The sequence below is a fragment of the Micromys minutus genome (genome assembly GCF_963924665.1).
Source record: "Micromys minutus genome assembly, chromosome: 1".
NCBI classification, from domain to species: Eukaryota; Metazoa; Chordata; class Mammalia; order Rodentia; family Muridae; genus Micromys; species Micromys minutus.
The window spans coordinates 91845283-91989461 of NC_137969.1; the positions used below are offsets into that span (position 1 = coordinate 91845283).

Sequence of the window (144179 nt, forward strand, 5' to 3'; positions counted from 1 at the left end):
GCCTTAAGTCTCGTCATCCTGAGACAGGAGACATCTGTGCCAGTCACACTATCCTAATTAGACATGTTGGCGTGGCTCATGATCATGCCTCAGCTAGGTAAGCGGAATTCCTTTGCCAGGCCATGTTTGACAGCCCACGAGCCCTCAACTCAGATGCCACTAAATGCCTGGCCTCCAAATTCTAAGACTAGGTGTCTTTGGCAGTCAGAAAGAGGCACAGGCTGAGGAGCCCATCTCATGCTAGGAGCCTGGCAGGGAATTCTAAGCTTAGGTCCTGTACACATCAATGAAGAATGAGCTTGCTGATGACCTTCTCTGCCTGTGACTTCTGTTCTTCTGTCTTCTCTGGAACACTCAGGGCTGTGTGGCCACCAAAAATGATACCTATCCCCCATTAAATTAGCAAGGTGGCCCCTGGGCAAAAAGCCTGTTGCAGGGCCACCTGCTGTCAAGGCTGCATTGCTTCCAAGAGTTCCCAGTGTCATTCACAACTCAAAGGAGGATGTCATGACGAAAGTCAGTGCAGGCTTCTCTGGTCAGAGCACAGTACTCAGGAGCAGTGTGCCATTCCCAGGGAAAATGAATAAGGCAGTCCATGTTCTCATTTGTTTAATAAACATGTGATCAGAAGCAGGTGGTAACCCAAAGCAAACATCCTCATTAGTTATGTCTAGGGCTTCAGCTTTAATGAGTTCAGTTTTTATACAAAGTTCAGAAGGAATACAATACCAACCTTCATTTACACCTGGATCAGTACCATCTCAGACTTTGTGGCCAAGTAGGAAGAGTACAGGTAGGTCTTGGGAGCAAGGTTCCATTGCAAGCACATCAGGCAAACCTCTCTCTTCCCAATCTCTACAGCTGTCTAACACCTTGGCTGGTCCCTCCCACATACAATGAATCCTAATTTTGCCAGTGGGTGAATAGATGGGTGGTTGGCCCTAGGTCTCAAGCTGTGAGGTGGTCCCTAAGCCTAAACCTCCACTAGAGGCCTTAAGAACAACACAGGAACTGGGGCACAATTGAAGTACAAGTCAGTCTGCTCAGAGTAAACAGTGCTAAATTCCAACACTCGTGTTGAGGGAGAAAAAAAAATACACTTTTATCAGGAAGCCTTTAGTGAGTTAAATAACATGATTATACTCAACAACCACCTTGCATACACACAGACCACGAGGTAGTTTAAATCACCAGTACTCCTCTGCTTCAGAGTGGTTGTCCCTGGTGCACAACTGAACAACGACAGGTGAGTGATATGAGAACTGGGGTAGGACTGCTCTACATGAGCGCTTCTCCATGTCTCCACATCTTGTTTTTCAAGACTCACTCTGTAGACGAGGCTGGTCTTGAACTCAGGATCTGCCTGCCTCCCGAGGGCTAGGTTTGAAGGCAGGCACCACCATGCCCAGCCGGTCTATAATCTACTTACTCTGTGCTGTAACTGTGAGAATCTATGTACACGTTTTAAACACTTTTCCTTACAAAAGTCTCCACCTGGGGAAAGGGCCTGACCTCATGGGAACTCCAGATTCCACAGAGCAAAAAAGTGCAACAATTTTACACGACACGGGAAAAGCGACATCTATTGTTCTTAGAGTCTGACTCTTCTCGCAGCAAGGAAAGTCTCTTCATAGTGCTGCTCTGCCGCAGGGGAGTGGCTGTTAGGCCAGGGCAGGGAAGTCCTCGGGGTCATCCGGGTTGGGAGCAACGTCTTGGGTCTAAAGAAGAGAGAAAGGTCTTTATTTTCACTTCTGTGCACTGGTGTTGCACTGGTGTTTTGCCTGCTTGTATGCCTTTGTGAGAGTGTTGGAACTTCTGGAACTACAGTTGCAGACAGATGGCTGTGAGCCACCGTGTGTATGCTGGAAGGGGAACTCTGATGGAGCCGCAGTGGAAGGAGACCACTTTACCTACTTTGAGGGCCGCTGTCAGGAGCTATCCCCCCTCCCCCCTTTTGCCCTCCAGACTTGGTGCTGAAGAGTTGACTCAGAGGATCGGGATTTGACCCTCAGCACCTATGTGGTGGCACCCACACACACATACAGGCTAGGTACCCACCAAGATAAGCAAGGATGAATTCACACAGCTTCTCACAGAGAGCTAGCAGTTTAGGGGAAGACATGAAGTGGGGAATTTAAGTCACAAAAGTCCGATGTTAAGGTTCTCTGGAAAGAGCCCTCCCTGACGTGAGCTTTAGTGTAGGAGCAGAAGGCAGGTGTGAAGTCTTTGGCCTGCCTGAGGGAACTACTTTTTTATGTCAAAAAAAAAAAAAAAAAGTATTTCTTTGTTCAGAATTGTTCACTCTCACAGGCTTTAGGAGGCAACCGCAAAATTAGACCACTGTAGCTCAAAGCAGTACGTCTCCTGTAGCCATAGGGGCTTACAACACAGCCACTCACCACCACTTCTGCTCGGGGGCTATAGTTCTCTGTTCTTCGGATTCTTCCTCGGCCTCCCCGGGTGCTGCCTCTGGCTCCCCGTCCAGGGCGGGGGAGGTTACCAAAGTTAATCTCCAGCTGGGATGTGATATCATTGGCAGCTTTCCTGAAGACATGAGACTCGTCCTCATAGTCCTCCTTCACCATCTGAAACAGTCATAAGGTCAGACTGGCACAGGCACAGCCGGTCCCACAGCAGTGAGCATTTCTAACGTGCTGCCCTGGTGGTCTGTGGACCGGGAAGACCCTGGATGTGTCCCAGCCCAGGTACTTGTCTCACAAGTAAAACCGTATCCCAGGCCAGCCTGCAACTCTGCCCATCCTCTTACCCTCAGGCTCCCAAGCACCAGGAGTTAGTCTTAATCCAAACACCTTTGAATTTACTATTCAAGTGTAAGTAAACCCTGCTGGGTATTGCGGCGCATGCCTTTAACGCCCCTCCCCCCAGCACTCAGGAGACAGGCAGGTGGATCTCTCTGAGTTTGAGGCCAGTCCATTCTACAGAGTTCCAGGATGCCCAGGGCTACACAGAGAAACCAGGTCTCGGAAAAAACAAAAACACAAGATTTGGCTCATGCTTTAAAAACAATCCCTGGCTAAATTCTGCAATGCCCAGAAGATTTAACAAAGACATTTACTTTATTGAAACCAAACTAATCAAACTCAGTGACTCAGACGACTGATCTCTGGAGCCAGGAAAGATGGATCTGATGTGGTTTGAGGAATTGGCTTCTATTTTCACATGTTTCCCAACCTGAGGGCACAGTGGTTTCACAGGAAACTTATCTGGCCTCTCATGTCTCTGAAAACTGTCTCTGGTGGAACATCACAAAACTTATTAGGAAAATGTAGAGGAGGAGTTTGCTGTGCTGACTGAAGTGCACGTGAAAATTGCCATGACATGGATCTCAAAGGACCCATAAGCAAAGGCCTGTGATGGTCTTGGCTGTGTCCGGAAAGGGAACACTTGACTGGTTTTTGGCCACACTCTGGCAAGCAAATATAGTTTTCTGCCATCTGCATTTTGATGTGATAGGTCCAAAGTCACAGGGCCACACAACCTGAACCAAAGCTTTTCTCACTATAAATGATCTCTCAGGCATTTTACAACAGCACTGGAAATCTAACAAAGAACCACAGACAACACTACACACTATTCTGAACTTCTGACTGCAAGTCAAGGAGTAATATCCAGCAGGGAAGATGACTACCAGAAGATCACACCATCTGCATGGTTTCGTGCTGTGACTGAACAACAGGCATTCTAAGTTCTACACCTGTGTGCTTCCGTCTTCCTTTAACTTCAGTAACAACAACAACAACAAAATGCCTTGTAGTTACAAGACTGATACTTCCCTTGGAATATCTCTGTTCAGGCATCTGGTAAAAGGCCTGATGTCTGGAACTAGAGTCACATCGGTAAAATGCTTGCACAAAGACAAGTTTGTATGCCCAACACTCAAAAAGCAGACTTTGGCAGGAACAGCACCAGGGAAGCAAAGACAGTCTTGGAGCTTACTAGCCAGTCTAGTTGCATTGGTGAGTCACAGGCACACGAGCAAGTGTATGTATGTGCACACATGCAGGGATAGAATAAGGTCTGCACAACACTAAAGTCCTTAATACTGCTTTCAGAACAGCTGGCTGTAGCATGGTGTCTATTGTTTCTAGAGCTGGACAGAGGGAGCCAGGGCTATTAAGTCACTGTACAACAGGGTCAGAGAATGTGTAGACTGTTCACATTCCTTTCCATCATCCCTGATTATGCTTGAGCAGAACCAAGAATGCCAAGTGGCAGGCCAGCAAGATGGCCTCAGTTCTGTTCCCCAGAACCACAAGTTCTCATTTGACATCTATACCCCACATACAAAATAAATGTTTTGGAGAGGGGAGAACAAGAATGCCAAATGCAAGGTCCTATTTCCACACCCACCAAGATCGGTCTATTATATGCCTGATGAGGTCAACAGTACAGATTCCCCTGAGACAAGCTTACATCATCTCTGTATCTGGATTTGTGAATCACCACTGCCTTGGAAGGAACTGTGGACTCTGGCTTCCGGATATTGAACTCAGGCTTTGGTCTAGTTTGCTCTTGAAGGTTTTTCCACTCATCTAAGGTCATCTCTTGGATTTGATTTTCCTCTTCCACCTCCAACTCAGGAACTCTGTAAAGATACATAATTACAAGAGATTATGGGGGGGGGGGGCTGATGGGACCAAATGTCTACTTCGGAAAAACAAGTTATGCTTGTGTGGGACTGCATCAGAAATGTAAATAAGGTTAAAAGTAACCCCAAGCCCTTGGGGTCCTGTCTTGTGAGTTCTCTCTACCATCCTATGCCTTCGCAGCAAACTGGAGGCACATTCTGAGCTCCACAGTCTGTGGAAATGACATCATCAGCCAGTGTCATCTCCATCACTACCATGTGCCCTTCCAGAAGGATTCCAGACTCACTCCGGGCTCATGCTCCAAACCTAACCTCCTCATGTCAAAACTGGTTTTGATCAGTTTTCTTGTGGACCTCAAATTTTCACTTTTATTTCCACATTGTCTAATAACTTCATCATGAGAACCTGTTGAAATGATTTTCATGTTTTACTCTGTTCTTGGACTCATGGTTTTGGGTGAGTGAGGTTTTTGGTGATTTATTTTTATCTTGTGTGTGAGATGGTATCAGATCCTCTGGAATTGGAGTGAGCTGCCATGCTGGTGCTGAGAATTGAACTGGGGTCCTCTGGAAGAGTAGCCAGTGCTCTTAACCACCCACGTGGCAATTCACAGCTGTCTCTGACTCCAGTTCCAGAGCATCTGACACCCTCATACAGACATACATGCAGTCAAATTACCAATACACATAAAATTAAAATCAATTTTCTGAGAGTTCATACATGATCCAGGAATTTCACACCTGAGAGAAATGAGAACATGCATAAAAGTTTACAAGGTGCCATGCACAGCAGCCTCAAACCAGAAGCTACTAGTACATTTGTCAACTGACAGACAAACAAAATCTGGAACTTAAAGTATAGGGAATTAACGTAGGCCATAACAGGACAGAAATTTGGAAACATGGCAAGTGAAATAAGCCAATGTGTCTTTTCTGTGTAAGATTCCATGTATATGAACTCTTCAGAAGAGGCAAGCTCAGAGACAAAGCAAGTCAGTGTAGCAGGTGCCCTCAAACATCAGGACACTGCTGAGAGATTCAGCTGCTGCCAGAAAACAAGGGGAGGATGGGTGTGACACCAGTAAACTGGCTAAGCTGGAAGAATAGGCATGCATTTTAGGTTGTTCACTAAAAGTCTGGTATGCAGGACTTTAAGCTCTTCCATCAAGTTCTAACCTAGGAGGTGAAGGGCCACTGGCTGAAAGGAGGAAAGCCCCAGCGTCAAAGCGGCCCACCAGAGCTGGTATGGCAGACCATCTCATCAAGGAATGGAATTTTTAAACCATCAAAACTGACAGTTGCTGAGAAGACGCTGTGGTTTTAAAGTCTGACAGAGCCACAGAAACAAGAGCTCCCCCTGAAGATTCCTACACAACTCACTTTTCCAGCTCACAGAAATGTGTGTCTATGACTAGTTAACGCCGTCTAAATAGGCACCTTAACTGTGAGTCCTATTTTAAAAACACATTCTTCATTGTTTTGAGCAGTAAACTCACAGCTGTCACAACCATCAGTCACTGTCACTCTTGTGAGAAATGACACTGGCACATCTTTACATAGCATCCAAGTTCTGGGCTCCACTCTAGGGGGCCCCTCCCTCTCGCCTACTTGTAGATATGAACAGCACAGCTGAGCACAAAACACAGTCCTCACAACTCCATGGTTCATGCAGCTGATTATGCCTTTTAATGAGGGCAGATTAAATAACTGGATCAAACTGCCTCAGTCTGCTCTGGCAGCTGAAGTGTGAGAAAGGGAGAATTGGCAGGATGAAGGGCAAGAATTCAGCAAACAGGGAAGCAAGCTTATGACTGCCGGGGGCAGGGGAGGTGTGAGGATAAGGTGCGCTCAGAAACATGAAGTGGGGACCACAAAATGAGTGCTGAGAAGGCACAGAGTTGTCAAACTTGAGGGTCCTATAGGGGCCAGGCCATTCTAGACTGTGCACATCAGGATAAAAGAGAAGACACAGGAAGCCACTGGAGGTGTCTTAAGAGGTTCAAGAATGTGACACTTGGAACGCCGGAGTGACAGCCACTGTGGTGCAGAGAGAATGTAGAGGCTCAGGGGCTACAGTGACAACAGGACGTCAGAAGCTCAGGCTGTGCTGGTGACAGATGGTAAATGGGGTATTGGGGTAGAAGAGGACTGAAAAGTGACTTTGAAGGAAACTTACAGGCTTCTGCTCGGGGAAGCTGATGGCTGACAATGCTGTCCCTGAGGCCCAGAAGTTTGTGGGGAAGCAGGCAAGCAGTTCAGTCATGCTGAATATTAGAATCAGTGAGGAAGCTGGCCTAGGTATGCAGGAGACAGACACACAGACACTCAGACCTCCGACTCGGGTTGAAGGAGGAAGGCAAAGATCTGTATTGTGTCAAAACATACATGACAATATAAGAGCAGGGTGTATAAGATCACGTAAAGACTGAGAAAGAACAGGCCTGAGGCAAACCTCGGATGAGTTACGAAGAAGATTCTCAAGGCAGAGGGAAACTAGAGCACAGTTAGCCAGAGAGCTGAGCTTAAGTCAACACTGATCCAGACTGAAGAGGCCCTTAGGCCTGGTGTGGTGGGGGAAGTATTTGGAGGGTGAGGACAAGAGGAAGCAGGCCTGGGGTTAGAGGGACAATGAGAGAAGAAGGAATGTACTAACTGAGGGGTTGAGGAGATCAGTGGGAATGACTCAAAACTGGAAGAGGCGGGAGGAAAAGCGGTGCTGTGTTCTGTCTTTGGGGATGGGAAAACCTCAGGGGAATTTCCCTGATGTGGGGAAGTACTGTCAAGGTTTTGAAGGATCCGTGGAATAGTGGAGTTTAATTTCCAGCAACCACGTGGTAGCTCACAACCATCTGCAATGAGATCCAATGTCCTCTCCTGGTGTGTCTGAAGACTGTACTCACATATATGAGATAATTAAGGTTAATAAATGTTACCAAGTGGCTCGCAAGATGGTTCAGTGGGTAAATCTGCTTGTTACACAAGCCTAGTAGTGACCAGAGACTCATCCCTGGAACCTGCATAAAGGTGGAGGAGGGAGTTGTTCTGACCTCCACATGCACATGCAATCCATTTAACACATACTAATAATAAAATAAACAAACCAAACAAAAACGAAAGCCTTTAAAAGTTCCAAGCACTCTGCCTTGTGACTTGCTTGGCTATGGATCCTGACAGGGAGAAGGCTGAGTGGACAGTTATCCAGGAGGTGGCTCGGCCTAAGAGACAAAGCTAGGACACAGGAGTTCACTGGTTAGTCAGCTCAGCTAAGATGAGGGACCTTGGCTCATTCACAAGGAAAGGAGGCTTGGCTTACAGCTTAACTGTGTGAGATGTGGAGTAGACAGTCATGAAGAGAAGACAAGAAACGAGATGAGAGAAAGAGAGATGAGGAGCCAAGGGCACATACTCAAATTTAATATACTCTTTAAAAAATCAGATTACTTAATTAGTTTGATCATCATCTATCCATTAACAAATAAACAGGATCAACCCAATGTGATACTTGAAAGGATTCAGCTTTTAAAACCCTTAAGAAAAAGTCAAGGCAGTGGCTCGGTAGGTTAAGGATGTTTACTCCGCCTGGGTATAGTGGTTCACACCCTTCACTCCAGTGCTGGGGGGCAGAGGCAAGTGGAGCTCTGTGAGTTCAAGGCTGGCCTGGTCTACATACTGAGAGTTATAGGACAGCCAGGATACATAAAGAGACCCTGTGGTTTTTTTTTTTTTTTTTTTTTTGAGCGTACCTGAGGGGCAGAGTATGAATGTCACGTAAAACGCCAGCACTGGGGAGCGGGGATAGGAGGAGCCTAGAGTTCATTGGCTAATTAGCTTAGCTTGAGATAGTGAGGGACCCTGTGTCTCAAGGCAATAGGGTTCAGAACCATACGGACAGATACCTGCTGTCCTGCTCTGGCCTCCGCATTCACACAAACACCCACCAGATACCCACCCACACCCACGACTCTGTGGTCAATAACCACAGTGCCCAATCTTACAGAGGGAGGGAGAGGGAGGGAGAGATAAACCATAGGCATAAGCAGCAGCTCCCTACTTGGCTGCAGACCCCTCGTCCAGTGCGTCCTGGCATTCCTCCATCATCGAGGTCTCTTCCATGGGTGCAGGTGGCTCTGTGTCACTGAAAAGCAACAAGAACATCCATCACACAATCCTCGTGCTCGACGATGCCCTAGTCTAACTAAGGCCAAGAAAACACATTTTTAGGCCCTGCTTCTTAAGGGCCTTGAAGGGACTACTTCTGCAGGTAAAGAAAGGAAGGCGACAGAGATGCTTAAAAATATGTTATTTCAAAAATGTCAGAGGTAAGAACAGAGACAAGAATGATGGGGGGGGGGATCCAAACTTCAGCTTTTTTTTTTAACTTTATATACATCTTATTTTTGAGGAAAGGTCTCAATCAATGTGTAGTCCGTGGGGCTTAGAACTCACTGTGTGCACCAGGATAGTCTCAAACTCACAGAGAAATCTACCTCCCTCTGCAATGCCTCCTCCCTCCAAGTGCTGGGTAGCAAAGGTGTGTGCCACCATGCTAGGGGAGAATTCCATCTTTTAACTTTTTTTTTTTTTTTGAGGCTTTTTTTATGAGCAGAAGTAATGAGTTCACTGATAGCATGGGCAAACAGTGAGACCCTGTCTCAAAAAAAATACATTCTGAGATGTGCACATGTGCCATATTGTATGCTTATGAGCATATATGCGGTCATCCATCAAGTATTACTTAGCTAAAATTAAGATAAAATAATAAACCAGACCTGGGTCTTGGTATGGTGGCATATGCGTTTGATTGGGAGGCAGAGGCAGGAGGGTCTCAATGAATTCTAGACTAGCCTGGTATATACCATGAGTTCCAGACTAGCCAGGGACTACACCGTGAGGCTCACAAATAAAACAAAAAGTAAGTGCATAAGCAAATACTTTTAAAAAAACAGTTTTGAGTCTAGATACAACATAACTATGTTTTTTAAAGCTTTCTCCTGATTTAATCGGTTCCAGGTATGTACACACGTATGTTTTGTATGTACACACAGACACAGACAGCCTCACTAAACCACAACCCACATCAATTTCTACTTGACAAACACAACCAGAGAGAACATTTTTAAGCCAAGGTTCAGAGACTCGGAGGAAACAGCCTTGCGCCTCACCTGTCTTTACCTGATCCCCAGGTACGAACGCCACAGACACCCGCACTGTCCTCCATCCTGTTTGCTCTGGAGAAACAGAATGTTTGTGTTAACCTGAGGTGGTCAGTCCCAGGCTCAGTGCAGACTGCTCTGACAGAGGGCCTGAGTTTAACGTGCAGTTCTCACATCAGACAGAATACAACTGTCTGCAGCTCTAGCGCCAGGGGATCTGACATCATCTTCCGGCCTCTGTAGGTACAGCTCACGTGCATTGAAGCCTGAACCCACTCACCCACCTGCCCACCCACATCACACACAGCCACGCACACAATTTTTTGAATCTTTAAAAAAAAAAAAAATCCCACCCCATAAGAATGACAGACAGCGCACACGTATGAGGTTGGTCATCAACAGAAAAGTCTAAAGTGTTAACAGCACCAGCAAAGGAGCTTACTTGTCATTGCTACCGTATCTTTCAAAATCTCGTTTCCCCCTTTGGTCAAAGGAGTCAAAAGCTCGGTTCCCAGGGCCGCCTCGGCCTCTGTTCCTCAGGCCTCCTCTGGGCCCTCCACGTCCTCTCGGTGGTCTGTCCCGATCAAACCTGTCAACTGGTCTGGGGAGAGAAGGGTATCGTGAAAAGTGGTGGAATGTGCTTAAAAAGGCTGAAACCTCTTTGAGAAAAACAAACTAGAAGGCAGTCACAGTTGTCTGTCAGAAAGCATGATGCTCAACTAAACTGAGAGTTAACCACTGAGCATCCTGTTCCTGGCACTGTTCTGAGCACGGTACACACGGCACCTTAATTCTCACACCACCGTTAGTACACAGGACTACTAAAGAGATGAGACCCTGACGCAGGAGAGAGGGGTTTGCCGGAGCGGTGGGCACATGGGTGCCAGGCAGGGAGCACAGACACTGGTCCTCTCCCGGTATAGCCTAATTCCCTTGTTTATACACAATGACTGTGTTAGTTCAGTGTAAAGGCTCTTTCCTGTCTTGGTTCTAAGCATTTAATTTGGAACGTTTTGTATAAACGGTGTCCCTCCAAATCTCCCTTGTGAATACACGGCCACAAGGTTACAGTATTTGGAGCTGAAATCATTGACGTACTGAACCTTATTCTGCCCTGTGACTTTACACAAATGCCCAAAGACAGTGAAGACTTTGGTGTTTTTAAGACTTATTTTAATTTCTGTGTATGCCTGTGTGAGTCTCGGCGGACAGGACAGGGGCGTCAGATCCTCTGGAGCTGGAGTTACAAGCAATTGTGAGCTGCCTGGTAAGTGACGGGTCCTCGGAAGAACAGCAAGTTCTCTTACCTGCCAATCTGCAACCTGACACACTAATTTCTTAATAAGCATATGTGCAGGGAGTTCAGGTAAGTTCTAGAAGCCCAACAGAAAGCTACTGCTTGGCTGAGAGGAACGTCTGCATCCGAGATCCACACACACCAACATGACATGACTGTTCTGTACATCTGAACCTGGTTCAGTCAACCCGTCACACTCAGGATGTGGCTTCTGAGGGAAAATACATGTTCTGCCTGGACAGAGTCAACATCCTTGTCAAACTAAACCTAGACCAGAACTACTCCCAACTCTCTGTCCCTCTGGTTTTCATCTATAAGCTGGCAGGGCCGAATTTAGACTTTTAAGATGACGAAGATTTTGTAATTCTGTCCAGTAACTTGTATTAAGAAAGTCGAAGCAGCTGGGCAGTGGTGGTACCAGTGCTCAGGAGGCTGAGGCAGGTGGATCTCGAGTTCGAGGCCAGCCTGGTCGACAGATCGAGTTCCAGGGACAGCCAGAGATGTAAAGAAACCCTGTCTTGAAAAACCAAACAAACAAACAAACACAAAAACAAAACAAAAAAATCAAAGTAAGTGTACTTTAATTCAAATAAGCAAAAACAAAACAAAAAACAACCAACCAAACAAACAAAAAAAAATCTACCCAGATTACAACCCAGTTTGCAAAAAGATGTGAGAGATGCCATCACATATTAGTGACAAGCCAAACTATCAACAGTGGTTAGTCCCTGTGAACTGAAGGCCGCCTGACCCCAATTTTGTCTGTTTTGATACCATCTGCACCCATTCAACCTTATAAAGCCTAATGCTGAGCCAAGCACAGGCCCAATGGCACTCATCCAGATAATGGGTCACAACACGGCCATTGAGTACAGGTCTTCCATCATGTGCATTAATACACAACTAGAAATACTAAGCAAACACTGCTATCACACAACGAGGGGGGACACCCTCATGTGTGTCAAGAAGAAATGGAAGTATATAGAGCAGCCAGTGTGTATGCACTGCCATCTGTGGTAGTTTGAATGGTTGGCCCTTAGCTGATGGAAAGGTGTAGGAAGGTTTAGGAAGTGTGGCCTTTGTTGAAGGAGTTATGTCATGGGTGCAGGCTTTGAGGTTCCAAAAGCCCTTATTATTCCATTGCTGTCTCAATGAGGTGATCTCAGCCTTGTGGTTATGGATGAGGTGTGAGCTCTCAGCCACTCAACTATTGCTTCAACACCATGTCTGCCTGTGCCTGCCTGCCTGTACCTGTCTGCCTGTGCCTACCTGTGCCTGCCTGTGCCTGTCTGCCTGTGCCTACCTGTGCCTGCCTGTGTGCCTGTGCCTCCCTGCCTGTGCCTGCCTGTGCCTACCTGTACCTGCCTGTGCCTGCCTGTGCCTGCCTGTGCCTACCTGTGCCTGCCTGTGCCTGTCTGCCTGTGCCTACCTGTGCCTGCCTGTGTGCCTGTGCCTCCCTGCCTGTGCCTGCCTGTGCCTACCTGTACCTGCCTGTGCCTGCCTGTGCCTACCTGTGCCTACCTGTGCCTGCCTGTGCCTACCTGTGCCTGCCTGTGCCTGCCTGCCTGCCTGTGCCTGCCTGCCTGTGCCTGCCTGTGCCTGCCTGTGCCTACCTGTGCCTGCCTGTGCCTGCCTGCCTGTGCCTACCTGTGCCTACCTGTGCCTGCCTGTGCCTGCCTGTGTGCCTGTGTGCCTGTGCCTGCCTGTGCCTGCCTGTGCCTGCCTGCCTGTGCCTACCTGTGCCTGCCTGTGCCTGCCTGTGCCTGCCTGTGCCTACCTGTGCCTGCCTGCCTGTTCCTGCCATGCTCCCCAACACCATGGTAACAGACTCACACTCTGAAACTTTAGGACCTCAACTAAATGGCTTTTTTTTTAATAGGTTGCCTTGGTAAGGTGCCTCTTCACAGCAATAGAAAAGTAACTGAGACACCATTTTACCTCCTCAGTAGATCAGTAGGTAGGAAAATGGGACAAAGCCTGAAAGGTGACCATCTCTGATGGCAAGGTGGGCTAGGTGTTAAGAGGGTAGTATGGGGAGAGAAAGACAGAGAGAGAGAGGAGAGGAGAGGGAGAGGAGTCGAAGCCGGCCATGAGAGGGAAGAGTGGAGAGAGAGGGAGGAAGGGAATGAGAGAGTGGGAGCAGGAAGGCAAGAGCAAGAGAGAAGCAAGAGAGCAAAAACATCATTTCCTGAAGTAAGAAAAAAGTAAATGGCAGGGCCTTCACGTTCTATTGAAGGTAACACGACTTGTGACTTACCTCAACCAATTACTTTAGGATTGCCACCACAGAAATGTCAGAAAGCCTAGTGGTGATCTGGAAACCTCAGGGGCCCCGGCCACCCTAATGGAGGACTGAGGTACATACTTGTCATCGGCAAACTTCTCCGCTGTCAAGTTGGCCTGTCTCTCGGTGTCGTAGGGCCGGTATTCCCTGTAGGACCTTCGCTCTGCTCTATCAAGCACCACGTCTGTCCCCCTGTTGTCATTCCAGCCTTGCTGCTCCCCTCTTCTAGGGGCCCGCTTCTGGCCTGCCAGGAGAATCAGAGCAAAGCTGGAACACAGCATCCATAGCAGCGTGGGACAGGGTGGGCACGGGGTTTAGAGGTTTCTACCAGAAGCCAAAGTCATTGGGAAGTGGGGGTACTGGAGAGACACGGTTACTGCCTCCTGCTGCCTCGGCTGCTAATTATCAGAGACTTTACCAAGTCCTAGAAATTCCAGGATTAACCCATTCAAACTACAGATTTAGAGAGTGTTATTAAGGAGCCCAGACCAGCCTTGAACAGACCCACCTTCTCCAGGGCCACCGTGTGTGGCTAGTTTTACTTTTTTTTTTTTTTTTTCAGTGCCTCTGTATCTGCTGTTAGGTCTATTTTACTGGATGGGTGGCATTTCACAGACAGCCTTACAAGTCATGATGATAAAGCCCATCTAAGGAAAGTAAAGGAGAAAAGCTGCGCCTCAGACTACACTTTTAGAACCCCAGCCCAGCTACAGCCAGGTTTGGTGGCCCACGCCTTTCATCCCAGGCCTGGGGGGTGCGGGTGGGGGAAGGGCAGAGGCAGGTGGATCTCTGAGTGAGTTCCAGGACAGTCAGGACTACACAGAGAAACCTTGAAAAACCAAAACTGGGGGCTGGAGAGATGGCTTAATGGTTAAGAGCCTTGACTGCTCTTCCAGAGGTCCCGAGTTCAATTCCCAGCAACTACCTGTAATGGGATCCGATGCCCTCTTCTGGTGTGTCTGAAGACAGTGACAGTGTACACATATACATAAAATAAAAAATTAAGAAAAATTTAAAAAAAGAAAAGAAAACCCAAAACCAAACAAACAGCCGAACAAACAACCCCTCTTCAACCAGAATGAAAAAGAATCCCAGCTACCAACAAACCAAGGGTAGTTAGGGGTCTGCCATCTAACATGAAAGCGTTTGTTTTCACACGGGGGTGTGCACATATGTGACACCACCCATTTCACACATATTCCCTGACCCGTTTAAGAGGCAGCCATTACTCAAATTGGGTGAACTGGCTGGTTTTGACACAAGCTAGAGGCATCAAGAGGAAGGAGCCTCCATTGAGAAAATATCTCCATGAGGTCCAGCTGTAAGGCATTTTCTCAGTGATCAGGGGGGAGGACCCAGCCCATGTGAATGCTGCCCTCTCTGGGCTGGAGGTCCTGGGCTCTGTAAGAAGGCAGGCTGAGCAAGCCAGTAAGCAGCACCCTCCATGGTCTCAGAGTCAGCTCCTGCCTCCAGGTTCCTGTCCTGACTTCTTCCAGTGATGGTCTGTGAACTGAGAGTAAGCCACGTAAACCCTTTCCTCCCCAGCTTGCTTTGTGGTCATGGTGTTTCGTCGCAGTGACAAAGCACAGGGACCTTTGGTTCACTGAAGACACAGCCCGGCTGGGGCAGGTTTACTGTGTACTCCTCCCCTCTCCTTTTTTCCTTTTCTCTACTTTTTGTGTTGTTGTTTTTTTTTTTTTTTTTTTTTTCCCAAGACTGGGTTTCTACAAAGCCCTGGCTATACTGGAACTGGCTATGTAGACCAGGCTGGTCTTGAACTTGGAGATCCACCTGCCTCTGCCTCCCGAGTGCTGAGATCAAAGGGGTGCACCACCACCACCTGGCCCTGGTCTCAGCTGTTTTATTTGTCGCTTCTTACAGTATGTGCCGCTTCTAGTCCCATGGTTTTTACTTTCTTAGCAGAAATTATTCTTTGAATTGATTTATAGTTATAAAAGGTTTAATTTCTTCACACAGGTACGTTTTGATGGTTACATTCCTCACACAGATATGCTTATTTGTATATATAGGCATATATACCTACGCTCTTAGGAAATACGTGCATATATGTATTTTCACAGTATTTCCTAACCTTTAAAATCTAGCGCGCGCTTGCGCGCGCGCGCGCACACGCGCACACACACACACGCACATTAGTTATACCAGTTTTCATTCTGAGGCAATCATCATGTCTGTTGATATCATTAACACAAAACTATACACTTTTTACTTTTCACGCAGAGTTGTTTTTAAGTTTGATAAACCAAACCACAAACCTAAACTCAGTCTCTGTCTCTCTTTGAGATGGGTTTCACTGTGTAATCCTGCTGGTCTGGAGCTCCCTATGTAGATCAGGTGAGAAATCTACCTGCCTCTTAGTGCTGGGATTAACGATGTACACTATTAGGCCTCGAAGCCTGTTTTCAATGTCACATGACTAAAAATATTTAAGTACAATTTCTATTACTAAGTGAGTTTCAAAATCTAAGTTTCTGGTATGCTTATAACATCAAAAGATACCATAACTACAGCTTTTATTGGAAAAACTTACGTTATCAAGAAACCAAAATTGGGTGCTAGAGAGATGGCTCAGTGGGCTAAGTGCTTGTTTTGTAAATATGAGGATCTGAGCTCAGATCCCTGAACCTACAGAAAAGCCAAAAGTGAGGAAGCATGCCTAACACCAACACTCAGGAAGCAGAGAGAATCCACGGCCAGTTAGTCTAGATACATGGTGAGTTCTGGGAAGGCCATGTCTCTAGAGAGATGGCCCCATTGTTGGGAGCATGAAATGCTCTTCCAGAGGACCTGGGTTCAATTCCCAGCACCCATGTGGCAGCTCACAATTTAACTCCAGTTTCAAGGGATCCGACACCCTCACACAGACATATGTGTGAGCAAAACACCAATGCATGTAAAATAAAAATAAATGAGTAATTAAATCACACGTGCGCACACACTCAAAACTGGAAGAGGCAATCCCAATATCTAAGGGTAAGGGAACATTACAGAAGAGGTAGAAAGACAGTAAGTCAGAGGACCAGGACATCTGCTGCAAGACAGTATCTTCTAGATAGGATAGGGATGCTGTACCCATAAAATCTACACAAAAGTTGCGTAACGACACCAGATGGCATGCCAATGTGGATGGGGGAAATCTCTTAAAGCCCCAAACCTAGATGAAGAACTACAGGCAACCAACGGCCTCTGAGAGAGGGGAATCAGTTTTCTCCAGGGACAAGCCCCCTTGATAGGTTAGTCAATCCTAAGTGGCCAGCCCTAAATACACGTACATTTGAGCAACAATAAATGGATTTAGTGTGCGTGCGTGTGTGTAAGAATAATATCAAAGAGGTCATGAATCTCAGCGGGGGTAGGGGCACAGGAAGATTTGGGAGGAAAGGAAAGAGAAGATTATGTAAATATGATACTCATATATGGAATTCTCAAAAAAATCTAAAAATATTGGAAGAGGTTTTTGAAATACAAGGGATAAATTATCATTCCGGAAATTCACAAGCTGAAAATATAAAAAGGTCTGTGACTTCTTCTCAGTATAAAAAATAAACTGCTGGGGAAATGGCTCAGCTATTAAGAGGACTGGAGCTCACACCCACATGGCTGGTTTTGGGTGTTACCTTGACACAGCTGGAGTTATCACAGAGAAAGGAGCCTCACAGTTGAGGAAATGCCCCCATGAGATCAGCTGTAAGGCATTTTCTCAACTAGTGATCAAGGAGGGGAGGGCCCAGCCCTTTGTGGGTGGTGCCATCCCTGGGCTGGTAGACCTGGGTTCTATAAGAAAGCAGGCTGAGCAAGCCAGGGGAAGCAAGCCAGTAAGTAACATCCCTCCATGGCCTCTGCATCAGCTCCTGCTTCCTGACCTGCTTGAGTTCCAGTCCTGACTTCCTTTGGTGATGAACAGCAATATGGAAGTGTAAGCTGAATAAACCCTTTCCTCCCCAACTTGCTTCTTGGTCATGTTATGTACAGGAATAGAAACCCTGACTAAGACAACTCATACACATAAAATAAAAATATGTTTTATGGGCTGGAGAAATGGCTCAGTGGTTAAGAGCACTTGACTACTCTTCCAGAGGTCCTGAGTTCAATTCCCGGCAACCACATAGTGGCTCACAACCATGAGATCTGATGTCTTCTTCTGGTGTGTCTGAAGACAGCTACAATGTAATCACATAAAATAAATCTTTTTTTAAGTTAATTAAAAATAGTTATTTTCTTTATAAGACTTTTTAAAAAATGTGTAAATATGCTTGCCTGCATGTGTATATAAGTACAATCTACATGTATGTAATGCCCACAGAGGCCAGAAGAGGGTATTATATCCCCAAAACTGAAGTTACAGATGGCTGTGAGCCACTATGTGGGTGCTGGGAACCAAACTCAGGTCCTCAGCAAGTGTGGTAAGTGTGCTTAACCACTGAGCCATTTCTCCAGCCCCAATAGTTTTTTTTTTAATGCATAAAATGTATTATGTATACAGTATTCTGCCTGCATAGATGCCTGTATGCCAGAAAAGGGTGCCAAGATCACATCACAAGATGGTTGTGAGCCACCATGTGGTTGTTGGGATTTGAACTCAGGATCTCTGGAAGAGCAATTAGTGCTCTTAACCACTGAGCCATCTCTCCAGCCCTTTAACTTTTGATTTCCTACTAGCAACTCAGATTTTTATAAAAGTATGTATCTCTGTTTAGCTACAGAGTTGCTTAAGTGCTTTTTCTCACTTCTTTCTGCTTTCTCTAAGTTATTTCTAATTATATCAATTAAGCAAAATCTCTTCCAGGGCTCCTGTGTGTAAAATGAACTGTTAGATGCAATTTATTATAATAATTATGAGGACCTTGCAAACATTACATTTTTCTTAAACCCCAAAACAAAGTAATCAGGGACAGATTTTTATTCCTCCACAACTTGATTCTAGAAGATCACCATGCAACTGGACCTAGCTTCTCTGTGCTAGATCAGCAGCTTGGAATAGGTGATATAGATGCTGCATTTCCCAGGTCTTTCCAGGAAAGATCTAGCCTCAGTGGTCTGATCACCAGAGAGTAAGCAGAATACAGTAATGTGCATAGTAAGATTTCCTATAAGACAAAGCTGAATGTTGGCTTTACAACATAACCTTGAAAGTCTAGGGAAACAAGGAATGAATCGGATGATTCAAAAAAGAATTTATTCCTGGGCAAGGCTCATTTGAGGGTTATCATTAGACAGACATAGACACTAAAGTTAATATATTTCCATGGGAAAAAAAACAATGAGTTCCACATCATTTTGAGATCAGGAACTGTTTCTGCTACACAGCAAATGTGCATGGTATTTTTTTTTTTTTTTTTCTGACTGCAGAAAAGCATGGTCTTTCATGTCAGTTAGAGCTAACAAAGCCTATGGAGTCTCTCTATAACCCATCAGATATATTTAGAACAGTAGCTACAAGTATTAGAACCGTGCACACTTGAAAAAAGAAATCTCATTACAAAATTCTAACATTCAACTAGGTCTCAAAAGCCAGAATGACTACATTGTGAACTGAAAGAGAAATAACGTTCTAAGTATACGAGCTTACAATAGCAAGTAGAGAGTATGCTGAAAAGAGAAAAGAAAGAGCACTGTACCCGTGTTCGTGCATTTTTGAATATGCAAGTGTGCTTGAGATTCCAGAAGCCAGAGGGAAGCCCTGAGTGTTCACCTCCGAACAGCCCACCTTACTTTCTGAGACCGGGTCTCTCGCTCTGGGAATTGGGGCCCATAGATTCAGGCAGGGATGGAACTAACTCAGATCCTCATGTTCTCAGAACAAATGTTTTCTCCCAGCCCCACACTGTGCGTCCATTACATAGATATATGTATATAAATGCAAAGTGTTAATCATAAGAAACATAAGGGTCCCTTCTGCTAACTTCACACACTTTGGAATTCTGTAACAAGGGCCGGGGGTTCAAGTTCATAGTTGATCACTTTCACAACATGAAGGAGACCCTGGGTGCATCATAACAAAAATACTTTTAATTTTAAAAAAGCTAAAAAGCAACATTCCAGTCAGGTGTGGTAGTGCAGTTCTAGGAATATCTCTGTGAATTAGAGGAAAGATTGGTCTACAGAGAGTCCTAGAACAGCACAGAGAAACTCTGTCTCAAAAAAAAAAACAAAAACAAACAAACAAAACCATCATTTTACCAGTAGTAACTGGTAATCTTCCCAAGGTTAGTATATTTGATAAAAAAAATAGTAAAAATAAAATAAAATAAAAAGGTCAAATTCCTTCCCTCCCATTTTTCTAAATACATTTAAGAGAAACTTAATACAAAATGCACAGTATGGTGCATTTCCACTTTAAAAGGAGTCCCAAATTCACCAAGGTAGCCATCTTCATTAATGATTTCCTGAATCTCAACCAATGTCTCAAATGAACTTTACAGATAAAGGTAAACATTACCAGCTGAAGCCGGAGGTGGAGCCGACCCTTTCCAAGTGAGGACTAGGTAATAATGCCCACACGGACACCTGCCTACCCCGTGGTCAAACTACACTCTAATCTCAATACCCCTTCTTGCCAACCTTAGGGCTATAAACTTAATACAGGGAAAACGGAGCGTTCATTTGGTGAGAGCTTGGCTGCAAAAGCCTTGACGCAGCTCAGGTGACAGCCACGAAGTCTGAAGCAGCCTCCCACGCAGACAGTACACCCAGAGGAGGGCTGACCCTTCTGCTTAAGCATAACTTTGAGCATTCCGCTTGCAAAGGTTAAAACCGCTTCGGGGGGGGGGCAAGTAATCAACCACAGATTACACGTCCACTATTCTACCTGCCATCGATGTCAGCTAACATCTGGAAGCGCTAAGATGGAGAAAAGGACCAAGGCGCAGAGGAGCCAGAACCCCAAGCCCACCCCACTCACCCAGGACTCAGGTCTGCCCTCTCGGGGCTCCCACACCTGAGGGTGCTCAGGCCTCCCTGAATTACGAGGCCCAGAGTCTGGGATCCCTGAAGGTTTCAGCAGCGCATCGCCTACAGAGCTGGTAGGCTGAGTCCCGCAGAGGCCGGCTGGGAGGAGGAAGGATGCAGCCAGCTGCAGATGTGGAGATCCCAGCTGCGCAACCCTCAGGCTGTCAGTCCCGGCCCCTCCACGGAACAAGAATGTCATGAGGGTGACCCGCAAGAGTCACACCATGCCTTTTTGCCCATTAAGAACCTCCAGCTCGGCCCACCTGGAACGGGTGGAGAGGGACGCCCCCCCCCTCGAGGGAGGGTGATTCCCGACCCGTCCTCCTGGATAGGGACCCAGGGAGTGACCAAAGGCCCTCCGTCCACCAAGATTCACAGCTCTGCTCACTGTCCCCACATCTGGATAAACCCACCGAGAGTGATACCCTAGCCCCTTCACTGAGACAGGGTGACCAGGGACCGGGAGGGTGGCCCTGGAGGGTCACGATCCCTCAAAAGTGGCCCCCGAGTGATCCCTGGAAACATGACCCCGAAAAAACTGTTATCTTGAAGGGTGGCCCCCGGAAGGGTGACCCCGGGTCCTGTGCCCATCAGGACACCCAGCTCTGATTCGCCCACGCGGCTGGAGGGGTGACCTCAGTGCCCGCGGCGTACCTGGCGGCTGCGGGCCCCCAGGGCTGTCTGGCTGCTGTGCGCCGGACGCCGCGAGGCTCTTGCGCTCCTTCTGCGACTCCCTGCGGCCCGCCGCGCCGGGCCTGTGTCCTGAGGCCACGGCCGGGCTCCTGCCGCCACGGTGCCCAGCCCCGCTAGCCGCCGCCGCCGCCGCCTCATCCCGACGCTTGCGCTGCAGCTGCTGCTGGCGCCGGTGCTCGGCCTCCCGCAGGATGTCGAACGGGTCCGACTCGTCGTCCAGCAGCTGATGGAAGCGGTTGGCCACGACGCAGCCGAACGTCTCCTGCATCGCGGCGCCCGCGGCGGCTACCGGGCTCCCCAAGGCCCCCTTCATGACTCGGCCGCTGCGGGCGCCGCGGGCAGCCCAGGCCAGTGAGGTTCAGCGAAGCCGCGGGCGAGGACCCATGCTGCTGCTGCCGCCGCTGCTGCCGCCGCCGCCGCCGCCGCACTCGGGGCCCCGCGGTCGGCTCCTCCCCGCCGGCGCGCCCCAGCCAATCAGCGCTTGCGGACACGCCCTTCGGCCCCGGCACGCACGGAGACCCAATGGGAGGTCGGTATCTGTGACGTCACGCCCCACTTTATCCCGCCCACTCTAAGGCCTGTGGGCGTGGTGGTCGGGGGGGTCCTGGGCGGAGCTACCACGAGCTATTCGGGAAGGCTTCTGCTAGAGTTCTCTCGGCGGTGTGCGCCAGGGGTGAGCTGGGTTGCACACAGCCACACTTCACCTAAGTGACCTAGTCACGAGCCTTTCCGCGGCTTGCGTCTCTGGGGGAGAGCTGTAGACTTGAGGGAAAGTGCCTAGAGAAGAGTCAGCGTTCTCAACTGGAAGCTGAGCCCGGTCAAGAAGCTTGGAGAGACTTGAGCTTCAAGAGGTGTGACAGGGACAGGAGACCAAAACAGCCCATTCAAGCGCAAAGAAACAACCACAGACCCACTGTGATGTTGTGATGAGTGCAGAGTGGACAGGGTGAGGTTTAGATAGCGGTTGTTTTTCTTTTGAGACATCCAGTTAAGGCCTGGCTTCTGGGAAATCAAACTCCAAACTAGATGTCAGGCTTGCTGGCGAGTGCCTTTGCTCTCTGAAAATTAATTTTGTAAGTTAGTATTCAAAGTGATGGTTCTTATAAACATGTGTGTCTGTGTGTGTGTATGTATGTGTGTATGTATATATATATATATATATGTATATATATATATATATATATAGTGTATATGCCATTACACTTTGTTCTAAACTGCCCCTCTCCTTCATTGCCCTTCTTTCCCATAACACCAACCAGCCTGCTGGTTCCCTTCCTCTCTCCCAAGTAGTTTTCACTTCATAGGACATGTTAAGAGGCCTGAGTTTTAGTGTTATCCCACTTCTCTGTGCAAAGATTATCAAAAGTGATTTTTGTCTCAAATTGTAACTTCCTGGGCTTGCCATTCAGGGAGCTCAGTAAATTGTCAGATGGCTAGAGATTTTTAGGATAGCTGGTCATTTCTTTCTTTGAATTAAAGACTAGTGCCTGTATTTTCTTGCCAAAATTGGAAACAGGTATTTAGATGAAATTTTGTATTATTCTCAGAGGTGCCATTCACAAAATCCAGGAGGAAGAAACAATCTAAATGCTCATTAACTGGGTGAGGAATGGATAAAATGTGCAGCAGCAGCTAGGTTTGGAGGGGAGGGCAGAAAAAGAACAAGTGTTAGCACACACTACAGCGCAGATGGATGAACCTTGGAACATTGTGTGACGAACAGAAACAAGGCCAAGGTTTATTTGGTGGCCAGATCAGAGGCATCCAGTCAACCTTAGCAAGAAAGACGTGGTGAAGCCCTCAGTTCATATTGAGAACCGGGGATGGAGGCTGTTCCCATCATGGTGGACCATGAAGCAGAGAGCAAAACTGGCATCCGGCAGGGGTAACATATCCTAGAATGAGGCCCTCTCCTAAAGACCCCATAGTCTCTCCAGACAGCACTACCTGATGAGGAACAATTTTCCAGCTGTAACCTGAAACAAAAAGCAAGTTAGGAGTTCCTTCTTTCATACTAATGTATCTAATAATTTGTTACACAGTGTACATCCAAGGCATTTACTTTTCACCGTGAATGCAGTCCAGTACCACATTATTCTGTTGCTCTTATCACTGTAGACACAGGAGCATTTTCCATTGGCTCCTATGTTGCTCTGATATATAATGAAGGCTGTGTGTGTAAATAACAATAATTACTTAGTTCTGGCAGATCTTGTAAGTTTCCTGAACTGGTCTTGGCATCGCTATTTCTCCAAAGAGACTTGGTTTTTATTACTGGTGATTGATTTTTAAAGACAAAAACTGTGGAAAGGTGATAACTCTGTAAATATGACACCCAATGCATAAGCAAGTTACACTTCATTAAATTTGGGATCCAATCATCAAAGGAAACTAGGAAGAAATCTGAAGACAACCCATAGAGCAGAAGAAAAATATTTGAAAATTTCTAATATTAGGATTAATATTTGGAATACATGAAATTAAATAAAAAGCCCAATTTAACTAGAGAGTTCTGGTAACAGTTTCCCGCAGGTTTATAAATGGGTAAAAACATAGGAAAAGCTGTTCAGTGGCATACACTGTAAGGAAAATGGAAATAATAGTTATGTGTGACAGTCTGGCACACTTTTAAGGATAACTTTCCTATTTTCCATAGTATTTTCCTCCATTTTCATGTGTGTGTGTGTGTTACGACGACGTGTTTTAACACACATGTATAGATGTGTGTGCACCTGTGGGCAAGTGCCTGTGGAGGTCCAAGTTTGATGTCAGGAATCATTCTCCATTCCTTTGGTACCGTATTTATTGAAATAGGATCTCCCAATTCCTTTGGTACCTTATTTATTGAAATAGGACCTCCCAATTCCTTTGGTACCTTATTTATTGATATAGGATCTCTCAATTCCTTTGGTACCTTATTGAAATAGGATCTCTCACTCAAGCCGAGAACTTGTCAGTATTGCTCGTCTCCCTAGCCAGCTTGGTTAGGCAGTCCCCGGGATAACTATCATCCTTGAAGGAAAGTAACGCACACATTAGTAAGAAGCGAAGAGTCTGGAACCTGCAGGGATCGTTGGTGAGACATAAAGTGTTGTGAGGATTAGAAAAAAAGGATTACAATCCCCCATCCCAAAGTAAACTTCTAAGCTTCCATATGGCCTTCTTCTTCCTGTGGACATGTTGGAGGCTGAATTTAGAAGATTTAGAAATGTAATGGAATCGGAGAAAAGGAGTCAGAAATGAAAACATATGCAACTATAATTCATATATAAATAAAAACCTATATGTAAAAGACAGTGGCATTATTAATAGTCTAGATTTGGAAGTTATCTAATGTTTAACAAGTTATGGGTAGAAGAACTTTTAGAGATGTACTCGTGTGTGTGTGTGTGTGTGTGTGTGTGTGTGTGTGTGTGCGTGCATGCGTGAGTTCGCACAAAAGCCAGAAGAGGGTGTTTTGGATCCTTTGGACCTGAAGCTACAGGCTGTTATGAGCCACCTGCTTGTGGGTATTGGAAATAAAACTTTTTTTTTTTTTTTACAAGAACAGTAAGTACTCTTGATTATAGAGCTGTTTCTCCAGCTGCATTTCTATAACATCATACTAAGTAAAAGGAGCCAGACACAATATGCCAAAAGGCAATAAGAGTACATTTATGGAAAATATCAATTATAAAGTTCATACAGACAGAAAGTAAATTAGTGGTTTCCAAGGGGTGGTATAATTTAGACATTACAAAAGTCTCCTGTTTAATTTTTTTTTTTTTTAGATTTAATTTTTTTCGTAAATAAAGGATACATGGATCAGTTTGGATGAATGACAGACTGGCACAAACTCAAATAATTGTTTCACACATTTACGATCCCAGGATGACAGAAAAGGCTATGCTTATTGTCACTGGGCAACAGGAAGGGGGTGGGAATAACCTAAAGGCTTCTGAAGTTTCAGAAAGCTATTGGGACCAAAATCAACATCCTAGGAGCAAGTCCAGGATGGGAAAGAGAGCTTCCAAAGCTGAATCACTGAGAGTCTGGATCACTTCTGGAACTGTCATGGGCTTCTTTGATAGGTCATGGTGGTCTCTCTCTGGCCCTCACTGTCTACCACGGTGCAGTTTCCTCTATCTAGCTTAGTGACCTTGATCACAGAGGTGCTTTTGAAATACAATTTGGGCTGGAGTTGAAGAAGTGGAACCAGATCTTCCTGAGAAACCTGGGAGTCAAGATCATTGTCCTCTTTGTCTCAAGAATGGGGACTCACAGGCTGTGTATCATCTAACCTATGAAAAGGTCCCTGGGACCCCCAATCTGGAGCTGGATTGGAGGACTCAGGCTTTGCATGGCTCTCCAAGACCCCCACAAAGATCCTGGGCTGGTGACTATCTGGATACTTAAGCATTGAGTCTCGTAGTGTCTGCCCTCCCAAAATATCCCATCAGGTGTTTCTGACTCAGGACATGGAAGTTCAGGAGAGTGGAAAGGCAAGGTCCAGGCCCCCATCTTGCTGAAGATGCTATTAAAATCTCGTACTAGATATCAAAGCCAAAGTTGCTGTGAAATCGCATCCCTTCTCTGAGGCTGAAGCTAAAATTGAATTCCTCTGTAAGGCTGAGAACCATCGAACGCATAGCAGCTCTGGACCCCACTTGCCTCTGTCTTTCTCCTCTTCATCGTCATCATCATTATCATCATCTTGAGTCATCCCTCAAAAAAAAAAAAAAAGGTGCTCTGGGGTCCAGGGAAGAGGGGAGCAAACCTCGGAACAGATTAAAGACACTCATTCTCATAGGGACACTAGAAACTTTGAACCTCTGCAGCCCATGGGCAACGCGAGACCACCAACTGTTGGATATAGATTTAGATTTTTTATGTGTATGAGTTTTTGCCTGCATCTATGTGTGTGTATGTATGTACATGACTACTTGGTTCCCATGAACTCAGAAGAGGGTGTTATGGATAGTTGTAAGTCATTATGTGGGTGCTGGGCACCAAACTCGGTTCCTCTGCAAGGGTGACACATACTCTTTGCCACTGAGTCAACCCTTCAGCCTCAAAGTCTTCTGTTGTAAATGTAGAATTCCACTTAAGCTTAAAGATCTATACACCATCATTACAATCTACTTTTTAACCCTCTCCTCCACTTTGGACGTTATCTCTTTCCAGCCAGTCAGTCCTCTTTCTACCACCAATGTGTATTCTAGCTCTGTCGATTTATAAGTGTATGACATTGTTGAATTATTTTTATTGTTTTTGTGGAGCCCTCACGGTGTCAGTCCTAATGTCCTATCATTGTGAAGAGATACCATGACCACAGTAATTCTTCTAAAAGAAAGTGTTTAACTAGGGCTTGCTTACAGTTTCAGAGGTTTAGTCTATTGTTATATGCAGTTGATATGAAGGTGAGGGCAGGCATAAGATAAGGCAAGGCCTGTGATTGAACAGTGAAAAAGTAAAGTGGGAGAGAGTTTTGGAAAGACTTGAGAGATAGGGGATGTACTGGCTGGTTTTGTGTCAACTTGACATAAGCTGGAGTTGTCACAGAGAAAGGAGCCTCAGTTGAGGAAGTGCCTCCATGAGATCCAGCTGTAAGGCATTTTCTCAACTAGTGATCAAGGGGGGAGGGCCCAGCCCATTGTGGGTGGTGCCATCCCTGGGCTGGTAGACCTGGATTCTATAAGAAAGCAGGCTGAGCAAGCCAGGGGAAGCAAGCCAGTAAGTAACATCCCTCCTTGGCCTCTACATCAGCTCTTGCTTCCTGACTTGCTTGAGTTCCAGTCCTGACTTCCTTTGGTGATGAACAGCAATATGGAAGTGTAAGCTGAATAAACCCTTTCCTCCCCAACTTGTTTCTTGGTCATTTGTGCAGGAATAGAAACCCTGACTAAGACATGGGAGGAGAAAGAACCAAAGATGGAGGAGGAAGATGATCCACCCCCCACCCCGTGTGGCTTTAAATAGTTACAGGAAGCTCTTAATATCTTATAAGGAATAGATTATTATAGGACATTTTGTCTTAGCTAGGTAGGCAATTTGTATCGATATCAGTTGGCTCGGAGTTTATTGTTTGGACATTTGGTGGAATAAGAATTTACTGATATAAATCTGATTGATAAATTACCAGTTTCTAGAGTTTTGATTTTGTTGGGCTAGTGGAAATTGTGACAATAACCACAGGGGGTGGTTGCTAAGAATATACCGCTGGGGGCAGAGAGCCAAGAGGGCTGCTACTGCCAGCAACAGAGAGTTGCAGGAGGGTGGCCACTGCGGGAACCAGAGAGTAGCTGGTGACAGACTTGGGTGGAAATTGGGAACTTAGCAAGTTGGGTGGAGAAGTTTTGCAGTTTGCGATGAAAATACCCCCACCCCCAAGATGATGTCATTATGTAGGAAGGCAGGTCCAGGATAAAGCAAGGCCGTCATTGATGAGAAGAAAGGATGGGCGGGTACAAAGTTTTAGGAGGAGAGTAGGAGCCAGAGTGGGAGGAGGCAAGATGGAAGAAGAGGAAGATGACCCGCTGTGTGTATCTGCATAGCTACAAGTTGTAATGAATATTTTATAAGGGATGGATTTGTTTAGAATGTTTTGTCTTGTCTAGGTGGGCAAATTATATATCACTTGGCTCTGAGTTTATGGTATAGATGTTTTGTGGAGTGTAAAATTTACTGAGAAAATCTGAGATAAAGTCATTGTTAAGTTACAAATTTCTGGAGTTTTGAATTTGTCGGGCTGTTTGGAGTGTGGGTAGAGTTCATAGCTGGTCCTCTGCTGGGAGAGAGATGCCAGAGGAGACAGGTCACTGCTGAGATGAATTAATGTAAGTTCTATATGGCCCGCGGGAACTAATGCCAGGGAGCAGCGTGGTGAGGTGCCATGCTGGGGCAGTTCTCAGACTGTAGCTCTGTGGCTTGAAGAGGGGTGTATGGAGCGAGAACTTGCAGGAATCAGTAGCTGCTTTTTTAAATTTTTACCACAACACCCCACAGATGCCATGTGATCCTGTGGTGCCTTCGATAGCAAGGTTTGGTGTTTCCTTTCTCAAATATTTCCTTCTAAAGTCATATGGTAGATTGGAGCTAGGATACTGACTACAAATTCTACCAAAGTTTGCTGAATCATAACCTAGAAAGTTGCTTCTTGGGGCTAGAGAGATGGCTCAGCAGTTAAGAGCACTGACTGTTCTTCTATTCCTAGTATCCACATGACAGCTCACAACTGTCTGTAATTCCAGTTTCAAAGGATCTGGCACCCTCAGACATACATGCAGGCAAAACACCAATGTACATACAAATCTTTTTAAAGCTGCTTCTTGATCAAAGGAATTTGCCTTTTACATTTATGTTGTAATATGAACAATATTCAAGATTCTTCCGTTGTTGTGCTAAAACACTCTGATCAGAAAACAAGTTAGGAAGAAAAACAACTTAGGAAAGAATAAGGTTTATTGCATCTTATACTCCTAGGTCATAGTTTATCATTGAGAGAACTAAGGGCATGAATTCAAAGCAAAATCCTGAAAGAAGGATCCATGGAGGAATGATGCTTGCTGGCTCACTCCTGGACTGATACTTTGCTACCCTTTTTAAAAAAAGATTTATTATGTATATATGAGTACACTCTGTCTTCAGACACACCAGAAGAGAACATCAGATCCCATTACAGATGGTTGTGAGCCACCATATGGTCGCTGGGAATTAATCTCAGGACCTCTGGAAGAGCAGTCAGTGCTCTCAACCTCTGAGCCACGTCTCCAGTCCTTGCTAACCTTCTTAAACAATCCAGGAACACACCCCCAGGGAATAGTGCTTCTGGCAGTGGCCTGGGCTCTCCTACGTCAGTTAACCTAGATAATCTACTACAGAATGGCCTCGGGCGATCGGATCTGGACACTCAATTGAGATTCCCTTCTCAGGTGCCTCTAAGCTATGTCGAGGTGACAAATATGGCACTGGCTGTTTTATCTCCTTTCTCCCACTTGTCCTTTCTCTATCCTGTGCTTTGAAACTGTGACCTGTCAGATCTTCCCATTAAACAAGGTAACAAAGCTAGCCTGTAACTCTCTTACTGGATGCTTCTTTAGATACACTGGACTGGGCTATAAAATCAGGGCTTATGTGTTCTTCATAGACTCTTAGCTAAGGTATGTATGTAATAGTCTGTCTAGACAGAAGGTGGTGATTTCATTCCTGTAGGTATAAGTATATAAAGTATCATGTGCCTCATTCCATTTAATTTTCATGTTCCATTTACTAGACACCTCACAGATATGGTACTTTGTTAGCCTTTATTAAATGATGCCTTTACATATCACCAACATGAACTGTTGATTACATGAACTGTGCAAAAGATAATATTTGTTGTAAACTAGAAAGTTACTTTTAAATAGGTCTTTTAATCCAGGGATTTTGATTAAAATCTGGTAAGGACCAAATAAAATTATTCAGGATTGATGAAAACAAGGATGTTTGTAGACAGGGGACTCAATAAATGTAAGTCACATATATTTATGTGTATATACTGGTGTCCCAGAGATCAGAAGAGGATGTCAGATTAACTGAAACTGGAGTTCAAGCAGTTGTGAGCATGCTGGATATCAAACCAAGGTCCTCTGCAAGAGCAGCAAGTGTTGCTGAGCCATTTCTCCAGCCATTCAGCTTCCATTTTCAAAGCAGCTTCATGTACATTTTTAGATGTGATACTAAATCAATCTATCTTTTTAAATTTTTTTTGTGTCTCATACAGAACAAAAATTTTTGCTTTGATAGCAATAAAGTAGACTCATGCTTCTTGATATATTACATGTTCAAGTTGAAAGCCCTTTTTACTTTCATTTTTCAGACTTTAAGATACATTGTAAGTTTTTTTTTTTCATAGCTGGTGCTGAGAATTGAGCCCAAAGCCTTACAACACATGCTTAGGTGTATCACTAAACCACACCCACGAGGGACTACAGTTTGAACACTGAAATAGTATAGTTATTATTCTGAGATGGTCTTTTGTTTGGTTTGTTTTTTTTTGGAGACAGTGTTTCTCTATGTAGCTGTAGCCCTGGCTGGCCTCAAACTCAAGAGATCTGCCTGCCTCTGCCTTCTGCTGGGAGTAAAAGCATGCACCACTGCACTGCCCTGTCTGTAGTCTCAGCAGGAGACCACTGCTCACCTGCGACAGTTTTAGTGTCTTCAGAGTTAGTGTACATCTTCCTGGGGCATTTGGCAGGCAGTGAAGAGTACCCTGGTTCTTGGTCAAGATAAGTGAAGCCCTGGGAACCTAAGGAAGCTGTCTAGTCTCCCGAGAAATCAGGCTCCTTCACGCCGCCATAAGCACCACACTGCCCCCCCCCAAAACAAACGGCATCAGCCACATCTCAGCTTCCTCCACAGGTGAAGATGTGACCACAGGTCCTGTAATCTCCAGGCAGAAGCAGGATCACACCCCCTAATATGTAAACAAGGTTTTCCCAAGCCCTCAGGCCAAGCCAATAGGAAGCACCTGTTGTCAGACTCTGAACCATTTCAAAAACTGCATAAACTGCACACACACACACACACACATATATGAGAGCTTTGTTCAAGAGTAAAGGTACAAGAATCATTCTGCTGTCTGAGGGCTGCTGTTAACATTGCTGTTTGGGAAGAGATTTCCTCTCCTGAAGCTTCTTGCACCCCAAGTCAGACCCTCCTGCTCGCTCCGTTCAGCCAGGCTCGGCGCCTCATGGCAGCGGCAGAAACCAGGACAGGCCGGACCCAGTGGTGGAAGCTGCAGAATCTGTTCCCCCTTCCCTCTCCCGGACTTCCCTTCTCCACCTGAACCCATGGGCTCTGTGGGACCCAGCAGCGGAGGCAGCACAAGTCACTCCCATCTCTGACTAGAGATCTCTTTGTGGGGCTTTTGGCACCCTGCCTGGACCAAAGTCCCATACATCCTTATATCTAGGACAGAACATAGACATCAGTGATAAAAGCGCACATTGAATATAGCCCCCTGGTGGCATGAAAGTGGAGCAAGAAGCAGCTCTCAGTCCTCCCAGAACCAAACTCAGGCTGTGATCCCCACATTCCTGGCATGTTTTTCATTCTCTTGTGGCTAGAAGCAAGTGGAGTTGCCAGGTTACCCTTCATCAAGGGTAATTTTTAGAAGCATTGTCAGTGTTCTGCTTTCTGGGTGAATCATCTTGCACAACCCATGTCGTGGGTGTTGAATAGTAACTATTGGCCAATGTTTAACCTGTGGGCTCTTGTCCAACCTTTCATTCAACTGTTCCTAATAGCTCAGTCTTTTTAACCTTCACTATCAACTATCAAACAGATGACTTATGGTTCCCTTTCAGTGAATTTGAAGTGATGCAGTAAGGTTTCTGTCGGCTTACAATTCTATTCCATTGTGGGAAACAAAAGCTGAACTTCCAGTTTCTAGATTGACTATTAAAATATCCGACTGTATCCCCCACCCCACATTCAGTACATACAAGCTGTGGTGCCCAGCCAACTTCCAGGAAAGACATACCATTTAAAATGTTGAATGAATATAAGTGTTTGGCTTCCTTGAATGTATGTTTGTGTATCATGTGCAAACATTGTCCAAGAAACTACAAGAGGGAAGTAGATCACCTGGGACTGGAGTCACAACGCTGCATATGCTGCTACCGCTGGGAACTGGGAACAGAACCCAGGTTTTCTGGAGGAGCAGCAAGTCCTCTTAACTATGGAGTGAGTCATTTGTCTGACCGCCGTGTTCTTTATTTTTTGAAAAGATACTTTCACTTGTCCCACTTCAAAGATACAAATTCCTCAATGTATCTTTTTGAAATATTTTCACTTCAGTTCCCAAGTTACTCTCTCTGCATAAAGCCAAATAATTTGGCTTTTGTATCTTGCCAGGTATAGTTTATTTACTCAAAGATGTAGTTAAAAATAAGACCCACACTATTGGTTGCTTTGATTTGTTAACTTAGGCAGTTTCCTCTAAAACAAAACTCTTGTGGCTAAATCAATTTAGGCATAGCTTTGTATTTGATCGAATTTAGTTACCAGTTATATCGCTTAACCACTGGCTATTCATTTAGATATAAAAATCTTTACTGAACCTCTACTAGGATCAGGCTACCTGGGAAACAGGAAACAAATGGGCCCCGTTACCAGTTCTACCCTTTAGCCGCCACATGATTCAAATCTTTGAACCGCTACCAACTTCAGACGCCTGGAAAACACTGCAAGCAAGTCCGGCCGAGCAGAGCAGACAGCCGGGAGCTGCTTTCTGTGCGATTGGTCGCTCGTGCGCCCCGCCGCGGTCCCGAGCCTGGCAGCAAGCGACTGGAGTCAGGGAACGCTGTGGTACTCATCTTCAGCAAGGCTGGTCACAGGACTCCATTAAGAACAACCCATGCCCTTAGGCAGGCGTGGTGACGCACATCTTTAGTACCAGTACTAGGTGTGGGAGTGCATGGGATCTCTGATTTCGAGGTCATCCTGGTCCCTACAATAGAGTTCCAGGACAGCCAGGGATCGATAGTGACCCTGACTCAAAACAGAAACAAAAGAACCGGTGCCTTGCTGGCTCCTAGCTCGGCGGAGGGCGGGGAGGGACGGGCGCTGCCTCAGCCCTTTAAACCGTCTTTGCGCGCGGAAACGGGCCCCATAGCCACAGGCCGGAGTGGGTGGGTTGAGTGGGGCGATGGGGAGGACTCTCTTGTCCAGCAGTGACCACCACGACCCTCGTCGCAACTTCTCCAATCCGCAGACTCCTGCCCTCTTTTCGCCCCCGACTTCTTCTAGTGGGGGCGGGACCGAGTGTGATCGCCCCGCCCATCCCCAACCACCACGCCCCTTCTCCGCAGCTCCTCCAATCAACAGCCTCCTTCCCTCCCCCCACCTCTGCAGGAGTCATCTGTCCCGGGTGGGGCTCCCGACGGGTGTGTCAGGACGAGACGCGCGCTCCTACAGACTTTCGAACGCAGTTGGCCCTCAAGACAAAAAAAAAAAAAAAAAAAAAAAAAAAAGTATGAGAGCGGCGGCCAATGACGTGGCAGTAAGGACCCGCGCTCGAATTGGATCCGCCCACCTCCAGACGGAACACAGCCTGGACCCGGCTATTGGCCCTCGCGACCTGTCAGTCGTCGCGGTGGCCAGCCGCAGGGTCCTCGCGGTGGCTGGTTCCGCCCAGGCGCGAAATGTAACGCGGGAAAAGCCGAAGCAGGGACCGCGGCGGCAGGTTGTTATTCTCGGGGACTCTGCTCCTCGCTTCCCGTCCTCCTGTCAGCAACGCTGCTGCAGCCTGATCGTCCGGAGCCGCCTGCCTTGAGCCGGCGGCTGTGAGACGCCGAGACGTAGCAGCGCGGGTGAGCAAGGCAAGCAGCTCGGGCTGAGAGCGCGAGGGCTGCAGACGAGCCAGCATGATCCGCGGCGCCCCGGCACCCATGGCGGAGCCGCCGCCGGTCATCTTCTGCCACGACTCCCCGAAGCGCGTACTGGTATCGGTCATCAGGACCACACCGGCAACGCCTCCGTGCAGTACCGTGGGAGAGCCCGAGCCGCCGCCGCCGCTCGTCCCCACCAGCCCCGGCTTCAGCGACTTCATGGTGTACCCGTGGCGGTGGGGTGAGAACGCGCATAACGTGACGCTCAGCCCGGGGGCGGCGGGCGGCGTCGTTTCGACTGGACTGCCCGCGGCGGCTGAGCTCCCGACGCTACGGGGTGCGCCGCCATCCTCCGCCTCGGTGGCCGCCGCGTCGGGCGGAGAGGACGAGGAGGAGGCGAGCAGCCCAGACAGCGGCCACCTCAAGGTGAGTGGCTCGGGCAGCCAAGGCGCGGGGCCGCCGGGGGCCCGTTAACGGCGCAGCTTGGCAGCGGGGCGGGGCCGGGGAGGAAAAGCGGGGCGGCGGGGGCGGTGGCTGACAGGACGCTGACGTCACTGCCGCGCGCCAAAAACCGGACCTTTGGGGGGCAAGGCAGTCACGTGACGGGCGCGGCGCGAAGGCTGGTCTGAGGGCAGCAGGTGCAGCGGGGTGATGAGGGGGTGGCGCGCTGTGTCAAGTTGCCCTGCACAGTTGGGCTTCTAACTTCGCAGCCTCGGCCTTAGATGTGGAAAGAAAGGACCTGAGCATTTGGCTCCAGCCTACATTGGGGTGGGAGCTAGTTAACTGTATCCCTAACTGGCCTGGGACTATCAAGAGTTCCACCTTCTGAGTGCTGGAATTCAGGGCTAGCGACACCAGGTCCTACTATACACTTTACATCCGGAGCAGCTGAGGGGTAGGGGGTTTGTTAAAGCGACTTCATGAAGACCGAATAGCTAGCTAGTGGCAGTGTTGGTACTCAGTGACTGCTCCGATGGACCCCGGACTGTGTTTACGGGGCTAGACTTTAGTACTTGACATTCATCAGCGTTCAAGAAGGTATCGGTCAATTTGTGTGTCGAGTAAATGTGCAAGATAAATGTGCAGTTTTCTGTTGTTGGTTGAATGCCCGTATAACATAATTTGCTATACATGTAGCGAGCAAATTACTCAGCAGGTTGAGGGATGCTTGACTTTTGAATTGAAGCAAGTTTGGTGACATGGGCAGTAGCCAGAATGTTGAAATTTTTGGGTGAGGAAGTAGATACCTAACTAGTGGTGTTATTATAGAGCAGTAAAGTTGAAACTTGTATCGCCGTGCATATTTGAAAGAACAGTAGAGATGTTGGTAGCAGTACCCGTGTTGGTGTAAGGAACAGTTATTGTTGCTGGCATTAGGTAGCTCCTTCTAACATGTCATCTTGGGTACTTTAGGTATCTATAACGTATTAATTTGATATTTTAGTCCTTAGAAAATGCATTGTATCTTAAGTGGTGTAAAGGTTTACATGCAAAAATACTGTGGAAGATTTTTGTATTTGTGACCTTTTAAAGTTGTTAATTTATGTGTCTGCACATGTGTATGGCTGAAACTGAATGAAGTCAAGTCTTAGGTCAGTCTTAGCACTTTGAAGGTGCTGGGAATCCAGCTCAAGTCCTTTGGAAGAGCAATGGGTATTCTTAACCACTGAGCCATCTCTCTGCCCCTTTCTCCCATGATTTAATCTTAGTTTTAACTTAATTCGATGTTTGGATTATCAAAAAAAGGGGGGAAAAGGCTGTTGTAAGCTAGTGGTTCTCAATGCTGCATCCCTTTAACACAGCTCCAGTTGTCATGACTCCCAACAATAAAGTTATTTTCATTGCTACTTCATAGCTATAAATTTGCTACAGTTATGAATTGTAATGTAAATATCTGTGTTTCCCAATGATCTTAGGTGTCCTTAGACCCCTAAAAGGGTCTCGGCCCCATAGGTTGAGAACTACTGTTGTTTGTATTTGTTTTTCCAGACAGGGTTTCTCTGTAACCTCAACTGTCCTGGAACTCACTCTGTGGACCAAGCTAGCTTCCATCTCAGATCCTCCTGCCACTGGTCCCAAGCTGGTGAAAGCTGTTGTAAATAAATGAAATCATAGGTGTCACTTTCTGGCTTGAATCAGACTTATCTTCACATAGATCTGTGTAAATGTTTCCACAGGGCATAAGCTTGTCTTATTTCTACATCATCACCTCTTTCAGAGGGAAATAAATATACCAGAAGTAATGTGGAAATGAAAGGCTGATATATATGTATAATTTCCCCTTTTTACAGAGCACATAATTTTCAGAATTGACTTGATAACAGTCTAGTTCTTTTTTTTTTTTTTTTTAAATTAGTGAAGTGATTCAAGTGTAGCTTCAGAAATTTATTTAGGGTTCTAAACTTAAGAGAGAAAACACTGGCCTATGCCTTTATTTGAGAGAATGACCTTATTATTTATGGTCAAGATGTTGTTGGTTTAAAGAGAGAGGGAGTTCAGCCCCCCTTTATGTTGTTTTGGCTCCAAAGTTCTCATGGTGATGATCTATTCTCCAGGCTTTGAGTGAGTCATGATGCTTGCCTGAGTCTGCTCACTTTCCAGGAAGGTGGAGATGAGTGTGTGTGGTGGCCAGTGTCAGGAGTGCTCCCATCACCCTTCATTATGTCATTCCAAGGCACTAACAGCTGTTGAGTGTGAGCAGCATTTATTTCTGCTTGTTGCTATGACTCCCAGGGGGAGGCGCTGATATCTGAGTTATACACTCCCTATGTCAGCTTTCTGTTGCTCTTTTGTTTGTACACTGGCTCTCCTGAGTGGGTAAAGAACATCTATCACCGGCTAGCATGTTTTGGACCCTCATTTTGAGATCACTTAGCACTATTTGAGTATATAACCTTATTTTCTGTGGTGAATTCTAGGAGAGACCCAGAACAGCTATAGCGTCCTTGTTTTACAGGGCACTGGATCTCAGTCTGTGCCCTGTTTTCCCTCTTCAAAATGCTTTGATGGTGGATCCTGTAGGTCACCGAGCCTGCTCCTGCCTGACCTGTACCCATTTCTAATATCCAAACATCTAGATTTCATGTAGTCTTTCACATAATTGATTTGTATGTAGTGATTTTTGATAATCATAGAAACACTTAATTCTGTTAGCATAGTAGCTACCATTTATTACCTGGCACCGAGTGGGCACTTGGTAATGTTAGGAGTAAACTACCAGGCTGTCTGTTGAGCACTCTGCATTTTTTAATTCATCTTGCTGAGAGTGAGGAAAAGTGTCCCCTATATGATAGGTAGCAGAACTTCTGACACCAGCAAAATTCATCATATTGTCTCCATATGTATGCATGTAAATGGACTTTTAGGGATTATTTTTTAAAATATTAAGTTGATGTAAGCATACATAGCTTATTTATGGCTTAGCCAAATCAGTTGAGATGCTTTATATAGGGGCACAAAACCTGACATTCAGTATTGAAGTAGAGACCTGGAGAACTGTGAATACAGATCAGGTGGGAAGAAAGCAGATTTGAGCAACACAGGGAGTTTGGATCCAGCCCTAAATGTAAGGCTCACAAACATTTCTTAAGATCTGCTTCTCTTCCTCCTCTTTTTCCTGATTTATTATGCTTTATCTTAGATAGGTTTCTATTGCTATGATAAAACACCATGACCAAAAGCAATTTGGAAGGAACCACTAAGGTCATACTCCCATTACTGAGGGAAGGGAAGGCAGGACAGGAACCTGGAGGGCAGGAGCTGATGCAGAGGAGAGGCTGTGAGGACTGCTACTTACTGGCTTGATTCTATGGCTTATGGTGTCTTATTACATAATAGAAATGTTAAGTCAGGCCTTTATTTGAACTTGTCAAAAACATTCAAGGACTTTTAAAGTTTTCTGTCTTCATATAATTATAAATACTTTCTAGAGGTTCAGAGATTCTGTATGCAAAAGTTTTTAGTGGTGTAATCATCCAAAATTTCATGTTGACATGGTTTTTTCTTTGAGTCAATAGTTTTAACAAGATTTGTCCTTCAGCCTACTAATTGGCTGCTGATAAACATGCCTAAAAACATGGTTTCTTATTGTTAAAACCAAAATGAAAATGGCCTATTCAAGTAATATTGGTTATTTAAATATATATGGTTGGGATGGTGAGATGGCTCAGGTTGCAAATGTTTGCTGCATAAGCACGAAGGCCTAGGCTTAGTGCCTTAGCATCCAGCAGCCACATGAGCCATTTGAAGCACATCTGTAAACACAGTGGTAGAAGAAGTGAGGGTGTAGAAAGACAGGCAGATCTCAAGGCCTCTGGGCAGCCAGCCTTGTAGAAATGGTGAGCTGTGGGCTCAGTGAGAGACCCTGTCTCAAAAGATGCAGTGAGAGAAAGAGAAGACACCTGACACTGATCTCTGGCTCCTCGATGTACACACACAGCATGCACACAGATATGTGCAGCTAGTAGGTACAGCTCATATATTTGGAACATTAGATGATTATTTCCAATCTATTTCCTTAATTAAAAGGATGCATTTATTTATTATTACCGATACGTGGCAAGTGCTGTATTTTTCTAGTAGCAAAGTAGTTAGTGGGTAATTTAATTTTTTTCTTTCTTTTTTTTTTTTTTTTTTGTGACAGGGTTTCTTTGTGTAACCCTGGATGTCCTAGAACTCGCTCTTTAGACCAGGCTGGCTTTAAATTCACTGACCCACAGCACTGGAGTTAAAGGTGTGCGTCACTATACGTGGCATGAACTTATTTCAAAATGAAAATTTTGACTGAAGGAAATTGGGCTAGAGCTTATTTTAGGTATGAGGCTAAGATCTAAGTTTTGGAAACCTATAGGTTTTTACATAGAGAATGGTGACATATCTTAGCTGTGTAGCATTGTTCTTTTTTCATGTAACCTATAATTGTGACAACTTACCTGGGAAATAAGAGGTATTTTAAAAGAAAAAAGAAACATGCTTGTTTTAGATTAGAGAAGATAGTATAGACTTAAACAATACTCAGTTTGCTTGCATGTTAAATAAGTATTAATACATTTGTGACCATGTTGGTATGCTATTAACTATTCAAAATGTTTTAGGTTTTTTTTGGGGGGGGGGTTGAGGTATTCTCACTTTGTAGCTCAGGCTGTCCTCAGATTGGCTTTGTAGTCCAGGCAGGCCTCAGACTTACTTGCAGTCATCCTGCTTCAGCTCCTCAGTGCAGGGATTTAGAGGTATATGTCATAATAGCTTCTTGATTTTTTTTTTTTTTAATAAGACAAGGTCTCTACTAGGAAGTCTTAGCAGACCTTAAACTCACAGAAATCCACCTACCTTTGCCTCCCAAGTACTGGCATCAAAGGCTTGTACCACTACACATGGCCTTCTCATTTTTAAAATTTACGAGGGCTGGAGGGAGATGGCTCAGTGGTTAAGAGCACTGACTGCTCTTCCAGAGGTCCTGATTCAAATCCCAGCAACCACATGGTGGCTCACAACCATCTGATGCCCTCTTCTGGTGTGTCTGAAGACAGCTACAGTGTACTTATATATAATAAATAGGTCCTTTAAAAAATTACATAACATTAAATTAATACTTTAAAGTATACCCTGAACTTGTTAATTTGTCTTTTAAACTTAAAGAATTTATTTTGAATTACCTTAGCTTCAGTAGGTAAGTCTATTAAAACTGCTTCTGTGTAGCTCCATCTCCTTTTACGATGTCCCTTTTTAGTACAGAATATTGAGATTGAGCTCAAGGCCATTGGCATAGGCAAGTGCCCTATTGGGGCAGGGGCAGGGGTTGGGGCATGGAGAGGACACACACTTTGTTTTCTTTACCCAGCTGTTTCTGTCTCTGCCATAGCCTTCACTTTCTTTGGGAAGAGCTTCTGACTGGGTTCAGGATGCTCCATTTTCTGTGAAGTCTTCTCCCTGACTTTCCCACAGGCTTTTCCTGTGTCTGCTTGCTTAGTAGAACCCATTTTTTTGGTCCAGAGAGCAGCAAGTTGTTTGTGAACAATGTCCTCTAGTCTTATGTTCTGAGGGATATCTAGATTAGATGCGCTAAAGACAAGTGCCTTGTGTCAGTCCACCAAGTGGCTCATGCAGGTCATAGCAGATAGTTTTTCAGAATAGGTTCTGGTCTGCTCTCTGCAAGTGGGAACAAAGCCACACACTAAGGACAGAGACCTTTAGAAGGTTTGCTGCTGGGTGGTAAAGGAAGAAAGGACAAGTGAAAGTGCTTTGGGGGTGTTCGTTGATTTTGTATTTTTGGAGTTGCTGAGACGGCTGATTTATTTAAGTTTATAAACAATGTTAACAGGATGGAATCCGACGTGGAAGGCCCAGAGCAGACACTGTTCGGGATTTAATAAATGAAGGAGAGCATTCATCTAGCAGGATTCGCTGTAACATCTGTAACAGGGTATTTCCGAGGGAGAAATCACTCCAGGCTCACAAAAGGACTCATACCGGTAAGATGACAGCATTGTAGAAATGGCTAGAAGTGATACTTGATTAAACTTGGTTTGGTACTTAAGTTGTTAATCAATGTTACTTAGGTTAAATAATGTTCATATAAATGCCTTATATTTTCTTATATTGCCATTGTCACTTTGAAGTTTTAAAAATCAGCCACTGTTACTCAGTTGCTTTTTGATGGGGAATGGTGGGTTTAGGATTTTAAAACTGAGCATTGTCAAGTTGTGTTGTTGAATTCTAGTCTACCTGAATTCTACTTGTTTCCTCTAACACTTACATGTCAGACATTTTTATTTGTTTATAGAAGTACTTGCCATCTGTATAGAAAGCAAAGACTTTGTAGGGCCCATGTTTTTTCTATAATGTCGACGGGGGGGGGGGCATAAATAAATACATTAATTATGATTGACACTTTTGAGCATGTTATCTAGGTTAGCACTATTCCGTATGTAGAAATTTAAATGAAACAAAAAGTAGGAGAATTTCTGCAGGAGACTTCTATGGCACAGGATCACCACAGGACACTTCACGGGGAGACACCAAGCGCAGCCAAAAGTCTGCAGACTCAGGATTTGAATGGGCAGGGAAGATGTGGATTTTTTTTTTTTTTTTTTGTTTTTTTTTTGTTTTGTTTTGTTTTGTTTTTTTGTTTTTAAGATTTATATAATAAACAAGTACATTGTAGCTGTCTTGACACACCAAAAGAGGGCATCAGATCTCACTACAGATGGTTGTGAGCCACTATGTGGTTGCTGGGATTTGAACTCAGGACCTCTGGAAAAGCAGTCAGTGCTCTTAACCACTGAGCCATCTCTCCAGCCAGGAAGATGTGTTCTTAAGGATAAGAACCAGATAACAAGGCATTACCTCCTAGCTGGAATATCTCTTCTGGAGGAAACTAAGCACTCTTCTCCTTTCTCCAAGTAGACAATGAATTTGGTGACATTGCATGTTGAGAAGAATCATCAGGCAACTTTTCAGTCCAAGGAGCTCAGGAGGGTTTGGGTGATTTGAGAAATTACTGGTACTACCAAAGCAGAGTTCTGTACTGGTGCCTCCATCTTGAAATACAATGTATGAAGGAGGCTAGAGGCTAGCTAGTAGGCTGTTGGAGTATCCCTTATGGCTGAGTAAGACCAAGGAAATAGCCACAGAGAGCAGAAGTTAGAGATAGGGGATAGTTTATAAGTCAGAAAAGAACTCATAGTTGGGACTGTTGAGAAAAGTAGATACACTGAAGATGCTAATAACAGGATTGAACCTGGGTTTCTAAATACACTGACCTAGAGGAAGAAGCGTGCTTTATAGAAGAGAGGTACTTCAGTGCCACCCTTTGTCTCCCTGTCTGTGTGCACTGTGAGGCGTGTCATTTCTCACTGGAGTTCTGACCCATGTAAAGAGGATTTTCCTCCTGCCTCTTCTTACTCCCTCATGTCTAATTATGATGTCTGTCGTAGGTGAGAGACCTTATCTGTGTGACTATCCTGACTGTGGGAAAGCCTTTGTTCAAAGTGGACAGCTTAAAACCCACCAACGTCTTCACACCGGAGAGAAGCCTTTTGTCTGTTCAGAAAATGGTATGGTGTTAAAATGATATTTTAGGAATAGCTAGCAGCCAGCTAGTAGTTAGAGTAAGTTTTACTTAGATTTTTAGTAATCAGCTGTAGTTTTTCTTAGATTTTTTTGAGAAGAGAAAAAAAATTAAAGATTTATTATATATATATTTATATTTATGTACACTGTCACTGTCTTCAGACACCAGAAAAGGGCATCAGATCCCATTATAGATGGTTGTGAAATACCATGTGGTTGTTGGGAATTGAACTCAGGACCTCTGGAAGAGCAGTCAGTGCTCTTAACCGCTGAGCCATCTCTCCAGCCTGAGAAGAAAAAACTTGACAAGCTTTTATGAAACATCATAAGCTCCCCATCCCCAAGCTATGGATTTGCACAAGCTAGGCAGGTACTCTCATTGAGTTACATTCCCAAGCTTTAGGAAGTAGGAAATTTCATAACAAATGTAGCCTTTGAGGTAGGCTTTTATTTTGGTTGATAAACTATTTAACCAGAGCAAGTGTATTTCTTTCTATTTTTACATCCATCTATTTGAGTGTATGGCGATAAGGGGATGGACCACTTACATCCTAGGGATCAAACTTAGGTTACCAGGCTGAACGGCAACACCTTTACTCAGTGAGCCATCTTGCTGGCCCTCTTAAATGGTTGGCTGATTTGTTGGTTTTTTAATCACAGACTCCAAAAACATGTAAAAACATATATATTTCAATATAGTCCTGCCCCCTTTTTTGTAGTTTTCTTTATTTTTTAATCTTATGTTTACAGGTTATTTTTAGTTTCTACATATGAGAGGAAACTTGTTTCTTTCTGAAACAGGGTCTTACTGTATAGTGTCACATGGCCTGGAACTCCCTATATAAACCAGGCTGGCTTCATACTCAAAGAAATCTACCTGCCTCTGCCTCCTGAGTGCTAGAATCAAAGGTGTGTAACACCTTGCCTGACTCATTAGAAATCCCTTGTTTTTTTTAGTATTTAAAATTTATCATTTGTGTGTAGCTGCATGTATATATGTGCACCATGGTTAGAGAGGGGATCGGATTCCGTGGATGTGACTGTAGAAGCTTGTTTGGTTAGAGAATTCAGCATCTTTCTGTTTTCCTGTGTGTATATTGAAGCTGGACATATTTTGTGACTAAATGTCCACATTCTGGTGAGCATTTCCTTCTGTGTTTTAAAGGTTGCCTAAGCAGATTCACCCATGCAAACCGCCATTGTCCTAAGCACCCTTATGCCCGGCTGAAGAGAGAAGAGCCAACAGACACACTCAGTAAACACCAGTCTACGGATAACAAGGCTGCTGCCGAGTGGCTGGCAAAGTAAGGCTGTGTGTGGTCTCCCAGAAGATGTCTTTGGGGCTTGGGTTTATATTAGAGTTTGAGAATTCTTTTATTTTAAATAAATTACTTACATATGTTTTATAAAATAATTCAGAATAATCCTTATTTTCCTATAGAGTTGGGATCTGTGTGTGACAGAAATAATAGTTTGTGTGTCCCAAGCGCAGTGTATTTCATTTCTTTGTTTCACTGTTGAAATATATGGAACACACATGAATTTGCAAGTCATAGCAACAAGGAGGTCAGCATAAAAATCTTTCTTTGAGGATATTTGACTTACAAACTTGTTTGTTATTAGCACCACTGAAGTTTCCCTGTAGTGATGTTGGTTACCTGTTGTGCTGCTATAGCTCCTCCCCATAGCTGTGCACCGTGGACAGGTGTTTATGGGTGACCATGTGACATTGTTTCAGGTTTCTCTGCTCTTACCTGGAGGCCTCACTTCTTCCTTTAAGCCTTTCTGCTCTTTTTTTTTCTTTCTTTCTTGGGCTAAATATCATTTCAGGAAAGGCTTACTTGACCTACCTGGGAACTCCTAGAACAAACAGTCTGGGACCTTTTCACAGATTGAGGCTAGTATTATCCTGAGTGTGGAATCCTAACTTTCGCCCCGGTGATCTGTCAAGATTCTCTTGTTCTAGTCCTCAAGTTGTACTGAACTAACGGTTCTTTTAATGCTTCTCAGGTACTGCCAATATTTGTAGTGTGCTGAGATAGATTTCCTAAATGATACAGTTGTATTTTATTTATTTATTTGTAAACAGGGTCTCACAGTGTAGTCCTGGTAGGTCTGGAACTTGCTATGTAGAGTAGGCTGCCCTAGAACTCACAGAGATTCATCTGTCTCTGCCTCTGATGTGCAGAGATTAAAGGCATGTACCTTTAATCCCTCAACAATGATTGAATAGCTTTGCTGAGTATCATTGGTGTATTATAGGTTGTATTAAAGTGCACAATTTGATACATGTGGCATTTTGTCTATACCATGGAACAGCATAGTCAAAGTAATGGATGTATCTGTCATACCCAAGTTTCCTCATGCTCCTTTATAATAACTCTTAACTGCACTGCTTCCAGCTAGCACTGATCTTCTGGGACCAGAAACTAATTTGTATTTTCTAGGGCTTCATAGAAATGTTATCAAATGACTGCTTTAACTCGGCATCATTTGAGGTTCATGCATATTGAGTGTTTCAACAGTCCATTCCTTTTATTTCTGGATAGTAATTTATTGTGTAGCTCTACATCACCTTGTTTAGTCAGTCATCTTTTGATAGATGTTTGAGTTGCCTTTAGTATTGTAAATAAGGCTGTGCATTAGCACACAGTCTTTATATTGGCACTTGTATATGGTGACACTTACCATTTAAATATGCACTTTAGACACCAAGTGAGTAGACATTACATTTTTTTCTTGTGACTTATCAAGTGGCTAATAAGACTAAACTAGAATTAAAACTAATGTTAAATTTTTTGGATAAAGTCTACTATTGACATTACTTTCTTGGTCATATTTCTTTTTTCTTTTGTTTTTCCAGACAGGGTTTCTCTGTGTAGCCCTGCCTATTCTGAGTTCACTCTGTAGACCAGGCTGGCCTCAGCTTGGAGACCTGCCTGCCTTCATACCTGACTGTTGGTCTTATTTCAGAGGTTTAATGTTTAATACTCTCAAAAGTTACCATTAACCCCCAAGCACCTTCCCCTCTTTTAAAAAAAAAAAAAAAGCCTGGGCCGTGGTATCTATACAGAAACCAAAAACCATTATTTTGTTAAATAAAAAGGGTTAAATAAATATATATATATATATTTATAAATAAAGGTAGGGGTCTTTTGTTTGTTTCTGGTGTTGGGAATTGAAATCAGCGCCTTGATACATGTTATGCAGATGTTCTACCTCTGAGCTACATACCCAGGGTAATGGCAAACATGATTAGAGAATGCAGTGGGAGGTCTAAAGCAGCAAGTGTCTGATTATAGACACGTGAACAGGAATCTAAGTTCTTCCCAATCTAAGTTCTTTGTATAAAGGGGAGTTCCATGTGCTACTTCTGAATAGTCATAGACAAACAATACTTACTAAGGAACCACTTTAACCACATTTCATTTTGATTAGTGTATATTCATTAGATATTATAAAGGGCAGTCTATCAAGTACTTTGGTCACAGCAATCCCTATGTCCTTCTTCCCTCCTAGTCTCCTTCATTCTCTCAGTCTTATTTCTACTTTCATAACTTATAAATAAATGATTTAATGAGGCTATATAAGGTCTGAAATCCACAAATGAGAGAAAACGTGATATTTGTCTTTCTGTGTCTACACAGTTTTGCTCTTTATGGCTGAATAAAATCCATTATGTGTTTACTGTCATGGGACCTGGGAAATGGAGCCAATAAATGAGGCAGACTGAAGTCTCATGTAATAGCTGACTTTGTTCAGAGCACCAGATAGTTCCTACTCTGAGGATTGAGAGGAGTAGCATAAGTGTACAACCACAAGGGCGGTATAAAAAATAACAGGAGCTAGTTGTAATGAATAGTCTGAAGTAAACTCACTCCTGTCCACTCCATCTGGGAGGTGCATGAAGTTTTGAAGACACTGAGATTGCAAGCCTTGATAGGTGGTGGTAGCACAGGCCTTTAATCTCAGCTTTTGAGAGGTAGAGGCAGGTGAATCTCTGTGAATTCATGGCCAACCTGATCTACAAAAAAAGTTCCAGAACAGCCAGTGTTACACAGAGAAGCTGTCTTGAAAACCCAGAAAACAAACAAAAAATCAAGACACTTGTCTTGGTTTCTTGGAATTTTCTCACAAGTACTCAGGAATCTCACATGACTTCATTCTGGGACCATGTTCTGAAATTTTTAAACAAAGGATATCCAGAGTAGTTTCAATTTGAAATGTTGTGGATAAATTGTAATTTGAGGCATGAATATCTTTTAAACAAACAAATTATAAATATAATGAGTAATTTTAGAGTAGTGAAAGTATAGTATCTAATACTTTTCCCCCAAGAATAGGGATCAAAACTATGTTCAATACTATTGGTTGTATTATTATATTGATTAAAAAAATCTAGAGACTAGCTTGTAAATAAACCAATATGAGCAGTTGTTTTGGTCTCTTGTAGAATGAAAGCCCATACTTGTCCTCTAATAGGAACACAAATATTATGTCCTTAGCAAATGGAAAATTATTTAAATTCAAGGGAAAATTAAATGTGCTCCCCTTTTCAGATGAATGAAGAAATCTATTACAGTCCCAAGGTCCAGTCATTCATTAGATAACAGGAACTGGGTCCATACAATCTACAAGTTGAAGGGCAAGGAGGATGAGGAACATAAGACCAATACATGAGCTCAGATGTACTCATCAAAGATGCATAGGCCAAAGCAGCTAGCGTTGCTAGAAAGAGATTCTCAGGTGACATAGGGCTCTGTGTGTTTACTTCTCCTTTGGTGCATAAGGCCTTACCCCAGATTGGCTTACATGACTTATGATATGGTCTATATCGCTTTTTGCCCTTTAGCTGGAGGTTTGCTATCTTTCTAGTGACTTAAACTGTTTCCTTGCCCTCCACCATCCTTGATAGCCTGGGGCAGGAGGAGCCAAAGGATCTATAATTCCGTGGATCGATCCATCTGCAATGATAGACACAAAACTCTTCCCAGTTTTCTTAATGGAGAAGTGGAGATAATTAATACATCAGCTTGCTTATTTTTTTTATTGTAATAAAGCCAAGGTTAGAGTATGCATGAAATTGAGTCTATTGCTAGAAATAATCCTACAGTATAAGCAGAATCTGAAATGATATTTAAGAGTTGTTAGAGGATATTTGATCTCAATGTGTCTTAGTTTGGGTTTTCATAGCTGTGAAGAGACACCATAACCAAGGCCTCTAAAGGACAAAACTTAGTTGGGCTACATTATAGTTGCAGAGGTTCAGTCTATTATCATCATGGAAGGAGCCATAGCATCCAGCAGACATGATGCTGGAGAAAGAGCCAAGAGTTCTACATCTTGATCCAAAGGCAGCCAGGAGACTCCTTCAGCAGGCAGCTAGGAAGAGGCTTTCTTCATACTTTGTGGAACTTGAGCATAGGATCTCAAAGAGTACCCCCACAGTGATACACTTCTCACAAGGACACACCTCAAAATAACACTTCCCATGGGCCAAGCATATTCAAACCACCAAACACTATGAACACTAAGACTATTTACTGAAAAAGCTGTTTCTAGTTGTGTGTCTCAGCTTTAGCACACACCTTTAATCTCAATCAATGAAGGTAGTGACAGTTTGTAGAAGGTTGTTAGTTTAAAAGTGATGTCTACTTGAATGGCAGACAATAGCAAATCAGAGAAAGATTTGACAAACTAGGATATACCCAACTCTCACTAGGAGAGGAAAGGGAAGCTACTTACAGGAGCAGTGCAGAGAGGAAGGAGGCAGTTTGAAGCAAACAAGTTGAAGAGAGATCGAGCTAGACACAGGTAAAGACAGACGAGCCACAGAATGAGAGGGAGCTAAATGATTAGAACAGATTGCTAGAATTATTTTGAGGCCAAAGCAGAGAAATTCAGGAAAGGTGGAGAGAAAATTCATATTGAATCAGTCAGCATGGAAAGGAGTTTGAACCAGAACAGCTAAGTTGAACCAGCCAGCCAGAGTTCAGAAAGAGCTAGAAAGAGATAAGCTTATTCAGGAGTAAGTCTCAGAAGCTGAAACATTCTAGGCATAGATAAGATTGTATGGAGACCAGAAGCCTAGACTGGGCCTAGGTTAGCAGACTGAGGCAGTATGTCTCAGAGATGACAACTATCCAGAAGATATTTTACAAGTGTTTTATGAATTAACCATAATAGATAAATTGAAACAGTCAGTTCTACATATTGGGCTGAAGAAAAGTATTACTAGATTAATGACAATCTGGACCATCAATTCATTCTATACCTTTAGATGAACCATCGATAAAATAAATATCTACCTATGGAATGGGAGAAGATTGGACAAATTTTTTATAATCACAAATTCAGTTCATATGAGAAAAGTCCCATAGATTGCCAGTTAGACCATGATTTCCTGTACTCCCACAGTAATATGCTGGGGTGATGCATGCCTTTAATCCTAGTACTCAAAAGGCAGAAGCAGACAAATCTCCCAAGTTTATGGCCATCCTTGTCTACAGAGCTACTTCAAGGGTAGCCAGTGCTACACAAAGAAACCCTGTCTTGAAAACATCAACAACAATAACAACAACAACAAAAATCTGTAGTCTTCTGTATTGCTTTTAAAAACTGATAGTTGGTTGAGGGTAGTAATATAATACATGGATGGAATTAACATAACTGTTGACGTTGGATCCCCTGTTTACTAATTGAAGGAGAGGAAAGTAAGCAGTTTTTTATGGCTTTTATGGTGTAAATAAATGCATTCCAAAGGCTCATCCTCTTGTGCTCAAATGCCTGTAGGAGACAATTTTGTAGGGAAAAATGTTTAAAAACAGTCAAGGATCTACATGATACACAGTTGTGTCATTTAGTCTGAATTCTAATAGCTAGCTCTTTACTTCTTGAGATAATATATGGGAACTAGCCAACACTGATTTTATAACCTTCTAGGGTTATAAATAGTGCATTGGAAATACACCAAACAGCTCATGGGGCCTGGGAAGGTACTGGTAAATGAAATTAATTTCCTTGCTGTACCCTAGCTGACCTAGGTTATAAAGTTAGCTTTTTCATAGGCTCTCCTAAATCCACATCAAAACATGAAGAGAACTCTAAATTATAAAATTTCTCACCCCATGCTTCTGGGTCATTTTTAGGCAATAAATGAATTTTTAGGCATTAGTGGCAATGGATGGAACATCTGAAGGAAGCTCTACTAAGGAGCTGAGTGGGATTATCACCGGCATAATTATTGGAGCTGTGTTTACTTTCAGTTTTGCCTGAGTGGGGAAAATCCTTTTTTGCCTTTTTTACCCATTTTAAGGTTTGATCATTCAGTTTATATTCATGCAAGGAATCAACCTTATCTTCCTCGTGATTAATATCCTCCTTAAGTGTTCTGATAACATTCCAAATTAATGCCCAAGTGACCCAAAAATTGAATGAGATCTTTTCCCCCTCTTTTTGTTCCTTTTCAGTATTTTTTTCAGACTCTGTCCTTACTCTGAAAACAAATGATTATAACTATAAACAACTTGCAAGCAATTTAATAGTTGTGACTTTAATAGTTGTTATTTCTTTAAACAAAACAATGCATAAGCTTGATTGTGGCTCCTCTAATCTCTTAGCTGAGTCCAGGTCCTTGTTACTGTGTACTTGGTAGGACCTGAGGATCACTTCTTGGCCTTTTGGCTAAGATCAAGTGTAAGAACTGGGAGAATGGAGCCAATCAATGAGGTGAACTAATGTCTCCTGCAATAGCCAACTTTATTTTGAGCATCAGACAGTTTATACTCTGAGGGTTAAGAGCAGTCGCAAGAGTAGAGTGTACAGTTAAAGGGCAAGCCTCATACAGCATAAGCATGTTTTCCATAGAGGCATATAAGCAAATGACAGTTGTAACAAATAATCTGAAGTAAGCTCACTTCTATCCACTATACCTGGGAGGAGCACAAAAACGTAATCCAAGAATAATTCCATGTCTTTGAAGAAACTGAGGTATCAAGACTTTGTTTTTGGGGGTTTTATTACAAGCACTAAGAAATCTTACCCTACTTTATTCTTGGACTGTGTCCCAACGTGTATATATACCACATTTTCTTTTTCTTTTTTTTTTTTTAATTTTTAATTTATTTTTATTTGTATACTGTTGCTGTCTTCAGACACACCAGAAGAGGGCATCAGATCCTATTACTACAGATGGTTGTGAGCCACCATCTGGTTGCTGGGATTTGAACTCAGGACCTCTGGAAGAGCAGCAGTGCTCTTAACCACTGAGCCATCTCTCCAGCCCCCACTTCTGCTCACAGACACCTAGGCTTGGCTGCTGTGAACCAGTTGTGCTGTAAACAGTGCAGGACTACATGTGCAAGCATCTCCAGTCTGTTGACTTGGGTGTGGGGTAGCTGGTCGTATGGCAGTTGCATCTTGAGTGTTTTGATGAACCTTCACAAATGTCAGTAGTGACTGAGCTGTTGATATTCCTGTCAGTATGCAGTGGGTCTGATTTAGGCAGGATGAGATATCAGTGTGAACCGTACATATGTGTTTGTACCTGAGTGTATGTGTGTGCAGGAGTTTATGGGGGCCCAAAGAGGGCATGAGATCTGGAACTGGAGGTACAGACAATTGTGAGCTGCCATTGTGGGTGCTGGGAACCCAATCCAGGTCTTTTGGAAGAGGAGCTAGTGCTCTGAACCCCTGAGCCATCTCTCCAGCCCCACTGAGAAAATGCTTTACAGTCTGATATCTGCCATATAAACAATATGTTTGCCTTTTGCACAGGTACTGGGAGATGAGAGAGCAACGCACTCCCACCCTAAAAGGCAAGCTAGTTCAGAAGGCTGATCAGGAGCAGCAAGACCCTCTGGAGTACCTCCAGTCTGATGAGGAGGAGGATGAAAAGAGCGGTGCCCAGCGCCGGCTTCAGGAGCAACGAGAGAGGCTGCATGGGGCCCTGGCACTCATTGAGCTGGCCAATCTGACAGGGGCACCACTCCGCCAATAGCCCCACACTGACTCTTCACTGTACAAAAGTACTGCCCAGCATACTTACAAAGTAGATCCTTGGGCATAAGCTAAGCACCTTATTTGCTTACCATAGGCTGCTATTCTGTAGAAACTTATGAAGAATGTTGTTGCCTCAGATGGGGTGAGAGAGAATTGCACTTTTTTTTTATACGGAAATGGATTTGATGTAAAGTTTAAAATATTTTGTAAATATGGACTGCAGTTACAGGGTAGAAGCTACAGTTGTGGGAAGCTAGGTTTTGCAAGTTTAATGCATTCATTGGAAGCAGTTCTCACAGGAAGCACTTTGTGAATAAGACATTTGTGTGAGAAAACAGATTGGTACAAATAGCCAAAGAAGGTTGAAATAGATTATTTATAAGATCATTTTTAACAGTGTATGCTAGTGTGTGTGACAGTACTGTAAACACTGAAGCAGGGCAGTGTGAGACATATGTATAAGATACATATTTTTAAATTGCAAAATAGCATGGCCAATAAATCTAGAGAAATGGGAGGCCAACTATTTGGAAAGGTGATACGTTATGAACTTAAGAAAATAGGTATTTGAGGCTCTTGGTAAGATGGGTACTAGTTTTTAAAACTGGTGTACAATGAGTCTTAACCCATCTTTCTGGGCTTTTTAACTCACTGTAATGTTGATGCTTAGAAAGCGCTTGTCACTCAGCTTGTTGACTGGGGACTTTTGCACATCGCTCAGCTGCTGGACCTGAGTGATTAATCTTGCAAAGTCTATGTAACCTGGCAACTGGTGCATGTGTGTGCACCAGTGAGATCTGTTATGGGCCCTGTAATGAGATTGGCACTTGTGTTTGTATTAATAAAAGGGACATCTGCAGGGTTGTTTGTAGTGAAATGTTTTAGGTCTTTTAATAGTAAACACTAAATTTTAATTGTTCTGCTTGTTTAGCGTTTTTAGCGGATGGAAGCCTCCATATTTATATTTTCAGTGCATATTGCCACCTTTCTGCTTCACTTCAGAATAACATGCCAAGCTATTTTGTGTTCACTAAATTTAGCTATCAGTTAAACACTTGAGTAAATATTGGCTACTCAAATATGCAGGCTTCTGAGATAGTTTAAGCTTCAAGTGTCTTGTCTGGTGATTCAAAACCATTTTCTCCAAATAGATGAAGTTATTGAACACGTTGTGTACTAAGGCATGAATAGAATTCTAGGGGCCGAGCAGCCATCTCTTTAATGGAGTCAGGAATCTGTCACTTGAGCTTTTGTTAAAAGGTGAATGAAATTATATGCAGAGCATAGTGATTTATAGACTTCTTAATTGGAGACTTCAAAGTAATGAAAGGAAAGATGGGCTCCTCAGTGCCTTTTTTTTTTTTTTTTTTTTTTTTTTTTTTTTTTTGAGGTAGCATCCTGCAAATTTAGATCACACATTACTGAGAGTTGAGAATGTAGGCTAAAACTCTCAGCAGTTGCAGTACACAGTAGTTAGATTGTGTAGCCTTGGAGAGTGGAGGTAAGAAATGTCTAGAAGCGCCAATGTGAAACTGAAGTTGTGGTAGTTAGAATAATGTGTATGACGAGGACATACTTTAAAAATGGAATTCCTCTGTACAGTCAGATCTTTAGGGGCTTTTTGTAATAAGAGAATTTATATTTGTAATGGTCTAAGAATGTTACCTGTAATCTGGTATGTAGAATTTTAACTTGAGCACTTATAAGTATGATAAGAGACCATACATAGCTTCTACATATTCTTGGTTTGGGGTTCGACACTTTCTCTAGAATTTTTCCTCAGATAAATGGAAGGGAATGAACCAAAACGCAATGCTCGTAAGTCTTGGGAAATTTTATATCTGATGAACTCACCTTAAGGATACCAGTACAACTGAAAAATGAGTCAATTCACAGATGAAATTTATCAAAAAGTAAAGGCTTTGTTTGTTTTTCCAATTGATGTTTGTCAGCCATTGTAGTTAATATCACAAGAATTTTTTAATTGTATGATTGGACAGTGTAAGAAATTATTCCAACTGCTTACCGTTGGCCATGTTTTAGAGGGTTATTTTTTGATATAAGCTATGTACTTGGACAAAACATTGGCATCTAAAATTTGAGGTGTGTTATGACTGCTTTTTGTTTTAAAAATGTGGTTACATTCAGATTTTTGAAGTGTTTTATGCTTCATATGGCTAAGTTGTAGTTCGGCAGAGTTAACAGCATATTAATAAACATGCTGTAATTTTAAAAGATGCTTTTAATAAAATTTTATTTTAATTTAAAGCGTAAAGTACATGGGTCATTCTTGCAGTTTTTATAATTTGTTTTTCTATCAAAAATATAAAAATAATAGATAGATGAATAAATACATAGATAAATAGATTGATCACAAAAAAAAAAAAAACACAACCTGACATCCTTCATCTCAATCAGCTTTTGTGAGGTTGTGGGTTGACCTGAGAGTCTCTTACACACTGCATGTATCCTCTGAGCTACCGCATGCACCCTCAGGCTTTTTTTTTTTTTTTTTTTTTTTTTTTTTTTTAGCATAATAAGAATTACTGTTTCTTTAAAATTATGGTTTGAGACAGTCTCACTTTGTAATCTGGACTGGCCCAGAATTCACTAACTAGATCTGCTTGCCTCTGCCTCCTGAGTGTCAGTTTTAAAGGCTTACCCTATTAACACTGGGCTGGATTGTGGCTGTTAATTTCCTTACTTTATTCATCACAGTGCTAAAATCCCAGTGCTTGCTGCATAACCATGAGCACTGAGCCTTGATTTCCAGTACCCACATAAAGGCGGGGCAAGGTGTAGGCCTCTAACCCCAGTACTGGGGGACAAACAAATGGATCTCGTGGGTTCTCTGGCGTAAAAACCAGCCTACTTGAAATGCCGAGCTCTAGGGGAAGGAGAGAGACTGAGGAAAGATCCCAGTGTCTACCTCTTGCCTCCATCTGTGCTGGAATGAGTGAGTGCATCTGTATACATACATATCAGTATGCATATACTGAGGTTAGATCTCAAACCAGGACAAATGGCTAACTGGGTTGCCTATTAACGTCAAAACAGACTGGCCACCAGGTTCTCCCAGCACCCCTAACTGTCCGGAGGATCCTCCTGATCGGCATACCCTGCCCCTTACCCTAAACTCCATACAGAAGCTGGGCTGCTTCTACCCCAGCTGCTTTTCCCTATATAATACAGCCATTTTGACTTCTTGGTCTCCTGGCATTTTCCTCTCCCTGCCTCTCCTCTTATGGGCATGGTTCGGGGTCATGTTCTTTCTGTATCCTACCAGATAGCTCTGCCTCTGGCTATATCTTCTTTTTATCTGCAATAAACCATCATACCTAAGAGCACTCGTGTCCTTTTTGTTTTATTTTTTTCATTCAACTGTATTACTGGAGTTAATTAGAAAAGAAAAACATTTGTTATGCGATGCTTGTGTGTGCACACACACACGAGTACAGATGCTATGGCTGGAGATGGCCAGAAGATTGATTGCTTTTGGAGTTGGTCTCTCCTTCCAACGTGTAGGTTCTAAGGCTAAAAGTTGGGGCTTCAAGCTTGGTATCGTGTCTTTTATCTACTTTGCTAACTCGGAGGTTCTGGTGTAGTTAAATATTACCCATTGCCAGCCCTATCTCAGGTCTTAAATTAGGGTAATGAGTGGAGATTTTACTCAAGGGTGTGGAGTTTGGAATCATCCTTCGAAGAGCCCGCTAGGTTTTCTTTTCTCCTGAATTATTTTCAGTTGATCTTTCAAGGTTGCCCTTTCCCAATTGTCAGGTCCAAAGGGTACCCCAATTTCCCTCAAAAGGGCAGGTGCACTGATTCAGTTCAAAATTGAGTCTAGGCCCAACTCAACCTAGACTAGAGGAGCATTTTGGCAGTTAGATAAAAGTCAGCGTTCCTCAGAAGAGACTCTTTATTGATTGTGGCTGCTTAGGCATCAAGGCTCCCTCAGTCCCTATTCACAAGTACTTGTTAAAGCCTGTACCCTAGTGTCCTTCCTGCCATGTCCCCTCCAGCTCTCCATCCCCTTTTTAACCTTGAACTCTGTTCTCTTGCTGTCTTCTAGCTGTGTTTATTTTCTATCTCCCCTGTCCCCTCCCACTTCCCTGATGATGTCTTTCTACTCTGGATGCTTTTTTCTTTTTAATCTACAATGCAAAGCTCAATGGTACGGAATGGATCGATTGAGCTCGTTGTGCCCCTCCGACACATCCGGTTAAGAACACCCAGAAGAGGGACACAGATGGACCAAGGGACTCATGCTCTCCTATTTAAACCAAGCTGCGGATTCCCCTAAGGTTTGGATGATTTGTTTCTACTGGCTTTTATCCAACTGCTAGGAATCTTCCTGTAGTCCAGGTTGGGCTGGGCCTGTACTCAATTTTGAACCAAGTCAGTGAGCCTGCTCTTTTACCAGGTAACGAGGAACCCTTTGGACCTGACACTGGTGGTGTGTGCAGACAACTCAGGGATGCAAGTTAAGACTGGTCAGAAGTGCAGAACAGCTGGACATGAGAACAAATGTGAAGATCATTGAGTGCCCAAGGGGCTCCACGAATGCTAGGCTGTAAACACGATTTAAAAATATTGCTTTGCCAAGTTTACGTGTAGAGTGACCAGAAACAACAGGTCTTTGGAGGAAGCCAAAGTGGTAAAATTCAGATTTCTTTTTTAAGATTTATTTATTTATTATATGTAAGTATACTGACGCTGTCTTCAGACACACCAGGAGAGGGCATCCGATCTCATTACAGATGGTTGTGAACCACCATGTGGCATCGGATCTTCATGGAGCTGGGGTTACAGGTAGTTGTGAGCTGCCTGGTGTGTGTGTTAGAACAGCCTGGGTCTTTAGCAAGAACAAGTTGAGCTCCCAACTCTTGCTCCATCTCTCCAGTCTGTAATTAGATTTTAAAATCTTACGTGCCTTTGTTTTCTTTCTTTGAGGTAATTTGGGCTTATCTGGACAAAATTTTCAATGTTAGGCCTCCTCCCAAAATTGCTCAGCTTCCAATTCAGCAGTTGGCAGACCTAGCCTTTTTATACAGCTTATTTAACAGGACATCTTAAGCATTCCTAAAAGGAGAATTTTTCAGATTTTTAAAAATTACTATTTAGAATTAAAAATACGGAACACTTCATTGGAAATAATGCTACAGTCATTCGGCAGTTCTGAGCTTTTATCCACAAGAACCAGGGATCCTGGGCCTGCTGTCCTAGGGAGAAGTAGGCCTTTCAAGAGGGAGGGCTGAATTTACCAAAAGTGTCCAGAGGAAGAGAAGCCGAATACATGGCATTTATGGTGGATGCCAGTCTCCGACATCTATGAACAAGAAACAGAAGCGTTCTGTACAAGCGCTTGCCTTGTAGACTGTCTGGAAGCATTTTTAGAAATAGTTGTAAATTGGGAATTACCATTTATGTCATCCACCGTGGTAGACAGGGGCACTCTGAGCACCAAACGATATGCAGGGAGGTGTAGCCCAGCACCACAACTGACACTGACCCGATGTCCGGACCGGAGAGCTCAGCGGAACTCTTGCCCTTTGTGGGGATGTCGAGCTCCGATTTGCGTGTTTGCTTTGATTGTATTCATTTGTCAAGAACGCGTCTGTAACCCGCTACACAGGCGGGTCCCGTAGAGTGTAAATTATACTTTTTTAAACAAACAAACAAAAAAAAAGCGGAAACGAAGTCAACCTTTCTGGGGGTGCTAGAGGCGCGGGGTGCGGGGCGGGCCGTGATCGGAGTTCGCGCCCCGGCTCTTCCTGTTCCTGCCGCACCCTCTTTCCAGGCCGCTGGGGGCGGGACCGCGGGCTGGGGTAGGGCCGGCGGCGGAGGGCAGAGATGGAGGAGCCCGACGCGGCGCGGCTGCCCTCTCGCCTGGCCAGGCTGCTGTCGGCGCTCTTCTACGGGACGTGCTCCTTCCTCATCGTGCTGGTCAACAAGGCGCTGCTGACCACCTACGGGTGAGGCTGGTTATGTGGGATACGGGGGTGGCCGGGGCATGGAGAGCAGAGGGTGCTCTGCCTTTACCAAGTCACCACCCAACAAAGTCCACTTGCGATCAAGAGCACAGCACACACCAGCTGAACTTGGAAAAAGCCACCTTTGCGAGCCTTAAAAAAGTACACCAACTGAGAAAAAAACCGTGACTTTGAGCCAGGCATTCTTCGGGTAGCTCGCGCTGGCCTTGAACTCAAACCCTCATGACTGAGCCTTCCTCGTGCTGTTATTACAGGTTGCAACGTTATAAACATAAATTATCTTGAGCAAATTGTTACCTTTTAATCTTTGTGGTGTTTCTGAGACACGGTTTCATGCACCCCAGGCTAACTTCTGGACTACCTAATAGTTTTCCTGTCCCCGCCTCCCGTGTGTAACACCACACCTGATTTATACAGTGTCCAGGAAGCAACCCAAGGCTTTCCACTCTTACCGAGCTACATCTCCAGCTCCAAGCGAAAGAAACAAAAATGTATGTTCCACCGATTTACATCTTGTGATGTTTATATAGGTTAATTATCAATTCTCAAATAACCATCATATTTCTAGAGAACCAGAACAAATAGAAGTTTACAAGATAAGGGGTTTGTTTGTTTATTTTTCTTTTCTTTTTCTTTCTTTCTTTCTTTCTTTTCTTCTTCTTTTTTTTTTTTGGATCAGAGTGGCATGCACTAGCAGCTGTATGCTTCTTTGAACATATCTGTCAATGAGATCCTATTTAATTCTACTGTGTGGTAGACTCCGGAGAGAACTGTGGTTTAAGTCTGGCCCCAGGAGTGATGGCTCTGCTTCCTGGTAATAGTCCATACTTAGCACTTTCCTTAGATGCAGAGACTACAAGCTTGGTATTGACCTCAGGCCTTGCCTGAGCTGCCACAACCCAGGGCTTTTTGTCAACTCCACGGGTCTGCCTTTTGTCTATTTGAGAAAACTCAGACCCATTTCGGGTCCACAGTTGTAAGTCCGACAGATACTATTGAGTACCTACTATGCTGAGCCCATAGTGGGTGCTGGAAAAATGGTATGGGACCATGTGGAACATCTTCGATGAAAGTTGTTCCGCTTCAACAGTAGTGAATAAACAAACAGGTTCAAGAACTGATAAATCTTTAAACTGATAAACTATCGAAACTTTAAGAAAAAAATCAAGTACTGACAAAAAATATATTCATATAATTTTATGAAGAAATGCTTTTAAAACCTGTACTTTTATCTCTGTTCTTAAAAATAAAGTTGTTTAATTTAAAAAAAAAAAAAAAAAAGAACTGATAAAGCATTTCAGATGTGACCTGAGAGAAGAGGGTGAGAGGTTGGTGCCAGAACACCAGGCAGAAGAGGGCAGCAAGAACTTGGTTTCCTGGAAGAGCAGAGAGAAAGTTGACATGGCTAGATGCCAGAAGGGAGTGACCAAGTACCAAGGAGACCCCAGAAGAACTATACAGGAGGGTGTGGACAGAGCCTTCGTTCATTCAGTGTGTGCCCCGGAAGTGACAGCCATGCCCTCAGACACAGGTAACTGAAGTGAGTGGAACAGGTTAAAAACCTTAATCTCATATCCTAGTGTACCAGCAATAAACTAGTACCATTGAGTGTGTGTGTGTGTGTGTGTGTGTGTGTGTGTGTGTGTGAGATAGTTTTCTCCTTCCGCCGTGTGGGTCCCAGAGATGGAATTCAGTTTGCTGGGCCTGGCAGCAGGCTCCTTTACCCACCAAACCATCTTCCCAGCATGGTACTCACATGAGTTAGCTCATATCTACCTATAACTTCATCTCCAGAAAATCTAACACCCTCTCACCATCATATGAATAAAAACAAGTATTTATGAAAAAAAAACCCACAAACAGTATGTTATGTTAAAATGAATATATACGTAAGCCAGTTAATACATACAGTATGAAGTCATAAAGGAAAAAGAAAACGTCAGGGTAGGGGTGAGGCTGTGGGTGATGCTTGCCTGGCCTGCCAAAAACTGGACTCAATCCCTAGTGATATACCATAGTTGGACACCCGTCATTTGGGAGGGGAAGCAGCAAGACCTATCAAGTTCGAGGCCCTCTTAAGCTGTAAGAGATCTTGTTTTGAAGTAAAATGAAGAAAATGAGAAGGGGCTGGAGAAATGGCTCTGCAGTTAAGAGCACTGACTGCTCTTGCAAGGTTTTGGTTTGGTTCCCAGCACCCTAAGTTGGCTCACAACCATCCATAACTCCAGTTCTAGGGAAGCCGGTGCTCTCCTCTGGACTTCTTAGGTACCAGGCGTGCACACAGTACACATACATATACACAGGCAAACACCTAAACACATACAATAAAATAAATCTTTCAAATGAAAATCGGAATCTACAGTTAAAAGCATAAGGGTGTCATGGGCCTGTTCGGCAGCAGCTTTGGTTCTGTTAGCCAAAAGCACTAAAGCTTGTAGGCTGCTGACTGGCTGCAGCATGAATGCCTCTGAGGAATACGTTCTTTTTGTTTCAGTAGGAGGCCAGTGAACAGTGGTCACTGCTCTGAAGGCAATGGGTGTCCAATACACCGGCCTTCTCATCTTTAAAGCTTTGAGCTCCAGACTCGGGGAGTATATAGTCCAGTGGTAAAGTGGACCTAGCATATAAATCTGGAGTTTCGTATCTGCCTAGCACTCAGGGGAGAGAGGAGGAAGATAATTATGAGTGAAGTCTTTACTTCAGGAAAACTAAAGGGCTTTATACTCCTTATAAATACAATTTTCTACCCTCCCTCCATTTCTGTAGTGTAATGCTATACATCCCGGCTCTGTTGAAATAACACTTGCTCTCTCATTTCAAGATTCTTCAGGCGCACATTGTTGAGAAGAAGGTTGGGGTGATTTTGTTACAACAAGCCATAGTAACTTGACCCCAGCAATAGCTGTTTGAGCAAGAGCGTGTGCTAGAGGCCGGAAGGAAGACGTTTTTTTGACAGTTCTCTGACAAGATTGTAGGCATGGGTGAAGCTCAGGGGGCTTCTTCTGCTCCGTTTTTGAATTATTTCTGGTTGGGGTACAAGCCCTGTGTGTAGTCTTAGCTTTTTCTTTAACAAGTTCACGCTATTGTCAACTTGACACAAGTTAGGAGAGCCATCTGAGAAGGGAAACTGAGGTTGAGGTGGTGCTTCCGTGAGATTGGCCTCTAGGAAGCCTGTGGTATTGCCTTGATTAGTGACCGATGAGAGGACCAGCACATTGTGGAAGGTACCACTCACTCTCGGGCAGGTGGACCTAGGGTCTACAACAAAACAGGCAAAGCAAGCCAGTAAGCGACATCCTCCATGGCTTCTGCTTCACTCCCTGCCTTGATTTCTCTCTGTGACAGGCTGTTACCTGGAAGGATAAGTGAAATAAACCCTTTCTTCCCCAGGGCCATGATGGTTTATCACAGCCCTGGAAATCTTAACTAAGACAGGAATTGGTATTGGGTCATAGGCCTGACCAAGTCTGACCATGTGTTTGGGGGAGGATGGTGGTGACATTTGAACTTCGGGTTGGAAGAGCCATCGAGTGATCACAACTCAGCGGGCTGTTCTGTGGAAGCTACAAATGTTGAGAATCATGCAGGCCATGGGAGTCTTTGTGGAGTTTCAGGGAGTAGCAAAGATTCTATCGGGGCCATTTATATGACTTTACATTTTTTTTTTTAAATTAGGAATCTTGTTTTCTTCTTGGTCAGCTAGAACTGAAGAGTCAGCTTTGGATAACAAGAAACAACAACCCCTAGAGCAAAGCCTTTGCTTTGCTGGGTCAATCAGTGCTGGTCAGTTGGGGCTATGATTAAGAAGTGTTTCCTCAGGGCCAGCACATAGAAGCTGTATTTCAGGGTAGGTGGGCAGGCTGTAAGTATTGAACTTGGTAATGTGTAGGAGTTTCCCAGGTGGTATTAGTTTTGAAGCCATGAAGGGTTTATAGCAAGCAGCTGCGACTTAGCACCTGGAGAGGCCAGGACAATTGTAATGCTATATTTACCTGGCAGGAGAGAGATCCTGTAAGCATGTAACCTTAGAAACTTTCTGGGACTGGAAGAAAAGCAGGGTTAGGAGCACCTTGAAATGTGTGTTCTGGGAGTCTGTGGTTAAGTGGTCACAGTTGTTACCGTAAGGGCAGTACAGGCAGACTGCCCATGAATATCTGTCTCTATAGCATGAATGTTTACTAATGACATTTAATTTTAAAAGTATAGAATATAAAAGTTGGGCACACCTGTAAGATCAGTGCTCAAGAGGTAAGGCAGGAAGATTGCTAAGTTTGAGGGCCACATGAGCTATTTAGGGTGCCCTTGTCTTATAAATAAATAAATACATAAATAAATAAATAAGTGCCAAACACAGTGACTCAAGCCTTTAATCCCAGCACTTAGACAGATTTGGTGGATCTGAGTTCAAGGCCAGCCGGGTCTACAGATTGAGCTTCAGGACAGGTAGAGCTACACTCAGAGAACTCTGAATTAAAAATAAAAACAAACAAAAAAAAAACACCCACCCCAGTTTTATTCAGTTTGACAAATATTTGCTCAGAACTTGCTATTGCATATTTGCTTTGTTATTCACCAGAGGCATATGTGGTGTGTGTGTGTGTGTGTGTGTGTGTGTGCCTGCATGCCTGATTTTTTAGGGTGCTGCCAATTCAAACTCAGGTCTTCATGTTTGCACAGCCCGCACCTCACCCAGCTCAGTCATGCTTCCTTACCTTTGCTCCCACAGAACTCAGTTCACAAACTGGTGAATGGGGGTTTTGGTGACACCTACCTTTTGTTCTCAATACTTTCTCAAGGGTAGCTTGGGACTACACAGGGAAGCTGTTTCAGCAACAAACAAGCACTCCTCTGAAACAACCCCACCCCCACCCCCACCCCAATGAACAAAGAATGATCTGTAGACAGGCAGCTGGGAGCATCTTATCGTTTTTGTCTCCTTGGAAAGGCATTCTGTCACTATTACTGAGAAGAATGGCAAACACAAGAGAAACCTTGGACAGAAACCATTTTTAAATGAGCGTAATTATTAGAATAGCTTCAGATTTGGATGGAGGGATGCTTGCCCTATTTGGGTCCTGGGAACTGAACTCGGATCCCTTGGAAGAGCAGAAAGGGCTCAGCCTTCAAGTTGGAATCCTTCTGCCTGATCTTGCAGTTAGCTGAAGCAACGGGTCTGCCTACATCAATAGACTTTATTCTTCTTTAATTTTTAGCTTCAGTTTACAATTTTCTCTGTAGAGGTGTCTTTGTGTTCCATTGCTGTGAAGAGGCACCATGACCACGGCAGTAATTGGGGCTGGCTTACAGTTTCAGAGGTTTAATCCATTATCACCATAGTGGGAAACATGTGGCATTCAGTCAGATATGCTGTTTGAAAACTAGCAGAGAGTTCTACATCCCGATTCATAGTCAGAGAGAGAGACAGAGACAAGGCCTGGTGTAGGCTTTCGAAACCTCAGAGTGACACATTTCTTCCATCAAGGCCCTTAATACTTCTAATTTCTTTAATTAGTATCATCCCCCGGTGGCTGAGCATTCAGATAAATTAGTTTTTTTGGGGGGGCTCCCTTATTCAAACTATGGCAAGAGGTCTTCCTGTATATGGTATCTTACATTTTTTATTTTTATTAGCCTTATTGTATCGCTCTGCTTTTTCTTATACTTTACCTTCACAGAACAAAGGGAAACCGTCAAGTTTAGCAACCGCCAGTTTTTTTTTTTTTTTTTTTAATGAAAAAGAAATGGATAAAAGAAAAAAGTGAAGTTTCTGTTGTCTGATGTCTCCTCGCAGTTCTTCCTTTCCTCAGGCGTTTCTGTGTTGCTAAACCGATTTGTTCTGTATTTCTTGCAGTTTTCCCTCGCCAATTGTTCTTGGAATTGGACAGGTGAGTTGAAAAATACTGAGGTTAACTAGCCCTTGGTATGCGAGCTATTTTAAGTGCTTTTGTTGAAGGCTGTGGTTGGCACACGTTGTCTGGACCTACACAGGCACGCCGTGGAACACCAGTGCCCCTCAGGTAAATGAGAACCAAAGTTTCAGGTAACTGCACTGAAGCGGTCCTTAAACTTGGGCATTCTCCGATGAGGGTAACTGAGTAAGTTCTAAAATCTGCACAGGAGATGAAGACTTTATTTTAAAAATAATAAGACTGGTTGTTTATAACATATCTATTATGTTCCAGAATTATAAGATTGTTGAGACTTATTGTCATTATTGTGTGTGTGTCTGTGTGTGTGTGTTCATGTGAGCACAGTTGCCCTGGAGTCCAGGAGAGGGATTTGGATTTCTTGTAACTGGCTACAGGTAGTTTGTAGCCACACAACATGGGTGATGAACCAAATTTGGGTTCTCGTCGGCATGCTCTTAACTGCCGAGCCAGCTCTCGGGCTCAGAACTGATCGGCTGTAAATGAAACAATTTGGTTGTGCTGACTAAATTAAAAAGAAAAAAAAATCTTTTTAAAGAGTTATTTTTAATCTTTATTTATTTTTGTTTTTCAAGACAAGGCCTTACACTGAAACTCTGGTTGGTCTGGACTGCACTGTACAGACCTGGCTGTTCTCGAACTCTCAGAGATCAGCTTGCCTCTGCCTCCAGAGTGCTGTGATTAAAGGTGTACGTCACAACGCTTGGCTGTGACTTATTTTATTTTTAATCACACATGTTCGTGTGTGTTTATATATATAGGTGTGAATGCAAGTACCCGTGAGATGCCAAATCTTTTAAGTCTAAACTTCATTTTAGAGAACCTGACCTAAGTTTAAACTCAGGTAAACTAAGAGGCTGGTACCTAGCATTAGTTTCCAGGTTGCACCCCAACAAAACCCAAGCCTAGCCACAGTCTTTAGGCTAATCCCCAACAAGACCAGCATTTCCAGGTTACACCCTCAACAAGACCAGTGTCTCCAGGTTATTCCCCCAACAAACCTGCACCCCTAGGCTACAAGCCCCCTCCCTGGCTAACAACCACCAATGCAGAGGGAAACAGAAATTAAGCTAAGATATGACTCCCAGAACCAGCCACAGTAGCTTTCCAATGAGATGCTTGCACATATACTCCTTGCTTTCTGCTTACTATAAAGCCTTGCCCCGTAGACATTTGGGGCTCCCCCACCAGGAGGGGGGCAAGCTAGCTCAAATGGAATAAAGACCCTGGTGTGAGTTGCCTCAGATTGGCTCCTGTCTGGTTTCTTGGGCATCACTAACATTTCCCTGGCACAACACCCAAAAGCCAGAAGTCATAGGATTTCCTGGAGCTACAGTCCCAGGGAGTTTTAGATCACCAGAAGTGATCTCTAAACTCAGGCCCTTCAGAAAAGCTGCAGGTGCTCCCAGCTGCCGAACCATCTCCAGGCCCCGAGAAGAAAAATCTTAATGCCGTTCTTCTCACAACAATGCCCTTTGACTTTCCTCAGGGCCTGTGTTTAGTTGTATAAAGCAATGAATCTTGTTTTTAGTGTGTATAATATACTTTGATCATCTCACCTCCAACTCTCCCTCTCCCTTACATCTTTCAAAAAGTCCCTGCCTGTTTTCACATCTTTAAATAAGTGCTTATGTGTGGAGTCTGTACCTTCCCACCCCCTTTGAGACAAGGTCGTTCTCTGCGGCCCCTTGTTGTCCTGGAACTCACTATGCAGACCAAACTAGCCTCAAACTCACTGAGATCCACCTGCCTCTCCTGGGGTTAAAAGCGTGCATCACCATTCCTGCCTAGTGAAACTTGTTACCTCCTTCCCTGGCCTTTAAAAGGAGAAGCTAACAGACCACACTCAGTTTGTGGGAAGTGTGGCTACTCTCTGAGGCATTTCTAGAACCCCTGAGGTAATTGACTATACATCTCCCCTGTACTTCTGAGGGGAGCCATCCAGCCAGGAAAGTGGAGTTTTTAGATTAGCTTTTGATAAACATTTGCTCCTGGGTCTGTCAAGGTACCTTGTACTGTCTTCCCAGAGGATATTTTTCACTAAGTATTTTTTTTTCTCCTTTTAGATGGCCACCACCGTAATGATACTGTATGTGTCCAAGCTGAATAAAATAATCCACTTCCCTGATTTTGACAAGAAAATTCCTGGAAAGGTATGTATTGGAACACTAACAAACACAACAAACAAAAAAGTAAGCAAACAAAGACATTAAAAACAAAAGCCGAACAGGATTTAAAAACTGCCCTGTAAGCAAAGCAGGGGCCTGTTCCATGCACTATGGATTACACTTCCTGCTTACGCTCAGTAGAAAGCTGGTTTGTTTTTTTTTTTTCCTTCTTTGAGGTTGGCCCTCATTATGTATCTTAGGTTGGCTTTGAATTAAGAATCCTTCTCCTTCAGCCTCTTAAGTGCTGGAAGAGAAAGTTCTTAATAAATATTTTATAAATAGATATCTACTTATAGAATGCAGTGAAGATAAAAAAAAAAAAAAAAATGCCCGGGCTGGGTTCGGAGGCCAGTCAGCGTGCAAGTGTGAGACCTGAGTTTGGATACCTTCACCCGTGTAAGCTCTACCTCAGCATACCTGCACTGAAGTAGAAGACGGGGAAAGTGAATACATGTGTTTCACACCCAAATACTCCTTGAGTTTTCAGAGCCAGGGTTTGCTAAGGGGCAGACTCTCTCTGTTACTGTCCCATAAAAGCAGCCCTGCGTGATAATATATAAACGGGTCAGTTATGTTACAATAAAACTTTATATATAAACAAGGCACAGGTCAGATTTGCCCTGGTTCCTAGCTTACTGTTTATGCTTTCAGATTTCATTTTATTTTAAACTGATAGAATCTATCAGTAAAGAATAGAATATTGATATATTGGACACATGTAGAAATATACATAGACCCAAAATTAAAAGATCTGACTTCCTTCTGGGAATATGGAGTTGAAACATTTTTTATCAGATAGTTGCAGGGAACCAGGAATGAGGCAGACATTAAATTCCTAGAGTAATTCTTTGACAGGTGATATGAAATAGCTGATGGTAGTTTTTGGATTAAGAGGTTTAATTAATTGAGGGCTGGAGAGATGGCTCAGCAGTTAAGAGCACCGACTGCTCTTCCAGGGGTCCTGAGTTCAAATCCCAGCAACCACATGGTGGCTCTGTTGTGTCTGAAGGCAGCTACAGTGTACTTATATATAATAAATAAATCTTTAAAAAAAGAGGTTTAGTTGATATTTCCTAAGGGTGAGGCCCTTGAATGGCTTCTTCATATATTTATAGTTGATAATCTTAGGATGCTAGGTCAGATATAAGGCTGGGAGTGGATGGCTTTCAAAGGGACTAAAAATAGCCCAAGATAATTTATTTTGTCTGCAATGTTTTAATTCTCTGTAATCTTGAAGTTTCCCTATTTGGCCTTCTAGAATCTTCATCACAGGGTCAACTTCTTCTGTCTTTCTCTTCTACCTTCTTCCTGTCTCCACTCCCTTCTTTGGGAACATAAGTTCAACAGTGTGGATTTAAAGTAAGGAGCATCAACAATACTTTATTAACCTGGGTTTGTTTTTTTGTTTTAACGTAGGTTCAAGTTATCCAACCAAAATTGCTTCCCAACAACCTAACTTTCCTGACTTTTACCTTCTTTGCTGTGGGCTGTGTTGTCAGTAGGCAAGACATCTTTGGTCTCAATGTCAGGATTTAGGTATTTCATCATGAAGCAGGGTTCTGTGGGCTTTGGGGTGTGTTCCACTTACTTTTTGCAGTATAATGTAGTGGCTCAAAAAAGTAACCTTTTTATAGTCACTCATGGTGATCAAAGGGTCTTGGCAAGGCTTGGTCAAGCAGTGCTGGCTTACAGCTCTCCTGTGGGGACATGAGGAAAACTGTATTGGTTAGGGGGCTTGTTTGTACAGGTGAGAGACGGTCACCCATCCGTCTCTTGCTGTCTCAGAACACACTCACATACCGTACACACTCAGCATACATAGACAGGGAGAACATGGGAACGAAGTTCTAACTGCATCTGTTTCCTTTTATTGAAGCTCTTCCCTCTGCCTCTTCTCTACGTTGGAAACCACATAAGTGGCTTATCAAGCACAAGTAAATTAAGGTACAGTTCAAGGTTGACCACCACCTGTGGTTCAAACACCCAAGTTTGGTTTTCCAAGGTTTTGCTCGGGTGTTGTCCTAGTTTGCTTCCTGTTGCTGTGATAAACACTATGGCCCAAAACATCTTGGGCAGGAAGGGGTTTATATTTTAGCTTTCAGGCTACCATTTCTTGAGGAAAGGCAGGGCAGGGACTGAAGAGGAGCCAGTTTTTCTGGTAATGCTGCTTACTGGCATGCTTCCTCTGGCTTGACCAGCTACTTTTCTTCCTGGGGATAACACTGACCACACTGGCCTGGGTCCCACTCCAATTGTCAATCGAGAAAACGCTGCGCAGACATGCCCTCAGGTCATTGTGATGGAGGTGACTTCTCACTTAAAGTTCCCTCTTCCCAGGTTTTGACAGCCAGCTTGGCCATCACAGGTGTCCTGTGGGAAGCAATGATGCTTAACACTTGGAAAAAGTATAGTTTTGAGTTTAATTTAAAATGTTTTAAGGAATGTTTAAAAGCTTATATGTTGCCCAGTGTGATAGTACATACATACCTTTAATCTCAGCCCTTGGGAGGCAAAGGCAGATGGATCTCTGAATTTGAGGCCGGCCTGGTTTACATAGTGAGTTCCAGGGAAGCCAGAGTTACATAGTAAGACCCTCTCCCAAAAAACAAGACAAAAGGGAAAAAAAAACCCAAAAATAAACAAAAGCTTATTTTGTTTGATATTTGTGTCTTCACATAGAATATGAGGTTCATATCTGTTAGGTAGAGGTTGATTATCTAGATGAGTTTGTTCATACCAATATGATCACGGTAACTTTGGCTTTATAGAAGCCGGAATATTCTGTCAGACTTGGTATAGATCATATTTGTCAAAGGAAAAAAATGACTAACAGACAATAGTTGTAGGTTTGGACTACAAAAAAATCCTATAGTGTTTCTGATTTCACCGCTTGGGCTGTTGTAATTTTATTAAAGGCTACTGTGAAAATTAAAATAAAAAAAAAATGCACTATCTTTCAAAACTACTAACTAGAAAGTGTGGTCTGAAACATAAAGATAAGAAAGTGAGACTTGTGCAAAAGCTGACAGATAATTGTGTGTGAATGCGTGTGTGCATGTGTATATGTGTATCTTGGGTGTCATGAATAGTGCCAGTTGTCAACTGAATAACTGAAGAGACGAACTTCAGGCACACCACGAGGGATTGTGTAGGTTAAGATTACCCTCCAAGAATGTCTGGGGAATTACCTTGATTATGTTAGTTGATGTGGGAAGACTCATGTTACTGTGGGTGAGAACATTCCCTGTGGGATCCTGGACCGTGAATGGGAAGCTGATCTGAGCATCAGCGTCTATTACCCTGTCTCCTGATTATGTATGTGATGTGGTCAGCTCTTCCATCCTCCATCTTACTTTTGGAGGTAGGGTCTTTCTCTAAGCCCACAGATCACTGATTGTCTAGACCAGCTGGTCCTCAATGTTGTGTCCACAGATGCCAATCCCTGGCTCTTAATTTGGGGGTAAAGAACCAAACCTAGTATCTCAGGATTTTGTGACAGGTACTCCACCTTCTGAGCCGTCTTCTAGCTGTGTTTTTTTAATTTTCTTAACAATGTACTTTGAAGTAACACATTTTTAAAGTCTCACAAATTTAAGGAAAGTATGTATAATATAAAATTGACCACTGTATCTGTTTTAAATGTACCATTCAGTCACATTAAGAACATTCACACCCGTGTGCAATCCTAGCATTTGGGAGTCTGAAGCAGGAGGGTTGCTGAGAATTCAAGGCCAGATGGAGAATTCATCTCCAGAGGAGTATACACACATACAGTGTAGCCATCACAAATCCATGTTTCAGAAATGTTTTTATCTGAAACAGAGACTCTGCATCCTTTGAACAGTAATCCCTTTAGTTTACTGGCAATAGCAATTTCTCAGTCTCCTTCTCCTCTTCCCTTCCCCTCCCTCTCTCCCTTCCCCTTCCTCTCTCCCTTCCTCCTCCCTCTATTCCCTTCCCCTCCCTTTCTCCCTCTCCTCTCCCTCTCTCCCTCTCCCCTCCCTCTCTCTCTCCCCTCCCTCTCTTCTTTCTCCCCCTTTTCCTCTTCCCCTCCCTCACACTCCTTTCCTCCCTCTCTCTCTCTCCCTTCTCCCCCTCTCCTTTCCTCTTTCCATCCTTCACTCTTCTTTTTCTCTCTCTGCTACTCCCAGTGTGTTGCATGCATGTGACTTTGCATGTGGTGTGTTGCCCATGAGAAAGCCAGAGTGGGTGTTAGAGTTCCTCTGTAACTCTCTCTCTTATTCCCTTGAGACAGGGTCTCTCACCAAATTGGGAGCTGACCTTGTTGGTGAGGCTGATTGGCTAGTGAGCTTCTAGGCACATAAAGCTGTCAGCCACGCCTAACTTTATATATAGGTGCTAGGGCTTTGAATTCAGGGCCTCATGTTAACATAGCAAGTGTCCTTACCCACTGAGCCATCTCCTTAGCCCCCAGCTACTGATGATCTCTTATTTTATGTAGCTTTGTCTTCCCTAGTTCACTCATACAGTTGTTCTTATTTCTTTATTCTCTTTCTTTTTTCAGTTGGGAGGGATCTGGAGTATCCCTATATTATGATGTTTTCAGAGTTCACCCGTGCTGTGGAATGTATCTGACTTTCTTTTAAAGGCCGAGTAATACTCCCTTTTACATGTGTATCCTGTTCATCATTTATCAGTCCAAAACATCAAAGTTCCAAGATTTAGTTATTTCTGACTTAGGTATTGCTTATTTTTGCAGTTCTAGACATTGATCTCATAGCCTGCTGTAGGCTATGGAAGTGCCCTACCACTGAGCTACACCCCTAGCTCATCTGTTCTTTATCCGACTGTGCTGTTAGCATTGTATCTAAGATGTTATTTGATCCAGCATCATGAGTATTCTTTCTCATACAATTTCAGTTTCTGTAGTTTGATCCTTGCTATCAGATCACATGTGAATATGCATATGATGACATACATACTCACACACATACATGTGGTTGGTGATCTGTATGTCTGTACGTGCCTGTGCGTGTGTGTGATTTATGTAGGAATTCAGTTTCATTCTATTCATGAGACTTGTAGATGTCCTGGCACCATCCGCTGGAAAGATATTTCTTTCTTCCATTGTGCTCTCTCACAACCCTTGGTAAAAATCAATCTACTGATCAATCAATCAATCATCAATCTGGGAGAGGTGGTATACTGGCTGGTTTTGTGTATTAGCTTGACACAAGTTGGAGTCATCCCAGAGAAAAGAGCCTCCCTGGAGGAAATGCCTCCGTGAGATCCAGCTGTAAGGCATCTTCTCAATTAGTGATTAAGGGTGGGGAAGGCCCAGCCCATTGTAGGTGGTGCCATCCCTTGGCTGGTAGTGTTGGGATTTATAAGAAAGCAAGCTGAGTAGCCAGGGGAAGTAAAACCAGTAAGCAGCATTCCTCCATGGCCTCTGCATCAGCTCCTGTTTCCTACCCTGTGTGAGTTCCTGTCCTGACTTCTTTTAGAGATAAACATAGATGTGGAAGTGTAAGTTGAATAAACCCTTTCCTTCCCTGACTTGCCTCTTGGTCATGATGTTTTGTGCAGGAATAGAAACCCTGACTAAGACAGGCAGTGCATGTCTTTCATTTTACTATTTGGGAGACTGAGTGGGGAGGACCACAAGTTCTGTGCCAGCCTGGGCTGCATTTGCCTGTTTCCTGTGTCAAGGCAGGTTTGCAAGCGTGGAGCACAGGTTGAAGAACACATAGCTAGGTGTTACAGGATAGGGAGTTACTGTTGAGCACATCCAAAGTTCCCACTTGGGAGAACGATGTTCCAGAAATAGATTGTATCGAGAGGTATTCAGCACATAAAATGAAAGGAAACAAGATAAAAGAAAAACCGTAATTTTAAGCCTTTGTTTTTTTTGTCCTTCGGTTCTATTCCATTAATTATATGTCTATTATTAAATCTGTAATAGTCTTGAGTTTCTGTAGCTTTGTAGTGAATTTGAAGTGTACTGACTTTTTGAAGAAAAAATCTCTCTCTGTGTGTGAGTGCATCTGTCTGCATGTGTGCTTGTGTGTGAGTCCTTTGGTCTGGAGAGATGGCTCAGAGGTTAAGAGCACTGTTTGCTCTTCCTTAGGTCCTGAGTACCATTCCCAGCAACCATATGGTAGCTCACAACCATCTATACTAGGATCTGATGCCCTCTTCTGGCATGCAGGTGTACCTGCAGATAGAGTAGTCACATACATAAAATAAATAAATCTTTTTTTTTTTTAAACCACCCAGAATCAGTTTTCTAATTTCACCAAGCGTGTCATGGGATTAAGCTCAGTAACTGGGCTTAGCAACTTTTTACCAGCTTTGTTAGCTAAACTGCCTTCCCAGTAGCCTAACTTCATTATTTTTTTTAAAAATATATTTGAAATGGTTTATTTTCTTTTTAGTTATGCATATATGTGCACGTATGTGCCTGTGAGTACAAGTACCCAAGAAGGGCAGAAAAAGATATCAGATCCCTGGAGCTGGAGTTACCGGTGATTGAGTTTCCATGCCGGGAGCTGGAGTCAGTTCCCTGTGCACGTTGGAAGATGAAATCAGGTCCTCTGGAAGCGCAGCAAGTGCTCCTAACCACTGAACCTTCTTTTCAGGCTCTTGACTAGGTTAATTCTTAAACATGGTTTTGGCTTTCTTGGTCTCTTGAATTTCTCTTATTAATTTTTGGAGTCAATTTGTCAGTGTCTGTGAAGAGAAAGCCAGGTGAGATCTGACAGATTTTTGCGTTGAATCAGTGGCTTAGTTAAGGTTTCCATTGCTGTGAAGAGATACCAAGACCACGGCAACTCTTACAAAGGAGAATATTTAATTGGGGCTGGCTTACAGTTCAAAGTTTCAGTCCATTATCCTTGTGGTAGAAATCATGGCAGTGTGCAGGAAGATATGGTGCTGGTGAAGGAGCTGAGCGTTCTATTTCTTTATCCATCAGCAACAGAAGCAACTATGAGCTTCACTGGGTATAGCTTGAGCACATAAGATCTCAAAGCCCGTCCCCACGGTGACACACTTCCTCTAGCAAGGCCACACCTACTCCAGCCAGGCCCCATCTCCTAGTAGTGCCAGGAATTCAAACACATGAATGAATCAATGGGAGGGCCATACCTATGCAAGCCACCACAATCAGTCTGTAAAAAAAAAAAAAAAAAAAAAAAAAATCGATCCCTATTTTATGACTTAATATGATTTGTTATATTAAGAAATATTACAATGAAATATTACAATGAATGTTAACTCATTATATTTAATTTGGATAACGACCTTAATTATGTTTACCGTGTTTAAGAACAAAAGCAGCAACTGACACTGTGTATCTGATGTTAGGGTTGAATCTTTTCTGACAGCTTGCCAATGTTCACCGTGCTCAGGAAATTTACAATTCCACTCACTTTACTCCTGGAGGCCATCATACTTGGGTAAGGTTTTTTTTTTTTTTTTTTTTCTCATTTCTTCAATGTTTTCCAAGTACTGTTTGTAGGAGTGGAGAGTATATTCATATATGCTACATGTGGGTCTGTGAGACTATGTATGTGCATGTAGAAGACTTGTTGATAGCCTATATTTTTCTCCATTGCTCTCCACTGTTGTTTGAGACACGACCTCTTACTGAACCTGAGCTCACTGATTGGCTAGACTGGCTGGCAGGCAAGCCCCTGGATCTGCCTGTGTCTGCTGCCATCTTCTGCCGTGGCCTATATTTTCACTTGAATTTTGGGGATCTGACCTCAGGTCCTCACGCTTGATGCTTGCTGAACAAGACTTTATCTATTGAGCCATTTCCCCAGTCTCTCTGTGTTATTTTTTTTTATCCCACAGAGTCTCACCATGGGGTCTTCTTTCTGAGTAATTGATTTGAGTCGCTACTTGCAGCCACTAATGAAAAATTCTTTGTTCATCAAAAAAAAAAAAAAAAAAAAAAAAAAAGGGGGTCACTTAAATGTTTATTTTACAACCGACAAATGGTGTGGTGGGAGATTATAACTTGGATGGAATAGTGACAAAGAGCTGCCCACAGACAGGGAAGCAGACAGAAGAGCAGGGGCCACAGTTCTGATGTACCATGGCAAGATGTCAGAATAAATTAAACCTCATAAATGTTGATATAGATTTGTCTTATGAGGATACTCAGGCTGGCCCCTGGATATGCAAACTTTGATTTTGCCGTAAATATTTTTGGTTAAAGGTACAGCGTTTTAAGCCTTAGATTGTGCATTGGATCCTCTTCTTTTTGTCCTAGCATCTTTCCAGGGGGGACAGAAAAATCACTTTATAATTAGATTAAATGAAATAGCTTAAGAAGTAAGTAAGTTTGGCCTGATTTTACATTTCCAGAGCCTTCTCTACGTGAACGTGTTAGATGTCAGGTTTTAGCTACAGAGCCACTAATGTCTATTTTCAGGGTTTTTTTTTTTTTTTTTTTTTTTTACTAACATAATAATATTTTTCTCTTTATTTTCTTCCCATTCCCTTTCTTTTCTCTTGACTGCAGGAAACAATATTCACTGAACATCATTCTCAGCGTGTTGGCCATTGTTCTTGGGGCTTTCATTGCAGCTGGGTGAGACTTGGCCCTGTCCTGCTGTTCAGTGGCTTTTCTGTGTTTTTGACAATAGGCAACCTTGTCCTGTGGATTTTCCTCCTCCATCTTTCTGCAGCTGGATTGAGCGGCTAGGAGGGAAATCTGTTGAGTGGGTGGCTTCCCTGTGTGTTTCTGTGAGCATCAAAAAAATTAAAAAAACCAAATGCATGGGCAGTAAGGGCAGTTGTTGAAAGTGGCCCAACACAACTTAAAATATTATAAGACATTTTTGGTGATTTTTTAAAAAAAATTTAATTGTGTGGGTCTTGAGTGTAAATTCTGTAGATGACAGTGTTCTGATGTAAGCATCACAGAACTATCCTCGACAAAAGGCAGGGGCCAGATTACTTTTGTCATTGCATGGCCTTAGTTTAAAAGTTTTATTTGAGGTGTTCTTAGGCATTTGGTTTAAAATAACAGAAAAGGGCTTGATGAGTAGCTCACTGGTAGGATGTGTACTTTAGGGTCCATGTTCATTCCACAGCCCCCACACACTCAACAGTTTACACTTCCACATCGCTGTTCATCACCAAAGGAAGTCAGGACTGGAACTCAAGCAGGTCAGGAAGCAGGAGCTGATGCAGAGGCCATGGAGGGATGTCACTTACTGGCTTGCTTCCCCTGGCTTGCTCAGCCTGCTTTCTTATAGAACCCAGGTCTACCAGCCCAGGGATGGCACCACCTACAATGGTCCCTACCCCCCTTGATCACTAGTTGAGAAAATAAATGCCTTACAGCTGGATCTCAAGGAGGTATTTTCTCAAGGGAGGCTCCTTTCTCTGTGATAACTCCAGCTGTGTCAAGTTGACACAAAAACCAGCCAGTACAGTGACCAAGAAACACATAAGTGACATCACTCTCTGGTCTGCACTTGTACCAGTGTACATACATGCATGCCAGCACACATGTGTGCACACATGCGTTTCTAAGTCTGGTGAGGAGCGGCCAGTGTGGCACCCGAGTGAGTTCAACTAATTTTGATGATCGATGATTGTTTCTAAAATCATCTAGACTTTCTCCAGAGCCAGCTTGGAGTGGTAATCCTGATTTGGAAACCCTAACTGGTCCATCTAGAGTCAACCAGTATGTTCATATGTATCCGTTAGCCAACCATCACCATTGTCCAACATCCTGTCTCAGGGTCTGAGCAGGTCCAGTTTATTGTTCCATGTGTCCTATTTAAGATGCCAATTTTTCAGTCCCTTCCAGAGATAACTTTCTGCCTATAAAAGTTAGCCAACCTCCGTGCGAAAAGTTGTTGATCAGATTGAGTTGGATGAGCCAGGTTCACCTGCCGTGATAAACAGGTCCCACATTTCACCATTTCTATATGTCAGATAGGCTCTGCCTCCACTGTGAACCCATTGCAGTCAGTGTTTATAGGTGGGTTCTGTTTACTGAACTCAGGGTGCCTACCTCAGACAGGGCTTCCTCAGTGATCCAAGTAGGAACAGGACTTATGGGGAATTCTGCACCGGCTCATAAGACCTTTTCACCCATAAGTGATTGGTGTTTGCTTTCTTGTATTTTATTCATCTAAGGAAGCCGAAGGGCTGGGAATGTTAGAGAGACTATCCAGGAAAGGCCACACTGGTGACCCTGCATATGCTGTACTTTGTATGGCATTGTATTCCTCATACCCTTTGTTCTCACTGCCAGTGAGCGACAGGTTTACCCATTCTCTGTTGGCGTTCTTGGCCACTGGAGAAGACAGGATTATGGCTCTAAAGCTCTCCTGGGAAGTACCTCTTCCTCATGCCTCTAAAAGCCTGCCCTTCTCTGCTTATTCAAACTTAGCAAAGCTTGTTTCACTAAATCTTTTTGTGTGTATGTGCAGTGCTCACATGTCTGGGCATGTGCGTGCATGCACACATGTGTGCGTGCGTGTGTGTGTGTGTGTGTGTGTGTGTGTGTGTGTGTGTACTTGGGTTTGCAGAGGCCAGAGGTCGACATCATTCCTTAGGAGCTGTCCATTTTGTTTCCTTTAAAAAAGTATTTTTTTCTTTTTAATTGATTTCTTTTTTGTAAATCACATGTCAAACACCCCAATTCCACTCATTTCCCAGTCCCTCCATCTCTGCCCTCCATCCTTGTAATTTCTCTGTACAAAAGGAAAAAACATCTTGCCATGGAAGCTGACTGAGCCCCAGTGATCCACCTTATCCCTTTCTCAGCTCTAGGATCACAGTAGGATGTCACCCATGTCTGGGCTTCTTTTTTAGGATTTATTTTATTTATATGAATACACTGGAGCTGTCTTCAGACCCACCAGCAGAGGGCACCAGATCCCATTACAGATGGTTGTGAGTCACCATGTGGTTGCTGGGAATTGAACTCAGGACCTCTGGAAGAGCATCCAGTGCTCTTAACCACTGAGCCATCTCTCCAGTCCTCTGGGTTTCTAATGTGGATTCTGAGGATTGAATTCAGGTCCTTGTGTTTGTATGATAAATACTTTACCTGTCCAGCCCCCTAAGAAAAAACTACAGACAATTTGAATTTAACACTTGAGTTACTCAAAGGAATCGTTTGCAAATCCAGACTTAGCTCCCTCCAGCAGTTCCTGCAGGTAACATTTATGAACAAGAAGCAAAATTAGGTGGATGGATTAACCAAAACATGCTGCTTTGGCCTCTGGGTTGTTCTAAACTCAAGGTAATTGAGAACTGAGAGCTATAAGGAGGCTTTGCCCTACCCTCTGGTTTAGCTTGCTTTTGTGGAAGCGGCCCTCTCCTGGACTAACAAAAGCAGCCACATCTCCTGCTGAACACAGACAGTTGGCACTCAGATGAGTTTGAGTAATTCAACTCTGAAATCACCTTCCCTACCACAGCTTCCTTGTGTGTTTCCCGCTAGGTCCCAGTTTGTCTTTGGCACTGAAACCTTTGCTAAAATATTACATAAATCTCTGTATCCAACTGTTTTGAGTTTCATTTTTGTGTGGATTACTGTGCATGAAAAATAGAAACACGATATTTATTCCCTCTTATGTGTCTGCTAAATTAGCTGGGAAGCAATGCTACTTGCCTGTGGCATTTATGTACTACGAAGGGGAATTGTCTGAGCTGCAGACCCTCCTGGGCAAATGTAGATCCTGTCTCAGTAACAACCAAGTAACCAGCTAGTTAACTAGTTAACTAAATTCACAAGCTCCAGGTATTCCTCCTAAGAGGATATATGGAAGGTTTATCTTCTGACTATATATATTATGGGGTAAGCAGGAAGTGTAAGGTGGGCGAATCACATCATGTGACATGGTTGTCTGCCTCATCCGTGTCTCTTGTCATTTAGACATTTTTATGTTAGTGCTACTTGTTTTGGAGGGAAATTACTGAGGTGCTTTCAGAATCCTGGAAGGAAGGAGGCTTGGGAGGCTTGCATAGGCTCACGGGGTGTGCTTTATTTACCCTTTGACAGACAAGGAACTGTCTGGACGCCAGATGGAGGTGTCCTCTCAGGCTGTCCCTTGGGGTGGGCAAACGGTGCCCTCAGGACAGCCACAGCTTACTAATTATTGTGCAAACCCATCAGTTAACAGAGGGTTTGCAGTTAAAGTAAGACAGTTCAGGTCCCCAGGTCTTAAGCTAAATGTAATTAAACATAGGTCAACCGGTCAACTGTTTTGTTCTCATGTGGGAGGAAATGGAGGAGCTAATGACTTGCTGCTAGGGGGAATAGTTGGCCTTAGAAAAGATGACATTAGCACTGCACAGATTTGACCAGGACACAGAGCAGCAAGCATGCTCTGAGGCCAGCGTAAGAGTGTCTTTACAATGTCCCCTTCCTGTTCTCCCTGCCAGCTCTGACCTCACATTCAACTTGGAAGGCTACGTTTTTGTATTCTTGAATGATATCTTCACCGCAGCAAATGGAGTTTATACCAAACAGAAAATGGACCCCAAGGTACTGGACCTTCCCTCCTGCCGCTCTACGTGCCATCTGGCTCCTGAAATGACTTGAGAAATGACAATGAGCATGTTCCATTGGCATGTAACTCGATGCACGCACGCCCTGTGATCTGGAAACTACTGATTTCTGCCTAATTATCTTGTTTGTATAAGACCTTGTTATTCTTGGCATTGCAAAGAGTTTGGTTGAAAATTAGATAGGGAGGAAAAGATGTCACTGTTTTAGATGTACAATCAGAATATATAATATATGTGCTTTTCAAGACATATATGAATATATATGTACATATGTATTCATGAATATATATGTGCATGTACAAGTTTATATTCATATGAACTTTGAAAAGCAAATTTATTATTTTTAAAGCAGAGGTGTTAATGACCGTGACAGATTCAGAAGGAGGTGGGACAGTGACCTGATGTTAGCTCTGAGGGCATTAGTCTGTGCCCTAGGTTTCCAGCTCTAAGCTCTGGTAGCTTACAGGCCATTACCTTTAAACCTTCATTTCTCCAATCGAGACAGCTGATGGTCATTTGTCACGTCCTCCAGTAGGAACCATTTCTTCAGATTGCAAGCTGGTGGGCTGCCTGTTGTGCTGCCTCAGCCTTCATCCAGCCCCAGCCGTGACCGGAAGCTGTCTGGGGTTAGCCAGCATATGGGTCTTTGTTCTGGGCTCTTTGTGCTTTGTGAGGGAGTTCTCCCTGACTGATGGGTGCTTTTCTGTGAGCTATTTTTAAAATCTGTATGCCCATTTGTTTCTTTGAATGGTGACAGTTTTACAAAAACAGGTTCACTGCCTTCCTGAAAATACAATATGTCACCCCCCCCCCCTTTTTTTAGGAGATGTGGGTGGCCACTTTAGTGAAAGCAAACATGGTAGGCTGCTATTCTTTAATGGTTGGAGCAGATGTTTTAAAAGAATTGGCCAACATTTTAAATTTCCATTATCTAATTTCAGATTTGCTACTCTGAATAACGAGCCAGAGTGGAGTGTTAGAGATGGGTGGGGCCTCAAGCCCTCTATTTTCATCCATTGTACACACACCTGTTGGTGCAGAACAAACATTTATTCCAAAGTTCTGACACAGTGTGATGGTCCATTTTACAACAGACATGGGCCAAAAGTCTGTACACTGCAGGCCTTTTACGCGTCCTAATTATGCATAAATAGACAAATTGGCCCAGGAGACATAATACCTTATGGCAACTGAAAGCAGTTTTCTTATTCTCACAGGAGTTGGGGAAATATGGAGTGCTTTTCTACAATGCCTGCTTCATGCTCATCCCAACTGTTATAATTAGCGTCTCTACTGGAGACTTTCAGCAGGTAAATATGGCCCGTGTCACAAACACGGTTAAGGTAGGTGAGGCTGAGTTAGGGTGTGCTAGGGTGAGTGTGTTCAATGGATCGTTGGCTTCCTTGTACTTCTTTTCTTTCTGTAGGTAAATCGAGCGTTAGCCCCATTGTTAGTGGAGAGCTGACTTATTAAATTCTCATATTCTAGGAGAATTTTGCCTCCTGATGTGGTGCTGGACCACCCACCATTTGCCTCTCTGACCTTTTCAGACTCTGGAGATTTAGACAGAGCTCTCTGAATTGAGCGATTTGCCAGGAACTGAGAGAGCTTTGTGGAATTATTATTGGGAAGAAAAACTATAATTAGAACAATACATTTAAAGATCTAAGAGCAGTATTGTAGGACTGGGGACGTAGCTCAGTGGCAGAACATTGGCTGGCACGAGCAGGACTGAGGGTTTGCTCCTCAGTGCCACAAATGGAAGGCGGGACCAAGATATATTTATTTTCTCTCAAATGATAAAATGCAAAAGCATTTCTCTCGAATGTTTAAAATGCAGCTCATTTGGGCTGAAGAGATGGCAGCTGTTGCCCAGCCTGATGACCTGAGTTCTATCCCCCAGGACCCATATCACATATGGAGAGAGCCGACTCTGGCAAACTGTCTTCAGAATGCCATGTGGGCACTATGTCTAAGCTACATACACACCACACGCACACATACGTGTCATAGAAACCCTAAAAACAAAACATGAGTACCCTTTTAAAGTATTGGATGACAAGAGTGACCGGAGATGTAATAAGATGTACACTGTAATTAGTAATAAAAATGAGAGAGACCCTACCAGGAAAAAGTGATCTGTTTTTCACCCCATCGCTATTAAAAATGCTCACTGAGTTATTCCAAGGCCTTTTAACTGGAGGCTGACAGGTGACATGGAGTGAACCGTTTGCTCTCGGACTTTGGAGGAAGGGCGAATGAGTCGACGGGGAGAGGTAGAAAGGCCAAAGTTTTTGGTGACGCACACTCTGGGAAGTGAGTCCTGCACTTGGGACTTACATCGCCAGTGGATTATTAACTGTACTTTGATTCTGCCTCTGGGAAATGAAGTCAGAGATAAAGCCCTTCTGTTAACCAACCTCAGGTCCTTGGGAGATACTCATTTGACCTTCTCTACAGCAGGGCCAAATACATGTAGAGGGTTACAACTGAGTGGGAGGGGTTTTAAATATTGACCCCCCCCAAGTGCAAAAGATTTATAATCCAGCATGATTTGTAGATTCCTGTTTCTTCAAATGTTGAAGATCCACTATTAAAGATAGAAAACTAACATTTCTTAAAGTGTGGTCTAGTGAAGAACCTATATATTTTAAGAAATATTACTAAATAACCCTTCCTGGGTTTATGGTGTCCAGAGTAAATAATTTTTATTTATTGTTTATGTAAATACTTCTAGCTCTTGGTTTTTCATTTATTATGATTTATTTATTTAAGTGTGTGTGTGTGTGTGTGTGTGTGTGTGTGTGTGTGTGTGTGTGTTTGTAAGCATGCACTCTTGATTCGGTACACATAGGGAATCTGAAGACTACTAGATAAGTAACAATAAAATCTTTTTGAGATTGAAACTTTCAAACATAAAGGTTTGGAAAGTAGTATAAGCCCTAGTGTAAACAGTTATTGATATCTAATGCATGTCTCTTTGATGAGAGTGTGCAATTATTGTTAATACATCAACAGCACAAAAGGTGGTAGGGTTGTGCCAACTGGTTTTAGACCGAACTGTCACTAATCCCATGATGGATCTTTGTCTTGTCATCACAGGCCACTGAATTCAGCCACTGGAAGAATGTCTTATTTATCGTACAATTTCTTCTTTCCTGTCTTTTGGGGTAAGAAACTGCTTATAAGCAGAGAAGTTGGTTGACAGTATTTCTTGATGAGTCAGGTCTACTTGGCCTGCTTGTCTGTTCTGCCAGAGCCCTCTTTCCCGGTGTTTCTCTTGACTTTCTCTGGACAGGGCACCCACGCCCTGCGTCCTCACACACCCACCAGCTCTGCATTTGCAGGTTTTGTCTGTGCTGGAAGTACAGACTTATGTCCCTGTTGGTCCAAGCATTTCAGCGTCACAGCTGTTTACGGAGGTCAGAGAGAGCACTGGGTCACCTGGAACTGGAATTACAGGTGGTAGGAGTCACCCTGTGGGTGGTGAGGACCCAAGCCAGGTCCTCTGCAAGAGCAGCAGGTGCTCTTAGCACACTGAGCCGTCTCTGGTCTCCCGTCACTCTTTCTTTAGCTTTATTGGATTTAATGTTATTCTGGTGATGGGGTTCTTAATTTATTACTACCCCCCCCTATGTGTGTGTGAGTGTCTGTGTGGTGTGTTTGTGTGCGTGTAGCTTAAGTGTCCAAAGGTCCAAAAACGACCTTGTTTTTAGACACAGGGTAGTTGTGGCCTGGAAGTTGCCGACTCAGCTAGGTTGGCTGGCCCTCCAGTGGTGGGATTATAAGTACACTATCATGCCCAGTTCTTCCCCCCTTCTACATGAGTTGTAGAGATTGAACTCAGGTCCTCGAGCACTGTACCAAATTGCATCTCCAGGACTTCCAGAGCATCAGCTAAAATTGGGTTGAGACCCTCTTCCTCAGGCCCAGGCCATTTGCTAGAGCATCTTGCAAAACTTGCAGACAAATACTAGCTACCCTGAGGCTTGTTATTATAAAGGATAGTTCTAAGGATGCAGATGAGCATCCAGAGGAAGAAATTCAAAGAGTCTTGGGGGGGGGGAGTGAATAGTGGAGGTGGGGTGATGGTGGAGGTGGGGTGACAGTGGAGGTGGGGTGACGGTGGAGGTGGGGTGACAGTGGAGGTGGGGTGACAGTAGAGGTGCTCACCCAGTGGATGGAAAGTTTATTCTTGTTTCCCCTTTTGCAAACCAAGTGCTCAGTTGTCATGGCGTAGACGTGATGCTGTGTGGACTGCGGTGTGGAGATTGGACAGAGTGTGTTCCCGTGTTGGTAGGCAGTGGGGAAGCCTGGAAAGCCTTTCTGTTCAGATGCTTCCTGGCTGCTCTCTGTAGCTTACTCTCCTCAAGATGCTGGACACCGCCTTTCAGAAACAGGGCTCTTACGATCATTTACAAGATAAGCCAGAGAGTTTCTTTATGGCCAGCTCCAAGTCAGAACGGGGAGAAAGATGAAAGGATATACCTCCAAGGAGGTGATTCTGGTTCCTGTGACCTACCGGTGACGGTGACTATGAACCTGGAAGAACAAAACATGCGTGGTACCAATTTAGTTACTTTTGTCCTTGTGACAAAACAACTTAAGGATTCGCTTTTGCTCACTGGGAGGACTTACAGTCTGTCTGGCAGGAGAGAGGCACTGACGCAGTGAAGCAGAGACCGGGGAATCCTGATGCCCGGCTTATTGTTCCTTGTTATTCAGTCTGGGACCAAAGCCCGTGGGATTGTGGTGCTCCCTACAAATGACGAGGGTCTTCCCGGGTCAGCTCACAATGTCTGGACACTCCTAACCAGCAATGCCCAGTAGTATTTTCCCATGATGATCTTAAGTTTAGTCACGTTGACGAGACTGACTGCAGATGTATAAATTGGTTTTTATTGTCTACAGGTGGGTACCTGCACTCAAGCGTGTGCGGGCATGTGTGTATGGAACTCAAAAATAAGTAAATACATTTTACAGAGACCAAGTGTGCAGGACGGTTTTACGTCAGCTCGACACAGGCTAACGTTATCTCAACTGAGAAAATGCTTCCATAAGGTCTGGCTGTAGGGCATTTTCTTAATTAGTGATTGATGTGGGCGAGCTCAGCCCATTGTGGGCAGGGCCATCCCTGGGCTGGTGTCTTGAGTTCTAGAAGAAAGCAGGCTGAGCAAGCCATGGGGAGAAAGCCAGTAAGCAGCATCCCTCCAGGGCTTCTGCATCAGCTCCTACCTCCAGGTTCTTGCCCTGTTCGGGTTCTTGTCCTGACTTCCATCCATGATGAAGAAGTCAGTGCTGTGGAGGTGTAAGCTGAATAGACCTTTTCTCCCCAAATTTCTTTGGTCATGGGGTTTTATCACAGAAATAGTAATCTTAAGACACCATGTATAGAATTCATGGAGTCTCTCTCTCTCTCTCTCTCTCTCTTTTTAAGATGTATTTATTTTATGTGAGTACACTGTAGCTGTCTTCAGACACACCATTAGAGGGCATCAGATCCCATTACAGACGGCTGTGAGCCACCATGTGGTTGCTGGGAATTGAACTCAGGACCTCTGGAAGAACAGTCAGTGCTCTTAACCACTGAGCCATCTCTCTAGCTCCATGGAGTTTCTTTTAGATCAATGTCTTGGTCTTACCGGCTACCCTTTATAAGTAATAATAAATGTTTCTTTCAAAATAACTTAGTGTGTGTGTGTGTGTCCATGTGTGTAGAGTATGCACATGTGTGTACATGTGTGTGACGGCCATAGGTCACCATCAGGTATCTCACCTATCAATCTCCACATTGCTTTTTTGACATACAATCTCCCATAGAACCAAGAGCTCTCTGATTTGTCTAGACTGGGTAGCTAAGCAAACCCAAAGACCGGAAGTCATCTTTCCATCTCCTAGTCCTGGGATTACATGTGTGCCCCATCCAACGTGGCTTAAAATAAAAGTGCATTCGAGATGGAAACACTAGTCCTCACCCTTGCTTGGCAAACGCATTACGAGCAGAACCCCATTTAAAAATAATTGTTAATTTCTCCCTCTCTGAGGACATCTAGTGGCCATGTTGAGAAATGCAGCCTCTCTATCTAGTAAACCCGGTGTTAGACAGAACTGGGGTTCATTCCTAGCAACTCCAGTGTGTTATCTGGGATCCCACAGCTGACGAGTAAATGTTCTGGCTGCCCATACTGCTGGCAGATGCTACTGAGATTTGGGGTCCTAGTTACTGAATCTGCAGGCAGGCCAACATGTTTTGCAGCATGGCCTGTAATCCTGGGCTTGGTCTTTTCAGGAGAGAAAGAAAATTATTCATGCTTGCCCTTGTGGAAGGCTGAGCTTAAGTGTGGAAGCCATAGGGTGCAGCCTGGCTTGTGGTTTCCTCGGGCTCCGCAGGTGTATGCTGGGTACTCTGAGCTCCCCTGGGTAGGTAGTGTGGGTCATCTCAGATCACCAAGGTCTGGCAGAGCTGCACTTGGTAACAGGAACATGGGGCCGAGTTTAAAAAAATCATTAATTGTATACCTGGATAATATTATTGAGTTAGTTAAAACGGTAACAATTGAAGGCACACACGCACACATTATATATTTGGGGCATGGGTGGTTGGCCTAGATTGGTCTTGATGTAGCCAAGGCTACCCTTTTAACACTTGAGCCTTCAGTACTCAGATGATGGGCATACGGCACCATGTGGGGTCCTAGAAACAGATTTTTCTGAAGTGCCCAATACTTCAGCATCTAAATACTAGTACCTCGTTCTGTAAAAACAAGGGCACTTGGCAGGCATAGTGGTGTGTGCACGTCTTTAAGCGCTTGGAAAGCGCAGGCAAGTGTTTCTTTCTGAATTCAAGGCCAGTCTTGTCACACATGAGTTCGAGGCCAGCCTAGGCTACATAGAGAAATCCGCCCTCAAGCAAATCTCAAAACAAGGAGATCTCAAAAGTAAAACAAAAAGTGTTGTGGGTTACCAAAGACGAAGGCAAAAGACTCCCCAACAAAACAGAAGCCTCGTGAAAATAGAAGGGGGTTACTGAGAGGTGAGGGCGGTGGGGACCGGATGTGACCAAATCACACTACCTATACGTATGAAGATGTGGAATTAATATCTGTTGATAAAAATCCTTTTCTTTCCCTCACTCTGTGGACACACCGTGAGAAACGCAGGAGATGTTTGGCTTATGCACAGCTGAACCTTTCCCCCCTCCCTTGTGAAAAGCCCCGTGGGGAATGCTTAGATCCGGGTTCTAGAACCTACAGGACACCCGGAGCCGGCCGGCGCTCACGCTGTCTGTCTCCCGCCCTCAGGTTTCTGCTGATGTACTCCACAGTTCTTTGCAGTTATTACAACTCAGCTCTGACCACTGCGGTGGTTGGAGCGATCAAGGTGAGTGGTGTAGCTTTGCGCTAAACCCCTGGGTGGGAACCAGATGGAAACCAGGTCCTTTTTGCTGTGGACAGAGATGCAGGGAGTGTGGAGGCTTGTGACTCTAGGGGGCGCTGTGTGATCCCTGCTGCTGCTCTTGCGTAGAGTGAGGTTGCTAATCCCTAAAAGAAAGTGATTATTACTTTAAAGTTGGAAGCAGGTGAGGGTATAATTTGGGAAAAAACAAGTAGCAATTGGAAAGAAGAAATAACCCAAATATCTGTGATCATTTCGTTATCTGGAATTCGTTTTGCCGGGTGCCCACTAAGTCAAATCCTCCTGAAAGGAATATTTGAGTACTTATGCTCAGGATAAAGCAATGATGGAGAATTGGTAGGTTGTTGCAAAGGGGTTTGTGTATGGCTGTGTGCCTTTGAGGTCACAGCTCTTGAACAGGGAGTGGTGGTGGTATGAATTCTAGTCCCCATTTTTTTTTTTCTCTTCACGTAAGTTCTAAAGTGAGTGGGCAGACCTTACCTGCTCCACCCAGTGGTTTCCTCAAATGGCTTGCACGGGAGTTCTGCTCAGAACTTAGCTGCCTGCCCTGTTCAGGTTGGAGGTGATAGGGTTAAAATGTCCAGTGCAGAGGCGATAAAAAGATGGGAGCAGCTTAGGAACTCTCCCACCTCTTGTCTGGAATGCCGGGAAGGTGAACAGCATGGTTTTCAGTTGCTACATTTTAGCAGACTCTATTTAGAAAGCCATTAGGTGTTCGGGGCAAGCCCTCAATGCAGAGTCACATGTCTGCATTTCCCCTGAAGTTCCTTACTTCCCTTACTTTCCCTGATGAGCCTTCCCATCTCTTTGCAGAATGTATCGGTTGCCTACATTGGGATGTTGGTTGGTGGAGACTACATTTTCTCCCTCTTAAACTTTATAGGGTTAAATATTTGGTAAGTGAGACTTTTAAATGAACTCACAGTAAGTAAGGGATTTAAGCATGATTGCTAGGTATGTAATGAGCATGTGATGTGTTGTGACATGTGTCATCAAGGATCGCAGGGCTAAGGCCTAAATTCAGTTCACACGTCTTCCTCCCACCTCTCATCACCTATGGCCCTTTGAAGGCTGTGTTCTGAGGATGCTGTTCATGCTTAGATGCTTCTGAACACATTTTTGGGGGGAGGTTCTAGGCATGGGTGTTATTTGTAGAATCATTACATGTTACTTTATCCAGTAAAAATTGAGGGCTCTCTTTTTTTTTTTTTTTCTGTCTCCAAACATTTGCAGAGAAGCAATTTCTCAATCTACCAACCTGTGAGGGAAAAACAAAACAAAACTCAGAGATCTTAATAGTTGTGTTCAAATCAAGCTGACTGCAATTATATTAACAGTGCCCGTGGGATCCCCTCCCACCTCTTTCTTCTCTCTTTAGCATGGCAGGCGGTTTAAGATACTCATTCTTAACACTAAGCAGCCAGTTGAAACCTAAACAACCTGTGGATGAAGAAAGCATCCCTCTGGATCCGAAGAGTTAAACTGAAGACACAGTTGCAGGCCTAGGCTGGAAAGAGCAGCCTCAACAGGAGTGGGCAGCCCAGAGGTCCCACACATGGGACAGTGGCCTGTTTGGTCAGAGCACAAAAAGGGATGTCTGGGAAATACAAAGAAAGCTACCTCACTGCACAATGAGCCACGAGGAACCCACGACTCCCAGTACAGAACCTTCCCAACTAAGCCAATTTGCTCAAAGTCAGCCACGGGGCCCTCTGTGCTGTGGGAGATGTTTCAAGGGTACCTTTGCTTATCAACATGGGAGCCTTAATTTTAAAGGTCCCAGCCAAGGAAAAGGAGGGAAAACTTTTGTCGTTGAAGTATCTCTTTGTCTTTGTAAGAGCCCGTCAGTTTTGATTTATGCTATGTCAGTATGTTTTTCTTTTCTCCCAAGTCACGATAGTGAAATAAAGACATCTCCCTCTATACCGCGCACTGTGATATTGCAGTATGGTAGGAAGTGAAAGTCGGTTGTTCAGTGTCTACGTGGGTAGAGTGCTTGCTGTACTTGGGAGGCAGTAATAATCTCTTGCACTTGTATAAGACGCCAGGCATGGAGTATGTCAATAACCTCAACCCTGGGTTCAGAGACAGACATGGCCTAAGACTCTGGCCAGCCAGTCTTAAGTGGTAAGCATCAGGTTCAGTGAGAGACACTGTCTCAAAAAGCAGGGTGGAGACTGCCTGAGGAAGACACCCATTGTTATCCTCTGGCTTACACACACACACACACACACACACGTACATATGTGCACACACACACACATGTACACAACTGTGCCCACACATGCCTGCACATACATACATGTGTACACACACATGACTCCACCTTGAAGAAACAAGATACCCTTTTAAGGACAAGTGTTGGAAAAACTTTGGCAAAAAACCAAACCAAAACATAACAAAACCCAAAAGTCATCAGTGCATCCCCACAGTCTTAGACGTTTGAATGCATGGTCCCCGGTTGGGTGGCCTTGCTGAAGGAAGTGTGTCACTGGGGTGTGCTCTGAGGTTTCAAAGCCTTCATTTGTTTCAGGTTTGCTCTCTGAGCTTCCTGTCTGTGATTTGACGAGCTCCCAGATGTTCCTGTCACAATTCCTGCTGGAACTGTAGGCCGAAATAAATTCTTCTATAAGTTGACTTGGTCATGGTTTTTGTTTCTTGTAACTAATAACACGCAGCTCATCTGTCTTGTTCTATCCAGCTCCCTCCAGGTTTGTTCAAGGGATTTTGAAAGCTAGATGCGTGTGACAAGTACTTACAGAGTTAACTCCCCAGCCCTGCCAGCAATAGCTGGGTTTATAGAAGTAGAGCCAGATGTAGTAGCAACTGAAGGAATAGGTTTCTAACTACTTAATACAAGTGTGTGTGTGTGTGTGTGTGTGTGTGTGAGAGAGAGAGAGAGAGAGAGAGAGAGAGAGAGAGTATACACCATGGCTTCATGACTGTGGCAGTCAGAAGACAACTTTGTGGAGTTAGCTTTCAACTTCTTCCACTTTTTTGTAGGGTCTAAGGATTGAACTTGGATCAAGTGCCTCTTCCCACCACCCTCTTGTCAGACCAATGGAGGCTTCACCATGTAGTCTCCATTGGTATAATAAAACACACTGATAAAAACGACTTAATGGAGAATTTGTTTTGGCCTACAGGTCTAGGGTACCGTCCGCTCTGAGAAGACAGACATGATGTCAGGAGCATGTCATGTGTTCAGAGTCAAGGAGCAGAGAGCAATGGACCGAGGTACATTGCTTGCTTTCCCCTCTTAACAAAGTCAGGTACCATAACGCATGCAGTGGTGTTGCCCATATTCAGAGTGGGTCTTCCCACCTCAGCTTAACCTAGATGATCCCTCGAAGGCCCACCTTGTCTCGTAGAAGATTCTAGATCTTGCCAGATTGGCAACATGGATGGTCACGATATCCTGTTTTGCTTCTTTGCCCACCTATGGCTGGGCCCTCGGTATGTTTCTGTCTTCAGCCTTTTGCCAGTGATGCCACTTGTAAACATAGAAGTACAAATACATCTTCAAAACCCTGATCACAGTCACAGCATTCAGGAGGTCGAGGCCAGCCGGGCCTGCATAGCAATACCCTGTCTCAAAAAGTAGAAGGCCCTGCTTTCAATTATTTTGGATTTATCCATAGTAGTAGAATTTTGTTCTTATTTTTTTCAAGACAGGGTTTCTTTGTGTAGCCCTAGCTGTCCTGGAACTCACTGTATAGACAAGGTTAGTCCTGAACTCTGAGATCTGCCTGCCTCTATGTCCTGTGTCCTGAGATTAAAGGTATGTGTGCCAACATGCTCAGCTCTAGTTTTGATTTATTGAGGACCTGATACATTATACCTTTTTCATAGTTACTATCTCCTCATCTTCTGCAACATACATTTAAAATAACTTTTTATTAGTAACCATCTTTAATAGAGTTTTGGTTTGGACCTGTATTTCCCTAACTCATGATGAACATTTCCTTTATGTTCTGGTTGATCGTTGGGATATCTTTGTCATGTATTTGTTCATGTGTGTGCAGGTAGACATGCACATGTAAGTATGTGGATACCACAGGTGGATGTCTGGTGTCTTCTTGAATCACTTTCCCTTCATCTGTTTTGAGCCCGAAGCTCCTCATTTTGGCTAGACCAGCTGTCCAGTGAACCACTGGGATCTTTCTGTCTGTACATCTAGTGATGGGATTACAGGTTTAGGTTCCTCATGCTTGTGTGGCAAACACTTTACCATGGTCATCTCTCCGGGGTCATTGTATATAAGCTTTAGAGAAACACCTAGCCAAGTCGTCATCTGTCTATTTTCTTCTTCTTCTTCTTCTTCTTCTTCTTCTTCTTCTTCTTCTTCTTCTTCTTCTTCTTCTTCTTCTTCTTCTTCTTCTTCTTCTTCTTCTTCTTCTTCTTCTTTTTCTCATTTTTCTTCTTCCTCTTCCTTTGCCTCTTCCTCCTCCTCCTCTTCTTTTTCTCCTCCTCCTCACCCTTTTTCATCTTCCCCTTTCCCCCTCTCTCTCTTTCCCTCCTCCTCTTCTCCTTTTTCCTCCTCTTCTTTAGGTGTGTGTGTGTGTGTGTGTGTGTGTGTGTGTGTGTGTGTGTATGTGTGTATAGTTACATGCACACAAATGCAGCTGCCTGGGAAGGTCAGAAGTGTAAGTCTTTTACAGGCAGCTGTGAACCACTTGACCTGGGTGCTGAGAACCAAACTTGGGTCCTCTACAAGATCAGTATGTACTCTTTAACCACCAAATCATCTCTCCAGCCTTCTTCTTCTTTCCAACCTTTCTTTCTTCCTTCCTTCTTTCCTTCTTTCCTTTCTTCCCTCCTTTCTTTCTCTCTTTCTTTCATAGAGGGTCTCCTTATCTAGTCCTGGCTGGCTTGAAACTCCCTATGTAGTCCTGGGTGGCTTCAAACTCACAGAGATCTGTTGGCCTCAGACTTCCCAGTGCTGAGATCGAAGGCATGCACCACCAGGCCTGACTCTTCATTTCTTAATAGTGCTGCTTCTTTTATCACTACATTTTTGTTTGAGTGTTTTGTTTGTTTTTTGAGACAAGGTCTCCTGTCAGGGATGAGTCCATTTATGATCCGCTATTGCACCACCAAGTGCTGGGATGAGTTATGCGCTACTATGCTCGGTTTATGTGGCTATCAAATCTAGGTCTCACGTCTGTTAGTCGGGCACTCTTCCCACTGCAAAGCACTCTTTTTAAGACTTCTGGAACATGACATTGGAGGCTTTCAAATTACTGTTAGAACATCCTTTAGTATCCCTTCTGAAACCGAGACTGGAAATCACTCACTCAGAGAAGCGGAGAGCAGTTTTTGCTGTCTTTCAAAGTTGTTTTCCCCATCTCTGAGTTTTTTTTATTCTTGGAATCCTTTCAGAAACAATTTTAAGACTTTTCCTCCTCTTCCACATTGGGCCAGCAGAGGGCACCCTAAGAGCAACATTTGTACCTGGATGGGGAGTAGTCCTTTACACTCTAAAAAGGCTTGTAGCTGATGGAACCAGTCAGGGTTCTGAATTACGGTTGGGAGGCGGGTGTTGGGTACATGAGGTGGCAGTAACTAAGGGGAACTTCAGTTGAGGAATTGCCTCTATTGGACTGACCTTTGGACACTTCTAGGAAGCACTTTCTTAGCTTTGGGTAAAGACACTAACTCCAGAAAGCTCTGAACACCCCAGAAACAACTCACAGGCCATGGGAAGCTAAAAAAAAAAGAAAAAAAAGAAAGAAAGAAAGAAAGAAAGAAAGCCTCAGTCCTTCTTAGGAAAAAAAAAATAAATGTATAGTACCCTCTCAGAGTGTGGTACACCTGGACCTTAAATCATTAATAATCCAAGAGCTAAGAAATTGTGGCAATTTTTGGTATTCAAAGTTTATTATGCTTAATCTATACTCACCAAAAAAAACTGTTTCTATGTTATGTTCTGTCCTACATGTACTTTATGCTTATGGTAACTAGTGGGATTTCAATGCATACTACCAAACCTGTAAAAGAATTAAGTACTGACAATAAATAATCATATAGTGTTATGCCAAAATGCCTTTAAAAACCTGTATATGTATCCCTCTTTTTTAAAAATAAAATTGTAAGAGAGAGAGAAAAAAAAGATACTTGCCCCACAAGTCTAATGAACTGAGTTTGATCCTCAGAACCTATGGTATAAGGAGCAAACTGGATCCTGAAAGCTGTCCTCTGACCTCAGTATTAGCTCCAGAGACACTTGGGCCCCTTCATTCAGATATCAGACTATTAAAAGAGTGGTCTCCAGTGAACTGGCATTTCCCTGGGAATCGTATGTTGGGGAAGGAAAATGCTGAAGCCTAGTGCCAGCCATGGAGGAATTTGTCTCCCAGGAAGAGATTTTTAAGCATATGTAAGATGAGGAGCGACTTGCCCTGGGCAAACTCTCTTGAGACATTATTCTGAGCACTGAGCAGAGTGGTGGCCTCACACACTAGTTAGGGCACCTTGCAGGATAGACTAGAGCCCAGACAACGATGTGTCAAGGATGGGCAGGACCACTGCTTAACTGAGACTTCTTTCTCATGTGTAACCTTGCTCAACTGCTGGGGACTGAGGTCAGCCTATGAATGGTCAATCGTACCTGTGTGTTGGGCTCCAAAGATACTGAACCTGGAGGCGGAGGGTAGTTTCTGCTGCTGCTGCTGCTGTGCTGAGTGGATTGTCAGTGATGCCACATTGGGAAGACAGAATCCTCCTAGGGAATTATCAACTGAGATCGGTCTGGGGACACTCCTTAAATTCACGCCTGCTAGAAATGGAAACAGCCTTGTGGTTTGAATGAGAAATAGCTCCTAGAGGCTCACACGTTTGAACACTTAGTTGCTAGTTGGTGGCGCTGTTAAGGGGGGTAATGGAGCCTTGTTGGAGTAGGACATCACTGAGAATGGAGGGGCTTTGAGGATTCCTAGCTTGGCCCCACTTCCTGTTCTCTGTCTCTCTCCAGTTCTCACCCAATGTGTGAATAAAGTGTGATCAGTCTGCTTCTTGTCTGCCAGGCCTGTCTCGCTCTCTGGCTCTTACGTTTCCCTGCCACAATGAACCGTATCCCCTCTGGAACTGTAAGCCAGAACAGACCCGTCCTTCTCTGGATTTCCTTTTGTCAGGGAATTTTATCACAATACCAAAGAAGTAGCAAATTCAGGCATTGTGTGGGTTGCATGATTTCAAACATTTCAGATGTCCAAAAGAAACACAATGTCCATTTAAAAAGAAAAGAGTTCTGCCTTAGCTGCAGTTTCCGTTGCTGTGACGAAACACCACAACCAAAGACATTTGGGGAGGAAAGGGTTTATTTAGTTTACACGTCCACATCACTGTTCATCATCAAGGAAGCCAGGACAAGAACACAAAAAGGAGAGGAACCTGGGGGCTGGAGCTGATGCAGAGGCCATGGAGGGGTGTTGTTTACTGGCTTGCTCCCCAAGGCTTGCGCAACCTGCTTTCTTGTAGAACCAAAGACTTCCAGCTTTTAGGGGTGGTCCCACCTACAATGGCTGGGTCCTCCCCTCACAATAACTAATTAAGAAAATGCCTTACAGGCCTGTCTGCAGCCTGATAGTTTGAAGGCATATTCTTAATTGAGGCTCCCTTCTCTCAGATGACTTTAGCTTGTGTCAAGTTGACATAAGACTATCAAGGACAAATGTCAAAGAGCTCTTCAAAGGGACTGACACTGCTTGAAACAAGCTGGAAGAAACACTCAGGGACAACTCTTGAAAGTCCTGCTTCTTGTTTAGAGCAACAAGCTTAAATCATAGGCCTTTAGCGAGAAACCAGAGAAAATACAACTTGAGAAGTCTCTAAATGTCTGAACAAATTGGTCTCAGTCAGAAATTAAGTGATTCAAACCAATAAGCACAATTATAAAGTAGGGCAGTCATCTGGAAACTGCAGCTGCTGGGGGGGGTATTTTATACCAAAAGACACAAAAAGCAGGAGCTATGTGTGCTGTGCACTCCTCTAATCCCAGCTGTCCCAGAGGCTAAAAGAACAAAATGGAGTATCAGTGAAACAGTTCTTTGGAAAGATTAATTGGCAAACGCTTAGACAAATGAAACAATTTAAAATTAGACAAAATATCATTAAAATCCAGAGGATTATTGAAATTCCATATTCTGATAAATTATAAAATTTATAAAACGGACAAGTTTTTAGACACATGCTATATCATCTACAGAGGTGAACCAAGAGAATATAAGCAACCCAAAAAATGATAGTGTGAGAGGAGATTGGAGGAGTAAGGGTCTCCCCACAAAGAACTAGGTGGATTTAGTGCTGAATCTCCAAACACACACCGTCCCACAAAACCGGAAGGGAAGAAATGTATCTTTGTCCATTGGATGCAATCTTATTGTGTAGAGGGTTTGTGGATTGAAAATTTAATATATAAACCTGCTTGAAAAGATACCAGGCTTTGGAGTCAAGTTTGTGCGGGGAGGTGGTATCCACCCGGGATAGAAACAACAGGGGCGGTGGAGTGAACCTCGCCTGAGTTCTTCGAGGTGGCCTAAAGTGCCAAGTGGTGCGGGGACGGAATGTGTGTGCTGGACTCTTCACTAGAGCAGCATCGGAGGAGCAAGACCTCGGGGGTGGGGGTGATAAAAGGACAAGCCATCTATATAATGTTTACTGCAACAAAGAAATGCTTCTAAACTCATGGCCAGAAGCTAGCTCCATTCTGATGCCTGAACTGGGTATTGATGCCACGTAAGAGCAAGCTACAGACAATCTCCCTGATGAACACAGATGCAAAATTCCCCAGTAAATGGCAGATTAGGATGATAAAACCCCTGGAGAAGGGGTTTCACTCCGGGGTGTCCGTGTGCTGAGATGATTTAATAGGCACAAATGAATTAATGTAACACAGCACAGTAGTGGAATGAAGATACATCATCTCAATGGATATAGAAAGGCTTTTGACAAAATCCAACATCCTTCATGGCTAAAAATTGCAATCAGGAGCAGCAGGACCAGACCTCCTCACAATGACACCTATTTGTGAAAAACCAGTGGTGAATATTATACCAAATGGAGAAAAGTAGAAAGGATTTCTTCTATACCGGAGACAAGAAAGGATGTCCGCTCCGTCTGCTAATTTAGTGATCACAATAAGGCCCTGAGCTGTGTTCTAGTATCTTGTTCTTTTTTTCCATTCTTTTTCTTCCCCCAGAGAGTTTCAAGTGGTCCAAGCTGTCCTTGAATTCTCTATGTAGGCAGTGATAACCTAGAACTTCCGCTCTCCCTACCTCTGCTTTCCTAATGCTGTGATTACAACTGTGTGCCCCATGCCTGGTTGATGCATAGATTTTTGTTCAAATACCAGTACTAAGTAAATACTCCACCAAGGGAGCCATATGTCTGACTCTGGAAAGTACAATCTAAAGGTGTGTTTATCCTTTTTGCTTTACTTTTGGAGGTGGTGAGTTCTTGGGTCACTGTTTTGGCAGCAGTGAGTTCCTTGAGGCCTAAGTGGCTTGGAAATTTTGAGTGTCTAGTAGACACTCTGGTCCCTGCATGGATGGATATGTCAGTCAGGAAGAGTACTAGGAATCGCTGCTGCAGTTCAGGAGCTAAATTTTAAATTAAGTTATATTAAATTTAAATATGGCCACAAATAGAGTTGGTGGCTACTGTGTTGGTTTCTCCAGAGTCTTTTCTACTTCCTGTTCTGGAGTATGACATGCAGTTTATTGTTTAACAGCTGACAATCAATTTACAAAAATGGTTAGCTCAGGTATTTGCACTGGTGACTTCAATCTAAAAATTCTGGCTCATCAACCATGGAAGAAATCTTCCCACACTCCTTCATATGCCCTTCCTCGCTCTTTTTCCATTAGTTGTTATTGTACTTTTACTGTTTATATATGTACACATTAGTATATACATGCATATATATATACATCCCTAAATATAACCTGCTTAGTCCGCATAATGTTTTCTGTTTGTATGATTTCAGGGATGACCATTGGTATTAGCTAATCAATTGGTGTGCTCTTCCGGGAACGACTGCTTCTTAGTGGTTTGTAGTTCTTGTGGAGGACTGAAACCTGGTGGGCTATTCCAGGTCTACTTTGGCAATACCTACTGGTGTCCTTGTTTGGTCAGTCATGCTGGTGACTTTACCACGTAGTGTTTGGTATTAGTAATAAAAGACTCTTCCCAAGTGGCCAGTGTTTTCCTCTGAGCACTGCCTTCCCATGGGACTCCAGAACTCACAGGTCCCATCACCTCCCACCGTCCCCACCACTCTGGGGACCAAGCTTTTAATGCAGAGACCTTTGGAGATCAAGTCACAAGAACAAATCTCTTTAGAGAATTCAGACTCAAGTGTCCCAGAGTGTGCCATGTTTCCTATTTTCCAGCTTCATTTTTCTTCAAGTCTACTGTCTCATTTACCCGGCAACTCCACAGCTGCAAAAGCCTGACCATGCTGAGGAGATATTATCGAGAATAGTTGATTCAAAAGCCTGAGGATCACAAGGTTACATAAAGAAGTTACTCTAATCTAAATGCTCCCGGATACATGGAACACACCCAGAGACTCCTGAAGGAGATCTGGCGGGCTCCCAAGCCGCCTGCCCTGGGAGTCACACAGGGGGCAAGGGCCAGGTCCCAGCAGCATCTCCAGCAAGACAGTCACAGGGGAGGTCATGGAGCGACTCTTCGTGTCTGTGGGGCTGCTTGTGTGCCTGGTTTGCCTGGTGAAGTGCTTGGGATTCTTCCAGTTCCTCTTTCTGAGCTTCTGCAAGGCTTTACCAAGGTCTTTCCTGCGATCGATGGGACAATGGGCAGGTAAGAGGACTCTCCGAGTCTACTTTCTGATCTGCATGTCTAAGAACGTCTCTGTGACTCTACACGACATGTAATGGTGTGGCCAGACAGCATGGGTGGAATCAGAGCTGCCTGAAAATCAAGATTTGGATTAGGAGATTGGGGGGAGCAGGGCTGCCCCTCAGGTTTCACTCAGGAGTCTGTTACTTTGCTTAGATTTACCTCTTTATGGAGTTTTTTTTTTCTTCTTTCTGATAATACAAATAACAAACCAGGCAAAAATGCTGAGTTCTCATCTACAGATTTCCAGATTTCTAAACCCTGGGCTGGTATGCTTACATGTTATTAAAGGGTGTTTAAAAAGATTTGAAACCCAAATGTTAATTTATTTTTTTAAAATACATTCTGTACCTCTATTCACTAAACTTGGCAACTTTGTAAACTTCCTCGTAGTTTTTTTCTTTTCTACGAACCATAGAGAGAATTGTTTAGGATGGACCCATGGATTTTTAACAGATGCTCCTTACACTTGCACTGTGTGTGCACACGTGTACATATGTGTACATGAGTATATGGTATGTACACACACGTGTTTGATACCTTTATTAAACTTACTAAGCCTTGTATATTTATTTTTATATATTATATTATTATTATACTAAGCCTTGTATATTATTACTAAGAGCTTGTATATTTTGGATCCGAATACCCTACTGGGCACAATCAAATGCCCATGTGCCTGTGAAACTAGACCTCTTCACAGCCGCTGCCCACTTAGCCCTTCTAAGAACACTCCCCAAAGAGCAGTCAAGATGCAGCCAGAAACTCTGTGGCTGCAAGGTGAAAAGTATAATCTTAGCTTGTTTGAGAGTCAAGAATGAATAACATTATCACGAGCAAATATGTGATGTCTTCGGGCACAGACAAACCAGGGAGTGAACTGATGTCAAGTAGGGAACAAGGCTGGAAAATCCCCAGAGAAAGTATACCTATATCCATGCTCAAGAAACTTGCATCTTTTGTTAATATGTTTTTGTTAAAAAATGTGTTTTTAATGAACATTAAAGAAAACCTGTGTCCTAAAAACCAATGTGTGCCCTTTGATGCTTGGTGCCAAGGCCAGCAGCAGGCAGGTCTCTTTGTGGTGAATCGTGAAGCTTGTGTCCATCTGTCTCCAGTTTTGAAGGCCTGTGACATTACTGGGGACTAGTAGAGAATGGTACTGGGATTTAACTATCCAAGGTCCTCGGGTCCTTGTACCCCCCACACACATTCCCGGGTCCTCTTTGCTAGGTTCCCTGTCTTCCACAGGCATTGAGTGCTGCTGACCTATGGGGTGGGGGAGGGGAGGAACCAGACTTCACTTCTCAGAAGGACCCTGAGGTGTTCTTAGGGTGAGCACTGGGCAGGAATGAAGCAATAACAGGGTACGTGCTTGTCCTTGGGAAGCGTGGGTTGCACTGCCCCAAGCCTTAAGAAACCTGGATAAAATACTTGGCTGCATTTCATACACACAAAGACAAAACAGAAAAACTTTACTTCCAGGGTTCTGTCCAGGTTACTAAAGGTTGGAAACCTTGGAATGCAGCGATGTGGCTTTGGGGTACTGAGTGTTCTGGATAGAGATGTATGAGAGACTGTGGCTGTGAGACAGAGTCTGGAGGATGTGTCCTCTTGCTTCGAGGCTGTCTCTGTTTCTTTCAGTGATCACCGGAGCAGGCGATGGCATCGGGAAAGCTTATTCGTTTGAGGTGAGGTGGCTGCTTTTTGTGGTGTGGATTTTGGAGACCAGGTCTTGCCGTGTCTCATGGGCTGACCTCAAATGGATCTCCTTCCTTAGTTTTCTAAGTAGCTGAGACTACAGGTGAGTTCTGCCAGCCTATCTTTGAAGCTACCCTCTGGGCAACGACCCCTCCTTTGTCATCAGCATCCACACCCCCATCACTTTCCTGTGTACAAAGGTTATAGACATTCATTCAAGAAGTAAAGCACCTTTAGTGTGAGCATAAACTTAAAATAAGTCACAATCTCATTTCTTAGACACTTAAAATAAGATTTATTTTATGTGTGTTTATGTGTGTGCCACTTATATACCCAGAAGAGCACATCAGATCCCTTTCAGCTGGTGTTACAGGTGGTTGTGAGCCACCAGTGTGGTGTTAGGGACCAAGCTAAACCCTGCAATGTGAGCTCTGCCCTTGTGAGCTAATTTACAGCATGCGAAGACCTCGCCTTTGGCTGTTTTCAAAGTAAGGGTTAGGATTTCAGTAAATTGCAAGAGGGTGAAGCACAGAACACAATCCTACTTCTCCATCTCAGAGGCTAGCGTCACAAGAAACCACACAGGGTTGTGACAGCCGCAGCTGTCCTGGAGCCACTCTACTTTGGGTGTGACACATCTTCTTATGGGCATCGTTTAAAAGGCTCCAGGTGCTGGCACAGAGCATCTGTGCCGGTTTCCACATCAAGTGGAAATGTGTGACCTTTGGTCGTCTGAGTTCTTTCTACTCATCCTAATTTGTATAAGGATGTCCTCTCAACCAGCACCGGCTGGTCCCTGATGACGAGTGGTCACATCTGAGTGTGGAGAACAGAAAGAGGCCTCAGCAACAGCATTCCAAAGCAGCGTGCCTTCTGTTATCAAAGACTGAAAAAGAAAAGGTTGGTGAGGCGGCTCAGTGGGTAAAAGTGTGTGACGCTCAGCCTGGCAACTTGAGTTTAACCCCAAGATGGAAGGAAAGAACCAACTCCAGCAGGTTGTTCTCTGACTTCCACATGTGTGCTCTCTGTCTGTCTCTCACACAAAAACAGACAACCCATCCCTCACCCTTCACCCTAACATCCTACACTCAGATCCCACCACACACAGCCCATACTATCCTACAATATATATACATATATACATATGATGAGTGGTTACACACACACATTTATATATTTTACATCCTATCCCATACCACCCCACACTATACACTCACACACCCCACACTACCACACTCACATTCCACATTTCCACACACACACACATACAAACACACTATCACATACATACATATACACTCCACCCCACCCCACATTACTCCACACCACATACACACACTTCCATAGCACACCAAACACACACCCATACAGACACACATACACATCTCTCACTACTCCATACACCACACATGCACGTATACACACCCTTTCCAACCCCCCACACCCCATGCCTTTCCATAACACACACACACACCACTACCCATCTCCACACTTCTCTTTACACCTCCCACCCCACCCCATCCCACCTCACATCACACCATACCAGACCTACACACACACACACACACACACACACACACCAAATCACACCACATCACACCCCACTCATGCACATACACTAAATATAATGAAAAATGTTTCATCAGAATGATGTCTCTCTCACTGCTATAATGTGACACTTGAGTCCCCCACTAAAGGCACGTTTATGGCCTGTGGTGCTAATGGGAAGCTGTGGGACCTTGGGTAGCCCTAGAAGGGAATGGGGCTTTTGAAATGTGGTTGTAATTCCCAGCTGGCCTGAAGTGAGTGTCATTCCCCTGCAGTTTGCTCACCACAGGACTATAACAAAGGGGGCCTTGGCCACTGCCAGACACTCCTGTAACCTCGGGCCAAAGTGAACCTTGATTCTTTTCAAGTTGTTTATCTCAGGCATTCTGTCACAGTGACAGAAAACTGCACTGTGTCACATTTGGGACATTGATTTCCTATTTCAGATCAGGGTTCTGGAAATCATCTACCATCTGTGGTCTTTACCTCTGAGCTCTGCGGGCTGCTGAGCTTCCTGGATTGTTCAGATTCCCCATTTTTGCTCAAATCCATGCTAACCCAACTGACTTAGGGATCCCAAGTCAACATTACCTGAGCCAACCATTATTTTACCGTCTTATAAAGCAAGGGTCAGGAGTCAGGGGCTGGGGGCAGATAAGGATGTCAGTGCTCACCCTGACCAGGTCTGCTGACGTCATCTGGCAGATGAAGTGATATGTCATCCCTGGGCTTCTGAGTCACTACCAGCACCAGGGAGCTCTGTAAGCCTTGTGTCCTGACATTCTGTTCTGTCCTTGACTAATTCTTGCTTTCTCCTTCTGTACAAACCTTTTCATCTTTCCTTGTGTCTTATTTAAAAGTAAAAAAACATTTTTTTTTTCTGAGCTCATGCAGGCTTTTCTTCCTTCTGGAGAGTCCATTTTTCTCTCCTGCTAACTGCTGCTTCAGAGAAAGGGGTTCAATATGGGGTGATCTGGACCCCACAGCAGAGAACCGACTGGATAAACAGTTATTCTGACCTCTGGCCATCACTGGCTGAATCGGTGTCCACCAGTGGGAGATTCTAGCACTCTCACCCGGGCTTCTGCACCGGTTAAACAGGAAGAGGAGGGCAGAGAGCTGTGGAGAGAACACTTCCCGAGTTTAGCTTCTGTTTGCACTGACCATTTAAATCGTGCTTCTCAGAGCTGGAAAGACGGTTCACTCATCATGACTGCTTGCCGCTCTTGCCAAGGACCGGAGTTTGGTTCCCAGCACCCCACATGGTGGCTCATGAACATCTGCTACTCTGGTTAAAGGGGGTCAGGCATCCCCCTTCCTGCCTCCAAGGGCATTGCATGCACATGGTGCACAGAAACTCACACAGGCAAATACCCATATTAAAATTTTGTTTCCTTTCCAGACATTTGGTCTTTCTCTGTCTCTCTGTCTCTGTCTCTTTCTCTCTCTGTCTCTGTCTCTTTCTCTCTCTGTCTCTGTCTCTATCTCTCTCTGTCTCTCTCTATCTCTGTCTCTCTCTGTCTCTCTCTGTCTCTCTGTCTCTCTCTGTCTCTCTCTGTCTCTCTCTCTCTCTCTCTCTCTCTCTCTCTCTCTCTCTGTGTGTGTGTGTGTGTGTAGGTGACAGGTCTGTAGACAGTCTTCCCGTGGCTTTTCTTCACTCAAACTCAGTGGATGGTCTTGAACGCCTAATTCTCCTGCCCCCTTCTTCCAGGGTAGTAGAATTATAAAACCACTATTTCCGCCTAAGAAATTTTACTCAGTGGATGAGCTCAATAGTAGAATGAATGGACCAAAAACAAAAACTAAAAACCAAAACCCAAAAAGCAAACCCCCCGTGAACTTGTAGAAATTATCTTAATCTAAGCAACAGACAGAAAAATATGTTGGAGCAGGGGAGGGGCTCCCTCAGAGATGCCAGCTCCCTGTGTTCACTTTTTTCTTCCAGCAATCTTTCTGACCTTGACAGTTGTGTTTTCTCCAGTGGAGTTCCTGAAATACCTGTCTTATAGGAATCTCTCTCTCCCTCTCCCTCAGTCTGTCTATCTCTGTCTCTCCCTCTGTCTGTCTGTCTCTGTCTCCCTCTGTCTGTCTGTCTCTGTCTCCCTCTGTCTGTCTCCCTTTGTTTATCTCTGTCTCTCCCTCCGTCTGTCTGTCTGTCTCCGTCTCCCTCTGTCTCTCCCTCTGTCTGGCTGTCTCTGTCTATGTCTGTCTGTCTGTGTCTCTCTACTTGTTTGTCTCTCTGTCTATCTCTCCAAGGTCTCTCTTTGAACCTGGAACTAACTAGCAGTCTTGCAGACCCACCTGTCTCTGCCTCTCCGGCTGTGAATTGCCATGTAGGGCTGGGAATTCAGACAGCAAGGCACCCACCTGGCCTCCTCCCAGCCCCTGCCCAAAAACTCTCCCTAAACTCTTGCCGGGCTTCCCTTTTTCGGATCCTTTGATTAGAGAAAGTGAGCTTCCTTGGGATTTGGTTCACATTCTGATTTGTCCATTGCTCCTGCTTAATTAAATAACTGGAAATTTCAAAGTAGCTTTTAATGGCAGAAATGGGGGAATGTGCTTCTCTGGCTTTCCGGAAGCCTATTCTGTGCACATTTTAGTTTAATCCACATTCATCTTCCAAGTGGTTGGAGAGGCTTTGCCTCCTGTTAAAGGAATTTCAAGTGTCAAGCAAAGCAGGTGTGGGGGGCATTTGGGAGGGCTGGGCTGGGAGGCACAGGGTGGGCTTCCACCTCTGAGGCCCTTGTCCCCTCGGTCTGCACCTGAATTCCAGCCCTGACTTCTATTCTCTGCCACACAGAGGAAGCCCTGTCTTGCTCTCACCACCGGGTGTAGATTAGCAGCCACAAGCACCTTCCTTGACCCAGGACCCCATTCAAGTCCGCATTGCATTGCAGAGATCCCGGACCAGTGGGCAGTGCATTCTGGGAAAGGCCTTGCTTCTGGAGGCTTAACTGTCTGAAAAGGGGCTGAAGACCCGCATATGGGGCCTGTCAGCCCCGACTTTCTCAGAATAAGATTGAGTCCTGCTTGAGCAGACAAAGGGGACAATGCTGCCCAGACAGCACAGTGCTGTCTGAGCCTCTTTTGGCCCAGACCACTTCACATGCCCCACGGAAACTCTGTCCAGGAAAAGGCGCCACCAGGGAGAGGCTGGAGCCCACAGGCAAAGAGCACCCTTTGTGCTGAAAATGCAAATTGTTTTTCATTTAATGGACAACGTCCCCTTTAGGAAGCCGATGAAGTAAACTGGGAGACAAAAGTCCTTCATTCGTAAGTCACCTTTGTGACAGATTCCAACTCTCAGAAGCGGTGGGGGTGGGGACTCCATCAGCCCAGAATTGCCACAGTTCTAGGTTTATGTTTTTTTCCTCATAATTGGTATATATATATATTGGCTATATATCTTATTTTTAAAACTGTTTGGTGAAATTCTATTTTAATTAGCATTTCCCAGGAGAGTGGTGATAGTTTTGCGTATGTTTCAGATTGGAAAAAATAGAAAGAAAACAACAGAAAAAAAAAGAGCCCCATATACATGAAATAAAAACAAACAAGCCTTCCTTTTTTAAAAAAAGAAAAAGCAAAGAAAACTTTTAGTGATAGGTAGGTACAGATGCTAAGAATTTGATGACAGTTTTGAGGGACCTTGATAACATACAGAGGGCTCTCAGATGATGGGTGTTCTCCTAGCTGGATGTCTGCTGCGTGCCCTTTCCTCTGGTGTGCACTGCAGCCTTGTACTGAAGCTCTCTACCAGCCACAGGCTGCTCTTCGTAAAGAGAGAGGGAGAGAAACCACCATACTTGCCAGGTAGTCCGGGGTGGGTGTCTCATCTTTCCTTGGACAGAGAACCAGGTCCCTTAAAGGTTGTAGCATTCTGCTTGATCACATGTCTACAAGAGAACTCGGGACTTCTAGTATCCGAACTCACCGTGTAGGTCTAGCCTCTGCCCATCGAGCAGAGGATCTCTACACCTTGCTCTCACCTTCCTTCCTGGACAGGTTTTGTTGTTATTGTTGCTTGTTTGTTTTGTTTTGTTTTTTGGTATAGCTTTGGCTATCTCGGAATTTACTCTGTAGATCAGGCTGGCCACAGACTCAGAGCTCTGCCTGTCTCTGTCCCTTGAGTCCAGGGATTAATGGCATGTACCCCCACTGTTTGGGTCAATTTGTACCTTTTGGGGCCAGGTTGGAGGGGGGTACTCTTCTCTGGATATTTCAGTAAATGAGATAAACCGGCAACAGTCAGATAACATGCAAAAGATTTCAAAACATCCCGAGCCATGCACGTATGAGACCCACAAGGGGGCAAAGTGGCTGAACTTCACGCAAGGCGTAAGAAGGGAGAAGGGAGGTGGTGCAGGAAATCGGTGACACAGATTGGGGCCTCTCAGGAAGCAGCCGTCACGGTCCCCACTGGGTAAGTGTCACACCATAGCCTGTCTGAGTGTGATGAGTGAAGCCTCTCTGTCTGCATCTCACATCCCCTTTATGGAGATTTACGTGTGTTGTGTCTGTGTACATTAATGTACACATGAATGCCCCTGAATTGGAGCTGGAGTGACAGGTGGTCGGGGCCATCCATGCAGGTGTTGGGAACTGAACTCGGTCCTCTGCAAGAAGCACTCTTAACCACTCAGCTATCTCCTCAGCCCCCTGGTATGTTTGTTTTGTGTTTTTTACAAAAGGATGGCTTTTTAGAAATGTTTGTTTTCAAAGGTCTGCAGTTTCTCTTAGTAACCAACTCAAAATATGTCACTGAGTATATTTAGTGTGAGATACTCGACACTTCCCCCTCCCTTCCCCCCTCACCCCCCTTCTCTCTCTCTCTCTCTGGTGTCTCACAGGGATTCTAACACAGACCTGTGGACAGCTCTGCTCTCCATAAAGGGTCTCATGGTATGAAGCCTGTTGCCAGCCTTCAGGGATGGCCATTAAAGTTGACTTCAGTTGTTCTTGTGTTGTGGTGTGTGTGGATGTGTGTGTGTGTCTGTCTGTCTGAGTGTCTGTGTGTCTAGAGTACCACATTATCAGGAAGCCTGACAGCAAGGCTAGTATTGGGCTTCAATATTGGACTACATTGCCAGCTTGCTCTTTATGAGACTGACAAGGTCTGACATCACCCAAGAGCAGCTGAGGTCTCTTATTCACCAAACTATAGTCTGAAATATATACAGAGTTGGCTTCTTGTTACGTTGATGTGAATTCTTGGTTGTTGATGGCCAGAGGATTCCAGAAGGAAAAAAAAAACCATCACAGAGGTCATTACTTTCATTTTTCTTTATCTGGCAGTTTGGGGCTACTCCCCAACATCTAGGAAGACTCCCCACCCACAGTCTAGCAGACAAGAACAGACACCATTCTGTAAGCAGTGTTCCTGGTAGCTGCAGAAGATGGCCCAGCATCCATCTATCCTTGCATTAAAGTCACCAACACAAATGGTCTTGTCCTAACCTTTGAGATCGCTGTCTCCTTCCCTTTCTCTGTATAGGTCTGTCTTATCCTTGCAGGGACGTTCTCCTTAATATCTAGTCTGTATGATGCCATTACCCCGATCTCGGGCTTACCTTTCCCATCTGGCCTTGTGTTAAAATATTCACCCTTGCTGAAAGTGGTCCACTGATTTTTCAGTGTTGTAAGGGCACGCTCTACTATAGCATTGCAGTGTTGTTTGGTTATGCCTTTCTCTGTCAGCAGACACTCATGTTTCCCCGTCTCTGAGAGGACAGGCATGTAAGCGGACAGCATCTGTAAGAACAGAACTGCCGAGTCACGGGCTGTTTCCTGACAGCCAGCATTACTGAGTGATGGTGTTCTCTAGAGTCCGAAGGGTCAAGGCTATAGGCTCCCCATAAAAAGAGAGAACTTGACCTCCTTTTATTCTTTATTATGCAATTTTGGAATGATTGTGGGTTTTTTTTTTTTTTTGAGGGGGGATGTTTGATAGAACATTACCCAGTGGATAATCTGTGGTTGGAATTCTTTTTGTGGGACAATTAAAAAATACTTGTTTATATCCATATTGCCTTATTATGATAGTTTCATTTGTTTGCTTTCTCTCTTGCTTTGTTTTGCTTTCCCGTCAGGGTTTCTCTGTGTAACAGATCCCTGGCTATCCTGAAACTTACTCTGTAGACCAGGCTGGCCTCAAACTCACAAAGATCCATCTACTTCCTGAATGCTGGGACAAGAGGCGTGTGCCTTCATGACTGACAACACTTGTGTTTTTTTGTTTTTTTAAAGTGGTTAGAAAAATTCTTCGTTATTTCTCTCACATCAGTTAAGAAACTTATAGTTCTAAATTCTAAATTATATTTCTATAATTTCTAAAAAATTCTAAATTATATTTCCCCCTCATTGAAAAGAAGATCATTTTAATTTTATGTGTGTCCGCCTGTGTGCATTTGAGTGTATCACATGCGTACCTGTTGCTGACAGAGGTTAGAAGAGGCTGCTGTATCCCCAGGAACTGACATGGTTGTGAGTCACCTGAGGTGGGTTCTGGAAGCTGGACCTGTGTCCTCTGCAAGAGCAGCAAGTGCTCTTAACTGCAGAGCCTTCCCTTCAGTCCCCGCAATTGCCTCTTAATTTTAAAGAACTTCAGCAGGAATATTGTTTTTATATAAAGCTGTCATCTGGTTCATAGGGCTCACTAGGAAGGCTCTACCCTCATTTCAGGAAATGAGAAGAAACCCAGAGAGACAAGCTAGCTGGGCTCAGCCAGGCTCCAAGGGCAGTACAGTCAGATGCTTCTACAGCCCTCCCAGTTGTCCCAGGGTTGTTGCTTCCTGGGACTCTTGGGGTGAAGACATTTGATGATAGTGTCTCTAGAGTTATTACTCAGTTTGTGAGGCCTCTGTCTCTCTGTTCCTTTTTTCTGTTTCTTCCAAAGCAGTGCCACAACTACCCGACAACATTTCAACTCTTGTGTTTCTTTTCCTTAATTAAAGTAAAATTAAAATGTAGTGTCTATCTGTCTGTCTCCCTCTCTCTCTGTCTTTCTGTCTCTATCTCTCTTTGTGTGTCTATGTGTGTGTGCCCATGTGTAGATAGATAAATGTTGGAAAAAGAAGGAAGGAGAATAGTAACTCATGTTGAGTGATTAAGGAATCACTTTATTGCCAGGGAGTAAAATTCAACTCTGTGGGATTGCAAACAGGGGCAGGGGCCATGGAACCCAAGGAAGATAAAAAACAAACAAACAAACAAACAAAAAAAACAACAAAAAACAAAAAACCAAACACATGGGTATTATTAATGAGAACATCCACAAACATGAGTCTGATAGTCTCTGCCATGCATCTTGAGTCTCTGGGTAATAGAGCTCTTTGTGATGCTTTGTCAGAAAATAACCAGAGCTCTAGTCAGGCATTGCCTGTAAACCCTTCTACCCTGAAGGACCCCAGCAGTGGTTTGAGCACAGAACACACGTGAAGATGCTGGACAATGCCGTACATGCTTGTGATCCCGGCACTAGAGAGGTGGGGGCAGGGAGACCCCTGGGGATTGCTGGTTGAACCTCGTTGATAAGTCTCAATCCAGTTAGTCTCTGTCTAAAAAAGTACGGTTTAAAGCTACTGAGGTACAATCTCAGTAGCTGGCTACAGTGAATCCCACTAGTTTCAGAGAGGAGCTCTCAGACAGCAGGCCCACATAAGATGACTTCTTGTAGCAGCTCTGGCCGAGTAATGTGCACACAGCATGACTGTGACACTGATGGCCGTTTTACTCATAGCCCAGGAACTTCCGTCCTGTGTTAGCTCAGGGGAAGCAGATGACTCAGTGCAAAGGGGTATGTCACTCTAAGGCCTCCCATCCGCTCAGCATCTCTCTGGTCTTTCCATTCCTGCCTGCAGCTGGCCAGACATGGACTCGATGTGGTACTTATCAGCCGGACGCTGGAAAAGCTACAGGCCATTGCAGAAGAGATTGGTGAGTGAGGGAGATGTGTGTGCAGAGCTGGCCAAGCATGGCACTGCCCTTCCTGTTCATGCTGCGTCTGCTTCCTGGAGCCTGGGTTGTCGTCTCCCCTCTGCACACTGTTGGGCCCAGGGCTGGGCTGTCACTTACCCCGAGTTCTGTAACCTGAGTGAAGCTGGAAGAGGCTTGGGCACGGGAGGGCCATTCTCTCTGGGCCTTCACCCTCAGAATCAGCCCTGCTCAGCTAGAACCCACCAGGAGCCAGGTCAGTTCTTGGTGCACATGCTCCACTCCTTGTAGAAGGGTGAAAGGGGGCTGACTGATGGTCATCAGGTTAAAAAATAAAAGATGGGGCTGGAGAGATGGCTCAGCCGTTAAGAGCACTGGTTACTCTTCTAGAGGATCTGAGCTCAATTCCCAGCCCCGCCCCCAACATGGCGGTTTACAACTGTCTGTATGTCCAGTTCCAGGGAATCCAACACCCATACACAGACACAGGAGCAAGCAGAACACCAATGCGCATGAAATGAAAAATAAACAACTTATTAAATAAAAAGAAAAGACGTGACTCGGGGCTGCCATGCACAGTCACAAGGTTATACACTGTACAACCCTAAAAGACATCTTTTTATAGATAACTTTTTATGACCAATAATCGTGCCCTGGGCAAACCTCATTGGCTGATACTGCCACCGTGCAAAGCTTAGATGATGTTTTGTTAGTTTAAATTGTTTAGATTGTTTTAGTAAAAATGGCCATAATCCTTAATTTGTTTTGGTATTCAACTTTAAATAATTATTAAGTTAATGATTAGCCATCTTATCAATGCAGAGGCATGAATCTTTAATTATGAAGACTTTTAGAGCCATGGCAGACTGTAATGGGCCAGCTTTATTTCTTTGGGGGGAGGTTCAGAATAAAATATGGTGGTGGGGGTGGGGGTTATGCAGCCAAACTGTGGAGACCTGATGCCCTTGAACTGATGAATTTGGCTTTTGTTCTGTAGCTGGATGGGAGAAGTCCCACTGATTAGGACCAGACATTCTTGAGTATTTTCCTCATCATGTTAAATGTGCTTTTTATCAGGTTATCAGAAAGCAAGTCATGACTTTTACATTAAAGGACTCCCAACTCTCAAGCCATGTGCCATGATTGCTTGATCCAGAGGAACTGAGTGTAGACACAAACTAAAGCACTTCTCAGGGAGACGGGAATGCCTTCCCCTGGCAAGTCAGCACAAAACTGCTGATGAGACACTAAACTTGTTAGGCATGAAGAATAGATCCCTTGACAAGTTAGTCAGCTGCTCAATTTCCTGCTCTGGAAAATGGGAAGAAGGATATCTGCTCCCTCAGGGTTTTGGAGGGGTAAGGTGTCACGTAGGTTGTAGAGGATGTCTACAAAGAATCCTTGTGATTATGCTGAAGATATCTGAGTGTCCTGATACCATTACACATGAGTGAAACAGACTAGTGTTTATAGCCTTCTTCCAGGGGCTCACACTTGAGTATGTGTCAATCACCTTGTGGAAACCAGTCTGCGTCACCTCAGTGTGGCTAAACCAAGAGGTCCAAGGTAGAGATAGAAATCTATGTGTCTAACAAGACTCCCAATGATTTTGATATGTCTTTGAGGAGCACAATTCCAACTCTTTCTAAAAATATTTTGTTATTTTTAATTGTGTGTGTGTGTGCGTGTGTGTGTGTATCGGTGTGGGAATGTGCACATGCACACAGGTGCCTGAAGACATCAGAAGGTGCCGTCATCCCCTTGCAGCTGGAGATACAAGTTTTGTGAGCAACATGACACGGGTACTGGGAACTGACCTCAGGTCTTCCTTAAGAGCAGAAAGTACTCTTAGCTGATGAGCCATCTCTCCCGACACACAAAATATATTTTTAATGCTGGGGACTTTGGGGTAAAGAGGGCAGATTGTACTCTTGCTTGCTAGAAACATCTGTGATCTCTCATACAGAGAGGACCACTGGAAGCCGTGTAAAGATCATACAAGCAGATTTTACCAGAGAAGACATCTATGATCATATTAAAGAAGAACTTAAGGGCTTAGAAATAGGAGTTTTAGGTGAGTAAATTAAAAGTTCAAATATTGGTGTTGCATGTAAGTATGATAACCAACAGGGACACTTTATTTTGTGACAATTTATACAAAACCTGTGGCTATACTATAGTATTAAAATAAGTTTTGAAGGCCCCTTTTGGGAGTGGGCTGGGGCATAAAGACACTTGTCACCAAGTCTGATGACCTGAGTTTGAGCACTAGAACCCATGTGGTGGAAGGCAAGAACTGGATGTTTCAAGTTGTTCTTTGAACACCACGCATACATACACTCATACACACAGACAGAAAAGAAAAGGAGCCACTTCTTACACCCAGAAATCAAGACGTTTTTCTGTATTTATAGACAAGACATCTTACAATCGCATGCAGGGTACACTGTGAGTATTACACAGAAGAAAGTGAGATTTTAGTTTTAAAGTTCCTATAAGTATAAACCATAACTACATTTTCTCAAGCAAAAATATAAACGTGTCATTTTTGAAAAATTTGGAAAAGATAGATGAACACATAAAGAGCAAATTTTTAAAGCCCCCCAGACTTGTGACAGCATTTTGGTGCCTCTCCTGATAGGTATGGATCAGGATTTTCAAAACTGGGATCATATTTGTGCATTGTTTTTTAACATTAAACCAGAAACACAGAGCTTGAGTGCAGCCTGGCTGGCGGAGGGTCTGCTCTATCCCCAGCATCTTACAAACCAAGCATGTTAAAAATCCTTATATCACAAATGTTGTTTCCTAATGTCTTTAAGTACTAAATAGCCAATGTGTGCATGTGTGTGCATATGTGTGCATGTGTGCATGTGTGTGCATGTGTGTGCATGTGTGTGCATGTGTGCACATGTAGAGGCCAGTGACCAATGTCAGGTGTTATCTGTTTTCTCTGTCACTCTCCACATTATCTTTTGAGCCAGGGTCTTTCACTGAAACCGGAGCTCACTGATTATCCTAGGCTCACTGCCCAGTGAGCTCCAGCCGTGCTAGGATTAAACATGTGTCATGTGTTTGTGAGCCACCCAGTGTGGGTGCTGGGAACTGAACTCTGGTCCTTTGCAAGATCAGCAAGTGCTGTTCATCAATGAGACAGCTCTCCTGCCCCCAGCCCTCTCGCCTCTGTCCCTCCCTTCTTTTTCTGTTTTAATGTAGGTGCTGCGGATCAAACTTAGGTTCCCATTCTGTGCAAAAACGTATTGACTGGGTCTTCCCCTTAGCTTGCAGCCACTTTCCTTGTCATATTGCAATGAGCACTCATGTGTGGATATCAATTTGTACATGTTTCTGTAGGAAGATTTCCTGCCTGTTCTCACACCCTTTGCTTTGACTCTTTCTGCCAGTCAACAATGTTGGAATGCTCCCCAGCCTGCTCCCAAGCCATTTCCTGAGCACGCCCGGTGACAGCCAGGTGAGCCTCTGTCCTTTCTATCTGCTTGTCTCTCAGCCAGATATAGACCCTGACTTGATTGCCAGGGCTGGGGCAGAGGTGGGGTGGGGCAGGGGTAGATGGGAGTCGGGTCAGGCCAGACTCTGCTACATGGTGACTGTCTGGATATCTTTCTTTTCACCTCAGAACTTGACACACAGTCATGAGTGTACCTTTTTTTTTTTCTTCTCTGCCCATCAAAAATTTCCTAACCATGACACCTTTCTTCTGGGAATCTGTGCTCCGTCCAACCAATTTATTGCTCTAGTATCATGGGAGCAACCAGCTTTTGGCCATTTCTGTCTCCCGAGGTGATAAGATGTAGCCAACTTTCAGTGAGAGGGAAGTCTACACATCTCTCAGTGTCTGAGGGATTAACTCTCCTTAGATACCGAAGCCCATGAGCCTTCAAGTTCCTGATAAAATGGCATCATGTTCACCGCCCGGCTGTATATTTATATAGTTTTCTTTAGGTGACTCATCTCTAATATGATGTAAACATGTGAGAACAACTGTTAAGCTATAGTGTTTACAGAATAAAGACAAAGCAAGTCAGCACATGTTCAGTTCAGGTGTGATTATTTTTTTGAAAAAAAATTTAAATGAAGTAAACATATTTTAGTAAGTGTTTTTTCTTTGAAAGTTTTAAGTTTAATTTAATTTTGGAGCTTGCATTTGGACAATTTCTTAGATGTTATCTATGTATCTCCGTTCATCTCTTATTCCCTCTTACTCCATCTGGAGCCTTTTTCCTAGTAAACCCCTCTCCTTCATTCATGTCTTTAAATTTTTAAGTTTTTTTATTATTTTTTGGGGGAAAATATTTACTCCTTAATTCCTTTTAGATTCACCTCACCCCTCCCATCCCTTTCCAACTTTGTGCCTTCTTCTCCTTCTTTCTCTTCCTTTTCCTCTTCCTCTTCTTTTTTTAAATAACAGAGAATACAATTTGTGCACATAGATCATCCATTGGAATGTGATCGACCTAATAGGGCTATACCCTTAAAGAAAGCCAACTCTCCCTCTACCACAAGCCATTGGCTGCCAGTAACTCCTCACCTTGCACTGGGGACTCATTAGCCCTCAACACTTTTTGCTGAAATCTTGGCTGGCTTCGTCTTGTACAGGCAACCACTGCTATGGGTTCCTAAGTTCCATGGCCATGTTGTACCCAGAAGACATTGTCATATCTTCTTATTTTTTTAAATGAACTACTGAGTTTTATTAGGATTGCTTGCAGGAACATGGGTGGGCTACTATTTTCTAGAGCAGCCAGTAGCACCACAGGGAGTTATGCTTTTGAAGGTTTTTAACCCATAGTTGAATCCAAGAATGTGGCGCCTGTGAATGCCCTGGGCTCACTGCACATGGCCTAGACCCTGTGACTGGAGACTCTGGAAGTTCAGATAGGTCAGACTCATAAATGACATTTTGGGGCAGGAGAATAATTTTATTTTAAAAATTTTATTGAACAGCCCTCGAAGGTGCTTGTTTACTGAGCCTTGATTTTTGAGGTGTGTGTAGGTGTGTGTGTGTGTGTGTGTGTGTGTGTAAAACACTCTTACCAAAAGCAACTTGTGTGTGAGATGGGTTTATCTGGCTTATACTTCTATGTCCAATCATGACAAGGAAGGGAAGTCTGGGCAGGACGTTGAAATCTTGGAGGAATGCTGCTTGCTGGCTTGCTCACAGGCTCATGTTTGGCTAGCTTTCTTACATAGCCCAGAAACCACCCGCCTAGAGATAGTTCCACCTGTTGTGTGCTGAGCCCTCCTACATCCAGCACGGTCAAGGCCATACATACATATATGCCCACAGGCCCACCCAACCTGTTCAGTCCTCAAGTGAGACTCCTCAAGTGAGTCCTCAAGTGAGAAGCCGTGGTTCCAGGTTGATAAGTCATCCCTATGGTTGCCTGCTCGACCACCATTTTCTTTTCCTGTCTTCTGTAGCTCAGAACCTCTATCTTGTGCTATCTGTCTGTTCAGCTTTGTGTCCCAGACCCCTTGTGCTGACCCTTCCTTCTCCAGCTGGAACTTCGGCTATCCTCCACGACGAAGTGATTCCTCCCAATAAACCCATATGTAATTGAAAATATCCTAAGTAAAATTGCTCAACAACAAAATCTAAACTCCTGGCCATCCCAGCTCCAGACATGGCATACTAGGGAAGGATGGATTTGTCTCAGGGAAGAGAGGGTGACTAGGGTGCAGCTGAGGCCCAGCATAGCTGGATGGTATCATGCCACAAGCCCCGGAGAAACTAAACAAACAAAATTTGAAGTGTGATTCCTATTGTATGGACACTGATTTTGCTTCATCAGAAGTCAGTCTGACCATCGGAAATCGGGAACCGGCTGCCTTCTGTTGACACCCACGGTTCTATTATTTCCTGATTTTTCAAGGCAGCCCTCCTGCTGGGGCTCACATAGAGAGAGGTAGGACCACAAAACGGATGACACGGAGCCTCAGCTAGGAGTCAGAATGCTCAGGAGCACGTGATGAAACCACTGACACTTGGCTGCAGCCCAGTCGATTCTTGGTTGGCATCAACTTCTTCCTGGGATAATAATTCTCTGAGGACAGGGCTGACTGTGTCTAATTATTTATTGCAGAGTCTCATCCACTGCAACATAACCTCCGTAGTCAAGGTACGTGATAAACGTGTGTGCTAAGTACATTAAAATGCAGAGGATGAAACACTCCTTGAAATTAAACTGATCTTGAGCACAGGCTGGGATTTATCTGTTTAACTCCATTACTATGAGGAAAACACGCAGCTGGGTTCATTCTCCCTAGCACCTGAACCCCATGTTTTCATCTGGAATACATCAAGCCTGAAGATACCGACACTTTCTCAGGATTTCAGAGCAATTCTCTTAGAGTTTAATATTTTGAAAGATGTTTTCGTTGTCTCTGTAAAGAGAAAGACATTCACTATGTTAGGAAAGGTGACAAAGGGTCTGTTGTTACTTGTTGAATTGAGCTCAAGGTCATCTGTATGGTAAGGTCTTCCTCTTTTTCTGAAACTTTAATTGATTATTTTATTATTTTAGAATTATGCATATTGTGTATATCTGCAGGTGGGTAGGTGTCTATGAACACCAGATGCCCCAGATAACCTGGAGCTGGAGTTACTGGTGGCTGTGAGTCACCTGACCTGGGTTCTGAGAATGGTCCCCTGGAAGAACAGTGAACCCTCTTAACCTCCGAGCCATGTCTTCAGCCCAGTCATTTCTTCTTATCTGTGGCTTAGTTATTTGTGGCCAGCTGTGCTCCCAGAACATTAAAAGCAAGAGGTTCACTCTTCTTTAAGAAAGAGACTAGAGACTACATTCACATAACTCTTATTTATACTGCATTATTATGACTGTTATGTTTTATTATTAGTCATTAATCTCTTATTATGTCTAATAAGTGTTTTTTAAAATTTTACTATTTTTAATTTTTATTTATTAAAGATTTATTTATTTCATGTATGTGAATACACTGTTGCTGTCTTCAGACACCCCAGCAGAGGGCATTGGTCCCCATTCTCAGATGGTTGTGAGCTACTATGCGGTTGCTGGGAATTGAACGCAGGACCTCTGGAAGAGCAGTCAGTGCTCTTAGCCACTGAGCCATCTCTCCAGCCCTGTGTCTAATTTGTATAAGTTAAGGTTATGTTGGTTTCAGGCTTTAAACTCAGAATCTTAGAATGCCCCTTAGACATATCAGTGTTTAGGGCGTGTTAGAAGCTCAGCTCAGCAGTTGATTACTTGGACAGCATAGGACAAGTTATCCAACCGTCCTGAATTTCCAAGTCTGCATCTGTTACCAGATATGAAGCAGCTGGGGAGGTGGGTCTGTTAGTTGTCTCGCAGGCATGAGGACTTGAATCCAAAGCCCAGGTATGATGATACTTGCTCATAGTTCCGGCAATGGTGGAGACAGGAGGCAGAGACAGGCATATCTCCTGAAACTTTCGAGTCAGCAAGCATGATATCCACGGCGATGTCCCAGCTGACGGAAGGTACCCGAGGCCACCCGTGTCTCTCCCTTTACACAGAGACTCCCAAACAGTATTAGATGAAGCAATGTTCTCCGGCATATTGAACTCTTGGGTCCTTTGCTTTGGGTCAGTTGCTGACTCATTTATGCTGGGATTCCCTCAAAGCTAGTCCAGTTATACCTCTGTGTGAAGAAGAGGGCCTCCCTCTTGGAAAGACAGTTCAGAAACAGGTGATGCTTAAGAATGGACACGACCGGCTTCCATGTGACTTGGTGAAAAGTTAATGCTTTAGTGTGAACAGAGTGCTTCCCCTTCCTCTGAGTGCCTAGAACCCTCTACCTCCATCGCACTAGGCAGCTAAGACTGAGCTCTGACCACTGGGCTTCCCGCCTACGCTGACCCCTCATCCATGAAGCACACATCGTGTGTGGCAACCTCACTGATCTCTCTTGGCGGTCAATAGACCTGAAGGGAAAAGCAAGGTGGAAACTCTGATTTCAGGTTGCTGGGGTGTGTGTGGGTCCAGTTTCAGGGTCTGGGGCCTAAGATGGCTGAGGAGGACAAGGGTTCAAACATCAGGAGGGGCAGCTAAGCTGGTCAACACCATTCTTCACAGGCAGCTATTTCAGGTGGATAAGCTCTCTCTCAACAGTTCCTTCGTCATTGGTTGATTTTCTGTCAGCACGCTGGAATGTTACAGCTTCCTGCTTGGTTATTACAGAGTATTCACAGGGTTTGTATGCTAAGCAATCTGTGACTTTTTAAAGCTCCCATGTGGTCAACTGTTGTTGATGCTTGTCACTAAAATTCTTTTACATTATTTTAGACATTGATCCTCCAATCTTTGGGTCGTTTGATCGTCCAGATTTCCCCAAAGGGATTTGATAACCTTTTGGTTCCTTTACTAAAGAAATGCTTTGATTTGAATTTTAAAAGCTTTACTTATTATTAGACACTAAACTCCCTAAGCAACAAAGAAAATAAATGAAAAGTCAGCTTCTAAATATACCATACCCTCGTTAACATGGCCGGCTGGAAGCAGCGTGTACAAGCAGGTAGGTGCTCTTTCTGCAAGGGCAGAGGTCGGAGGAGAGTTTAAGGGACGAGGAAGGTGGAAAAGTACACTTTATTTTAATTTTCTTGTTACTGTGCAATGAGGAGATGGCTCAGCAGGTGAAACCATGTTTGCATCCCTAGTGCCCACATGACAAAGTTGAGTGTGGCTGTAACTGCAGTGCCTGGAAGCAGGGACAAGATTGCTGCTGCCTTCTGGCTTCCAGCCCAGCAAAAAACATGTGGGCTCCAGGTTCAGGGAGAGACCTTGTGTTTAGGGAATAAGGTGAACAGGGATAAGGAAGACTCTTGGTGTCCTTCTCTGGTCTCTGTGTGTATGTGCAAACACACACACACATACATACATACATGCACACACACAGATACACACATACATACACACATAGGCACACACACATACACACATACATACACATACACACATACATAATACACACATACACACACATAAAAACACATAGTTATATACACATACATACACATATACACATGCACACAAACTCATACATATGCACACACATGCATATACATGCTCACACATATATACATACACACATATACACACATACATATACATGCACACATATACACACACTGGACACACACTTATACAATACATAGACACATATGCACACACACATACACACACATACACATACTCACATACATACATACACACACCCACATACATACATACAAACACATGGATACATATACACGCATGTACACACATACATATATGCACACACATACACAATACACACATGTACATGCACACACATACAAATATACACATACATGCATGCACACACAAACACATGCATATACACACATGCACACATATACACATACATGGACACATACTTAAACACATACATATACACAAACATACACACATTCACACACAAACATACACATTCACACACACATACAAACATACACATACATACACACATGCACTCACATACATATATAATATACACACATACAAACACATACATATACACACATGTACATATATACACATACATGGACACATACTTACACACATACACACAGACATATACACACACACCTGATAGAAGCAACTAACTTGACAGAGGAAGGGATTCCTTTGGCTGTCATCCATTATGGAGGTGGAGGAAGGCCCAGTGCATCAGTCCTGGGAAAGCGGCATGTTGGGAGCATGACACAGCTGGTCACGGTCCAAAGTCAGGGGCAGAAAGTGAGGCGTGCTGGCGCCTAGTTGCCTCTCCTTTTTACTCAACCCAGAACTCCAGCCCATGGGATGGAGCCATCATTCTCAGGGTCTGCCTTTCTCAGCCACACATTTCTGCAAACGCTCTTATAGATGCACCCTGATGTATAGGCTACTTCACAGCCTGTCACCTCTGAAGGGTATGAAGATTAACTGCCACCGAGACTAGATGATGGGAACTTTGGGGCAGGGACTGATGCTGTTCAGTGCTGTCTGTGCGACTGAGATAATTTGCCCAGTAAGGGTAGAGAGCTCCTGTGGGAGATACTGAGGATGCTCAAGTGTGTCCAACAAGATGAAAGTGGTACACTAGGGCATGTACGACTCGATCTAACCTCTCATTCGTCTCATTTCCTCGGAGGAAGAGGCGGTGAGTCTGTCTCACTACACTTCCAACCCCAGCCATAGGAAGAACATCTGGATGCTCTCTGGGACTGACATAGAGGCCTGGTGCGTGTGATGGTTCAGTAGCAGGAGAGTCTCTCTAGAAGCTGCTGTAAGGACCCTGGGCAACACAGAAACAGGGGCACATTACATCTGTGGCTGTTGGTCTCCTTGCTCCCTTTCGCACACCTGCCCTGAGTAGGCTGAGCTGAGGAGATGTATAGGAGATGCTATGTTTTCATTCAGTCTTCTGCTAGTTCCCAGTTCCACCTCATGTTGAAGCATGCAATGGCATACTCTTCCTTCATCTCTGTAATAGATCCTGCCACTTAAGCCAATGCCTCCAGTTCCAGTGCCCTTGTGTCACAGGAAGACCTCACCAGGAAGAAGCCAGAGGCTGCTGGATAATTTGCCATCTGTCTAGGTTGCTTGCTGTGGCCTTTAGCCAGGGTCTCGGGTTGCCAGAACGGTCTTTAAGGTTTGCCAGCAATTTTCAAGGTCATCTAGGATGATTAAACTTCTCCAACTTCCTCCAAGGACCCTGTTCATTGCTACTTAGTTGCTATGTCAAGGTTTAACCTTGGCTTTCTCTTATAGATGACACAGCTTGTTCTCAAACACATGGAGCCAAGGTAAGGCCTTTCCCAGAAGCAGCGTCAGTAGCCATTTTTCTTTGGGACTTAGCAATGGAGGGCTCATCAAGTTGCTTATTTAGTTGATGGCTTTAGATGGTGAAGACAGAACACTGTGATTATTGGGGGTGTGAGGGAAAAGAGCTCATTCTGAGGCAGGCCAGCTCTTCCCATGTGCATATGTGAAGGTCAATGTAACATGTTTTAAAGGGAGATTGAGAGCAGCCATTTCAAAAACACATGGGCTTTAAAAGAAAATTAACTCATGTTGAGTAAAAAGAAGCAAGTTGGCCTCAGACCAAGACCATGTCCTCTGTCATTGTGAACTCTATCTTCTGTCAGAATGTTTCCCTGGTAACAACCTCTCTCAGTCTCTCCAATAGTCCACATTTGGGTCACTCTGTTACAACAGCCGTTAGGGGCTGGTTTTCATCACCTGTTATTCATTAAGACCAATTAGTTCATAGGTTAATTTTTCTAGAATAAGAAGTGGGTATTCTAAGTTTCAGTTTTTTGCTACCCAACTCTGGGAATCTAACTGGGAAGACTAAAGGTGATTTCTCGAAGTAATGGTGAGGCTGAGGCAGGAGGATCACCACAAATTCAAGACCAGTCTGGGCTCCATAGCAAGGATGAGGCTAGCCTTGGCCATATAGCAACATAGCTGTGTTTCAAAAATTGAAATAAACGAAACAAATGGAGTTTCATAAGATATATGAGCCCTGAAGAGCACAGGGGTGTCAGAGTGAACATATCACATCTAGGATGGATTGTGTCATATGACACATGTCTCTTCTGTGACAGGCTATCCCTATGAGTCCAAAGGGATCCCGCGCACGTGATTCCATTGAGACCAAGAATCCCTTCCTCCTTTCTTCTCGTCTGAGCCAATTTGCCTTTTTGTAGCGTGTCAGGGAGCCCATTGTCCTAGCAGAGCTCCTGTTTGGAGTACCAAGCCCTTTATGTCACATGACTGCAGAGTGACATCACCACACAGTGTCCTCCTTTAGGCTTTGGGGAATGTTTCCCTTTCAGTTCATGAGCCACAGAAATCAAGAGGGTGGTTCTGACAGCTCCAGGCCTCAGGTGTCTTTGCTGTGGGGTGGACTGCAGCCTTTGCTCTGTCTCTCAGGGGGAGAGGCCTCATCTTGAATATTTCTTCCGGAGTAGCCCTTCGTCCCTGGCCTCTGTACAGCCTGTACTCAGCTTCCAAGGTGAGTGACAAGCTGCCCAAGTCCTGTCCTTCTTCCTCCAACCTGTGAAAGAAACTCTTGAGAACCCGAGGGGGCTGTCTATAAGGCAGGAGGAAGCAAGCTCCAGGACCTGAAGTGTTTTCTTTCTCACTGCAGGCTTTTGTGCGCACATTTTCCAAGGCTCTGAATGTGGAATACAGAGATAAAGGAATCATTATCCAGGTGAGGTGGACGATCCTGGGCCCTCCCAACTGGGAACCTTGGTTAGGTGGGTGGTATCTCATCATCCCTTGCAAAACAGGCTGCGCATGTGAAGATGAACTGGATTGCGCCATTGGGTTCCTTTGACCAAGACCAGGCGTCCACAATCTCTCCCGCTGCTGATATTTCTGCTGGCCTCCCTCCATTCTGGGTGTTGGGTAGAGAGGGGATGTGAGTATGGTTGTGGTTGTTCGAAAAAGCGTGTAGCACTGATCACGTAGCTCAGTTGGTAGAGTGGTTGCCTAGCACACAGAAACCGTGAGTTTCATTCACAGCACTGCATAAAAATGGATGTGGTGAGAGGGCTGCAGAGACGGCTTAGGGGTTAAGAGCACTGACTGCTCTTCCAGAGGTCCTGAGTTCAATTCCCAGTAACCACATGAATCCGATGTCCTCTCCTGGGGTGTCTAAAGACAGCTACATAAAAACTGATATACATAAAATAAATAAAATAATTATTAAAAAAAAAAGATAGTTGTGGTGGTACATGCCTGTGATCTCAGAACTTGATAGACAGAGGTAGGAAGAGTTCCTGGTAATCCTTACCACAGCAAGTTTAAGGTTAGCCTGAGCTACATGAGATATCCGGGGAAAATGTTTGAACCCTTTGCTGCATGACTGTATTAAAACAGACAATGAAGGTTGGTCTAACTATTGTTTTCTATCAGATGTGGAGAAGGAGCAAAAGGAAGCTGGGCACTTGACTGGGGTTGGGACTAGGGGCGGGAAAGGGATCTTCTCTAGAGGGGTGTTGATTTGTGAGGGGATATAGGCACCCCAACACTCTGGTCTTGGGTGGTAGGAGGAGGAACAGAGCCATTGTGTGAAGATCGTTTACACTAACTGAAACAGGTTGTTACTGTCATCCCTGGGCTGAGCAATGAGATGGTCTGAGTGTCAATGGTTTACATGTGCCTGGTTTAATACTACCGTCTGGGAAGGAGTTTTAGGACATACTATTAGAGATGAAATGGGCAAACTTAAAATTATATGTGTGTGTTTATGTATGAGTAGATATATATGTGTGAGGAGGTATGAATGTGTGTGTGCATGTTTGTATGTGAGTAGGTATGTATGTGTGAGTGGGTATGTGTGTATGTGTGTGTGTGTGTGTGTGTGTGTGTGTGTGTGTATGTCCATGTATGAGCAGGTTGTGTGTGTGCATGGCCATCTATGAGTAGGTATGTATATGTGTAAGGAAGTATGAATATGTGTGTGCATGCTTGTATTTGAGTAGGTATGTATGTGTGAGTATGTGTGTGTGTATGTGTGTGTGTGTGTATATGTGTGTGTGTGTGTGTGTGTGTGTGTAGGCCAGAAGAGTCAATTTTTTTTGTAATATGAGAGTTCCAGGACAGCACCTTTGACAGCTCTGTTTTTTTGTTTTTGTTTTTTTGTTATTGTTTTGTCTCTTTTAATAAAGATTTGAAGGTCTCAGCATCTGTAGTAACATCAGAATAATGGTTTCCGATCCTCCATCAGGTTGTGACATGCTTAGACATGGCTCGAAGCACAGCGCTGGATGCCTGGAGAGCCATCGATGTGATGGTTTATATTTCTTACTACCATAGAGCCTCTAACTGGGGATGAGAGAGGGAGTCCAGCCTTCTGTGGCTCCAGCTTTGGTTATGTGTATTAGAACAACACACACAGAGCCTTGCTCACTTAGCACTGACAGACAGTATAGGGCACACAATTAAATTTGATTTTCAAAGGAATGTGAGTACATTTGTCCGTTGAGGCAGAGTTTTCCTAGTAGCCCAGGTGGTCTTGAACGTTTGATTCTCCTGCCTCGGGATGATAGGTGTGTGCTACCACTCCTGGCCGATTGACTTTCTAGCATAAATCCATTCAATGTGATACTTGGAATATAATTATGCTGAATGATTTATGCTCGTCTGAACTTCAGTTTGAGTCCCTCCCTTTCATGTATGCATTTCGGGGAATTGAACCAGGACCTCCTGCAGACATTCTACCGTTGAGTTTACCCTGAGCCCTCCCTGAGCTTCTATTCTAACTCTTGCCCCGCAGTTTTATTTTCTGAGTTTGGTAGTTTCCCTGAATTCTCTGGAGGGCTTTTGAGCATCCTGAGATGAGCAATGAAAACCTCATCACCAACAATCAGATCCCTGTTCTCCAGTTTTGTGCTAGCCTTGTGTCTTTTATCAAAGAGCTTAGAACATTTCACAGGCAGAAAGGGGCTAGACATGGATGGGGAAGGGTGTGCCCGCGCTTCAGCCTCTGGTACGGTAGACGGTTCTATGTCATGCTCTACTTTTCTCTGCAGGTGCTGACCCCTTATTCTGTTTCAACCCCAATGACAAAGTACCTAAATACAAGCAGGATGACCAAGACCGCCGATGAGTTTGTTAAAGAATCCTTGAAATATGTTACGATTGGAGCTGAAACCTGTGGCTGCCTTGCTCATGAAATCATGGTAATCAGTGACCTCTTTTGAAGCAAGGGAAGAGGGCTGTATGCTGGCATCCTGGGCAGGGTGGGGCAGGCTCTTCCTTGCTAGTGGGACAGTCAGCCATTTTCTTTCACAACAAGCTCACAGCACTAGCATGCTGCAGTAGTCAGGGGAAAGTAGTAAGAGTTGAGGCCTATGCGCTCAGCTTATAAGAAACCCCACGGCTCCACTTCTCCACTTAAAAAGGTTCAACTTAGTGGCTCCTGGAAGTTCTTTGGTAGGAAAGACAAACACCTGGGTCTTCCAGGTAGTAGTTCCCGCCTTCCCTCAGCTCTGTGGTTCAGCAAAGTTGGGCCTCTAAAGAGACATTAATTGGTTTTTCCTTGTCTTTGAATAAACGAAAGAAAATGTGGTAGGAAGAGTGAAAAGGTACTTTGGAAATGGAACTTCAGGAAGGAATAACAAATGCTTCACAGGGCAAAAAGAGGTGGAGTAGAGTGGTTGACACAGAGTGAGTTCTCTTGATTTAACATGGACTTCAGAATGATCAGGACAGCCAAGGAGCATTTAAAGTGACAGTTTGGGCCACTAAGAAGTTCACCTTTGTAAAGTGTCACAAGACCTAAAACATTAGAGCTACTTGAACTGTCCATAGTAGTCAGGAAAAAAATAATCCTTAAATGACCGACTCCTGATACAATTTCTTTGCTCTTGTCTCAGATATACATTTTTTTTTCTGTTGCAGGCAATAATTCTGAACCTGATCCCTTCCAGAATCTTCTATAGCAACACCACTCAAAGATTTCTCCTGACACAATACTCAGATTACCTGAAGCACAACATCAGCAACAGATAGTGTGGCGGGGGTGGGGAGGAGCAGAGTTAGGGTTGGGTTGGGAGAGGGTGAGGAGGGACTGGAGAGTTGAGAAGTAATCCAGAGGTCTTCATTGGTAGTAGTTGTTAGCGTTCTGTCTAAGTTCCACCCCACGGTTACCTGGCAGTAGCCAGGTATGCCTGACTCACTATGGAAGGACCTGCTTGCCACCTCCTTACTTTCTTGTGCCTTTCTTGCTCTTGCTCTTCCCTTCTTGCTCCCACCCTTTCCCCAATCCCTTCCCCCCTCTCTCTCCACGTGCTCAAGGCCGGGCTCTACTTCTTTACTCTCTATGCCTTTGCTACCCTCTTGACTTCCCTCCCCATGCCCGGAATAAACTATTCTGTACTATACTATCTGTGTGGCTGGTCCCTCAGGGGGAAGGGATGCTTCATCACCAGCCCACCAGAGACACCCACTTCCCCACACCTCACCACACCTACATAGAACATCCCCTCTCTTTATCTTTTTTTAAAAATAGATTTATTTATTTATTATATATAAGTACACTGTTGCTGTCTTCAGACACACCAGAAGAGGGCATCTGATCTCATTACAGATGGTTGTGAGCCACCATGTGGTTGCTTGGAAGAGGACCTCTGTCAGTGCTTTTAACCACTGAGCCATCTCTCCAGCCTTCTTTGTCTTTTTATTAACACATCTGTAGTGGCCAGCGGGTGGTGACCATTTATCTCCTGAAAGGGAGCCTGGCATAGGTATAGTGTGCAGTGGTCTGAGTTTGGAGATCTCAAGAAAAGCTGGGGTGTAAAGGGTGTGTTTTCTATAAAAGGGAGGTTGGCATCAAGGGAAACGCTGAAAGAACTTCTACAAAGATAATAAACAGGCTGAAAAGCAACAGCCTCAGAGTCTCAGAACATTGAGAAGGACCTCATCTAGAGTGTTGCTTTACAGCTGTCATGTAGACTAAGAACGGAAACAATACCTGATGCTGATAAACTTTACCAGGACCTCTGTGAGCCCAGATCACACAGTTTCTCAGATATGGTTTCTCACAGGTTCAGAAAACTGTTTGGGGGCAAGTGTTGGGTCAACAGCTGGTACAGGCCAGTCTCTTGTCTTCTCCAACCCTCTTCATTTCAACAGTGAGAGCACCAGGCATATCTATTTGATTCATGTTACAGTCTATGCAAGATTGTGCTGATAAAGATAAAAGTGCAGAAGGAAGTTTTAAGACATTGCTTTGATGCTAGAGAGATGGATCTGTGGATGAAGCACTTGTAGAGCAAGCACAAAACCTGGGGTTTGGATGCTCAAAAGCCAGGTAGACCTGGAAGCTTATCTGTATCTTTAAATCCCAGGAAGCTGAGATAGGGACTCCCTGGGGAAGCTGGACAGTGACACTAGCCAGAACTGGTGATCTCTGAGTTCAGGGAGAGACCCTACTTCAATAAATAAAGTGAAGTGTGATTCAGGAAGATGCAGTGTCAACTATGGGCGCCCACATGCACATTCACAGAATTACTTGCATATCCACATGCATATGTGATCACACATACACGTATATACACTCACCATACACATGGGGAAAAAAACAAACACACATCTGGGCATGATGGCATAGAGTGTCATCGCAGCACTGAGGAGGCAGTGATGGGAGTATCTCCACAAGTCTGGGGCTAGACTGGCCTATATAGCAAGTTCCAGAGCAGCCAGTGTCACTGCTCTAGTCGGCAGATAAATCTGGGATAGCAGAACCCCAAAACTGAGGTGGGTTAAAGTCTCACTCGATAGCCAACTTTATTAAAAACATCAGGCAATTTATACTCTAAGGCTTATCAAGGTCATATGAGCAAAGCTCACTCAATTCAAACTGTAGACAGGCACAAGGAAAACTTGTGTGTGGATACGTTTTTGAACAACAAAAGTAGCAGCAATGTGTAGTCCATAGCAAACCGACTTCTATTTATTATACCTGGGAGGGCCCTCAGTGACAGGCTGTGGCCTGTGAGATGTAAGATGAAATAAACCCTTTCCTCCCCAAGTTAGTTTTAGCATGAAAATAGAAATGCAAACGGGAACAGAGAATGGTACCAGGAACGTGGGGTACCACTACCACAGACATGATTGTGCCTTTTTAAATGAAGATTGTGGAAGCATTTGGAACTTTGGGTGGGGGGGGGACCCTTGAGTGCCTGGCTCTTAGCAGTTTTGTGGGAACCTGGAAGATAATACCATGAGAAATGCAAACAATGGGGGGGGTTTACTTATGAAGTTTCGAGGGGAAGCAAAGAGTCTATCGGGGCCTTTTCTGTGATATATTTGGACTAAGAATCTGTGATATTTGATCGGGTGAGGTCAGAGAATCAGGTATTATTAACAAGAGGAGTACACTGCTGAAGTGAAACCTTAGCTTTACTGGACAGTTGATGCTGGTCAGCTGGAGCTGAAAGATCAACCGAGATGAATAAGAGACCAGCATAACTGAAGCACCTTCCAGGAATTGCTTCCTCAGGCACAGCACAAACTGTGGTCCAGAGGATCCAAGGCCACCGTTGGCAGCTGAATTTGAAATGTGTTAGGGTTTCCCTACAGTGCACTGGTTTTGACATCATGGAAGCTATAAGTTTAAAGGTGGTCATGTAGAGAAGCTAAGGGTTGGTATAAGCATACATTTTTTTTCTCAACCTACATTAATAAATAATAAGAGTTCAAACTCTCCTCTAACCCATCACTCACCAGAGGTAGTGGAAGAGAAAAGTTATTAGGACATGGAAAAGAAAGACGTAGACCTGTTTAGAAATAGTCCTTTGGGGGTGAGTCTAATCTTTGTTGTCAAGATATCAGCAGTAGCAAACACCACACACGAACCAGCAAGGGCAGTTCAATCCAGAAGAAACCACAAGGCTCACCAAATGGCCTGAGGCTGTGGAAGCTGCAAGAAGCTACAGAAACCTCACTAGAAGTTCTTTGGCAATTTTTTCTCAATGGCATTACTATAAGTGGAGCTCAGCAACACAATGTAAGAACAATGTGTGTGTGTGTTATTAGTGAAGAATAATGAGGTGGAGAAGTGCAAACTGATGCTCGAGCTCCCACTGTCTTTGGGGTCATATTTATATTCCTTAATCACATGTCCTTTCAAATGCCTGCTATAGCAAAACATCCTTTCACCTGTGTGCCCCAGCTAAAACATCATTTAGCATAACTGACTTTCCAAAGAAACTGGAAGTTTCCACTTTAGGGTGGCACCATATAGTAGGGTCAGAGTCCCTGATGAGGGGCAAGGGGGACATTGGTGAAGGTAAACCTCAGTGGTGGTGGAGATCCCAGCACATTGGAGGTGACAGGACTGTTAGATGATCACCAAGAAGAGAGTGAGCAAGCAGAGTGTATTCTGGATGCTAGAGCCAGAGATATGGAACTGCCCAAGCCCTTTGAGATCAGAAGATTGTGTGTGGGTCCCAGCTATGGGACACTGAGCTTTTTATGCTGTTGAATTTTCCATTTGCTTTCAACTACTGTAACTGTGCCCTTGGTTTTCCCTGTTGATATAAGAAACTATTAAACTCTTTTTTTCTTTTGAAAGAGTGTCAAGTTCTACCCTCAGCTGGAGAGAGGGTCCTCTGGTGAATGGAAGTAGCCGAAGAAAGACTTGGAGTTAGTGATGGATACAAACTGACAGCTCTGTGATCTGCTTGAGATAGTGCTCTTTTGCAGACTGAAGCCCAGTCTTTTTTTTTTTTTTTTTTGCACAAGCTTCTTCTTTTGAGATTGCATATCAGTTTAATCATTTACCCTAGTTTCCCCTTATATCATTCCACAAATCAGCATTTTCTTTTAACATAGCAAGTCCTGTGCATTTTGATAGGCACCAAACTTGTGGTTGCTAAGCTATATATATAGCAATTTAGCAAGCTCTTGTTTGTGCCCATGTAAGCAGTATTGAAACTCCTTTTTATAAGTTTTAGCAGCCTCAATATATTCTTTTAATCTTTGGATTTTTCTTTTTTATCTCAACAACTCCCAGGCTTATTCTTTTAGCAATCTCAGAAAGAATTATTATTAAGCTGCCATCTTTTTTTCTTGATACCAGACCTTTTGTCTGTTCCCAACTACTATTTGGATTGCACATATAACTACCACTTAGGGAATAGGATATCTGGATCAGATTTAATAGTTGATGGCTTCTGGGGAGAAGCCCATCATTTTACTACTAATATTATATAACCTTCTATTTGAGCCTTGTTTTCATGATCAAAGTTTTTGCCTCTATTGATCAAACCATGTCTCCTTTAATATCTTTCTGAGTAAGCTGACTCATTAGCACAGCTGCCTTTGTTCTTTTGGGTCCATAAAACCCTTCATACCATTCATATTGCATCCTTATATTGCATAGTTGAGAAGTCCTGTAAAGAACAGTTTTTACACTGATTTATGTACTCATGTTTTCTGAGTTTTTTCCCAGTAGTGCACACACACAAACATGTACACATTTATAACACACACACACACACACACACACACACAGAGAGAGAGAGAGAGAGAGAGACAGAGACAGACAGACAGAGAGAGAGAGAGAGAGAGAGAGAGAGAATATACAATTCAGTATTTATAATACTACAGACCATTGTCCAAATGTATTGAGCTGGGCTCATTTCTACATGGAGATGAAGGATCAGTTCTTCAACCTCTTAACAAACACATATTATCTTTTGTTTGCAAGAGAATGGGAGAAAGGGGAGTATTACAGGTGGTCAGAGAAAGATGTTAGCTAGTCTGACCTTATTCTTTTGAGATAGGGTTGCTCACTAAACCTGGAGATAGACTGACAAACAGCAAGCTCCAGAAATCCTCCTGTCTCCATGATATACCATATATATATATATCATGGGTGCTAGGATCTGCATTCAGGCCCTTGCACCTGTACAGCAAGTCCTGTGCCCTGAGAAGTCTGTCCCTTCAGGCTGCTTGTTTTCTGCCATTAGAATCTGTGACAGATCCCATTTTCTTCTCTGATATTTGTAGAACTTACTTCAGTGTTGTGTAATCCTAGACCCGGAGGAAGTTACAGAGCTCCAGCTAGCCAACAAAGGCTTTTGTCCACAGACAAGGACACCTCATCTCATCACTGCATGGAGAGAGTTAGGTGTTGTGTCAAGTTCAATTCTATTGCTAGCTTGTATCAGACAGGCTTTAGAGAAATCTTCAGGTGAACATTAAACATTGTTTCTCATTCTTCACCCAGAATAAGGATTCCTAGATGGGAATGTCTAAACAGGTGTCCCAAGCCTGTAAAAACACCAGACACGACTGTTATCCAAGAATGTTCTGGCGTTGTCTCCCCTAGAGTAGTTGAAATGAGGCAGCCTGGGCTTATTTTTCTCAAGTTTCTCTTACTTGGTACCATGTTTGTGAGAGTTATCCATGTATTTGTGTTCATTATTCCTTCTTGTTGAATCTATTTCACACAAGACTGTATCCCAATTCATTTTTCTTTCTCTCCTCTTGATGGGTGTTTGGTTCCCCAGCATGAGGCAACGTTACCCAAGCTGCTATGAACACACTTGCCTTAGAATTCGGTGGACATATGTTTCTATTTCTTTTAGGTTTATCCTTGGGAGTGGATTTACTAGGTCAAGGGGTTGTTACTTTAACGGTTTTATTTTAACTTAAGACATACAAAATTACATTCTTCCGCTGATCTTTTGATGTAGGGCCAAATCCTTTCCTTTCCTTCTGGGTCCACTGTCTGGATTTCTTACCTAAATCACAACCATAGAATGTGTCAGCTGCAACATACAGCTTTGAATTCTTTAAGCTAGAATGAGAACTTAGTGACATTTAGAAGCCATCAAGTGCAGAACCCTTCTGGGTTTTCGAAAATCCCTCAGCAATTTCTTGCAGTTGTCATGCCCATCTGAGCATTTATAATGCTAACTTCCGTTTAGTGCCCTTGGGTGGCTTGGATGTGACACTTGAGTTGATCCGTTGAAAAATGAGTCCCTGAAGTAACACTGACATTTGGAGGTGAGGCCTTTGAGCAGTGATGGGAACATGAGGCCCGAACTCTGTCCTCACAGTCGTTGAAACCCACTCACGGAGCAGCAAGGGAGTAGCCTCATTAAAAGTGAATGTTCTTACCTGACAACCAGCTGACATGGGCAATTAATAACCACCGATTCTTCATATATACTTGGTCTCAGATAATTCATTATAGCTACAGAAAAGAAGAGCAGCAGCAGCAACAATTCAGTTGTCGAGTCCTTCTAGGTATTAACTCTAGTTTCCAAAATTACTTTTTTTAAAAAAAATGCCCAGACATCATTGTTTTAAGTACTTTAATTCAACTGTGTAATTATAATAATAGTACTGACATCGACAGGTCTGAGGACACAGTGTCTCTCCAGAAATAAATAGCTTAGTCAGCAGGAAAAATATAAGGGCTCACAGAAGAAGCCTGAGCATCCTCACTGTCTTAGTTAGGGTTTTGCTGCTATGAACAGATACCATGACCAAGGCAACTCCTACAAGGACAACATTTAATTGAGGCTGGCTTACAAGTTCAGAGGTTCAGTCCATTATTATCATGGTGGGAACATGGCAGCATCCAGACAAGCATGGTGCAGGAAGAGCTGAGAGTTCTACATCTTCATCTGAAGGCTAAAGGAAAAAGACTAGCTTCCAGGCAGCTAGGACTAGGTTCTTAAAGTCCATACCCACAGTGACACACTTACTCCAAGGTTACACCTCCAAATAGTGCCACTCCCTGGGCCAAACATATTCAAACCACTACACTTACCAATCTGCAGTCAGTGTGGTTCAGAGAGAACAAAGAAAAAATTTTAAATGCCAATTTGTTTTGTTTCCTAATGCTGAGTGATACATTATTTCCCAGGATAGTAACTGAAAGCAAATATTTTTAAAAATAATAATACTGGAGGATTCTATAGGTGATAAATTTAGACAAGGAGTGGTGAGAATGTCTCCCATTTGCCTCAGCTAAAGGCCTGTGAGAGGCAAAAGTGACACTGAGCAGGAATTGGGATCCTCTGGTGGTCTCTCTGTTCACACAACCTGTAGCTACTGAGCTGCCAGTAAAGTCCATCCAAGGGGCCTAAGCCTCATCACAGCGTGGAGTGTTCCATGGCCAGTCAGGGCTTCAATAGTGAGCTCAAAGAGGGTGAATTTGTAACTGTGAATGAGTGAATTTGCAGTAATCCTACTGTCCGTTTTTTGTTTTGTTTTGTTTTTACGATCCAGCATAGAGACTTCTATTGGTTATAAATATATAATTAACTTTTGAAGGAATTTTGTTGTTACTGTTGGTGTTGCCATTCATATATCTTTGATATAATAACTTGTCAACTTTTAAGTCCATTTTAAAACTAGATATTCCGTTTTCTTATTGCAGAGTCTAGAGTGTTCTAGATAAAGGCCGTGTATGGTTTCAAATGCATTGCTTATCTCCATAAGCAGGACCAAGCACCTCCCCTCCCATTGATGCCAGATAAGGCAGTCCTCTGCTACACATGTAGTTGGAGCCATGGACCCACCCATTTTATTCTTTGGTTGGTGGTTTAGTCCTTTGGAGCTCTGAGGGGTCTGGTTAACTGATATTGTTGTTCTTCCTATGGGATTGCAATCCCTTTCAGCCCTTCCTCTAACTCTTTTATTGGGGGTCCCTGGCTCAGTCCAATGGATGGCTGTGAGTATCTGCATCTGTCTTAGCCAGGTGCTGGCAGAATCTCTCAGAGGACAGCCATACCAGGCTCTTGTTTGCAAGCGCATCTTGGCAACAGCAATAGTGTTAGACTTTGGTGTCTGTGGATGGAGTGGATCACGTGGTGGGGTCTCCATATCTTCTCCCCCCCCTCCCTTTTCCCCTCCTTCCCTCCTTCCCTCCCTCCCTCCCTCCCTTCTTTCCTTTACCTACTGGGCTTGCTTAGATTTCAAGTTTGTTGAGTAGTGATAATGATATCATTTTCTAGTCCCATCTTAGGGGAAGCATTCAGTCTTTAAGTATCTCTACCTGGGGCTGAAGAGATGGCGCAACAATTGAGAGCCCTTGCTGCTGTTGCAGAACACCCAAGTTCTGTTCCAAGCACTTATACTAGACAGGTCACAACCACCTGTAACTGCAGCTCCAGGGGATCTGATGCCCTTTCCTGGCCTCCACAGACACATACATATATGTGGCATACACACATACATACAAACATACACATAAGTAAAAAATAATAAATTTATAAACCTTGAGATAGATGTTGATATGTAATATCACTCTTTTTTTGTTATAATTTATAATTTTTAAAAACATTTTTAGCAACTTTATTTTACAAAACAAAGATAAATGTACAGATTTTAAGCATTTTTGCATAAAATTATATAATACATTTTTGTCAGTACTTGTTTTTTTTTTTTTTTTTTTAAAGGTTTGATAGTGTGATAATGATTCCGCCAGTAACAATGAGCATAAAGTACATGTAAAACAAGATGCAACCTGGAAATAGTCAAAGTTTTCTTGGTGTGTAAAGATTTTTTTTTTTTTTTTTTTTTTTTACAATGAGCAGACAGTACATGTAATACAGGGTAGAACCCGGAATTTGTCAATGTGTTCTTGGTGGGTAAGGATTGAGCATGACTATTTTTTTTTTGTTTTGTTTTGTTTTCTTTTTTTTCTTGGACTTCATACAGTCTGTGAGTTGTTTCTGGGGCAGTGCGAGCCTCTGGGGTTAGCATCCCACTATCAGTGACTGCATATTATGTCTGTTCTTTTGTGACTGGGTTATCTCACTCAGGATGATAGTGATATCACTCTTAATGGGCACATCTTTCTGCATATTTAGTAAATGCCCCCCATTGGACACAAATTGCTTTCTGTTTTTGTCATTACATACAGTGATTTAGTGGCATCTTACAGCAAACCCTCTATGCACATGGCAATCCTCAGCCATTCTGGATCATTCTTGCCAGCATCCCACTATCCTCCATTATGTACCATTAGTAAAGAGATTCCATCCACACATCTCTATGCCATCTCTCATCTATTGTCACCTGTTATGTGTCTTTTCTTGAAGAGATATGAGTAAATATCTACTCACCCAACATGGGCCCAGCAACAGACAAGAGAAATGATTCATGCAAAGTCCACACTGGGGAACCCATGAGTTTGTTGGGGTTACATACAGAAGCAAGGATAACTCAAAGGCTGATATATCACACAAAGAAAACAACAACAACAACAACAGCCCATCTCAGTGTGAATGATACCTCATGAGAGCTTCAGCCCGCCCCTATCAATTGTTACTGCTTCCATAAGGATGGGTATGCGGAGGGGCCTTGCAAATCTTGTTAGTTTCAGAAACTTCCTGAAACTTGTGAGTTGTTAACTTCCTCAGTGTTGGAGTCTTCTCTCCTTAAAGGGACTGTTTCAATTCAGAGGAAATTGTTACAGAATATCTCTTATCTCTTGCCTTTCCTGAAGCTTCTACAGTTTTCCTGTGTCACTCTACATTGCTTTACTCCACTGGTCTCCTTCACCCCCAGTGAGTCTCACTTCCCCATGGAGACTGACAAGGTTAGAGGAATCATATGAGGCACTTTTTGGTTCATATCTTAGTTATTACTTATTGACTCTGATGGACCAGTTTCTTCTTGTGATTTCAGGACACCTCATCCCCAGTTTCTAGGAATCGTATCCACTCATTTTCCTACCATTCATCTTGGCTCTGACATGGCATACCATGAATTTAGGCATTTTCCATTTTGTTCTACCCCTAAAGCATAGTTTAAATAGCAGCAGACGGGTCAGTGGGGTTATAGTTCGGTGGGTAAAGTGCCGCTTAGCAAGCACAAAGCTTTGCGTTAGCTTCCCAGCACTGTGTAAATCTAAGCATGGTGATACATGCCTTTAATGCTGTGACTCAGGAGGAGGCAGGAAATCACAAGTCCAAAGTCATCCTTGGCTATTTGGAGAGTTTGAGGTCAGCCTGAGCTACATGAGATCCTGTCTCAAAATAGAAAGAAAAATCCTAAAGCAAAACCATTTTATATTCCTCGGGGGTTTGAAAGAACTTGTTTCTGTAGCTGCTGCGGTCAGTGTGTGCTTCAGAGCCGGCTCTTGGCTAATGCCATGGTTTTATTCGGCTTTTTAATCCAGGTTTTTAATTAACTGGACACCCGTTTTCTTTTGCTTAGTTCTCACTTGCTTGTTGGGCAATGAGGTAAATAAAGCCTGGAGTGCTGGCTTAGCTGCTGTTTACATTTAGCAGGCCCCTGTCTTCTCATAATTTATATTTCAGTGAGTCTGGAGAATGATGCTCTGCTCAGGGAGTGGCAATGTTTGTAACCGTTCCTCCCACCCAGGCTGAGGGATTAGAGGAAATGAGCAGGTCCCCTTTGCAGCAATAAAACTTCCCTCTGTCACCAAGGACTCTCACCCAGAACCCAAGACCCAGTTTTAAAAACATCAAGGCTTCGAGCTTGTTTGTATAAGGAACGTACAAATGAAATTTCCTTCTTTTAAAATATACAAATGCACAGGAACGTGCCCGTGAGCACAGACTGCGATTCAAACCACAGATGCTGAACTTTCAAAGTTCTGGGGGGAAGGCTGAGCAGTTGAGAAAGGCTTGGAAGGCACATGAAAAAGAATTTGTCAGGATGGCTCTGAAGGCCTGTTTATTGTGACGATCTCCTAGGGCAGTTAGTGGGGGTGAAGCTCCGTTCTTCTGTAACCTCCTGGGGTAACAGGGAAATGCTTTGCCATGGTTGCCAACAGCACAGGTCAGACCATAACATTGGCAGCTGCCAGTAAAGATTTCCATGCTTGCTCTGCTGGCCATTCGCCTACATTTCCTGCAAGCCAAGGTCTTCCGTAGGTGAGCCATGCCATTCCAATGGGCTGAATAGGAGCTTCCCCGGAAGCTTAAGCATCCTTGGTTTGTGGGCAGAGAATATCTCTTTTACCCACATGCACTACATTTCTCTCCTAAGCTCTTCACGAGCACATTTCCTTAGCAGTCATCAGCTATTCTTGAAATCAGTTTTATGCTGTCTCTACCAGAAAACAAACATAAAGCCCCACAGGATTCTGGTCCCCCCTTCTAATAGGAGGGACTCCAACTTTGGTATAAAAGAGTCTTTCGCTGTGGCTTCCCCACTTGCCACACATTGTGGAGTTGTGGAAATGAACATGAGACTCCACCCTGCTTTGCTTGGATGATGAGCTACGGGGGTGGGGTGCAGGATTCCTGCCTTTCCCAGAAGGCAGTGCTCTCTCCAGTCACTGGCTGGAAGAATGACTACGTAGATTTATGTTAAGTCAATACATGATTGGACAGGGAGAGGAGGTGGGAAAAAGGAGAGAAAATGGAAGAGGAGGAGTCAGGGAGTAAAATGAAAGAGGAGGAGTCAGGGGGAGAGGAAGAGGAAAGAACTGGAACAGGAGGACGGTTAACAGCAAGTGAGAAGGGATCTCCTAGGAGGGGATAGAGAGTGTGGTAGTAAATCTGCCCAGAATAGATGCAGCTTGTGTTCCTAATTCCTGAGTTGTGTTTTCACCGATTGGTTTTATTTGGGTTGAAGATGATATTGTAACATGACTACTTCTCAAGATCTCTAGGTATAGGGCTTTTTCCAGAGGAGCCCATCAAATTTCCTTCAGAAACCCCAATCCACGGTGGTCCTGAATGATGTGTCCGTCACTGAAGTAAGATGGCTTCTGTGGTGCTTTCTCTGCAGGCAGAGAGCAGCTTTTAGATGTGAGATAGTCCCTTGGGCTGCAAATAGATACCCAGTGTTTCTTAGCAACCCAGTTCTGGAGCCCTCTTTTCTGCAGATCTTTCCTGTTGACTTTCTCCAGTACAGTGGGCAGCATTATGTCATTATAAATTGAAGCTCTAACCTCCAGTGCTTCAGAACAGACAGACACAGAGAACATCTTCAGAAAGGCGAAGAAGGAAGGCATTGGGGGAGATGTGGCTCAGTTTGGCTGCATCCTTATGAGAAGAAGGTATCTGGTTATACAGAGACACCAAGACCCTGCACACACAGAGAGCAGGGGGAAGTGCGGCCGAAGTCAGCCTTGCAGCCCCCAGAGCACAAGTAAATGTAGAGCTGTTCTTGTTTGTTCATTTATAGACACAATTTTTGTTTAAGATTTGATAGATAAAATTCTACTTTAAGTTAACCCAGGACTTGAGAGGTAGAAGCAGAAGGATCATGACTACATAGCTGGTTTCAAGCCAGTCTGGGCACATGAGACAGTCAATAAAATTGAGAGAGGCAGAGACACGGGGATAGAGAAGTACATTTCAATAAGAAAAAGCATAAATGGAACAAGACTATAAAAATCTGTACGTGTCTCTTGACTGCACATAATGCAATTGACAGACAGTATTGTTGTTACACTTGGAAGCTGTTGTGGGGTCACGGCTGAATGCAAATGATGAAGTAAGACAGTGGTGCCCTACTTCACATGGAGAGAGAGAGAGAGAGAGAGAGAGAGAGAGAGAGAGAGAGAGAGAGAGCATAATGTGTGTGTTGACATGCACCATCACCCACTCGTGGAAGCCAGAGGACAACTTTATGGAGTCAGTTTTCTCCTCCCGCCTGTAGGTGGGCTTTAGGAATTGAACTCAGGTTTTCAGGCTTCTGTGACAAGGGCCTTTACCTGCCAAGCCACCTTACTATCCCCAAAGAACTTTCAAGGATTAAAAAGTGACCCTGCCCACTGACCTCAGCCAGGAAGCAAGGACTCTAAGAACACTTTGAAGACGCAACGAATGCTGAAGCTTTGTTATAAAATTAATTAATCATAAAACTTTCTTTTAAAAAGGGCTGGAGGGATGGCTCGGCACTTCAGAACACACACTGCGCTTGCAGAGGACCTGTATTCAGTTCCCAGCACTCAGGTGGTGGCTCACAACCTTTCCTAACTCAAATTCAATGGGATCCAATGGCCGCTTCAGGCACAAGGCATAGCCATGATGTACGTACATATAGGTCAGCAAACATTTATGCACATAGAATAAATTCAATCTTTAAAATTAGTTAGCACGTGGCATGATGGATGTCAGATGGGACGTTCATACTTAAGTGTTATTAGACTTTCTTGTCATTCACTCTGCCCCCACTACTTCACAATCACCATTTTCTCCACCACAGACCTGCTCCCTCTTCTGTTATTTTTTGTTTTATAAATGATGAGTACATTGTTACTGTGTAAGCCACTTTGTTACAGAAGCTCGAACTAATAATACACCTGGTCAAGTCTGTCTCTGAGCACAGCAAGGCCAATGTGGAGCTCACTTTAAACCTGGTGCCGTACAGGGTGCTAGCATCTGGGTGAGGCTTGGATCATCTGAACTGCTCCCCAGCTTCTGACTCCTCCCACAGCCATAAGACGAAACTGGTAAGAAGACATCTTTAAGGAGGGCTGTAGGAAGCCGTTGGCACCAATAGATGGTGCCAGCTTCCCGCCCATTGTTCAGCCTACAAAAACCTTTCCCCTCGTGTTGTTTGGCAACCACATAAGTCACAGCCCAATCTCGGGGCACGTGATTGAGCTACAGGAGGATGCACCAATCAGGTAGCAACACAAGTCTCTTAGGCATATATAGCAGTGCATTTCTCCCCCACGTGGAGAGGGAGATAGTGGAGAGATTGTGGGAGACCCCACGTGGAGAAATGGCAGAGAGATACCACGTGGAGAGAGACCCGATAGGAGAGATTGTGGGAGGTCCCACGTGGAGAGAGACTGGGCAGAGAGATCGCACGTGGGAGACTGCACGTGAGAGGTCGCCTAGGCAGTAGACCCCGGTAGGGAGTCCCCGGCTCAGAGAGAAGTTTTCTGCTCAAGAAGTCCCCTGCTCAGAGTGCTGTACAATAAAGGTTGTCGGCAGAAGAATCTTGTTGTTTGTTGCACGCCTGTTCCTATCGGCGGGAAGCGTGGGCGCGCGACAGAGGGCAGTGTCGTTGATGGTGTAAAGGTAGAAGACCTGGCTGAGGGTCTTGCTATGCCGAAGCAGAGGTGCTTTAGACAGCTGGCCCTGGGGTCACACCAAACTAATCAAATAGAGACATCCGGGCTCTATGAGATTAACATGATTGCTCCATTCGGCTCTAAGAGGGAGAGCCAAGTCAAGAAATATTCAGCATTGGAATCGAAATATGGGGACAACCTGGGGGGGGGGTCATTTTCTCTATCTGGGACAGCTCATAAGATCCAGCCATTGTTCTGCTGGCAGCCAGTGCAGGACTGAATGAACGTAGCCAGCAGCCCAGAGGAAGAGGCCTCAAACCAGGTGGTGACAGTGGCAAGAGGTACCACTCACTGACCAAGAGATGGCTTGGGATTTACATACAGCCATCCAGGTGGCAGCAAACTTTAGATGGGCCATTTGGGGGGAACTGTGTGTTTATTGGGTAGCTAAAAGTGGGGGATGCAGCATTCTTGAAAGGCTGACATCCCCAAGCTGCTTTTTTGATGTTCCTATAATTTGGTCCTAAACGAGAGGAAACATTTGATCCAGATGGAAGCCTAGCCTGGCATCTGAACTCTGGAGTTTTGGAGACGCTCCTGAGGTTCTTGAGGGGCAGCAGGATGACACCCTCTGCACAGCCATCAGGTGTCAGGACGTTCTGCAGACCTGCCACCATCTGACACCTCTAAGGAAGCTCTTCTCAGAGGCTCACTGGACCGTGGGAAGTTGGTTCTCAGCTCCATCTTTCATGTTCACAAAGTCTGGCATGTTTCATCTGCATTTGCAGTCTCTGTGCTCATGGGAAATGCAAATGCAACAATTGCTTTAGAAAATGCTCAGAAAGTCAAAATGCAAGCAAGGGGTGGCCTGTACCATTTCCATTCTCCTGTTTTTTTCCTCGCACCTGTGGCCAGTCCACAGGTCAGTGGCTGACCCAAGGAGCTGACTCCAGAAGATGGACAGGGGTGAATAGATGTGTTATTCAGGATGTGGGGATGGGATGGAGAAGGGCTGCTTGCCGGAGGCAGTAGCTCAGCTGAAGGACAGATCCTGTCTTTGTTTTCTGCCAGTCTTCACTGCAGAGGGCAGTCTAGCTACACCCAGGATGTCTCTGTGCCACACACCCAAAATGCAGTGGCGAGATTCCAGAGCCAGACTGGGCTGGATTGAAGAACAGTAGAACAGAATGGGGTTTTTGGTGACACCCCCCCCCACCATTTTCTTAACATTTATTTATTTAGTATGCATGTATACACAAGCACACACACGTGGAGGCCAAAAGACAGCTTTTGGGAATCTATTGTTTCCTTCAACCACGTGGGTCCTGGGAACTGAATTCAGGTGGTCAGACTTGGTGCAGGCACCTTTACCCACTAAACCATCTCATAGGTCCTGAAAATCCCATCGAAACTAGGCAGTCACTCTTGCTCTCAGTCTTGCTCATTGTAGTTAATAACACCATGTGTGCAGCCTTTGCAAAAGTCCCATTTCACAGGCAGCACAGGTTTTAATCCCTTCTTTGCTGCTGGAACAGCCTATCAGGATTACCCAGCACTGCAGACTAGACTTTCCAAATCTAAACACCAAGGTGTAAACACCCTAGAGCTCCTCGACCAGAACATCACCTTTCTGGATCACCAGATGCCCGGGATCCACCTCCCACCTGCATTCCAAGAAGGCAGAATTCAGGGTTTAATCTCCACATTGTTTCAGGAGCAGAGGTGGTCTGGTGAGGGAGGATCCCTGGTGAGAACCTGCCCAAGAGCAATTATCAGTCAGTTAATTCTTCCACTCACCACCAGAGGGCAGTGTTGCTCTGTGCGAATGTTAAATTGAGCCCCTGGCTTCAGCTTCTAGTTCACTTCAGTGATTGCCAAGGTCTGGATTGGATTGATGGAGGTGTGTGTGTGTGTGTGTGTGTGTGTGTGTGTGTGTGTGTGTGTGTGTGTGTGTGTGTGTGTAGTCTGAGGCTCAGCGTGCCTGCCTGTCGTGCATCAAGGATAATCTAGAGGATTAGAAGTTCAAATTTATCTTTAGCTACAAATTATATTTGAGACCAGTCTGGGCTACTTGAGACCTTGTTTTAAAACAAAAAACTGTTGAGAGAGTTGTGAGTTTGATTATGGGCATCACTGTTAGGTCAGTCTGTCTAGGGTCAGACAAAGATGCCTAACTTTCACCTCTGCTTGTAGAGGGGCATGTCATAGACCCTGTGTGGACAGTTCTAGCAGTTATAATCATCCCTCAATGCTGACAAGAGCTCTTACTCCACCTCATGCCCCAGACAAAAATCTGAGGCTACGTAGTCCCTCATAAAAGAGTGTGGTATGTACCCCACCATCTCTAGGTAAATCAGAGTGAATAGCTAAATGTTGTGTAAAGAGTTGTTACTGAGATTCTGAGACTAAAGTAATAAATATTCAACACATATGCTATTTTTGAGGCTTTTTTGTTTTGTTTTGTTTTGTTTTCAGACAGGGGTCTAATGAAGCCCAGGCAGGCCTCAAACTTGCTGCGTATCTAAGGACAACGTTGTGTTGAAGTAAATATTGAAAGGATGGCTTAATCTTTATCAGCCCCCATCCAGGTCACCGAGGTGGCTCTAGTGTGGAGCAGAGCACACATATATGCGGTCCCCACACCACTTGGCGCTCCAGGCCACCTCTAAGAACTATGGTGTAGTTCACTCCGCTGCCCCTGTTGTTTCTGCCCAGGGTGAATACAACCTCCCCAGCGTGTTGTTTTCACTCACTTCCCCTTGGTGTGTTGTTGCCAAGCCTTAGACACACACATCTCTACTCTGTGGTGGGCTTTATGTGTTCCACCACTACACCCTTTGAACTCAATTAAGTAGTCACATCAAAGAGCACACCAAAGTCCTCTGATCCAATAGGTATGATATAATTTGCTAACCTTTATATATAAGTCAAATGATCTTGCACAATTCCATCCCTTACAAAACATTCATAACAACCTTAATTATGAAGAGATGCACCGAGAGAAACATAAACATCTGCCTCCATCTTCGTTCCTCCTGGAATCTCTCCTTCCTCTCCTCCTCTCTTCCTGTTCTGTTTTCCTGGCCTTTTCCCTGCCTACCTCTCCAGTGTCCAATCATGTATCACGTTAACATCCATCCACAACTTTGAACTTAGGATCTTCCTAACTCTCCCTCCTGAGTGTTGGTACTTCAGGTGTCCACTCCATGCCCTGTTTAAGGGGTGCTGGGGTCAAATCCCAAGGCTTGGCACTGCTAAGCACACACCCCACCAACTGAGTTCCACCTGCTGTCCCAAATGTGGAATGTTTGGTCCTTGGCTAGTTAAGCTCGTAGCACGGAGCCATAAATATGGAGGGGCACTATGGTCAGAGGGATGTCCACACCATCCTAATGATTTAGTTTTAGCGAGTTTGTGGGTTTCTGTTGTTGCTGCTATTGTTGGTTTGTCTCTCTATAAGAAGCTAACTTCAAAGGCTTGCCCATCCCAGCAGGCACTGATCAGTTCTGGTAAATTTAGACAGACTTCTAAGGCTCACTCTGCCCCGGACATGGTGTGGCCACTAGTCGTTTTTGTAGCATAGGTTTTGTCTCGTTTTTTTTTTTTTTTTTTTCCTTTCTTGCTAATGGAGACTGAGATTCTGCCACAGTTCTGCACAGATGCAACCCCCAAACCTGTCAGTCTACGGGAGACTTTTTGTCCCTGACCTCCTGGCCTCTCAGAGAAGGACACAAACAATGCTTTCCCTCTGGGGGGAATCCATCCAGGGGCAGCTCAGACTCAGGGTGGGTGGCCAGTTGTGGCTTTCCTCTGAAGGGAAACACATGCAGTTCTGGCTTCTGTCCACTCAGCTCTGGGAGCACCAGCCCCTCCCAGCAAGCTTGGGGGCCTTGGCTGCTGGAGATGACCTGCAGACCTTGTCAGTGTTTATCTTTCAGCAGAATCCCAGAGAGGCCGAGCATGGTGTCTGGGACTCTGACAGGGCACGCAGCTATGCCTTTTTCTCTTATACCACCCCCCCCTGCTCCCCCTCCCCACCTTGTAGTTCTGCACAATGGCAGACCTATCCCATGAACGGTTACCAGGGCTGTGGCTATAGCCACATTTTCTTTCTAAAACAAGAAATCTTTGGAGGACGGGAGAGATGGCTCACTGGCTAAGAGTGCTTGTTGCTCTTCTAAACCCGTGTCTGGCCGCTCTCACAACTACCTGTAACTTCAGTTCCAGAGGATTCCACATCCTCTCTACCTTCTGTGAGTCAGCACACTCATGTACATGTGGTATTAAATAAGAATAAGTGAGGCTCAGGCTGCCCACCCTTGTCTAGGACAGTCCACTAGCTTTTCCACGGGTTTCCAGGCTATGTTCTCTGCTTGGCCCTGGTCTTCTCCCCCCTTGTGTGACTGAATGGACTTTATGACTTACATAACTCCAGCACAAGAAGCTTGGGAGTGTGTGGACATCACTGAACAAAGGAGACAAATCACAACTGCACCAAGTATATGCTGGGTGTCAGCACCCTACGAAGATTCACTGAATACCACGACCCTTCGGTTACTCATTCTTCTCCTAGGCCATTGGTCTCCTGTGTACTTCACGGACCGGCTCATTTCTGCCTCAGGGCCTTTGCATCTGCTTATCATTTCAACCTGGAACACTTCTGCCCCAAATTCACATGGCTACCATTGCATGTCATTCTGGTCTCAGCTCACAGCATAATGACACTAAAAATTACACTTTTTTCCTGGGCATTTCAGAAGACGCTGGGTTCTCTCCTGCCTCGTGGCTCCATTTCTTTCATAGCTCCTATTATTTCTATCATTGGCCAATCTCTTTACTCCTGTTCCTCCTATTCCTTGACCAGCTGTGTCCTAAGAGACATCCATGTGAACTTTCTCAGTTGCCAGATTCCCCAGGGTTCGCGGTGTTCTCGAGGCTAGTCTAAAACCCATGTGTACTATGGGATCACAGCACTCACTAACGACGTTCCTTTCTCTCATTCACTATGACTAGATGCCTGGCGAGAATCAACTGAAAGAAGGAAGGATTTATTTTAACCAGCAGCTAGAGAGAATACCATCGCCGGCGTGCAGAGGTATATTGGGAGTAGATAACTCAAGCCAATGCTGATCCCTTCATGACCACTTTCCCCAGCAAGGTCTCACAGCCTTCCAAAACAGCACCGCCAAGTGAGGGCCAGCTTCTCAAACACATGACCCCACGGGGGTTCATATCCAAACAACCATGTGAACCAAGATCAGCAAGAAGGTGGAGAGGTTGACCCCAGTTGCCGTCACCCCGAGGCTGTTGTGGGTCCTGCTGGTTGGGGGAACAACATTTTCAGGTGTCCTCACTTGTTTGGAGGCAGGGCCACAGGCCATGTGATTCAGGATAGAAGAGCTGGTAAAGGAGTTGGGGCTGGCAATGTGGGCCACTTTGAAGATCCTTTTCATCCTGGTCCAGGGAGTATAGAGAAAGGATAACCTGTTGCTTTTGCAACAGAGGTGACTGGAGACCATGTGGCCAGAGCTAGATCTGAGAAATCAAACCTAGGAATCCGGAATGTGCTGTTGTTTTTCCAGCCTTTTGTTTTCCAAGGCTGGCTTGAAGTCATCTATGCTGTAGAGGGTGACCTTGAACTTTTTAATCTTCCTGCTTCTCCGTTGTAAGTGATGGAGTTACAGGTGTGTGCCACCACAACTTCGATATATATATGGGTTGAGACCAACCCAGAGCTCTGTGTTGCTAGGCAAGCATCCCACAAACTGAGCTGCTTCCTGTGCCTAAACAGATGTCTTCTGTTTGAATTCAGGGTTCTTTGTTGACCCCTCTACCACAAGCAGTCCTACCCAATTCTTTCTTGTTTCATTGCTTATGTCTAACTGTTGTTATTGTTTGTAGTGCTGGGGTTTGGACCCAGAGCTTTATGCTTGCTAAGAATATTCTGTTCTACCCAACTATTGACTCTATCTTTTTAAGCGTAGCTTTGTTTTTGTTTGTTTGTTTGTTTTTTTATTTTTATTTTTGAAAGTTTTTTTTTTTTTTTTTTTTAAGCGGTGACAAGATTGTCTCTGATTTCATGTACCATTTGGGAACCCTTACAGGGCAGCCTGTGCTTTTCTCCTCTCTAAAGTGTTAACAGGGCTGCGCTGCTTGGCTGTGATTGGCCTAGCCTCCACTCCTGCTGTTCTCAACCTGAGAGGGGGTGTCAAAAACCTTTCACAGAGGTTGCCAAAGACCATTGGAAAACACAGCTATTTACATTATGACTCGTAACAGTAGCAAAACTATAGTTATGAAGTAGCACCAGGGTAATTTTACGGTTGGGGGGTCACCACAACATGAAGAACTGTATTATGGGGTTGCAGCATTAAGAAGGTTGAGAACCCCTGGGCTAGAGGATGCTTTTCTATCACTGTCAATGACTATGTCACATGCCTACCTGCCTTGCAGGTGGGGATCATCCTTTGAGGGCTTCCCACTCATCTTTTTCCTTGAGTGCCCCCTTTTTTCTTTTCATGTGTGTGGTGTGCAGTAGAACAAATTTAAGCCTATCCCTGACTAGCTTACAAATAAACAAGAATCAGGCCATAGTTATTTTATTTGGCTTTGACAATTACTTGGGGGGGTGTGACCCCAATCTACTCTTCTAACTGCTGGTCTGTACTCCAGATTCTTGCTGTTTCTCCTTGGCTAGGTGTTCACTGTCCATCTCCCCTCACGGAGGCTTCCATTCTCCTGTTCTTCTCTCCCCGACCCCCAACCTCTAATCCCTCCAGTAACTGACTGTAGCCAATTTTATTTAACCAATAGTTTTAAATCAAGGAACAAGGTGGGCACAACAAAAGGTTGAGAAGTCACCCGTGGGCCTAGACCTTCAGGTATAGAATTTAGCATTACAATACGTAAAAATAGACCAAACCTCAACAAGTATGTATTCATGTTCAAATGTGTGTGTGTGTGTGTGCAGGGGCCCAGGGTTGATTTTGAGAATCTTCTTTGTTTGGTCTTTGAGGTGGGAGTCTCTCAGTCAAACCCAGAACTCACAGATATAGGTGGTCTACGTCTTAGGAGATCCCTTTTTCCCTGCCTTCTGAGGCTAGGATCACAGGTGCTCTTTTAGACCTTCTGGACTTATATTGGTTCTGGGGACCCAAACTCTGGTCCTCTCACTAGTGTGGTAAGTGTTCCAGCCACCACGCCTTGCCTCCAGCCCCACTGTATTTCGAAATCATCATTAGTCAATATTTAGAAGGTTTTTCATACAAAGGGAATTGGTTGATGGTTGGAACTGGGCGGCATTCTTAGGAGAGCATCTACACTTACCTCTGCCTCCTGAGGCCGCTCTCCACCTGGAATGCTTTGAACTGGAGCCACACCTTCAGGGATGTTTGGTTGTGACTTATTTTTCTTCCCCTTTCAGCTCCCTGGGTAGAGGGTGGGGCAGCCTCTGGGAGATACTTGTGTTAAGTTTCTCACCTTGGGTGGTCCCTAGCCATCACTATCCTTTGCCTAGATGCTCCAGGAGGTTGTGAAAATCAGAAGCTCAGATGTGCCAAGTTCTGTTAACACCTCCAGGGCAGAAGGGTTTAAGAATCAAGCAATCTCTGCCGTCACTTAGGCTTGGCCTGATAAGCATCAGATTTTTTTTTTTTTTTTTTTTTTTTTTTTTGATGCTTTGTAACAGGTAAAGAAATTTTGTTCCAATGTTTCATATGCCTTTACCGGGAAAGGTGGTTAAAATCACAGCCCATGGTGGTCCCAGAAGCCTTTGCAACTCCCTACAGAGGCTTTTAGACTGGCGACCACTGTTAAGGATCCCGTTCTGCCACTTGGGGATCTGCCAGGAGTCAAAGTTTAGTTGCTGTGCATGGGTTTCTGCCTACTCATCATTTTTTGCTGCCTGTCAGTCAAGATGACCCAGAACCTGAATAACCTCTATTCCCAGAAGTTTGGGATGAGTGATTAATTAGTACTTCTGGGAAACAATTTCTCTTTTCTTTCTCTCCCTGCCCTGATATTTCCTATGGCTTATTTCAAGGGTCTTTGAGATAAAATCCAAGAAAGACAATGTTGCTTTCCTGGGGGCAAGAAACAGATTTAAAACAAAGGACTTCGAACTCCCACACTAGAATCTAGAAAATACCTTTGCCTCAACCTAGCTTAAAATTTTTTAAAAATGGGTCCACAC

General features: G+C 44.1%; 4 protein-coding genes and 1 pseudogene across 5 annotated transcripts; 3 read left to right on the forward strand and 2 right to left on the reverse strand.

The window, feature by feature from the left end:
* Nucleotides 1-641: 641 nt before the first annotated feature.
* On the reverse strand, nt 642-21422 carry HABP4 (hyaluronan binding protein 4). The gene is made up of 8 exons (XM_080936891.1): nt 20967-21422; nt 13425-13587; nt 10205-10363; nt 9772-9837; nt 8661-8744; nt 4435-4606; nt 2400-2585; nt 642-1718 (listed from the first exon to the last, which is right to left on the reverse strand). Exons 1-8 carry the CDS (start codon nt 21316-21318, stop codon nt 1662-1664), a joined length of 1239 nt encoding a protein of 412 aa, XP_080793017.1. The 5' UTR covers nt 21319-21422; the 3' UTR covers nt 642-1661.
* Nucleotides 21423-24973: 3551 nt separating this feature from the next.
* Nucleotides 24974-25707, reverse strand: LOC308434314 (HCLS1-associated protein X-1-like; annotated as a pseudogene). The gene has a single exon. The product of its transcript is annotated as an HCLS1-associated protein X-1-like (transcript).
* Nucleotides 25708-33391: 7684 nt separating this feature from the next.
* On the forward strand, nt 33392-52657 carry ZNF367 (zinc finger protein 367; the record flags this gene model as incomplete). Its single annotated transcript, XM_080908532.1, has 5 exons — nt 33392-33781; nt 39675-39825; nt 41290-41409; nt 42591-42729; nt 50201-52657. The coding sequence occupies 5 exons, from the start codon at nt 33392-33394 to the stop codon at nt 50421-50423; spliced, it is 1023 nt and encodes a 340-aa protein (XP_080764658.1). The 3' UTR covers nt 50424-52657.
* Nucleotides 52658-56272: 3615 nt separating this feature from the next.
* Nucleotides 56273-86162, forward strand: SLC35D2 (solute carrier family 35 member D2). The gene is made up of 12 exons (XM_080917782.1): nt 56273-56397; nt 62267-62300; nt 64409-64495; nt 66387-66454; nt 71857-71928; nt 73002-73070; nt 76892-76994; nt 78235-78327; nt 80120-80187; nt 84319-84397; nt 85247-85329; nt 85812-86162. Exons 1-12 carry the CDS (start codon nt 56276-56278, stop codon nt 85912-85914), a joined length of 981 nt encoding a protein of 326 aa, XP_080773908.1. The 5' UTR covers nt 56273-56275; the 3' UTR covers nt 85915-86162.
* An 8950-nt stretch (nt 86163-95112) lies between these two features.
* On the forward strand, nt 95113-122036 carry HSD17B3 (hydroxysteroid 17-beta dehydrogenase 3; the record flags this gene model as incomplete). The annotated part of the gene is made up of 11 exons (XM_080921548.1): nt 95113-95254; nt 96938-96984; nt 106402-106477; nt 108441-108548; nt 109879-109946; nt 112579-112614; nt 117268-117302; nt 118435-118516; nt 118652-118717; nt 121044-121193; nt 121915-122036. 11 exons carry the CDS (start codon nt 95113-95115, stop codon nt 122023-122025), a joined length of 921 nt encoding a protein of 306 aa, XP_080777674.1. The 3' UTR covers nt 122026-122036.
* Nucleotides 122037-144179: the final 22143 nt, after the last annotated feature.

Bases quoted from the DNA above. Each gene is read 5' to 3' on its own strand.
- HABP4 (XM_080936891.1), bottom strand. From the start codon at position 21,318: ATGAAGGGGGCCTTGGGGAGCCCGGTAGCCGCCGCGGGCGCCGCGATG. The intron at 9,838-10,204 runs GTAAGCTCCTTT...CTGTTTCTCCAG, and splicing joins AGATACGGTAGCAATGACAA to AGCAAACAGGATGGAGGACA. The intron at 1,719-2,399 runs GTGAGTGGCTGT...TCTCTTCTTTAG, and splicing joins GCCCCCGAGCAGAAGTGGTG to ACCCAAGACGTTGCTCCCAA.
- SLC35D2 (XM_080917782.1), top strand. From the start codon at position 56,276: ATGGAGGAGCCCGACGCGGCGCGGCTGCCCTCTCGCCTGGCCAGGCTG. The intron at 64,496-66,386 runs GTATGTATTGGA...CTTTTATTGAAG, and splicing joins ACAAGAAAATTCCTGGAAAG to CTCTTCCCTCTGCCTCTTCT. The intron at 66,455-71,856 runs GTACAGTTCAAG...CTTTTCTGACAG, and splicing joins TCAAGCACAAGTAAATTAAG to CTTGCCAATGTTCACCGTGC.